General features: G+C 45.4%; 3 protein-coding genes and 1 long non-coding RNA gene across 4 annotated transcripts; 3 read left to right on the top strand and 1 right to left on the bottom strand.

Annotated features, from left to right (window-relative positions):
* Positions 1-2,637: 2,637 nt before the first annotated feature.
* Positions 2,638-22,507, top strand: LOC143786610 (helicase POLQ-like). The gene is made up of 11 exons (XM_077275782.1): positions 2,638-2,783; positions 5,099-5,610; positions 7,304-7,949; positions 9,482-9,660; positions 10,540-10,740; positions 12,240-12,312; positions 14,727-14,824; positions 16,823-16,921; positions 19,038-19,183; positions 19,357-19,671; positions 20,206-22,507. Exons 2-10 carry the CDS (start codon positions 5,416-5,418, stop codon positions 19,436-19,438), a joined length of 1,719 nt encoding a protein of 572 aa, XP_077131897.1. The 5' UTR covers positions 2,638-2,783; positions 5,099-5,415; the 3' UTR covers positions 19,439-19,671; positions 20,206-22,507.
* Positions 22,508-45,511: 23,004 nt separating this feature from the next.
* LOC143786762 (small ribosomal subunit protein bS18m-like) lies at positions 45,512-78,121 on the top strand. The gene is made up of 6 exons (XM_077275794.1): positions 45,512-45,614; positions 54,946-54,983; positions 56,182-56,265; positions 74,588-74,645; positions 77,890-77,949; positions 78,023-78,121. Exons 1-6 carry the CDS (start codon positions 45,527-45,529, stop codon positions 78,085-78,087), a joined length of 393 nt encoding a protein of 130 aa, XP_077131909.1. The 5' UTR covers positions 45,512-45,526; the 3' UTR covers positions 78,088-78,121.
* Positions 78,122-82,119: 3,998 nt separating this feature from the next.
* LOC143786794 (uncharacterized) lies at positions 82,120-95,561 on the top strand. The gene is made up of 4 exons (XR_013218309.1): positions 82,120-82,274; positions 84,443-84,588; positions 84,762-85,001; positions 95,019-95,561. It is a non-coding gene; the product is annotated as an uncharacterized LOC143786794 (long non-coding RNA).
* Positions 95,562-95,950: 389 nt separating this feature from the next.
* Positions 95,951-131,787, bottom strand: LOC143786746 (small ribosomal subunit protein bS18m-like). Its single transcript, XM_077275793.1, has 6 exons — positions 131,685-131,787; positions 122,305-122,342; positions 121,024-121,107; positions 104,926-104,983; positions 96,123-96,182; positions 95,951-96,049 (listed from the first exon to the last, which is right to left on the bottom strand). The coding sequence occupies exons 1-6, from the start codon at positions 131,770-131,772 to the stop codon at positions 95,985-95,987; spliced, it is 393 nt and encodes a 130-aa protein (XP_077131908.1). The 5' UTR covers positions 131,773-131,787; the 3' UTR covers positions 95,951-95,984.
* Between the last annotated feature and the right edge of the window lie 12,392 nt (positions 131,788-144,179).

Genomic DNA, 144,179 nt, shown 5'->3' with positions numbered 1-144,179 from the left:
GAGGAGGGAGAGCGGGGGGGAGACGGAGGAGGGAGAGCGGGGGGGAGACGGAGGAGGGAGAGCGGGGGGGAGACGGAGGAGGGAGAGCGGGGGGGGAGACGGAGGAGGGAGAGCGGGGGGGAGACGGAGGAGGGAGAGCGGGGGGGAGACGGAGGAGGAGCAAATCGAGAAAAAGGGATTTTTTTTTTTTTTTTAAGTAATTATACTCATCTATCTGACATTATCAGATGCATACAGTGTCATCCCTTTGGGTCCTCACATGGATTGCGGGGGCACCGCCATTCCACTTGGTGAAAAGAAGTCCAGTGATGTAATGACATCTGCAGGGAGGTCACCGCTCGGGGGGGGTGGGGGGGGGGGGGTGGGGGGGTGTCACAGGATGGGGAAAAGTCTGAATACCTAGAATAAACCAGAAAAAAAAATCTTGCAGAAAACTGGATACAATTAGTGGCTGACACCAGTGGCCACCGGGCTAATACTGAGCAGCACAGCGTGCAAGGGGAGAATAAAGCCAGGGATCTGGAGACATTGTTGTAAAGCTGTTTCGCTCCCAGAGGTCATAGGTCAGTCATCAATCTGACAGCATGTGTCCCCAATAATATTAATAATATTAACAGGACCGACCCCTCACCATCAGGCAGAGATTCTCATGCCAAGTAATATAAATCCCTCAGATCTCCATCATCATTCATCCCCTCCCCTGTTCGCCCCCACACACGTAGCACTATACTTCCCTGCACCCCCCACCGCAAGTGACATCACACACACTGACCTGCACAGCACGTGACATCAGCCCCCCACACCACAGAGACCCATGCGAGTAACATCAGCCCCATTCTGCAGGTAGACCCCCCTGCACGCAGATCCCCCACGCAGGCAACATGACCACCTTCCCAACAGACTCCAGCACACAGCCTCTCTTCCCCAGAGACCTGCAGCCCCCCCTTCACAACAGACACCCAGCCCCGCTAGCAAGAAACATGACCCCCTTCCCACTGAGACCCCCAGCATGCAGTCACCCTTCCCCAGGCAGGCCCCTCCAGCACGCAGTCCCATGCAAACATCTCCCCAGGCAGCCCCATGCAAGCATCACCACCCCATTCTCCCCAGGCAGCCCCATGCAAGCAACACCACCCCATTCTCCCCAGGCAGCCCCATGCAAGCATCACCACCCCATTCTCCCCAGCAGCCCCATGTAAGCACCACCACCACCCCATTCAAGCAGCACCACCCCATTCTCCCCAGGCAGCCCCATGCAAGCAACATCCCCCCATTCTCCCCAGGCAGCCCCATGCAAGCATCACCACCCCATTCTCCCCAGGCAGCCCCATGCAAGCATCACCACCCCATTCTCCCCAGGCAGCCCCATGCAAGCAACACCACCCCATTCTCCCCAGGCAGCCCCATGCAAGCAACACCACCCCATTCTCCCCAGGCAGCCCCATGCAAGCAACACCACCCCATTCTCCCCAGGCAGCCCCATGCAAGCAACATCCCCCCATTCTCCCCAGGCAGCCCCATGCAAGCAACATCCCCCCATTCTCCCCAGGCAGCCCCATGCAAGCAACACCACCCCATTCTCCCCAGCAGCCCTATGCAAGCAACACCACCCCATACTCCCCCAGGCAGCCCCATGCAAGCATCACCCCATTCTCCCCCAGGCAGCCCCATACAAGCATCACCCCATTCTCCCCCAGGCAGCCCCATGCAAGCAACATCCCCCCCATTCTCCCCAGGCAGCCCCATGCAAGCAACACCACCCCATTCTCCCCAGGCAGCCCCATGCAAGCAACATCCCCCCATTCTCCCCAGGCAGCCCCATGCAAGCAACATCCCCCCATTCTCCCCAGGCAGCCCCATGCAAGCAACATCCCCCCATTCTCCCCAGGCAGCCCCATGCAAGCAACACCACCCCATTCTCCCCAGGCAGCCCTATGCAAGCAACACCACCCCATACTCCCCCAGGCAGCCCCATGCAAGCATCACCCCATTCTCTCCAGGCAGCCCCATGCAAGCATCACCACCTCATTCTCCCCAGCAGCCCCATGCAAGCAACACCACCCCATTCTCCCCAGGCAGACCCATGCAAGCAACATCACCCCATTCTCTACAGGCAGCCCCATGCAAGCATCACCACCCCCCCATGCAAGCATCACCACCCCATTCACTCCAGGCAGACCCATGCAAGCAACATCCCCCCATTCTCCCCAGCAGCCCCATGCAAGCATCACCACCACCCCATTCTCCCCAGCAGCCCTATGCAAGCAACACCACCCCATACTCCCCCAGGCAGACCCATGCAAGCATCACCCCATTCTCCCCAGCAACCCCATGCAAGCAACACCACCCCATTCTCTACAGGCAGCCCCATGCAAGCATCACCACCCCATTCTCTCCAGGCAGACTCCCACTTACCTGATCTATGACTTTGGAGAATGACCCCCATAATACCCCAAATCTTGCACAAAAATCCTCGAAATCCAGCCATGACATCCACAGCCTCCTCCTGTCTGCTCTGCTCTATGGAGGAAGAGGCAAATCCTGCACAAAACACTCCAAAACCAAATCCTGCGCGAAATCCCGCCATGATATCCACAGCTTCCTCGTGTGTGCCCTGTCTGTTCTATGGAGGAAGAGGCACCGCCCCTTCCGGTCACATGGGCAGAGGTCCTTTAGCCGACTTGGATTTAGCCTCTACCATTCAAATAATGTCTGGTGAGACTTGGGCGGACACACTTCGGAGAGACACGTTAGTGACCGAGACTTAACCGCAGGGATCTAAGGTGAGAGGTGATGGCTGCCGCAGACAATTACAGTCCAGAAAAATGGACGCTTTTGTTCCCTGTTATCAGCCAGTGAACAGCGTCCCTGTAGCGTCCTTTCTATAGGTGGGCTGTCATAGCTGGAGCTGTTGGCCGAGCTGTCCAACACTTGTGACCTGCCGGCTCCTACGGCGTCTTCTGTAGGACACTTTCTCATGGAAAGCCTCTGAGAGTCAGAACGAAGCCCAAAGTGACTTCCGGCAGGTCCCAGCGGAGGATACCTGATGTAGGGAAGTTCCCAGGTGACATGGAAAGAGCGAAACCCTCTGTATACGCACACTATTCATTGGTAATGGGGCGACAAAAACGCCAGAGGGGACGGCTGGAGATGCAGCATTCTACAGCCAGCCAATCACAGCGCTTGGTCATGAATATATGCAAATGAGCTCATGGGAAAAACAACCGACTTCTCAACGAATTTCTCCTAAATATTCAGCAGGGGCGGTCATTTTCTCAGCAGGGGCGATCATTTTCTCAGCAGGGGCGGTCATTTTCTCAGCAGGTCACTGTTGATTTTTTTTTTTTTTTTAAAGTCTCCATAAGGTAAAAGTCTGTGCCATAACTGGCATATAAATAGAGAGGAGGCATGTGTATATATTGCCGGGCGCATGGGCCTGCGCCTGTAATCCTAGCCACCAAGGGAGGCTGAGTGTTGGATCGCTTGAGTCTAGGGGTTCTGGACTGCCTTGTGCTCATCCGTTCGGGGCCGCTGCACTAGTTCGGTATTTGTGACCCTGGGGGAATCAGAACTAACCAGAGTCCTAAAGTGGGAGGAGGCCGGCCCGGGACGGCCCAAGAGACCCCATGCCGATCGACGTGTGCAGCCGCGCCTGTGATAGCACCTACGGTGTAGAGCTCTACAACGCAGGGCAGCACTGGACAACACAGCGTGACATCCACTTTTCTTTATAGGCTGAACTGGATGGACAAATGTCTTTTTTCGGCCTTACTAACTATGTAACTGTGTGCGGTGGGACCAGGGATCATGGAGTGTCATGGCATCTATGAAGCTGCACCTTGTTAGGTGGAGATGGAGGTGTCATGTCATATATGAACTACACGATGAGAATCTGGAATTGCTTGCCTGAGGAGGTGGTGATGGCGAACTCAGTTGAGGGGTTCAAGAGAGGCCTGGATGTCTTCCTGGAGCAGAACAATATTGTATCATACAGTTATTAGGTTCTGTAGAAGGACGTAGATCTGGGGATTTATTATGATGGAATATAGGCTGAACTGGATGGACAAATGTCTTTTTTCGGCCTTACTAACTATGTAACTGTGTTTTCTGTAGTGTTGGCTATGAATGACTCCTTAATAAGGTTGCCGGCTTATGGCTGTCATGATTATGTGACCTTATAATGAAGGATGTGGCAATTACCGCTGGATCCAGCATGGTATAGATAGGATTCAACTTCTTTTTTTTTTTTTCCTTTTTTAATAAGGTTACAATAATGATATAGTGCTGTACCTCCTTTATACATTTTCGTTGCCAGTTCATACCTGGCAGAACAAGGTGCTTCAGCCAGATCCGTCTCTTGGAGTGAAGCTGGTTGCAGTTGAAACTGGTGATATTAGGGTATGTGTCCACGTTCAGGATTTGGTCAGGATTTTATGCAGGTAAAATCCTGACCAAATCTGCACCTGAGGTCATTGGCAGGTCACCTGCGGTGTTCTTGCGTGTTTTGCTCATTGTAAGGACATGCTGCGTTCTTAAAAGACGCGCCGCATGTCCATTTTCGCGGGTCTGCCGCATGCATCTTTTAATGCATAGTGGAGACGGGATTTCATGAAATCCCCTCCACTATGCTGTAACATCTGGACGCTGCGTGTTTGACCCTGCGGCTCAACACAGCGTCAAACACGCAGCGTTTCCTGAACGTGGAAACATACCCTTAGGGCTGTTGTGCAGGGACAAACTGTTAAGGGGTACAGCAGAGCTACAGTTCCTTAATTCTCTACCTCATTAGGGGTCTCAGAGGTCAGATCCTCAATGATCATAAAGTGATGGCGTGTCCTTGTGCTATGACATCACTTTATAAGCTAGAGATATCCTTTATTGTGCCCGTATGTTGATAATGTAAACTATAAGTAAGAATTAGGTAGTGAATAGCCGTTATTGTAGACTTTGGAATCCAAGTAGACCCTGCTGGAAGGCAACGGAAAATGTAATAGATGCCTCAAAAGAAAGCTGAGTAACAACCCTGGTTCCCTGAGTTTGTCTAACACTCCAATAGGTTTTTGTTCAGCTAATCACTGTCTTATTTTTCATTCTTTAGACATCTGCATTACCAAATCTGGGATAAACGAGCAAGTCTGCAGAATATTTCAAAACACAATAAAGTGTTCTATTCCCCTAGATTTATCTTCAGCCAAAAACCAAGAAACAGTGACTATAAACGTTTGATTTCTGTCAAATAACAATTCGTGTTTCTTTGGATTCCATCATTGGAGAATTTAAGAAAATAGAATAAACACATGACATTTAAATAACTGCAGGAAATTTCAAGATTGGATCTCATGTCTTTACTTGGGGACTTCAGTGAGTATTTGGGCAGACCTAATATCCAGCTCCTAGCATGGGCTACTTCACATTATGAGGATGGAAACTGGTGTCCTCAATGTCCAGAGACGACCACCGGTAAGGAAAAGAAATCTTTCTACGGGACACAGTGTTTACACACCGGTTAAGAAGAAGGCAAGCGGAAGTGAGGGAAAGAACATAACATCCGAATCCCATAACATGACAGATTGTTCTGCAGAGGTGAATACAATGTGTTCAGGCCAACAGGTAAGATATGGATGCGGGACAGAACAATAATTCCATTTATTCATTGTCAATAAGAACCTATCCACTGAGAAATAGTAAATTCTTGACTAGCTGCAAGTAGGTAGTAAAGAAACACATGTTTTCTTCAAGATTCTTTGAACATTCCTGTAAGCAGAAGTTATGGAACATGACACACCTTAGCATTTCTGCTCACACTATTAAAGCATTAATGTACTTTACTTGTTGTATGCTAGGCTTTACCAATCCCAACTCCCATTTATTTAAATGGAACTTTGTGCAGATTGTTGTCAGATTTCCAGCAGCAGTGTGGAAGGATTCATAGTGGTGTAGAGTCCTGGAAATGAGTGGCGTTCAGATCACTTACTTTCTAAAATGATCTTCCCATAGGTTATGGATGCTTAACAGAAGAACATCAGGACTTTACTATCTGCTGGAAATATAAAGGCATGTGCACAGAAGGTCTTTGAACGTCTTGAAGAAGCTCTAAAGAAATGTTAGAAAGCATTAATGTATGCCCAGCAAGCTGAGGAAGACTTTCTGTGCATATGGTCAAGCTTTTGAGCTACTTCTAACTGCTTCATGTTTCCAAAGATGAGAAATAGTTCAAAGAAGTGACCTGACCATTCTTCAGGCAGCTTTTGCTTAGAAGCCACTCGCTAATTCATCCATAGAAGTAAAATATAAAACTCAGGCGGCTATAAAATTACTGCAAAGACACAAAAAAATACGCTTGAGACATAACACGGCCAATGTTTTTCTGAAGCGTTTTCTGCTTCTAAAAGATGCAACCAACTACGGACTTACATTCAAGGTAGCTGATAGAAGAGAACCATATGTGGGTTAAACAATGCATAAAGCTTTATTGAGTGAGTTCATTTTAAAATGCAGAAAAAGGCCCAAAAGCAATTTACAACAAAGTGTCCAGCAGGGAGGGGGGGTCTGATCCTAACACACTATACTCCTAAAAGTAATTTGTATGTATATTAATAGATTTACATAAAAGGACAATATATATAGCAAAGGTAACTAGGGAAGAATATGTATCACCAACAATTATTTTATATCCTGTTGATACGAAGTGATACAACTACAATCAAATTATAAATAAGATACTCCTGTAACCTTAATGCAAGATCAAATCAAATAAAAAAAGTGGTCATACTAAGGCGTGCCAGTATTGATGGAGGATATTATAAATATATGTATTAATCACAGCCTTAGTATAAATTCAGTTGGTTCCTAATGATGTATCATAGGACCAATGTGGGTTTAATGTATCCCATATTGCTAAATATACATATCCTGCAGCATTAATAGGTAAGCTGTAAATACATATAAAGAAAGTATGGCACTATACCTTAGTAAGAACGTCCACACACAACAGAGTATACTGCTAGGATAAGTCAAGTCTTCTACCCCCAATGTCCCCAGAAGAAGCTCCGGGCAAAACGCGCGTCGGGGTGAAGGGGGAAAGACTTGACTTATCCTAGCACCATACTCTGTTGTGTCACTAGAAGATACAATTAACTTGGGCTTTTTGTGACTACTATGATCACATGATAGTCAGGGAACAGTCGTAACTATTCTGCACACTCTATACAACTTTGTGTTTTCAGAGACTCTACATCTGTCACCTTTAAGCTCTTTAACATGCTTTATATATGTGATTCTTAGCAGTCTTTCTTTTCTTTAGGACTGTGGCAGCGATGACGACCTGTTTGGAGAATATGACAGCTTTGCCGAGGACCCATCTTTGCTAGCACAAATGGATTGCTTAGAAGAAAAGTGTAACCAGGAGGCTGCAAGCACTTTACCTCTTACTCAGAGACCTGACCCCTCTAACCAGTTTATGACACCCCTCAACCCCTCTAAATCCACTGTTCAAGATAAAGAGTTACTAAATCATCTGAAGAGAAATGTATTGCTTACGGAGGGAAATCCAGACTCCTGGGACTTATCTGATGATCTTCCTTGTTCGCAGCTCCTCTGTTATGAAGATGCAAATCCAAAATCTGTCACTGAACAAAATCTTAATGAGCGCAGCTCTGACAAAGCAAATCCTGTGTACACATCCATTGCTTCTTATATAAATGCAAAAGATGGAAAAACGAAAAGTCTGCGGGACAGTCTGAAGAACACATTGGCTGGAAATGCTAAAGCACATACCCCTCATATCTCCAGGACCAGGCAAATAAAAGAAACCATCATTATGGAGGAACTTGATGTTGCCCAAAAGACACTGGAGATGTCGTCTGAAATCGACTTGGGACCGTTCTACGGTTTACCCAGCAAAGTCGCTGAACTTATTGAACACTATAGAGGCATTAAAAAACTTTATGGTAATTAAATACCTCGGTTTCGATGTCGCCACTAAACCAGAGCTGGAGCTAGATTTTCCTTCAACTAGGGCAAAAGTTAAATTGCCCTGTATCTAAATACCCAGATTAAGGCAAATTGGCTTGTTTGCACCCCCACCAGGTACCTGTGGCACATGCCCTGGTTGCCCACCCCTACCAACGCCCCTGTAAAAACGACTGAATTCTATGACAAGTAAAATGTATGTTAGGGACTCCTAGCTTTGCTACTTTGATAAAAATCCTGAGAAATGTTTCCTCTGCTGTAAGCCTATCACTCCACATCCTGCATCGGTTAAAGGGATGAGTTAATCATTCTACTATTGTTGCCTAGCCTAAGCATTTTATTGTGGCTGATATGGCGACCGTTTTGCAATGGTTGCACCGCTTTTATCTTATCAAGCATGTATGGGCCCCACCGTGCCCCCTGCTTATTGTGCTATCTCACAGAGTTACTGGATTTTTTGTACATAACAAATTTTATTAGATAATTAAAATACATGATTGCACAATACATTATTTAAAAAAATATATGAATGAAATTAAGCATATATCTGTGTGAGGGGAACGGAGTGTGCAGAATGAAAGATCATGAGTAGAGGATGTATTACAAATATGTACTTGAAAAATTCAAAAATGTTATGTACACCTTTTGGCTGGATCACGAATTTAATAACATGTAATTCAATAAAAAAAGGAAATACAGTTCATTATAAATAAAGTGTAATATATAGTTGATGGTAACAAATAGAACTATGAGAGAACATAAAACACAACTAGTGATGAGCGAGTATACTCGGTGATCTCCGAGTATTTGCTATTGCTCGGAGATACAGTTTTCGTCGCCTCAGCTGCATGATTTACGGCTGCTGGACAGGCTGAATACATGTGGGAATTCCCTAACAAACAGGCATTCCTCACATGTATTCAGCGTATCTGGAAGCCGTGAATCATGCAACTGAGGAGATGAAAACTATATCTCCGAGCAATAACAAATACTCGGAGACCACCCGAGCAACGAGTATACTCGCTCATCACTAAACACAACCAAAACCTAATATAGGGCCAAAAACCCTGGAAAAAGCACACCACAGTTCCCCTCACACCACTCTAACGTGTGGTTCGCTGTCGCTTCTTCAGGGAGTCTTTCTATTAGATTGTGGTTGTATTTTATGTACATACTTGTAATGCATCCTCTATTAATTATCTTCCATTCTGCACACTCCATTTCCCTCACACAGATATATGCTTAATTTTATTCATATATTTTTATATTCCGTTTTCTAATCGTGTTGTGCAATCATGTATTATGTTTTTCTGTTATAAATTATCTAATACAGTTTGCTATATACATTTTCCTTGAATACAACTTCTTTTTGGGCATTATATATATATATGTTTAGTATTCAGGTTTTTTAATATATTATCCCTTATTTTTGGTATTGCTTTTCTGTATAGGTTTTTTTTTTACTGGGTTTTCTACCTGCAGTAAAACATTTCTTTTTTTTTTTCTTCAGACTGGCAGCATACATGCCTAACTTTGGAATCCCTACGACAGCGGAAAAACTTGATTTACTCCTTACCAACAAGTGGCGGTAAAACTCTTGTTGCAGAAATTGTAATACTTCAAGAACTTCTGTGCAGGAAAAGGGACGTGCTGATGATCTTGCCTTACGTTGCTATTGTACAGGAGAAGGTCTGTTTTGTATAATTTTTAGCTGCTCTGTAAATCCCACAAGTCACATTTATATTAATCAGTGTAAGATTTCTGTATTACTGTATCAGTAAAGGAGTGCTAGACTGCCCCTTTTAGTTCTCCATTGAACTTGGTGTATTCTTCATCTGCTGCTGCAGCGTATTAATATAATGGCATTTAATTAGCTCTAGCAGCTTGTCATGTATCTTTGTAAGTGATCCTCGTAAGGCCACATTCACACGTTCAGTATTTGTAAGCCAAAACCAGGAGTGGAACAATCAGAGGAAAAGAATAATAGAGACACGTCACCACTTCTGTATTTATCACCCACTCCTGGTTTTGGCTTACAAATACTGATGTAAAATACTGACCAAATACTGAATGTGTGACGGCAGCCTATATCTTAAAACTGTTGCTTTAGCCTGGACTATACATCTACCCAAAGTGTGATACAACTTGTTGCTGTTCCCAGGATATGGGACGATGTATAATAACACAATTCTACGAAAAATCTGGTTTTCAATGTTTGGATAGCGTTTAAAGGGGTATTCCCAACTTGTGTATTTATGGAATATCCTCAGGATATGCTGCAGATGTAGATCCCACTAATGGGCCCTTCTTTCATCTTTAGAACAAGGCATCGTCAATGATGCGGTCAGTGGAGAGTCAATAGGAATTCCCATACAAAGCAACATAGGAGTTCCCACAGCTTCATGGCGCATCAATGCTCCGTTAATAGGGTCAATATCAACATGTAGCATCCAATTATGGCATATCCTGTAGATACTGCATACAAATGAGATGGAAATACCCATTTAATCGTAAGTAGGCTGGTGCTTTACCGACAGATACTGCATAGTATTGCATTTGCTTCCCAAGGTTCGTGGCTTGTCCAGTTTTGGAGTAGACCTGGAGTTTTTGATAGAGGAGTATGCTGGCAGCAAAGGAAGATTTCCGCCAATAAAAAGGAGAACCAAAAAGTCCTTGTACATTGCAACAATTGAAAAAGGTCACAGTCTTGTCAACTCGTTGATTGAAACTGAGCGAATCAGTGACTTGGGTCTGGTCGTCGTTGATGAGGTAAGTCCCCTTTTTGTACCGATGTAGTGGGCTACCCTAAGCATTGTGCCGAGGACGCACTCTGCAGCTGACATTCTGCATACACAGTATACTGACTCTTCCACTGCTTAATAGGGTCATCCTTTCAGTTTAAGGATTATTAGGAAAATAACAAATCTCAATACCTAAACCAAAAACATCCAGTTTTTTGCCCAAAGAAGGATATGCATCCCAGTGTGTTCACCTATGGATGTGAGAGAGTGCTCCTCATTTGTTCGTTAGTTCGTTCATTTATTCATAATTTGCATAGAATGGACTTCGGCATGGATTAAAGTGAATCTGTCAGTATGTCCTTAGGCGTCTATATGGGCAGGTAGGTCTTAATAAGCTGAATAAAATGACACCTTGACATCTGCGACCTGATGGATATTCCAGAGAAATCCTTGTTTTTCTTATAATGTGTAAATGAGCTATTCAGAACTTTGAGCCGGACATACTGTAGATATCACCGAGAATCTGTCTCCAAAGTTCATGTTACATAAAAGATGTCGTTACCAGTGTGAAATATGTAATAACTGACACTCTGACCTCCTGACTTGCATGTCTTTTTCGCTAACTACATAGAGCTCAATAAGCTCTGTGCAGTGAACAGAATCAGCGACCCTGCCGATTCTTATGTAGGACCTGGTGACAACATATCGGCATAGTAGAGTGGACCTAGATCAGCTCTACCAGTTAGCACAGCAGAACTCCTAATAATTCCCCAGTTACAGGAGGGAAAAAAAAAATAAAAAAATCCACAGATCTTTTGATTGAGGGGCAAATTATGTAAAAAAAAATACTTCATAAGTATTTTTTATCTGCAAAAAAAATGAAATAAAAAAATCTGACAAAAAAAAATAAAATCTTTTATTATGATATAAAAGCACACTCCTGTTTAAAAAAAAAAAAAAAAAATTGTAAGAAAACCTACCAGGGAGATTTATTTCTAAACTTTTTTCAGCTTTTTAGGCCTCTTTCAAATATGTTTTTCACAAATCTATTGAAGGTTGATGTGTCCATGCCCCTGTTTGTTGTCATGGACACGGTCCCCCCCCCAAAAAAAAAACAAGTCACGTAGATCTTTTCAACGTCTGAATGACGTCTTCATATCACCCATAATCTGTAGTACGGTTAAATTGAAAAATAAAATTAAGTCTTGGGTGGGAAAATAAACAATCAAAATAATGTGGCTGAATAAATATGTACAGTTTTAAACTAATATTTTGTTGTAGTACTGCCTGAATTCTGACAGTGTTCAGTCTTTTTGGGCCGGATTCTCTCAGTATGGCACATCCAGAATTGGCAATCTGTGCCCACTCCTCCTTGTAGTAGGCTCGGCTCCATACATCCGCATTGGACCTGTGCCATACATACAGGGTGGATGTCGTGAGGGAGTCCAGACTCTTCTAAGTCTAACTAACTCTGTTGTGAGTATTTCTATATTATGTATGAAATGTCTTTTGTTTTTTTCCTCTTAGCTGCATATGCTCAGCGAAGGAAGTCGCGGTGCAATATTAGAAATGGCTCTTGCTAAGATTCTGTACACAAGTGGTAAGTTGTCCGAACCTCTCCACAGTGAGAAGTCCTTTGGGGTGGTGGCCTGTAGTGGTTAGTAACTACTAGTGTTGAGCGATACCGTCCGATACTTGAAAGTATCGGTATCGGAAAGTATCGGCCGATACCGGCAAAATATCGGATCCAATCCGATACCGATACCCGATACCAATACAAGTCAATGGGACTCATGTATCGGACGGTATCCCTGATGGTTCCCAGGGTCTGAAGGAGAGGAAACTCTCCTTCAGGCCCTGGGAACCATATAAATGTGTAAAAGAAAGAATTAAAATAAAAAATATCGCTATACTCACCTCTCCGACGCAGCCGGGACTTCAGCGAGGGAACCGGCAGCGTTGTTTGTTTAAAATTCGCGCTATTACTTGGTTACGTGAATTCCCGGCTTGTGATTGGTCAGGTCGGCCATGTTGCCGGGACGCGGACCAATCACAGCAAGCCGTGACGAAATTGCGTCACGGCTTGCTGTGATTGGTCCGCGACCCGGCAATATGGCCGCCCTGACCAATCACAAGCCGTGACGTCACGGGAGGCTGGACACGCGCTCATTTTAAAATGGGCGCGTGTCCAGCCTCCCGTGACGTCACGGCTTGTGATTGGTTGCGCCGCAGTCAACCAATCACAAGCCGGGAGGCTGGACGCGCTCATTTTGAAATGGGCGCGTGTCCAGCCTCCCGGCTTGTGATTGGTTGACCGCGACGCAACCAATCACAAGCCGTGACGTCACGGGAGGCTGGACACGCGCCCTTTTTAAAATGAGCGCGTGTCCAGCCTCCCGTGACGTCACGGCTTGTGATTGGTTAATGGCGGCCATGTTGCCGGGACGCGGACCAATCACAGCAAGCCGTGACGTATTTTCGTCACGGCTTGCTGTGATTGGTCCGCGTCCCGGCAACATGGCCGCCCTGACCAATCACAAGCCGGGACTTCACGTAACCAAGTAAAAGCGCGAATTTTAAACAAACAACGCTGCCGGTTCCTTCGCTGAGGTCCAGGCTGCGTCGGAGAGGTGAGTATAGCGATATTTTTTATTTTAATTCTCTCTTTTACACATTTTAACATTAATGTTGTTGCGATACCCGATACCACAAGAGTATCGGAATCCCGGTATCGGAATTCCGATACAGCAAGTATCGGCCGATACCCGATACTTGCAGCATCGGAATGCTCAACACTAGTAACTACCAAAAGTGGTCCAAGGAAGAGCAGCTGGTGAATGAGGAGCAGGGTTCTGGACAACAAATCCTCATTATTGTGCACATGGGGAGTGAACGCTAATTTGTGTGGTCGGATTCTACAGAAGAGTTACTGTATCTTATGCATTCAATATTAACAAAAGGAATCCGCACTCACTCAGCTTCTTAGAAAAGGTTAATGTCTATTTATTCCATGTGGCAGGACAATCCTTTGACATGCAGAGGGAGCGGGGAAGTGAAGGGGGACAAGAACCATTTTGCGCCCATCCCAGCCCTTCTGCTGGTCCAAACCAAATCTATTTTTTTTTCACTTTTTGCAGTGACTGTATCATAAATTGCTCATAAATGAAAGTTTGTTGATAAAAAGGTGTCTGATTAGTCCCATACACAGAACGTTGATTAACGAACTTGAGCAGCGCTGGCTATTTTGACAACTGGTAACGTTTCTCCTTGTGGAAAGTGACATGCCAAGATGAGGAGACTTTTAAGCCACAATGCTCCTCTGGGAAATATGCAAATTGTCACTTCAGAGAGGAAGAAGACTAGAACTCTAGTGCCACCTATAGGAAGTAGCAATCCTAATAGTCAATATCGACTCTCTAACGAGCCTTGTCACATGACTTGGAGCAGGGGTGGAATCGCCATTGATGCAACCTGTACAGCCACACAGGGGCCCAGATGGTAATAGGGGCATCTTCTAACTGCAAAGCAGCTCTTGTAACATACACGTCCCACTATGATGTAATCCTGGTCGCTGTATATCAATAGGTAGGCTTACCCTTTACACAATGCTTCTATGGTAGGAAACAGCGCCTGAAGACATAAATCCTAAACAATGAAGAATAATACTTCCTAATGGATGCGTGGCAATGCACTATAAATGTCATAATTCAGCTCTAGCTTTCCTGAAGAACATAGCAACCATAGGTTAGCCATATGAAACTTTCCGTTAACTCCAGTGGATATGCTCTCATATGTTGTAATGTGAGAAGCTTACATGGATGTATCTTGTGAAAAGAACTTTGTAATGAGGTTTGACAACCTTTGGGAGAGCTATCGGAAAGATTTTTATGCTCTGATTTTTTTTTTTTTTTCTGATTTTCCCTTTTGTCACTTTTATAATAGAAGAGAGCTTTTCCTAAATGAGACTACGAGCTAAAATGCTGATAATCTACTTGTTTGGCTTCTCTTTTACAGAAAGCACACAGATCATTGGAATGAGTGCAACATTAAACAATGTGGGTGAGCTGCAACAGTTCCTGAAGGCCGAATTTTATACTGACAACTTCAGACCTGTAAGCGGTTTCATTGATATGTAGTGTGTATATAAATATATAATCTCATGTACTTCTTCTTTTTTGGAATATTGCTTTTGATTGTTTATTTAGTATATAATTTTCTTTTAAAAGGGTTTTACTTTTTTTTTTTATTTTTTTTTTTTTTTAAAGGGGGCCCAAAATGATTCCTGTGATGTAAAATATCAAGGAAAGACAGTATTTAAAGCCCCTCCCTGACGTATCGCCACCTGTCTTTATTTTACATGACAGCAATTATATGGGGATAATTTTCTAAAAGTGGGAAACTCCATAACATTTTTTCCCCATTTTGTAAGGGTAGGGGCTCTATATAAAGTAAAGAAATAAGTGTTCTGAAGGTCCACCACTCCTGCAATTGCCACTATATAATACTGCATTATCCACGCAGCAGCTGTCAAGCCTTATTTTCTTTCCTTGGTGTGTGGCCAATTCTTTTGGATGCAAATGAGAGAAAAGGCTACATCCACTCCTGGCTTTGTTTAAAAAAAAAAAAAAAAAAAGAAAATCCGATAACTGGGCAAAAAGTATTAAATCTTCTTACTAACAACTAAACCATCCAATCAAAGAAGCTGGAGACCTCCATTAAAGTAATAGACAAATCTTTATTAAATACAATAACAATTAATTAAAACATAAAAGTTAGAAGGTAATACATGATTGGACAACACATGGTACACTTAGGTAAGAAACGGTATCAATAATAACACAAGAATTTTTATTGCATAATTATTCTCCAAAAACGCCATCTTCATTGTGTAAATACGAGCTTTATATGATGTATACCAATGTGGATTTATTAATAACATTCCAGAATAGAAAAGGCAGGAAAGGGCACGTTTATACATCTCTCTAATTGTACTCCGTAATGGACCTTTCCAGCCTAAGAATATATCACATCTGTCTGCTTTAGGCTATGTGCACACGTCAGGATTTTCTGCAGAATTTTTCTGAACAAAACCAGACTTTTTCTGCAGGAAATCCGCATGCGGTTTTTTCCGGAGCTTCCCATTGCATTAAATAGCGGCAAAAACGCGAAAAATCCGCAAAATTAATGAACATGCTGCGTTTTTTACCGCGATAAATTTTTTTCCGCGGGAAAAAACCCCATCATGTGCACAAAAATAGCAGAATGCATTAAAAATGATGGGATGCTTATGTATGCATTTTTTTAAGCGTTTTTACCGCGGAAAACTGCCCAAAAAAACCCGCGAAAAATCCTGTGCACATAGCCTTACTTGTGCTGGTTATCAAAAGTAGGGGGAGACCCCACATCAGTTTTTTCAATTATTTATTTGCATAATACAAGTACAGTAAAATACGCAGGCAAGGCACTAATTAGATCTATCTGTCTATCTTTGCACATCTAACACCTAAAAATCTTGCTATTTCTATTCTGGTGTCAAACGGACGGTGCACACGGGTCACACTTTGTAATCCGTGTGCTGGACGTATTGACAGACATGCTGCTGAAAAAAAAGGAACATGTCCACGGGTAGGCCTCGCTGACATCCCCGTAGATTTTAAAGGATCCATTGTCACCACACGTAGCGGACACAATGAATGAATGAAAGAGGCCTTTAGCACAGCAATCTATTAGGCCTTGTATTACACCACTTCATATGAGATCACATTTCATCTATCAGTCACCTCAACTCACAGATAGTCAGTGTCTTCAACAGCCAGGTGATTGACTGGATAGGACGCCATCTTATTTGGTCCTGGTGGGAACCCTAGAGCAGTGCTGCGGGAGAAATAGTGGTTTAAAATGGTGACATTTATTGCTTTATTTTATCATTTCCTGTGACAAAGCCCTAAAAAACCCTTCAGTCAGATTATGGTATGAAAATGGTGGTAAGAAATCCGCTCAAAAACCAACAGATGTTGTCCATGGGCACAATCGACCCCATTACTGCAAGACAGTAGTCATAGCCGCCATGGATATAAAATGTTAGTAATTCACCCTTTACTTTTTACCAGGTTGAATTAAAAGAGTTTGTAAAATTAAGAGACAGTATATATGAAGTTGACAATAAATCAGAGAACAACTTTACATTATCACGGCTGCTGAACTACAAGGTAAATCACTTTTTTTTTTATATCATTTATTTATCACCCACATTCATTAGAACTAATGATGTGCGAACGTGATCGGATTTGGTGCCACCCGAGTGTCTTTGTCGTGCTCAAAAAATATGTTTGATTCCCGCGGCTGCATGTCTCTCGGCTGTTTGACATCCGCAGCACATATGCAGGGATTGCCTGTTTGTTAGGGAATCCCCGCATGTGTTATGGCTGTCAAACGGCCGCAGACATTCAGCCACGGGGACTCGAACATATTATCCGAGCACATCGAAGTCACTCGGTTAGCACCCAAGCATTCTTGGATAACATCTTATCCGAGCACGTTCGTTCATAATTAGAACAAATTGCCCATGGTGCCAAATGCAACCCATTAGTGTTCGGAAGAGAAGCTACAATGCTATCATGGATTCATCTAATGATGGGTTACGGAAGCACTTGACACTAAATTTTTCAGAGCTGCAAGACTTTGTTTCTCCGACTCTTCATTGGGAGACACAGGAAATCTTTATCCATGGTTTATATCTTAGATTAAAAAAAGTTGGCTCCTCCCCTACCAACACCCAGATGTTCAATCCACAATTCTGAAAGCTTCAAGACTTCCTGATTTTGTTGGTCAGACTAGGATCAAGGCCCAAAGGTCTTGGATGTCACATTTTGATATTTTCATTTGTAAGGTCTCTTTTTAATTTTAGCATTACGGTCTTAAGCCAGGGTAGGCCCCTAGGGGCCATGTCCCTGACTTAACTGTAATTTTGCAGAAGAACCTGACTTCTAAGCCTCAGGTCAGGAATTACGCCAGGGCAGGGCAAACTTGGGACCAACGTTTTGGCCACCTTGGATCAATGGAACCCCAATCTGTTCTTGACTGCCCTTTTAGTCCTTTCCTTTTGTACCGATTTAAAGACATCTCTACGCTCCAGCTTGCTAGCAAGGTGTTGTTTTTCTTTTGGCGATCTCATCCATCAGGCCACTCTGCCCTCGCCTTTCACTCTTTCTCGGGACAGGGTTGTTTTGTGTCTGGCACCATCCATTCTCCCTAATGTGTTGTCTACCTCCAATCTTAATGAAGAGATTGCTTTCCTTCTTTATGCCCTTTTGCCTTTTATCTCTTTGAGACATTATTACACATTCTGATGTGGATGTCTTTCCCAGCTCCATTCAGACTTTCAAATGCTTTGCTTGTCATCCAGGTAGGCCTTTGCAGAGGTCCGACAGCCTCCAGGGCTGCTATTGCCTTCTGGTTTCAATATACTATTGCAGAAGATATGGCTAAGCTAAGGCTCCACCGGTGTCGTAGAAGACTCCTGGGCCGTACGCCTCCTGGCATCTGTTCTCTTCCGTAGGACCACTACTTAGTCTTCAGGCCACATCTTTCCAGAGCTCTTACTTATTCTTTGACGGATGCAAGTCTTTGCAAAGGGTACTTGAAGAGTCATTCACTCTGTTGCTAACCTGAGGGATTGCTATTCCTCTTTCTACAAATTATTAGTTTTACCACTCAAGGGACTGCTTTGTGATGTGCCATGGTTTCCTGCGTCCTCCCAATGAAGCATCTGCAAAAAGAGGATTTTAGTTACTCACATATAATCTCTTGTCGTACCCTTCATTGAGGCACAAAACACCCTCCCTTGGTGATCTTTGTTTTGCTTCAGCTCCTTTTGCACTAGGTGAATAGCTGAGTGTAGTTGGGGAAGAGACTTTTTTTTTTATATATATATATATTAAAGTGTAGATTTAATGTCAGCCTCCAAATAGCAGTAGATTTCCCATTACGCTAATTACAACAGATATTTTACAGTGAGTACCAAAAATCCTCTTTATTCAGTATAGCATTTTCTGGGATTGGTTTACTTCATACTTGAGATTTATTTAGAGACTGATGTCAGATTGCAGTTTTAACTGTTTTATTACAATTACGGTACCTTTAAAACTGCATGAAGATGCCGCGGCTTTAAAAATTCAGTAACAGTTTGGGATGAGTGGGCGGCTGGGGGTTATTTTTTAGTTTTTTTGTAATTTGCACAATTGCAAAGGGGTAATTTTTTTGGGTAAGCAAATAAAAGATATAGTTCTTATTACTTTAATATTCTATATTATTTCTTTTCATTAGTATTCAAGTAACATGCTTAGAATAGATCCTGATCACATCATTGCCCTGGTGACTGAGGTCATTCCTAATCAGTCCTGTCTGGTCTTCTGTCCTACCAAAAGGAACTGTGAAAATGTTGCAGAAATGATTTGCAAATACCTCAACAAGTAAGATTTTCCTTCCTAAACATCTTTGATAACGTAAATCTGCCACTATAGAAGATTTAAATAGTTTATTCTTGTATGACCTCAATAACTACCGTACTTCTTGAAAGATTTGTTCATTGTAAACCTTTTTTTTTTCTGCATGATTATGAATTGAATTTGCCCATGTAATGAAGAGCATACTTGAGTCACAGAGAAGCCGAAAAGAAAGCGCTGATTGACGACTTGAGGAATACCGGCAATGGCATCATGTGCTGAGTGTTGAAGCGTACCATTCCCTTCGGTATTGCTTACCATCACAGTGGGCTGACCAGTGATGAGAGGAAATTGGTGGAAGAAGCCTATTCTTCAGGAGTTCTGTGCCTCCTTACCTGCACTTCTACCTTAGCAGCTGGGGTGAATTTACCTGCCAGAAGGTCGGTGCTAGCCAATTTCACGATTTACTTCATTGAAAAATGTAAAGGAAACTTGTCAGCATGTGTTTACTTACCGTATTTTCTGGCGTATAAGACGACTGGGCGTATAAGACGACCCCCCCCAACTTTTCCAGTTAAAATATAAAATCTTCTTAAAAGTCGGGGGTCTTCTTATACGCCGTATGTCGTCTTATAGGGCCGGTGACTAATGTGCCTTTTGGGGGGGGGGAGTGGTCCTGATGACGAAGAGGGGGCATCTCACAGGAAAGTGTGAGTGGAGTATCCCCCATTACCTCATTGTAGCTGCAGTGTGGGGTGCTGGGGAGCGGCGGCGGCCACCGCCCCACAGCACAGCACCCATGCGGCACAAAGAGGAGCAGCAGCTGCCGCCTCTCCCCAGCACAGAGACCCCATGCTGCAGCTACAATGAGGTAATGGGGGATACTCCACTCACACTTTCCTGTGAGACGACCCCTCTTCGTCATCGGGACCACTCCCTGCCACCCACCATATACACATTGGTGTCTGCACTCGGCGTATAAGACGACCCCCGACTTTTAAGAAGATTTTCAGGGGTTAAAAAGTAGTCTTATACACCAGAAAATACAGTATTTGTCCCCAATAAAAATGAGACATTTTTGTAGAGATTCACTGTGTCAGTCATGAAAAATTTAGCGAAGAAGCTGTATGTAAATTGGACTGGAAGTGCACTGAGGGCGAGGCCATGCACTTAGAAGACACGCCCTCAGCACAGTCCAGTGTGATTTGCATATGGCTTCTGTGATAGATTTGTCATGATTGGCACATCAGATCTCTATCATTTTTAGTGGGGATATGTGCCTGTACAGTCTTACTACACTTCCATATGTAAGGAATTTCCTGACCGCTTCCCTTTAAAAGAGTAAAGTAGTGTGAGTGTATTAATATACTCCCCTACTGCTGCTCTCTCAAGATCAAGCATCGTTCTCCTTCACTTCTCGGAAATGTCATCCCTCTGCAGACTCTTCAGGTCCCACTGCACTTTGCATGACCCGGAAGTGGCTTTTGCTATATAAGTCTAGAGGGCGTCAGAGCGAGGCTTTTTAGGCCTGCATTGTAAAAGATGCATAGAGTGACCCGGCTTGTTGCATTTGTGGTGACATCACTGAGAAGAGGAGCAGAAGGGCGCTGGAGTCCGGAGAGAGCAGCGGTAGGTGTGCATATTAATACACTCACAATACACTACGTACACACATCCACCTATATTTTTTTATATTAAATGTGCTTCTTTAAAAGGGATGTACAGTGCCTTGAAAATGTATTCCTACCTCGTGTCCTTTTCCACACTACTCCTGTAAGCTTAAATGTATTTTCTTCCGATTTTATGTGATGTACCAACACAAAGTAGCAAGTATTTGTGAAGTGTAAAGGAAATGAAACATGCATTTCTAAATATTTGAAAAATTGAAATCTTAAAATTATGTGATTTGTATTCAGTTACACTTAGTCTATACTTTGTAGGACCACCAATCACTGCAATTACTGCTGCAAGTCTTTTGGGTATGTATCTACCAGCTTTGCACATCTAGAAACTAATTGCTGGAAAGTGAACCTATGCCCCAGACTCAAGATTTTTGCAGCATCTAACAGGTTTTCTTTTCGGATTTCCCTGTATTTAGCTCCATCCAACTTCCCATCAACTCTGACAAGCTTTCCTGTCCCTGCTGAAGAAAAGCATCCACAGAACATGATGCTGCCAGCCTGCCACCACCATGTTTGACGGTGGGGATGGTGTTTTTAGGGTGATGATCAGTGTTAGTTTTCCACCACACATAGCATTTAGTCCAATATCTTCTACTGTGGTCTTGTCTGACCAAAGCACCGTCTCCCACATGCTAGCTGGGTCCTCTACATGGCTTTTCTCAAACGGCAAACGTGACTTCCTATGGCTTGCTTTAAAAAATAACTTTATTATTGCTACTCTTCCATAATGGCCTGATTTGTGGAGTATATGACTAATAGTTGTCCTCTGGACATATTGTCCTACCTGAGCCATGGATCTCTGTAGCTCCTTTAAAGTGACTTTGAGCCTGTTGGCTGTTAAATCTTATTAGTGCTTTCTATGCTTGGATACTTCTATGTTCCTTCCATTTTTGTATATTGAATTGAACAATGATCTGTGCGATGTTCAGAGTTTGGTCTATTTTTTTTATAACCTAATCCTCTTCCCCACAACTTTATCCCTGACCTGTCTGGTGTGTTCCTGGTACTGTTTTCATGGTGCTGTTTGATTCAATATATTCTCAAATAAACCTCTGAAGGCTTCACAGAACAGCTGTTATTATACTGAGAATAAATTGCACACATGTGAATTCAATTTACTAATTATGTGACTTATCGAGGCAGTTTCATGTAGGAGTATCAGGGGGCTGTATACAAATGCAGGTCACAATTTTCAGATTTATATTTTTTGAATAATTACAAAACTGAGTATCATTTCCTTTACACCTCACAGAAATGTATTACTTTGTGTTGGTATCTCATACACAATCAAAATAAAATACATTTCAGTTTTGGGGTGTAATGTGAACAAAAAAAAAGTGGAAAAGTTCACGGGGTATGAATACTTTTTCAATGTACTGTAATGTAATACAATATAATTTTATTAGAGCAGATACTAAAAGAGCCTGTTTGTTTATAGAGCCAAAGATATACAAACACCATGTTCTAACTAGACATGAGCAAATATGTTCGGCTCCCTCCTTATTCAGCAAGCTGCAGCGCTTACCGAAGAAGTTGTAGCGGGAACCCAGATGCCTGGAGCGCTCCGATAATCAGGTGTCCGCTCCGTAGCTGCATGTGTCTCGGCTGTGTGACATATAATTTTAGATCAGGCGCACAACTCTAATAAATACAATTGAAGGGAGGTGCAAAAAGCTAGTAGTAAATAACGATGTATAAGAAAAAAAGGAAAGCACTACCGTAATGCCTGCACACTACATCACACAAATATAGTATAAGAAGAATAACAAGCTTTATTTGGCACACAATAACAAAAAAAACATAAAACATAACTAAAACCAAACGGGAACGCCACTCATGGACCCCCCACCATAGAACATATATACCGTATATAGGATGCCAGAAAATCAATCAAATAAATACAAAACGCATAAATGTATAATATTACAAAACACACACACACGTGTATATATATATATATATATATATGTGTGTGTATAATCTCCATTGCACCCGAGACAATATAGAAATGTAGTAATACGGTGGACACCCCAAATTGACCCTGGAAAAACTCCGAGCAGGTTATAACAAGCGCCGGTAGGAAATTCCTACATGAGTGTGACCCGATAAACAAAAAATATATCCAAACCTGGCCAAAAATGCTGCAAATGCATATAGATGAAACAATAGCCAAAAGGCAATAACATATATGCTGATAAGGCTATAGAAACTAGCCAGAAATGAATAAATATAAGCCACAATAGTTATGTGGTCAGAGAGTTATAAATGAAGGCAAACACTCACCGTATTGAGAATAAAGCTTGCCAGAGACGAGTGGAGCGTCCAACCGAATGGGGGACAAGACAAGATGGAACAAGGAGTGGGGCGCCCCTAAAGAGACCCAACGCGTATCGCCGTAACCTGTACGGCTTCGTCAGGGGAAGTGGTTGTTAGAGCCACCAAAGTATCTATAAATACCTTAAAAGTGATTAGTACATCACACACCGATGTAGAACGCTGCAGCATGCTGAGGACGGCGCACGGAGGCCGGAAGTGAGCTCACGAACAGAGCGCATAGACCAAGGTAGTGATCGCACATGCGCGAAGTGCAACGCAAATGGCCCGCCTACCAGACACAGGAGACATGAATGTCGGTATACTAAATGTGGCACCTGCGCAGCTCCCGGGAGTCTGGGGAAAGGGACAAAAAGCCCGTTTGGAAAGACTAACAGAGCACAGATCGCACAGGCAAACATCCACATGGGCACAATCAGGAGAACAACGTCAGGACAGGGCAACACACGCAAAGCACATGAATAAAAGAACACGGATGCACACAAAGACAAAAAAGGGGAAATTAGATGATGTAAGTATATATATAATATTAAGAAGAAACACACATATGTTTTACTTATGTTTTATGTTTTTTTGTTTTTGTGTGCCAAATAAAGCTTGTTCTTCTTCTTATTCTATATTTGTGTGGTGTAGTGTGAAGGCATTACGGTAGTGCTTTCCTTATCAGCTGTGTGACAGTCACAACTCACAGGCTCTTCATGCATGTGTTGTGACACATGAATAAGACAACAGTCCGTTCCCTGCAATTTACCAGCATTTGCTAAATTCCTCCAGCTTCTGGATGCCACACACTAAATTGTTGCTGTAAAGTGGTTTCCCCAACAATAAAAGTATACTCTAATCAACACATCTTGGAATAATAATAATTACTCTGTCGCCTCATTGGGGGACACAGGACCATGGGTGTTATGCTGCTGTCCACTAGGAGGCGACACTATGCATAATCTGAAAAAGATTAACTGTGGCTCCTCCTGTGCAGTATACACCCCTGGACGGCATCAGCCTTCTCCAGTTTTTGCTTAGTGTTGCAAAGGAGGCACACCTAAAGATTTTTACTCCGTTTCCCGCTTTCCAACGGGATTACAGATGAAGAAAAGAGGGTCTTCTGTGAGACCCCCGGCATGGCTCCTTCCTCGGCCCCCTATTATGGGGTGCCCAGTTGAAGTTGAGATGGCTATTCCCCATGCTGCTCCTTCCCCAACCCCTCGGGTGTTGGTTCGAAGTCGAGACCCCCCTCCTTCCCCAATTCCTTTTAGTTTCTGGGTTGAGGTCGAGGCGAGGATAAAGGCCCCTGACGGTGTAACAACAGCACCCTCCCTATCCCCCTCTGGGGGTATTAGGTTGAGACACCTCAGGTAGGGCCTGTACAGGCAGCATCCTACAGCTCCCAGCAATGGGCCAGCATACTGCGCCTGCATCCAGGGACCCCAGCCCAGCTGCGGGCTCCTGTTGGGGCCGGGGGGAGTGCAGGCAGGCATGGCACATACAGACACAGGGCTCCCAGCGTCCCTGTCTCTGCGGCAGCACCAGCTCTCTACTGCCTCAGGGGGACCCCTCACCGGGCTCCCCCTTCCGCTTATAGCCCCACCGCCATCCTGCCTTCAAATCCGGAGGGGTCCGGTTCAGATCCGACCCCCTCCCGGACTTTCGCGCCGGCCTGGAGCCCTTCTGGGCCTCAGGCATCTAATTTAGGCCCCGGCTTCGGCCTAGCTGAAGCAGCAGCCTCCTCTCCGCCCCCCGGCCCGCCCCCCAGATGACAAATATGACACTCTATAGTGTCATAAAGGGGGTGGATCGAGACAGAAAGGGCGGGTTTTTGATAGCCTTGCCGCCTTTTTCCAGCTCTCCGCCCCCTTCTCCTCCTCTCTCCTCTGTCTCTGCAGCCATTTTCGGCTGCAGATTAACCCTGCATATCCCGGTCTGCAGGACCAGGACCAGGCAGCCAGTCTCCGGGGGGCACAGGACTGTGGATCTTCGGCGCTGGACCTCGGGGCACACTGCTGGGGTAAGATCACAGCTGGGTTATTTTTACTCAGCTGTGAATCCATATTACCTATAAGACTCCCCTGTAGGTTCTCTACCCCTGTAAGGTCCATCTGCTGGCAGCACCTCTGCACTTTGTGCACTATGCAGGGCTCAAGGTCCAAGAGAACCAGGCAGATCTGCTATTATGCATTCTGCACAGCCTGCGGGACCGCTCTCTCCAGTAGTAGCACGTACCCGCATTGCCAGAACTGTATATAACCTAATGTGTCACTCGGTGTCTAATGCCACGCCGGAATGGGCTACTCAGTTCTCGCAATCTATGACGCAGTCTATAGATAACCTAACTTCCACATTGCTTCAGGCTCTGCAGGGTCATGCCCCGGCTATGACCGTTACCCAACAACGGGAGAGCTTGACTCAGGAACCAGATGACCCTGGCACATCCACGTCTAGGTCAGGACGCAAGCGGATCCATAGATCAAGTCTATCTGCGTCATCCCATAGCACACGGTCATCCCCCTCTAGGGAGAGACACCGTAGCTCCAGGTCATCTAGACCGTCCCGTTCCAGGGACAGACGATGCAGATCTCCGCAATCACCAACCGGAGAAGGCCTTCTCCCCAGCCCACCCAGCAGGGGACGCCTCAGTGAGATCCCAATCCCTCCTAGCAATACAGTGCTAGTTGAGGACATAATATCTCAGTGATACACAGGATTCGGAAGGCATCTGCGACTCTGACTCGGACAGAGAAACGGAGGGGTCCCTGATCCCAATCCCTCCTAGCAATACAGCGCTAGTTGAGGACATAATATCGTCCATCCATCGGGTGCTGGACACTTCTGATCCGCCACCAGAGGTCCCAGAACATAAGATTTTCTTTGAAGGACCTCTGAAGCCGCCTAAGGTTTTCTCGAACCACCCAGAGTTTAAGGCGATCCTTAAAAAAAACAAAAAAAAAAACAAAACAGCTCTACAGCCTGAGAAAAAATTTGCTAATCGCAAATATCTGGGGGCGAGGTACCCCTTCCCACAGAAGGAGGAATGGACAGATCCACCTGAGGTGGATTAAGTGTCTCCAGGCTAGCAGCATAGACCCTCCTTTCACTGCCAGATAGCTCAACCCTCAGGGATGCAGCAGACCGGCAGGTAGAACGCATAGCTCGTTCAATTTTCGAGGCAGCAGGGGCATCCATGGCTCCCGCGTTCGCCTCAGCTTGGGCTGCCAAGGCCATCCTGACCTGGGCAAAGAATTTACAAGCCTTCCAAGCATCCGCTCCTGAACTGTCGGACCAAGCGGTTCAAAATGCAGTTGTAGCAGATTATATGCTCCATGCAGCTCTGGTTTCAGCAAGGGGAGTCGCGGGGATAGCATCAAACGCCATCACGATTAGGCGTATCCTCTGGCTGCGGGAATGGCAAGCGGACGCAGCCTCAAAGGAGTCCCTCACGCACCTCCCCTACCTCAGTGGGAGTCTTTTCGGTGAACAGTTGTACACTATGATATCCAACGCCACAGGGGGTAAGAGTACTTCTCTTACCCAACTGAAACCTAAACGCACTTACAAGAAGCGTAATCAAACTCGATTCCGATCCTTTCGGAATTCCTCCGGCTGGTCCGTCTCACGTCCGGTACAAAATCGTATCCGTTCCCCACGCAGGGATAACTCACGATCGACGCAAAGGTCGGACAAGACCTGGCAGTCAAAAGCAGGCCAGTCTAAGCCGAGAGGAGGAAAATCCCAGACTTCTCCTCCTCATGACTCACGAACTCCGGATGACAAATATGACACTCTACAGTGTCATACAAGGGGCGGATCAAGACAGACCTTTCACTGCCAGATAGCTCAAGCCTACCACCAAGCGGTCTCCTCGCTTTGTTAATCAGGAGTCATAGTACCGGTACCCACGTCCGACCGCTTCCGAGGGTTCTACTCCAATCTGTTCGTAGTTCCCAAGAAAGGAGGCAGCGTACGGCCCATACTAGACCTAAAACAGCTCAACAAATATGTACGGGTCCGTCACTTCCGCATGGAGTCCCTTCGGTTCATCTTGCGTCCATGGAGAAGGGAGAATATCTCCCCTTCATAGACATACGTGCATATACCCATTGCACCTGCCCATCAGAGGTTTCTCAGGTTCGCAATAGGCCAGGACCACTACCAATTCGTGGCTCTCCCCTTTGGACTCGCCACGGCTCCCAGAGTCTTCATCAAGATCATGGCAGCAACCATGGACGTCCTGCATTCCAGAGGCATAGTAGTCGTTCCATACCTGGACGACATACTCATCAAGGCTCCCACCTTTCAAGGAATGCGAGCTCAGCGTCTCAATCACAACCGATACTCTCAGTTGCATGGGCTGGTTAATCAACCTACAAAGTCATCACCAACCCCGAGTCAGTCCCTGACTTTCCTGGGAATGTTATTCAACACTTCCAGGGGTCTAGTGCTCCTTCCCAAGGACAAGGCACTGGCCCTCCGACTAGCAGATGAAGAAAAGAGGGTCTCTTGTGAGACTCCCGGCATGGCTCCTTCCTCGGCCCCCTATTATGGGGTGCCCAGTTGAAGTTGAGATGGCTATTCCCCATGCTGCTCCTTCCCCAGTCCCTCGGGTGCTGGTTCGAAGTCGAGATCCCCCCCCCCCCCCCCCCCCCCCTTTCCCAATTCCCTTTGGTTTCTGGGTTGAGGTCGAGGCGAGGATAAAGGCCCCTGAAGGTGACAACAGCACCCTCCCTATCCCCCTCTGGGGGTATTAGGTTGAGACACCTCAGGTAGGGCCTGTACAGGCAGCATCCTACAGCTCCCAGCAATGGGCCAGCACACTGCGCCTGCATCCAGGGACCCCAGCCCAGCTGCGGGCTCCTGTTGGGCAAGTGGTCTTCAGTGGAAGCGTCCATGCCCATCAACATCCTGGAAATTCGTGCCATCCTTCTGGCATTGAGGGCTTTCCATCACTTACTGGCCGCCTCTCACATCAGGATACAGTCGGACAATACCACGGCTGTGGCATATATGACTCGTCAAGGGGGGACCCGCAGTACCCACTATTTAACAGAAGATGCAAGTAGGTGAATTTCCCTCTCCACTTCCTTGTTAAGAGGATGGTGGATCGAGGCTCCTAATTTTTAACTCTGCAATGACCTGCTGGAAGCAGCGGCGCATTCTGCCACTCGGCAGATTAACCGGGTACAATCTCCTGTGGTTTACCTACCAGTATCCCTGCCCGATATGTCCTCAATTAAAAATGCCACAATCTGTCAAATAGCACATCTGGTTTGTTCCGTTTGGCAGCTACGGGTCCAGCCCTTTAACCTCCCTATCCGCCGCATGGATGCTAGAGCAACGGTCTCCTGCTTGAAGCCCTTAACTACTTTGATTCACACCAGTATCCCTTTCCTGAAGACAGTTCAGCTGGTCAATCATATTTTTGAGCGGGGGACTAACGAACAATCGTACGTTTCCGCAGCCCCGACCAACAGTGAAAGGGTTGTCCAGGACAGTCTAGATCTAAGGGATCTTGGTTACTAAAAGGTGGAACGATAAGTAGGACCGATTCCGGACCTCAAACTTCTAACAATCTTTTCACAAGGTTCTTCTTCTTCCTCGAATGGAGTCTCATCCGCTCAGCCATTACTTCAACAAAAAAGGTGCAGTTTCGGGCATCCATCGACATTCGGGATGCCTAACCTCTTCAAAAATTCCTTTGCTTTTCCATTCGTGAACAGCATTTAAGTCACGACCTTGTTCTTCGGCCTTGCTACCGCATCCAGGGTGTTCGCAAGGGTCATGGTGACTGTCATCTTGCACCTAGAGGCGTGGTCGTCCTATCCTGTTTGACCGACTGTTTACCCACCCTTGCAGGACTACGCTAAGTCGTCTATATCACTTGCGATACCCTCTCACCTGGGCTGGTGGCTAGACTTAGACAACTCCTCATTTCCAGCCCAGCAGATATCCTTTTTGAGGATGATCCAGTATTCTTCCAGAAGGGTGGTAAATCTCCCTCCAGACAAGGTCATGTTTTTTTCAACAGGGAGCTCGCGCTCTTGCTCACTCATCCCCTCATTTCATTCGATTTGCTGGGAAGGTTCCAAAAAAAAAAAACGGAGACGACAATGGAAACAGTTTCCTTTGCTCCGTTAGTTTTCAGCAAGTCAAGCAGCCTTTCAGACGATAGTCTCTGAGCTCCTTCTTCATCCGGAGTTTTTTCTCCCGGTTCCATGGTTACTAGTAACTTCCAATGCCAGTCCTCTTCTCCCGATCATTGCTCTGGAGATCTCAAGGGTAGTCCTATAGTAGGTCCACTCCTTATGGCGGGTCAACCCATCCGAATTCAATTGGACAACGCCACGGCTGTGTCATACGTCAATCATCTAGCGAGTACCCACGTTCAAGCACCATGGCCAAAGTACCTCACATGGGCCGAGATCTATCACTCGGTGATCTTGGCAGTTCATATCCCAGAAGTAGAACTCTGGGCTGCGAACATATTTAGCCGTCAGGGTTTCACCTCAAGTGAGTGGGAACTTCACCGGAAGTATTCCATCAGACCCGCCTTCACTGGAGCTCTACAGTTGTAGCTCGGATGGCGTCCTGACTGATCGCCGGGGTACTGGAGTTGGTTGTTCGGCCTCGAGATCCAGGAGCCTTCGCACTGCATGCTCCGGTTATTCCGTGGTACCAGTTTCCACTTCCGAAAGCTTTTCAGAAGCAGAAAGGGCCCCAGTGATCCTCGGAAATCCGTACTGACCACGTCAGTTCGCTTGCGGAGCTGGTAGCTTTCTGTATTTCTGCAACAAAACTGCAAGTAGGGACCACCTCGCAGGATGTTTTTCACATGTAATTCTTCCCTATTGCATACCGTTAGATCATTGGGATCTATTCTATTAGGGAAGGTTGCCCCCTTTCCTCTCGGCTATATCCTCATCCTGACGAGTCTTCGGTGCTAACGGGTCTTTTCAGACTTTTTTCTCTTATTTCCTTCAAGGCAAGGTTGTCCCCAAGCCTTCCCTGTCCCTAGTTACCAAGGTGGTATTGTATTACTACTGTCATGAGGGCATAGTTCCTCCCTCATCTCTTTTGGCACCACTCCACAAAATGGAATGAGGTCCCCTTATTCCAGACAGAGCAAGTGCTCTGAGTAGGTATGTCTTGAGGACGGCGTCCTTCCGAAGGTTGGACACTGTATCTTGGGTTTCCTACCGGTAAGAGGAAGGCTTCCTGACTTTTACAGGAAGGGTTTGGCCGTCTCCATCGGCCATTTAGCCTGGTGTATTCTTTCACCATCCAGTAGTCCTTCCGTGTTAGATGACAGCCTATCTCCCCATCTATCGTGGGTTCCAGGCACCAGGCGTCAACAAGACACGCCTGCACGTTTGCGGATTCGTCCAGTCCGCATGCATTCTTGAAGCATTATAATTCCCAGACTTCCACAGATGTGACTCTGGGCAGGCGGACTCTGCAGGCCACGGTGGCGCACTTGTAAGTAGCAGTTACACAGAGCCTGATCTGATGTTGTCCCCACCCAGGGACTGCTTTGGTACGTCCCACGGTCTGTGTCCCCCAATGAGGCGTAGGAGAAAAGGAGATTTTTGTTTACTTACCGTAAAATCTTTTTCTCCGAGCCAATCATTGGGGGACACAGCTCCCACCCTAGTATTGGCTTATGCTTATTTTTACAATCCGATATGCTATACTCTCATATATAATATGACATGCTGTAAGCTAATATTTTGTTACTGATCTCCTACTGCTTTTTGCACCGAACTGGTTAGCTGAGGGCCAGCAGGAGGGTGTATACTGCAGGGGAGGAGCTAACTTTCTTTGTATCACTTAGTGTCCTCCTAGTGGCAAGCAGCATAACACCCACGGTCTGTGTCCCCCAATGATTGGCTCGGAGAAAAAGATTTTACGGTAAGTAAACAAAAATCTCCTTTTTTGATGATATTCTAATTTTGTGAGAAGCACTTGTATATCCAACGAGGAACGGTTAAAGGATCTGTGAATGTTTAGCTTGCAAAAAAAGAAAGCTAAGAGGAGACTAATTAGCCGCCTACAAATATTATCTGAAGGGCTGTCACAGTGTAGAGGGATCATCCTTATTCTCATTTGCACATGGAAACACGAGAAGCAATGGAATAAACTGAAAGGGAGAAGATACAAATTGGATATTAGCAAAAGCTTTTTGTCAGTGAGGGTGATCAATGAGTGGAACAGGCTGCCGCCAGAGGTGATGAGTTCTCCTTCAATGGAGGTCTTCACACAAAGACTGGACAGACATTTGTCTGAGATGGCTTAGTGAATCCTGCATCCAACTCTAACATTCTATGATTATTTGATCTATTCGCCTCCTCAAGTGGCGGCCACGATTAACCATAATTTTATCATTTAACTTTTAATGGCTATTTGAAGGGAAGGAGAGGTTTTGGAACTGTGTATCAAAGACAGGAACGCCAATCTATGAAAAGATATGATGGACCATGAAATTAATGAATGCAAAAAAAAAAAAACTATCCTGATCTAGATGCAGTCGGTCAGTTGGACTTAAGAACATTGCTAATACCAGACATTTATTGATTGATGTATTTCTTTTCCTAGTAACCCCAGACAGTAACCGAGCAGCACTTGAAGATATGGTAAAGATAAAACTTTTGTACTGTGGAATTGTAGTTTAATTAATGTGTTTTTTGTTTTTTTTCTAATGGCGGAGCCTAAGACCGAATTGTTGCTGTCATCCCCCGTCTGCATGATTGTTGGTTACTTTCTTAGCCCTGTGAGACAGAAATGATGTGCTCATCAGGCAGGAAATTCACATATTTTGTAGCAATTTTTACAACCCCGTGGCATTTTGCTTGTAGTACTTATGATGCTGTTATTTCAGGCGACTGTGTACTGAGCCTACAGTATACATCAGGGCCGTTCCCATGGCTCGCCATTCGCTAGATCGAGACCAAAAGTGTGTTCTTTAGACCTCCCATCTGGCAGGCTTGTGTCCGTGTACCATTTGTTTTATTGTATAGGAAATTGCACAAGACTGGTTCCTGTAAAGAGAGCTGCCACAAAAAGAAAACAAAGATGACTTTGCAGTGTTTTCTTCCCTTACTCTCTATGGGGACACCATCCAGACAGTGGTGAGAGGCTCAAGCCTGGACTTGTGGCTGACACAGACAATATGGCAACACACACACCGCCTAGTGGCATTATATTTTTTTTAGTTCTTTTCTAATCCCAAAGACAACTCTAGTATAAAGGAATCCTACCTATTTCTGTATCCCTATCCCTCTGTATTGGTAGTAATGTGGCTAGTTTGTGGCAAAGATGGCCTCCTATGACAATGCCACACTTGCTGTATTACTACTAGTAGTAGGATTTGTGCTCTCTATTTTGATTTTTCTTTTTTACTTATCTCACATCTATTGAAAATCAGCAAGAACACTGGGCAGGGTTTTTTTGGTGGAGGGGCAAAGCCAAACAGTCTGACAGGTATCCTATCATTTATGCCAGAAATTTGTCAAAAAGGGAAAAGTGGGGCAAATTTATTAAGGCGTACTCCAATGGACATCTGCATGAGGTCTTTGCCATAGGTGTGACTGAAATATCTGCTGGATGATGGAGGCACCTAGCTGCTGTATGGGGGCAGTGCAAGGGGGAAACTTGGGGAGAACTTTAACTTACGGTAGTTTGATCGATTCCTGCGTGACTTCATGTTTTTGCTTGTATAGAGGAATCTGAATGCAATATTTGGCTTTAATTTACTACACAATTTTCAGTAGTTATTTCTTGCATATTGGATTTAAAAAATAACTGGTGTTTGTCACTTTTTATTCATTACAGCCACAGAAAATGGAAAATCCTTTTAAAGAGCCTCCAAAGAGGTGTATCTTGTGTGGCATCTCAGTAGATTACAAGAATACCCAGGTATGTGTCTACAAGCTTAAAGGTTGGCCTCTACTTTACTTGTTCCTTTCATGTGAACTAACTGCCATAGATAAGTAAGCATTTCAATAAATATCTTGCTTTGTTAAATAAGTCTGTGACCTGAGCTGCTCTTCTGGTGCCTGATCTCTGGCTGACTTCCTGTAATGTCATCTCAAAATCTTTCTGAGTTCCTGGCTCTGGAATCTGATGGGTGGGTGGAGCTTATTATGCTCGTGGGTGGGGCCTCATTCCGCAGAGCTCACGCCGCTCTTATGCATGTAGCTGCAGACCAGGATCTTTCTTATATATGTATTCAACAAGGGGTGTATGTGTGCGTGTGTACACACACTGCATACACATTGTGTAATGTGTATATATAACCCCGCTGTATTCCCCTTATACTAGGAATCTATTCATATTTTTCTCCTCATCCATCTATAAGTCAATGAGAGGGAGTAAGGGAATAATCTTTAGTACCAGGGCTGCGGATCTGGTGCTTAGCACATGATTTCTATTTCAGTGTTCATTACAGGAGCTCGTGCTGAGGCTGTGTGTGGCGCTGGGGGATGAGCTTAGGTGGTTTATAGACTGTGTGCTCACTGCTGGCTTGCAGCCCAGTACAAGGGGTATTGGGGAAATGTAGTCAGAAGGGAGCAGAGGATTCTGAAGAGGAAGTGATGGCTGTGACAGCAGAGCTGGAATCTTGTAATAAGTAATGAAGCAGAAAGGCATAATACATGAAAACTGGCAGAAAAGTTATATGGGTATCTTTAGGGGTACTATCCTTAACCCCTTAATGACCAGAGCTTTTTTCGATTTTGCATTTTCATTTTTCGCTCCCCTCCTTCCCAGAGCCATATATTTTTTTATTATTTTTCCGTCAATATGGCCATGTGAGGGCTTATTTTTTGCAGGACAAGTTGTACTTTCGAACAACATCATTCGTTTTACCATGTCGTGTAGTTGAAAACGGGAAAAAATTCCAAGTGCGGTGAAATTGCAAAAAAGTGCAATCCCACACTTGTTTGTTTTTTTTTTCTTTTTTGCTAGGTTCACTTAATGCTATAACTGACCAGCCATTATGATTCTCTAGGTCATTACGAGTTCATAGACACCAAACATGTCTAGGTTAATTTTTATCTAAGTGGTGATAAAAAATTACAAAGTTTGCTAAAATGGGGCAATTTTCCGATACCCGTAGTGTCACCACTTTTCGTGATCTGGGGTCAGGTGAGGGCTTATTTTTTGCGTGCTGAGCTGACGTTTTTAATTATGTAATTTTGGTGCAGAATACTTTTGATCACCCGTTATTGCATTTTAATGCAATGTCACGGTGACCAAAAAAACATCATTCTGGCGTTTGGAATTTTTTTCTCACTACACTGCGCCCTGCTCACAAGCTTACAATCTATGAGGAAAAGGACAGACACAAAAGGTGGATGGTAACAATTGCTTTCATTGTTCGGACCAGCCAAAGTGTAAGAATCGGGTGTTCATGTAATGCTGCATGAACCGGTTATTAGCCTAAGTATGTAACAGTACAGACACAGAGTGCTATTAAATGCATAAAGCATGTGAGAACATGATGCAAGGAACCTGGTTATGGTAAAAATTTTGAATGGGCAACACCAGTATAATTAGGTTAATGCGTTGAGGTGGTAGGCCAGTCTGAACAAGTGCGTTTTTAGGGCACACTTAAAACTGTGAGGATTGGGATTAATTGTATGCACCTGGGTAGTGCCTTACCAAAAATTGGCGCAGCACGTGAAAAAGTCTTGTAGACGGGAGTGGGAGGTTCTAAATATTGAGGATGCTAACCTCAGGTCATTAGCAGAACAGAGTGCACGGGTAGGGTGAGTAATATGAGATAAGACCAGTGCATTTCACTCCTGGTATACAGCATTCTAATATGCTGTGTATAAGTTGCCTATCCAGCCTGTAAGACAAGAAAAAGACCTTTTATAATACTCGCCTACGGTGCGGTCCGGTCAATGGGCGTCACTGTTTTGGTGCGGTCATCCATAGTTTTCCCGTCATCATGCTGAAACACTGGCCTACTTCTCTGCCGTGGTCATGGCAAAGCAAAGTACTGCAGTGCGCATGCCCCGGAAAAGGTCAAAGAGCCCTATAACGTGGGCACTGCTTTACTTTACTCTGCCCTTGCCAGGGCATAGAAGTATACCTGCGTGATACTGGGGTGTGTAGAAGTATATATTTGTGGCATCGCTGGAATCGTACTGACTTGAAGAATTGAGTTGCCTTATCAAGTTTACCACACAGTAAATGGCATAAAAAAATCCTGAATTGCTGGTGTTTGTTGATTGTGCCTCCCCAAAAATCGGATTGGAAAGCGATTAAAAAAATGTATGTGCCTGAAAATAGTACCAATATAAACCTCAACGCATCACGCAAAAGACAAGCCCTCACATGACTCTGTTGGCAGAAATATGGCAATGCAAAAACTAGTTTTTGCCAAAAAAGGGGTCTTTTGGTGTGTGACAGTAGCCAAGCGCAAAAAAAAAAATATATAAATCTGGTATTGCTGTAATCGCACTGACCCAAAAAATAAAGTTGTCTAATAACTTATTTTGCACGATGAACAAGCGTAGAAATATAATTTAAAGCCAATTCTCCACCTGCTGTTGATTCTCTCACTCTGCCTCCCAAAGATCGCAGTAAGGCTCGGCGCACATTTATTCTGCGCTCTACGCTGAGTGCTTACATCGGGGTTTCTGTGTAAATCTCTGAAATACATGACTCAAATGAAGCTCCCGGCGGAAGAGTCCCTATAATAAGGTAGATGGTGGCACTGTGGACGTTGTCTGGCCTATACTCCGGTGGTGTCAGTCTCTTTAGGCGTGCATAAAAGCGCGGTCGACCACAGTTTTGTGCAGTTCTGAAAAGGACACCGTTGAACAGAAGTCAGACAGAGCCCAGAGTAACTCTGCTGCCTTATAGTGAATGGATCCTTTGGGGGTTTCATCTGAATCATGTCCCTTGGAGATTTAGATGTAAACCCCGATACAAGTGCTCAGCGTTTAGCGCAGGATAAATGTGATCCCAAACATTATGTAAAATGTTCCCAATAAAAGCTTCAACTCAGTCCAGAAAAAAGCAAGTCCCCACTCTGGTCCATCATCTGTTAATGGAAATATAGGGGCTTCCACATTACTAGTAGCACAAAGGCTCTGTCAAAGCGAAAAGGCCCTCGACCCCCAAAACAAATTCGCAGCAGATACTGTGCTCCCAAATACAAATGCCCCCTTTAAAAGACCCAGTGTGGCTATACCATATTTAGCATCCACGTGTTTGGCAGGGGTATAATTTCCAAAATGGGGTCACGTGAGGGGGGATTCTGCTCTTCTAGCACTTAGGGGCTCTGTATATGGAGTCCGCAAACTATTCTAGGAAAATCTGCGCCTCAGGAGGCAAATAGCGTTCTTTCCGTTAAGGGCTGTGGAGTCTCAGTCTTTATAATAGAGTATAAAATGGTCGGACTCCTAAAATATATAACACATTGGGTACAGTAGTGCAATGCAAGATGTGCTGTAAATGTTTCCATAATAATTTGGAAAGTTATGAAATGTCCTATAAATGTCTGTTCTGTTCCTGATCTAAGGATCTCGGCTTCTAGTTGAGATTAATCTGTGCTGCACTTTATGTGCATGCTCAGTAGTGAGGCAGGGCTGTGGAGTCGGAGGTTTGGCTTACCGACTCCACAGCCCTCCTTCCGTTCCGAGTCTCACCATGTGGCTAACTGGTACTATACAGCCACACCTGGGGTGTTGCCATTTTTCCAGTTTGAAAATGTAAAATCTGGCCAATGGTCCAATTTGGCAATTGTGCCATGTTTTTAACACTAAGGTTCAGATACTATAGAAAATAATGTCCCGGCACTCAAAAAAGTGTTGTTCAGGCAAAATTACTTTTATTAACAGAACACGTTCCAGAAATTTGTTGTAACGTTTCGGTCTGACGAAGGTCAATGTAAAGACCGAAACGTTACAACAAATTTCTGGAACGTGTTCTGTTAATAAAAGTAATTTTGCCTGAACAACACTTTTTTGAGTGCCGGGACATTATTTTCTATACTATTTGTTAAGGGAGTGGTGACCCTTGTCTCAGGCACCGAAATTCCTATATTTATGAAGAGGAGTGACGTGTCAGTCTCTTAAGGTTCAGATACGGCTTTAAAAAAGTCTAATCTTAGCAATACAAAGCAATTTCATTGCAAACTATAAAATTCAAGGAATATTAAGATTGAATAGTGTGAGTGCGTACATTTTTGTATATGTTACCAATAACATACAAAAAGTAATGATTACATATAAGGATTACATAGATATACTGATTACGTGTATATATGAAGATTAACTTCATACAGTCTACTTAGATCATCACCAAGAGGCTTTTAAATATCATCCGTCTGGAATATCCGAGAAGCAACACCAAGACAGAGAACCCCTTTGAGATTACCTACACTGCATGGGCGTCCCCAATTATGCAGGTATCAGCACACTGTACAGGTACCCCAGTTTTGGTATCTGTCTTAGTCATGTTTTTCTGGTCTTATATAGTGATTTACTCTATGTAGTAACTCTAGTTTCACACAGACCTTCAAGTGGCCAGCTTTCACGGGTGTATTAAACTGAGATATCATGGAGTCATCAGACGAGTGGCCATAAACCACTAGAAAATAAAAACCACAAGGATTTAGATCAAACCACCACAGGCAGAGTTTCAGTAAACCTTAATGACAAACAGCAAACATATAGAGGCTTCAAACTGTTTCTGAAGTGAGAAAACAAACATTTATTTATCAACATGGTGTCACTATGAGCATTGTCTGTCACATCTGTAAATGTTTTACAAGACATGCAGCTATGTGATTGTCTGAATGCATTCGGTGTACAGTATTTCAATCTTGTTTACAAATCGCCATTTGTACATTTGAGGCAGCCAAAGTTATCACTCTCAAGGAGAGAAACTAATATAGTGGACAAAGAAATATTTGTAATAAACTACTGAGCCAAACTAATATCATTGCATTATCAAATTTATATGAAGTGTATTGTGTCCAATTTGCGCAACCAGGCAACACAAAAAGGAGCTTTTCCAGTGAGCTCTTTAAGGTACACAAATGTGAAGTGTTTGCTATCAAGGATGTGGTTTCACCAATGGGGGGGTACCGGGGGTACCTTTTTTAAAAATATACTATTGCCATCACAGCCACCCATGCCCAAACTTCACGGGCCTATAACAATACAAAGCATGTTCACCCAGGTCATGTTGTCGGAGATAAGGAAGAGACATTGCAGGAGACAGTTAAGAATTAGGGCCAATGTAGTGGTGTGGGTCTCTGAGACTTGTAATGCAGTGCATGATCTGCCAAACAATTCCCCAATGGGGGTACCTTTTTTAAAAGTACACTAGTGCCATCGCATGCCCCTAGCCCAAATATTAACGGCCTATAACAGTACTGAGCACGTTTACCCTGGTGATCTAGTGGCAGGAACATTTTAGATTGCAGGAGACCAAGTTAAGAAGTCAGCCCAATGGAATGTCATGCCCAATTCCACAATGTGGGATCTTTTTAAAAAAAATAAGAGTGCCATCACAGCCCCTTTGCCCAAAATTCACTGGCCTATAACAGTACAGAGCACGTTCACCCTGGTGATCTACTGGCAGGTACAGGACAGTTTGCAGGAGACCGAGTTAAGAAGTAGGCCCAATGTAATGTCATGCCCAGTTCCCCAATGTGTTGTCCTTTTTAAAAAAAATAAAAGAGTGCCATCAGAGCATCCTTGGCCAAAATGCACCGTACAGACCACGTTCACGCTGGTGATCTATTGGTTCTGGATGAGGAGGATGAGGATAAGGAGGAGGATAAGAACAAACAGACCAAATCTGTAAGCGTATACCCATGTTGGGTTGTGAAGAGGTGCATAAGAATACGCCTCCCCAAAAGAGAGAATGTATTTGAGGTTATGTTTCGCTGTTTTCACTTGGTGGTGTACAGAAGTCTTTCCCAATCCAGGCCTTGTTCATTTTTATAAGAGTCAGCCTGTCAGCATTTTCAGTTGACAGGCGGATGCGCTTTTCTGTTATAATTCCACCAGCGGCACTAAAAACCCTCTCTGATAGAACGCTAGCAGCAGGGCAGGCCAGGATCTCCAAGGTGTAGACAGCCAGTTCATGTCACGTGTCCAACTTGGATACCCAATAATTCAAAGGCACATAGGAATCCCGGAGGATGTTTGCACGATCTGCAAGGTACTCCCTCACCATCTTCCCAAACATTGCACTTCTTGTGACAGCACCCCTTGCCTCTGGGCCGCCACGATGGGAGTGTCTGAGAAAACTGTCCCAGAACTTGGCCATTGTTCCCCTGCCTGAGCTGGATTGTACTTCTGTCTCTCTCTTGCTTGGAGTCCTTGGTTGTACAACAAACTCTTGACGTCTGCTGCCAGCGTTCTCACATGGGAATTTTTTAAGTAATTCCGCTACAAGGGCCCTGTGGTACTGCAAAATTTTAGTACACCTCTCTGCCTCAGGCAGAAGAGATTGAAAGTTCTCCTTGTAGCGTGGGTCTAGAAGTGTCACCAACCAGTAATGAGTGTCACCCAAAATTTTGATAATCCGAGGGTCACGTGAAATGCAGTGCAACATAAAGTCAGCCATGCGTGCCAGACTGCTAACAGGCAAGACTTCCGTGTCCTCATCAACAAGACGACTGACGATGCTGTCCTCCTCCTCCCTGTCCTCAGGTCATCCCCACTGAACAGAAGCTAATACAGATGTGTTTGTAGTACCATCTATAGCACATGAAAGTAGCTCCTGTTCTTCCTCCTCCTCCTGATTGCCTACCAATCCACGTTGAGAAGACATGAGGCTGGGCTGAGTGTAATCCCCCTGTATGTTTCCTTGCTCCATGTCCTCGTGCTCCGCCTGCAATGCATCCTCTTTGATTGTGAGCAGAGAGTTTTTCAGAATGCTGAGAAGCGGGATAGTGATGCTAATTATGGCATCATCGCCACTCACCATCTTAGTGCAGTCCTCAAAGTTTTGGAGGATGTTATATATGTCTGACATCCATGTCCACTCCTGAGGTCTTATGTGTGGAGTCTGACCTGAAATTCGACGGCCTTGTTAATGTTGGTAGTCAACAACGGCCCTCTTCTGCTCACAAATCCTTTCCAAGATATGCAGCATAGAGTTCCAGCGCGTGGGGATGGGGGACATCACACAATAGTCAGTGAGCTGGAATCTGAAAACGCTGCTGAAGCTGTAGCTGACTTTCTAAAATGGTCAGACAGATGGCGTACTTTCACTAGCAGATCCGGCAGCTCCGGGTAGCTTTTCAGAAAACGTTGAACCAAGAGATTAAGCACATGGGCCAAGCAAGGTACGTGTGTGAGCTCACCTTGCCTCAGAGCCGCCACCAGGTTACGGCCATTGTCACACATGACCATGCCTGGCTGTAGGTTCAGCGGTGTCATCCAAACATCTGACTGCTCTTTCAGCGCTGTCCACAACTCTTCTGCATTGTGCGGTTTGTCACCTATGCAGATTATCTTCAGCACAGCCTGTTGCCGCTTGGCTGAGGCAGTGCTGCAGTGCTTCCAGCTTCTGACTGATGTGTTGATTTCAGAGATGGAGGATGAATAGGAGGAGGAGGAGGTGCAGGAGCTGTAGACTGTGGGGGCAACCCTGATTGACATAGGGCCAGCAATCCTCAACGTGGGGAGGATGTGTTCCATCTCAAGGTCCAACTGGGTCCCGGCTTCCAATATGTTAACCCAGTGTGCCGTCATTGAGATTTACCGTCCCTGCCCACAAGCACTTGTCCACGTGTCCGTGGTTAGGTGGACTTTCCCGGTAACAGCATTGTTGAGGGCACGGGTAATGTTGTGGGACACATGCTGGTGTAATGCCGGTACGGCACACCGGGAGAAATAGTGGCGACTGGGGACCGAGTACCTTGGGATGACCGCCCCCATCAGGTTGCGGAATGCTTCCGTCTCAACAAGCCTAAAAGGCAGCATTTCTAGCACAAGCAGAAGAGAAATATTAGAATTGAGGACTGTGGCCTGTGGGGTGTTGGCTGGGTATTTCTGCTTGTGTTCCAAAGACTGGGTTATAGACAACTGAATGCTGTGCTGGGTCAAGGACGTGGACGGGCTTGCTGATGGTGCTGCTTGACTGTGGGCCACAACAGGTGCAGGGCTAGAGGCATCTTCACATGCACGGTGTACTAGGGATTGGCTTCTATGCAAAACAGTGGAAGAAGCAGTGGTGTGACCAGCATGCAGTGGTCCTCGAGCCTGGGGTTCGGCCCACAAAGTCAGGTGCTTTGCTTGCATGTGCCTGATCATGCTGGTGGTCAGGCTGGTTGTTTTGCTACCCCTGCTGAAGCAGGAATGGCAGGTGCTGCAAATGGCCTGTTTAGGGTTATCGGCAGAGTCTTTAAAAAATAGCCAGACTCGGGAAGATCTCACAGGTGGAATGGCAACTTCACTCATGTTGGTGTTACAGGGAACGGATGCACGCCTTCTGTCTGTGGCCACCACACTGCTTCTTCCTGCCTGTTGGGGGATATGCCTCCTTCCCCATTTGTGCTGCTGTCCTCGCTACGCATGTCCTCCTGCCAGCTTGGGTCATTTACTATGACATCCACCACCTCGTCTTCCACATGTGCACCTTGCTCCTCCTCCTGACTTTCTAGAAATTAGGTCTCATCATGGTCCACCTCTTGTGACACTTTCCCACCATTGCCTTCGTGTGACTGGGGCTGGTCAAAGCTTTGGGCAGCTCTACATGCGATCTCATCTTTCCCCACTTCAAGTTGACTGGGAGAGATTTCTGAATCTTGAAATGGAAAACTGAACAGCTCTTCAGAGTGTCCAAGTGTGGGATCAGTTGTCTCAGGGCACTCGGCATGGTGGGAGGAAGGGGGATCAGGGTGAGGAATATCCTGGCCTCACTCATGGCTACTCAGACTTGACCGTGTGGAAGACAAGGTGGTGGTGGTGGTGGCTAAGTGACTGGAAGCATTATCCCTATCCAACCAACAACCGTTACACACTGCTCTGGCTTCAATAGTTGTGTGCTGCGGTACCCTAGAAACTGGGACAGGAATGTCGAGAGAGAAGATGTGGGTCTTTGTTGTTGTCCACTTTCACCTTGCCCACGGCCTCATCCTCTGGATGCACCATCACGTCCACTTCCCCGTCCTTTGCCCCTTGCCTTAACCATTTTAAATGGACTACTGCACTATTTCAAATGCTCAACACAAATGTCTTTATTAGTAGCGAAATAATATGTGATCAGTATGCCTGCAAATCTATGATTTTTCAAACCCAAACACCAGGCAGGCCTCAGCCTGACCTAACAGGCTGCATTCATTTTTTTTTTTTTTTTAAGTTAATTTATGCAAAATAGTGCTGTATTGAATTTGAGTATCACACAGCCAAAAAATAAGTACACCAGCCTCCAATGCCCAAACTTGGAGCACAGAGATATATGACGGCTGTAACGGAAATACCACACTGGCAAATCTGTGGCCTTTGAATTTTTTTGATACGAAATAGTGCTGTATAGAATTTGACTATCACACAGTCAAAAAATAAGTACACCGGCCTCCAATGACCAAACATGGAGCACGCAGATATATGAGGCCTTTTTCAGTGAATTTAAAACACCAAAAAAAAGGGAGCACAAGGGTCGCACAGACAACTATGCTACGTATGCCTGACAAACTATAACTTTTCAACAGGCCTCTGTACAGAACAGACTGTATTTTTTTTGGGGGGGGGGAATTTTTGAAAAAAAAAGGAAAAATAAATATATAGACAGTAAATAAGCTGCAGCTGCAGGCAGTTATGGAACTTTGGGAGGGATGCAGTGGGAGCAATGGACGCACATACAGTGCCTGCAGGCCTTGCACTGATGTTGATATGCTGTGCCCTGCCTACCTAGTGCTGCAATCTCGGGACCCACAAATTAGCCCTAAAAAGGACTTTTGGTTTCTGAGGAGTTGTGGATGTAAGAGTTGCAGACCTACACTCTAAAACCACGATTCTGACCCTATCTCGGCAGCAGCTCTCCCTATTCTCGCTGAAACAGGAACAGAATGCGGAGAGCAGGGCGGCACCAGGTCTCATACTCGGGATGATGCTGTACGGCCCAGCCAAACACTGCACGACACAACAAAGATGGCTGCCGCGTTTCAAGGCCTGGCAGACAATCTCTGCACCATGATTGGGTCTCCAAAGTCCGCTAAAACTGCTGGGTGGAGACTGCAGTTACCGCCGAATAGTACCGGAAATGCTCGCTGCTCGCCGAGTACCCCGATACTCGGGCGAGTAACGAGTAGTGGCGAGCACGTTCACTCATCACTATTTCTGAACTCTTCCTGAGTTAAAAAATTAGTACTGTTGTTTCTAAATGATTATGAACTTGTTTTCTTTGCATTATTTGAGGTCTGAAAGCACTGGGTTTTTTTAATTTTGACAATTTTTCTTTGTTAGAAAAAAATACAAAATTTCTTGAAAATTCTGAGACGTCAGAAGTTTATAGAATAAAAGAACAATTTACATTTTACTCAAAAATATACCTATAAAGAGAAAAATCAGACAAACTGGACATTTTGCAGTGGTCTCTTAATTTTTGCCAGGGCTGTAAGTATAATTACAACTGTGATTTGTCAAAAATCACAGCTGACATCAAGCCCAGGGTTAGTAATAGAGAGGTGTCTATGAAACACCCCGTTTACTAACACTGTAAGTAAAAATAAAGAAACACAGATTAAAAACATGTAATTAAAATATAAAAACAGACACCCTCTTTCACCCATTTATCATCATCATCATCAAGGTCCCAAGACGATCCCCTGCTCCAATACATACAGAAGCCACAGTGACATCATAAAACGTGACCCCTCCCTGTATCCGCCGTACACACACTAAGGGCGGCATGGAAGCCGCCACCTGTGAGGTCACTGGAGATTACAGTTTGCGGTTATCACAGCACCCTCTGAGCTGTCAACTGTCACTTGAGGTGAACTGAAGGAGCACAGTGACCGGCAATATGCATAACCTGGCGGAAACATTGTAGTAGGTTGGATTGCCGGACTGCCCCCAGCGTGACACAGGGGCACTACAGTACGGAAGTCCGACAGTGAACCAGTGGGATCATTACAGTGCATCAGATTGGTGAATCACTGGTGGACTGCAATGCCCACTAGACTTTGTTATATACAGCAAGCTAAAGCTAAGTGGGCAGAAGGACCTGGTGTTTTAGCTTACTAAGTCTGGTATTAAACCACTCCAAGGGGCCTGGTCCTTTATCCCACTTGGATTTAGCTTTCCCACAGTGAGCAGGCTAAATCCAAGTTGGCAGAAGGACCTGGTCCTTTAGCCTGCTAGGTCTAGTATTAAAACACTCACAGGGACCTGGTCCTTTAGCCAACGGGGATTTAGCTTTCTCACAGTGAGCAGGCTAAATCCAAGTTGGCAGAAGGACCTGGTCCATTTGGCCAATAATTATAGTATTAACCCCTTCACAACGCATGATGCAGTTACATCCTATATCATAAAAATATCAGAAAAAAAAAATATCGCTTTTGCTCCATTTAAGAAAAATAAATAAATTGGGACTTGACATGTTCAGAAAGGTCTGACCAATCAAAATGTAAAATAATCTGATCGGTAAACGGCATAACGAGAAAAAACTAGAAACGCCATAATTACGTTTTTTTTGGTCGCCGCAACATTGCAATAAAATGAAATAAGAGGTGATCAAAACATGGTATCCGCGCCAAAATGGTATCAATAAGAACGTCCCGCCAAAATAAAAAAAATTCACAACGGCGATGTGGATGGAAAAATAAGTAAGTTATGGGAAGGAAAAAAAAAACGGAAAATTGCCCGAGGGATAAAACACTCCTAGGTGCATGCATGGAAAAAATCTGTGGTTGTGTGATCTACAAAAATGATCACCAGTAAATAAAACGGGACGAGGATGAGATTGGCGCAGAATATTGTACACACTGGGATTAAGGGGAAAATTCTTGCGTATAATTTTTACATATAAATAAATGTGTAATCAGATGTCATATCCAGGCTGCGGCTCAATATTACTGCAAAAAATCACATGACAGGATTCATATATATCTATATACAATAAGGGTCCTTCTATCTACTGGGATTTAGCATTCTTATATAGAGCAGGCTAAATCCAAGTCGGCTAAAGGACCTGGTCCCTCTGCCGACTTGGAAATAGCCGACTCTGTGTGAGAAAGCTAAATCCCAGTGCACAGAAGGACCTGGTCCTTTAGCCGACTGGGATTTAGCTTTCTCACACAGAGCAGGCTATTTCCCAGTCGGCAGAGGGACCAGGTCCTTTAGCCGACTTGGATTTAGCCACAACCCAGGATACAGTGTGGGGTAGGATGCTGGTGGTCAGGGCATGGCGGGGCGCTGCGCTGAGGCAACATTGGCTGCCAGCACTGTGCACCTCCTCCTCCGGGCACAGCACAGGTAAGGAGCCGCAGACCGGGGGGGCACTGGCAGGACAGCTCCCAGCATGCACTGGGGACATGGCAGTGACAGTCTACATAGGGCTATGATGGGGGGGATTTTCAGTCATGGACTCCCGTGGAATAGTGACTGGCAGGGTCTGGTCCATCAGCCACGGCCATATTCTGTGGCTGCGGTAGAGGAGACCTGAGGGCCACGTCCCTGCGCTCACAGCGCCTTGATGGGTAGCCAGCCCGTCACATCATTGTTGAGGCGTAACGTACAACTCGCCAGTTCTGCTCATAAAAAGGGCCATGGCTCCCGGGAGGTAGGAGGCGGTATAAAATGGACTGACTCCTCGAATATCTAATGCAGGACGTGCTGTGTTTTCATAAGAATTTGGAACGTTATGAATGAAATGTCCTAGAAATGTCTGTCCTGTTCCTGATCTAAGGTTCAGGGCTTTTAGCTGAGATGAATCTGTGCTGCACTTTATGCACATGCTCAGTAGTGACCAGTGCTGGGGAGTCGGAGTCAGGGTAATTGAGCAGGTGGAGGTTTGGCTTACCGACTCCACAGCCCTGGTTCTCGGGGCTACCATTGATGTGGCCACTGGACCGGGTCCTCCCAATTGATTGGCACCAGTATTCCCTGCCGTAATAGTCTGGGGTAGCCCATTACTTGGCCTCCAAGAAGATCTCTATCGCACATGTGTGATTTTCTGATCTGTGACTGTTAGGCCTCACTCAGACTCCTGTTTTCCCATCAGTATTCTATTTACATGTTTCAGACAACATGTGTCCATTATAATCTAGAGGTCTGTTCACGTTTCCATGTTTTTTTGTGTGTTTTCCAAAACATAACTGAGAGTTGTCTGGTTTACATCATGCGTCAAAATGACCCCTACGGGTCCATAAAGATGGTGGACAGCACACGGATTGTATGAGTGTATAATCCATCATTAGCACTGCAGGTTATGGGAGAAGCTTTGCAATGTATTTATTTTTTTCATACAAAATAGAAATCGCTGATGAAACTCAAAAAAGTGACCAATACTGATGAACAACGGTCCAAGTGTTTTTACTTACTATTAAAAATACAGCGATGTCTGAATGAGGCCTTAGGGTATGTCCACATATCCATGTTCACAAATTTTACGTCTGGGGAGGAAAGGGGGGAACCACAGCAGTATATTACTATAGCAGCGAAATGGATGAGGCGTCAACAAATCTCATCCACAGACCACAGTTATTTTCTTCTGAGAAATTGATTTGTGGTGCAGGGTTTATAAAATCTGCATTATGTCAGTTCTGATGGGAAATTGTTGCATATTTTCCCCAAATATTTTCAGTTCAAACATGGCCATAACATTTGTTATTTGAACAATGATCTAAGTAAAGGAACTGAAGGTAAATTAATCAAATGTAAAGACGATGCGAAGGTAGGATGGATAGCTAACACTAGAGAAGACTAGGATCTAGATAAGCTTGAACAATGGGCAGCAACTAATAGAATGGTATTTGTCAGGGAGAAATGCAAGATTCTACATCTGGGCTAGAAAAACAAAAATTAAATCTAAACAATAGGAGGAATAGAACTAAGCAACAGCACGTGTGAAAAAGACTTGTGCTGTGATGCAGCAGCAAAAAAGGCAAACACAGTTCTAGGATGTATTACAATAGGGATGCCCAACTATAGGCCTTTAGAACCACCAACAGTGCATGTTTTCAGGATTTCCTTAGCATTGCACAAACAAAGTGCAAATTATCACCTGTGCAACACTTAAGGAAATCCTGAAAACATACACTGTTGGTGGTCCTTGAGGACTGGCGTTGTGCATCCTTGTATTAAGATAAGCCTACAGTATAGATCACATGATGTAATTATCCCTCTCTACTCCTCCTTGTTCAGGCCATATCTGGAATACTGTATCCCTTTCTGGGCACCACATTTTAAAAAAGACATTAAAAAACTGGAGCAAGTTCAGAGAAGAGCGACCAGAATGGTGAGCAGACGGCAGAGTACAGGTGCTTCTCACAAAATTTGAATATCATCAAAAACTTAATTTATTTCTGTTCTTCAATACAAAAAGTGAAACTCATATATTATATAGAGTCATTACAAACTGATCTATTTCAAGTGTTTATTTCTGTTAATGTTGATGATTATGGCTGACAGCCAATGAAAATCCAAAAATCATTATCTCAGTAAATAAGAAAAACTAACAAAAAACATCTGCAAAGGCTTCCTAACCATTAAAAAAGGTTCCTTAGTCTGTTTCAGTAGTCTCCACAATCATGGGGAAGGCTGCTGACTTGACAGGTGTCCAGAAGGCAGTCACTGACACACTCCACAAGGAGGGTAAGCCACAAAAGGTCATTGCTAAAGAAGCTGGTTGTTCACACAGTGCTGTATCCAAGCATATTAATGGAAAGTTGAGTGGAAGGAAAAAGTGTGGTAGAAAAAGGTGCGCAAGCAACCGGGATAACCGCAGCCTTGAAAGGATTATTAAAAAAAGGCCATTCAAAAATTTGTTTTTCAGTTGAGTTTCACAAAGTGTGGACTGCTGCTAGTCATTGCTTAAAGAGCCACCACACACAGATGTATCCATGACATGGGCTACAAGTGTCGCATTCCTTGTGTCAAGCCACTCATGACCAATAGACAACGCCAGAAGTGTCTTACCTGGGCTAATGAGAAAAAGAAGTGGACTGTTACTCAGTGGTCCGTGGTGGGTTTTTTTGCATTTCATTTGGAAATCAAGGTCCCAGAGTCTGGAGGAAGAGTGGAGAGGCCACAATCCAAGCTGCTGGAGGTCTAGTGTGAAGTTTCCACAATCAGTGATGGTTTGGGGAGTCATGTTATCTGCTGGTGTAGGTCCACTGTGTTTTCTCAAGACCAAAGTCAGCGCAGCCGTCTACCAGGAAATTTTAGCGCACTTCATGCTTCCGTCTGCCGACAAGCTTTTAGGAGATAGAAATTTCATTCTCCAGCAGGACTTGGCACCTGTCCACACTGCCAAAAGTACCAATACCTGGTTTAAATACGACTGTATCACTGTGCTTGATTGGCCAGCAAACTCGCCTGACCTTTACCCCATAGAGAATCTATGGTGTATTGTCAAGAGGAAGATGAGACACCAGACCCAACAATGCAGATGAGCTGAAGGCTGCAATCAAAACAACCTGGGCTTCCATAACACCTCAGCAGTGTCATAGGCTGATTGCCTCCATGCCACACGCCACATTGATACAGTAATTGATGCAAAAGGAGCCCCGACCAAGTATTGAGGGCATTTACTGAACGTACATTTCAGTAGGCCAACATTTCGGCTTTAAAAATCATTTTCCAAGCTAGTGTTATAAAGTATTGTAATTTACTGAGATAATGACTTTTGGGTTTTCATTGGCTGTAATCCGTAATCATCAAAATTAACAGAAATAAACACTTGAAATAGATCACTGTGTAATGACTCTATGTAATATATGAGTTTCACTTTTTGTATTGAAGAACTGAGATAAATTAACTTTCTCCTACGCCTCATTGGGGGACACAGACCGTGGGTGTTATGCTGCTTGCCACTAGGAGGACACTAAGTGATACAAAGAAAGTTAGCTCCTCCCCTGCAGTATACACCCTCCTGCTGGCCCTCAGCTAACCAGTTCTTGCTTAGTGTCTGTAGGAGGCACTTGGGTCTGTTTTCAGACCCCAACTTTCTTATTTTAATTTTTATTTTTCTGTAAATTTTTATTTTTTATTCAACGGAGTGAAGGGGGCGACGGATCCTTTTTTATGGGACCCGCTCTCCCCCGAACCAGCAACAGGCGAGCACGGCGAGTATACCTCCCCGTCCCTCTCCTGCGACGCGGGAGCACGCCAAATTTTACTCGGGCAACGGGTTTCCATCTTTGGTCCCGATTTCCCTTCCCCCTGCAAGACGGCGAGCACATAGAGCCTGCTCTAATGTTCCTCTCCGGTGGCCCGACATACAAGGCCCACATCACATGGCGTTGCATACTTGCGGCAGAGCCCAAAGGGATTGCAGAAGAGGATGAGGATGGAGCGCGCAGGGACAGGGGGACCTGCATTACCGGACTGTGAGTACATCAGGAGTTCCCCTCCTGCGCTCCGGATCGCTTTGCGGCCGCGCCACCTCACAGCTTCGGCCGATGTGTAGTCCGCACCTCCAGAAGCGCACTGTGTCGCCTCAAGGCGGCTTAGGCTAGTTTCACACTAGCGTCGGGCTCGGCCCGTCGCCGTGCGTCGGGCCGAGGTCCCCGACGCTAGCGTTGTCCCCGCCGCACAACGGGGGCAGCGGGTGCATATTTCCCACGCATCCGCTGCCCCATTGTGAGGTGCGGGGAAGTGCGGGGAGGTGGGGGCGGAGTTCCGACTGCGCATGCGCGGTCGGAAAAAGCGGACCGTCGGGAGCAAAAAACGTTACATGTAACGTTTTTTTCTCCCGACGGTCCGCTACCATACGCCCAAGCGTCGCAAAACGGTTTCACCGTTTGGAAATGCGTCGCAAATGCGTCGCTAATGTAAGTCTATGGCGAAAAAACGTATCCAGCAAAAACTTTTGCTGGATGCGGCGTTTCGCAAAAACGACGCATTTGCGACGTATTGCAGTTAACGCTAGTGTGAAAGTAGCCTTAGCCTTTTTTCCTGGCGCTTAGCGCCTGACGCGGAAGCGCTCAATTTTCTCGAGCAACGGGTGACCACCCCTAACTCTTACGCTGACGCCGGCTGCAGAAATTTACGCCCCGGCTGGGGCCTATTCATGGAAGTCTCGAGGCTCCGCCCACGTCGTGCCTGTAGCTCCGCCCCCTAAATTGGCGCTTCTCGCTCGCTGCGAGATTTTACCTAAACCCGCATGACCAGTATTCCCGGTCTTAAAGTCACACGACCAGCATTCTCTGGTCTTAAAGGCACGTGACCAGTATTCCCTGGTCTTAAAGGCACGTGACCAGTATTCCCTGGTCTTAAAGGCACGTGACCAGTATTCCCTGGTCTTAAGGACATGTGACCAGTATTCCCTGGTCTTAAAGGCACGTGACCAGTATTCCCTGGTCTTAAAGGCGCGTGACCAGTATTCCCTGGTCTTAAGGGCGCGTGACCAGAATTCCCGGGTCTTAAAGGCACACGTCCAGTTTTCCCTGGTCTTAATGGCGCACGACCAGTATTCCCTGGTCTTAATGGCGCACGACCAGTATTCCCTGGTCTTAAAGGCACACGACCAGCATTCTCTGGTCTTAAAGCCACACGACCAGTAATCCCTGGTCTTAAAGGCACACGACCAGTATTCCCTGGTCTTAAAGGCACTCGACCAGTATTCCCTGGTCTTAAAGGCACACGACCAGTATTCCCTGGTCTTAAAGGCACACGACCAGTTTTCCCTGGTCTTAACGGCACACGACCAGTATTCCCTGGTCTTGAGGGCACCATGACCAATCCGAAACTGGTCATAAATGAGGAGCCCTCTGCCGCCGATCCCAGTTTATCCCAGTGTAACTAGTTCCCTCAGCCTAAACTCCCTCGTAGAGCTTTTGCCATCCAGTCCGGATATGCGATTCACTGGACAGAAGCCTCTACGCGGGACGCTATGCCTGGTCTGATTTTTAAGGGCGACAGGCACTTTAAAGGGCGCCGGTCTCCCCACACCATCAACAGACGGGCACTCGAAGGTCCAGGCCTAACGCCAGGCAGCCTGTCCTGTCCACCCGGAGACCTGCACTCTGTGGATGTACAGAGGCATCCTTTTTTTTTTCGGGTGTCTGAGCACCCCCCTCTGCATCACCACTATTTAACAGAAGATGCAAGTAGGTGAATTTCCCTCTCCACTTCCTTGTTAAGAGGATGGTGGATCGAGGCTCCTAATTTTTAACTCTGCAATGACCTGCTGGAAGCAGCGGCGCATTCTGCCACTCGGCAGATTAACCGGGTACAATCTCCTGTGGTTTACCTACCAGTATCCCTGCCCGATATGTCCTCAATTAAAAATGCCACGATCTGTCAAATAGCACATCTGGTTTGTTCCGTTTGGCAGCTACGGGTCCAGCCCTTTAACCTCCCTATCCGCCGCATGGATGCTAGAGCAACGGTCTCCTGCTTGAAGCCCTTAACTACTTTGATTCACACCAGTATCCCTTTCCTGAAGACAGTTCAGCTGGTCAATCATATTTTTGAGCGGGGGACTAACGAACAATCGTACGTTTCCGCAGCCCCGACCAACAGTGAAAGGGTTGTCCAGGACAGTCTAGATCTAAGGGATCTTGGTTACTAAAAGGTGGAACGATAAGTAGGACCGATTCCGGACCTCAAACTTCTAACAATCTTTTCACAAGGTTCTTCTTCTTCCTCGAATGGAGTCTCATCCGCTCAGCCATTACTTCAACAAAAAAGGTGCAGTTTCGGGCATCCATCGACATTCGGGATGCCTAACCTCTTCAAAAATTCCTTTGCTTTTCCATTCGTGAACAGCATTTAAGTCACGACCTTGTTCTTCGGCCTTGCTACCGCATCCAGGGTGTTCGCAAGGGTCATGGTGACTGTCATCTTGCACCTAGAGGCGTGGTCGTCCTATCCTGTTTGACCGACTGTTTACCCACCCTTGCAGGACTACGCTAAGTCGTCTATATCACTTGCGATACCCTCTCACCTGGGCTGGTGGCTAGACTTAGACAACTCCTCATTTCCAGCCCAGCAGATATCCTTTTTGAGGATGATCCAGTATTCTTCCAGAAGGGTGGTAAATCTCCCTCCAGACAAGGTCATGTTTTTTTCAACAGGGAGCTCGCGCTCTTGCTCACTCATCCCCTCATTTCATTCGATTTGCTGGGAAGGTTCCAAAAAAAAAAAACGGAGACGACAATGGAAACAGTTTCCTTTGCTCCGTTAGTTTTCAGCAAGTCAAGCAGCCTTTCAGACGATAGTCTCTGAGCTCCTTCTTCATCCGGAGTTTTTTCTCCCGGTTCCATGGTTACTAGTAACTTCCAATGCCAGTCCTCTTCTCCCGATCATTGCTCTGGAGATCTCAAGGGTAGTCCTATAGTAGGTCCACTCCTTATGGCGGGTCAACCCATCCGAATTCAATTGGACAACGCCACGGCTGTGTCATACGTCAATCATCTAGCGAGTACCCACGTTCAAGCACCATGGCCAAAGTACCTCACATGGGCCGAGATCTATCACTCGGTGATCTTGGCAGTTCATATCCCAGAAGTAGAACTCTGGGCTGCGAACATATTTAGCCGTCAGGGTTTCACCTCAAGTGAGTGGGAACTTCACCGGAAGTATTCCATCAGACCCGCCTTCACTGGAGCTCTACAGTTGTAGCTCGGATGGCGTCCTGACTGATCGCCGGGGTACTGGAGTTGGTTGTTCGGCCTCGAGATCCAGGAGCCTTCGCACTGCATGCTCCGGTTATTCCGTGGTACCAGTTTCCACTTCCGAAAGCTTTTCAGAAGCAGAAAGGGCCCCAGTGATCCTCGGAAATCCGTACTGACCACGTCAGTTCGCTTGCGGAGCTGGTAGCTTTCTGTATTTCTGCAACAAAACTGCAAGTAGGGACCACCTCGCAGGATGTTTTTCACATGTAATTCTTCCCTATTGCATACCGTTAGATCATTGGGATCTATTCTATTAGGGAAGGTTGCCCCCTTTCCTCTCGGCTATATCCTCATCCTGACGAGTCTTCGGTGCTAACGGGTCTTTTCAGACTTTTTTCTCTTATTTCCTTCAAGGCAAGGTTGTCCCCAAGCCTTCCCTGTCCCTAGTTACCAAGGTGGTATTGTATTACTACTGTCATGAGGGCATAGTTCCTCCCTCATCTCTTTTGGCACCACTCCACAAAATGGAATGAGGTCCCCTTATTCCAGACAGAGCAAGTGCTCTGAGTAGGTATGTCTTGAGGACGGCGTCCTTCCGAAGGTTGGACACTGTATCTTGGGTTTCCTACCGGTAAGAGGAAGGCTTCCTGACTTTTACAGGAAGGGTTTGGCCGTCTCCATCGGCCATTTAGCCTGGTGTATTCTTTCACCATCCAGTAGTCCTTCCGTGTTAGATGACAGCCTATCTCCCCATCTATCGTGGGTTCCAGGCACCAGGCGTCAACAAGACACGCCTGCACGTTTGCGGATTCGTCCAGTCCGCATGCATTCTTGAAGCATTATAATTCCCAGACTTCCACAGATGTGACTCTGGGCAGGCGGACTCTGCAGGCCACGGTGGCGCACTTGTAAGTAGCAGTTACACAGAGCCTGATCTGATGTTGTCCCCACCCAGGGACTGCTTTGGTACGTCCCACGGTCTGTGTCCCCCAATGAGGCGTAGGAGAAAAGGAGATTTTTGTTTACTTACCGTAAAATCTTTTTCTCCGAGCCAATCATTGGGGGACACAGCTCCCACCCTAGTATTGGCTTATGCTTATTTTTACAATCCGATATGCTATACTCTCATATATAATATGACATGCTGTAAGCTAATATGTTGTTACTGATCTCCTACTGCTTTTTGCACCGAACTGGTTAGCTGAGGGCCAGCAGGAGGGTGTATACTGCAGGGGAGGAGCTAACTTTCTTTGTATCACTTAGTGTCCTCCTAGTGGCAAGCAGCATAACACCCACGGTCTGTGTCCCCCAATGATTGGCTCGGAGAAAAAGATTTTACGGTAAGTAAACAAAAATCTCCTTTTTTGATGATATTCTAATTTTGTGAGAAGCACTTGTATATCCAACGAGGAACGGTTAAAGGATCTGTGAATGTTTAGCTTGCAAAAAAAGAAAGCTAAGAGGAGACGAATTAGCCGCCTACAAATATTATCTGAAGGGCTGTCACAGTGTAGAGGGATCATCCTTATTCTCATTTGCACATGGAAACACGAGAAGCAATGGAATAAACTGAAAGGGAGAAGATACAAATTGGATATTAGCAAAAGCTTTTTGTCAGTGAGGGTGATCAATGAGTGGAACAGGCTGCCGCCAGAGGTGATGAGTTCTCCTTCAATGGAGGTCTTCACACAAAGACTGGACAGACATTTGTCTGAGATGGCTTAGTGAATCCTGCATCCAACTCTAACATTCTATGATTATTTGATCTATTCGCCTCCTCAAGTGGCGGCCACGATTAACCATAATTTTATCATTTAACTTTTAATGGCTATTTGAAGGGAAGGAGAGGTTTTGGAACTGTGTATCAAAGACAGGAACGCCAATCTATGAAAAGATATGATGGACCATGAAATTAATGAATGCAAAAAACAAAAAACTATCCTGATATAGATGCAGTCGGTCAGTTGGACTTAAGAACATTGCTAATACCAGACATTTATTGATTGATGTATTTCTTTTCCTAGTAACCCCAGACAGTAACCGAGCAGCACTTGAAGATATGGTAAAGATAAAACTTTTGTACTGTGGAATTGTAGTTTAATTAATGTGTTTTTTGTTTTTTTTCTAATGGCGGAGCCTAAGACCGAATTGTTGCTGTCATCCCCCGTCTGCATGATTGTTGGTTACTTTCTTAGCCCTGTGAGACAGAAATGATGTGCTCATCAGGCAGGAAATTCACATATTTTGTAGCAATTTTTACAACCCCGTGGCATTTTGCTTGTAGTACTTATGATGCTGTTATTTCAGGCGACTGTGTACTGAGCCTACAGTATACATCAGGGCCGTTCCCATGGCTCGCCATTCGCTAGATCGAGACCAAAAGTGTGTTCTTTAGACCTCCCATCTGGCAGGCTTGTGTCCGTGTACCATTTGTTTTATTGTATAGGAAATTGCACAAGACTGGTTCCTGTAAAGAGAGCTGCCACAAAAAGAAAACAAAGATGACTTTGCAGTGTTTTCTTCCCTTACTCTCTATGGGGACACCATCCAGACAGTGGTGAGAGGCTCAAGCCTGGACTTGTGGCTGACACAGACAATATGGCAACACACACACCGCCTAGTGGCATTATATTTTTTTTAGTTCTTTTCTAATCCCAAAGACAACTCTAGTATAAAGGAATCCTACCTATTTCTGTATCCCTATCCCTCTGTATTGGTAGTAATGTGGCTAGTTTGTGGCAAAGATGGCCTCCTATGACAATGCCACACTTGCTGTATTACTACTAGTAGTAGGATTTGTGCTCTCTATTTTGATTTTTCTTTTTTACTTATCTCACATCTATTGAAAATCAGCAAGAACACTGGGCAGGGTTTTTTTGGTGGAGGGGCAAAGCCAAACAGTCTGACAGGTATCCTATCATTTATGCCAGAAATTTGTCAAAAAGGGAAAAGTGGGGCAAATTTATTAAGGCGTACTCCAATGGACATCTGCATGAGGTCTTTGCCATAGGTGTGACTGAAATATCTGCTGGATGATGGAGGCACCTAGCTGCTGTATGGGGGCAGTGCAAGGGGGAAACTTGGGGAGAACTTTAACTTACGGTAGTTTGATCGATTCCTGCGTGACTTCATGTTTTTGCTTGTATAGAGGAATCTGAATGCAATATTTGGCTTTAATTTACTACACAATTTTCAGTAGTTATTTCTTGCATATTGGATTTAAAAAATAACTGGTGTTTGTCACTTTTTATTCATTACAGCCACAGAAAATGGAAAATCCTTTTAAAGAGCCTCCAAAGAGGTGTATCTTGTGTGGCATCTCAGTAGATTACAAGAATACCCAGGTATGTGTCTACAAGCTTAAAGGTTGGCCTCTACTTTACTTGTTCCTTTCATGTGAACTAACTGCCATAGATAAGTAAGCATTTCAATAAATATCTTGCTTTGTTAAATAAGTCTGTGACCTGAGCTGCTCTTCTGGTGCCTGATCTCTGGCTGACTTCCTGTAATGTCATCTCAAAATCTTTCTGAGTTCCTGGCTCTGGAATCTGATGGGTGGGTGGAGCTTATTATGCTCGTGGGTGGGGCCTCATTCCGCAGAGCTCACGCCGCTCTTATGCATGTAGCTGCAGACCAGGATCTTTCTTATATATGTATGTATTCAACAAGGGGTGTATGTGTGCGTGTGTACACACACTGCATACACATTGTGTAATGTGTATATATAACCCCGCTGTATTCCCCTTATACTAGGAATCTATTCATATTTTTCTCCTCATCCATCTATAAGTCAATGAGAGGGAGTAAGGGAATAATCTTTAGTACCAGGGCTGCGGATCTGGTGCTTAGCACATGATTTCTATTTCAGTGTTCATTACAGGAGCTCGTGCTGAGGCTGTGTGTGGCGCTGGGGGATGAGCTTAGGTGGTTTATAGACTGTGTGCTCACTGCTGGCTTGCAGCCCAGTACAAGGGGTATTGGGGAAATGTAGTCAGAAGGGAGCAGAGGATTCTGAAGAGGAAGTGATGGCTGTGACAGCAGAGCTGGAATCTTGTAATAAGTAATGAAGCAGAAAGGCATAATACATGAAAACTGGCAGAAAAGTTATATGGGTATCTTTAGGGGTACTATCCTTAACCCCTTAATGACCAGAGCTTTTTTCGATTTTGCATTTTCATTTTTCGCTCCCCTCCTTCCCAGAGCCATATATTTTTTTATTATTTTTCCGTCAATATGGCCATGTGAGGGCTTATTTTTTGCAGGACAAGTTGTACTTTCGAACAACATCATTCGTTTTACCATGTCGTGTAGTTGAAAACGGGAAAAAATTCCAAGTGCGGTGAAATTGCAAAAAAGTGCAATCCCACACTTGTTTGTTTTTTTTTTCTTTTTTGCTAGGTTCACTTAATGCTATAACTGACCAGCCATTATGATTCTCTAGGTCATTACGAGTTCATAGACACCAAACATGTCTAGGTTAATTTTTATCTAAGTGGTGATAAAAAATTACAAAGTTTGCTAAAATGGGGCAATTTTCCGATACCCGTAGTGTCACCACTTTTCGTGATCTGGGGTCAGGTGAGGGCTTATTTTTTGCGTGCTGAGCTGACGTTTTTAATTATGTAATTTTGGTGCAGAATACTTTTGATCACCCGTTATTGCATTTTAATGCAATGTCACGGTGACCAAAAAAACATCATTCTGGCGTTTGGAATTTTTTTCTCACTACACTGCGCCCTGCTCACAAGCTTACAATCTATGAGGAAAAGGACAGACACAAAAGGTGGATGGTAACAATTGCTTTCATTGTTCGGACCAGCCAAAGTGTAAGAATCGGGTGTTCATGTAATGCTGCATGAACCGGTTATTAGCCTAAGTATGTAACAGTACAGACACAGAGTGCTATTAAATGCATAAAGCATGTGAGAACATGATGCAAGGAACCTGGTTATGGTAAAAATTTTGAATGGGCAACACCAGTATAATTAGGTTAATGCGTTGAGGTGGTAGGCCAGTCTGAACAAGTGCGTTTTTAGGGCACACTTAAAACTGTGAGGATTGGGATTAATTGTATGCACCTGGGTAGTGCCTTACCAAAAATTGGCGCAGCACGTGAAAAAGTCTTGTAGACGGGAGTGGGAGGTTCTAAATATTGAGGATGCTAACCTCAGGTCATTAGCAGAACAGAGTGCACGGGTAGGGTGAGTAATATGAGATAAGACCAGTGCATTTCACTCCTGGTATACAGCATTCTAATATGCTGTGTATAAGTCGCCTATCCAGCCTGTAAGACAAGAAAAAGACCTTTTATAATACTCGCCTACGGTGCGGTCCGGTCAATGGGCGTCACTGTTTTGGTGCGGTCATCCATAGTTTTCCCGTCATCATGCTGAAACACTGGCCTACTTCTCTGCCGTGGTCATGGCAAAGCAAAGTACTGCAGTGCGCATGCCCCGGAAAAGGTCAAAGAGCCCTATAACGTGGGCACTGCTTTACTTTACTCTGCCCTTGCCAGGGCATAGAAGTATACCTGCGTGATACTGGGGTGTGTAGAAGTATATATTTGTGGCATCGCTGGAATCGTACTGACTTGAAGAATTGAGTTGCCTTATCAAGTTTACCACACAGTAAATGGCATAAAAAAATCCTGAATTGCTGGTGTTTGTTGATTGTGCCTCCCCAAAAATCGGATTGGAAAGCGATTAAAAAAATGTATGTGCCTGAAAATAGTACCAATATAAACCTCAACGCATCACGCAAAAGACAAGCCCTCACATGACTCTGTTGGCAGAAATATGGCAATGCAAAAACTAGTTTTTGCCAAAAAAGGGGTCTTTTGGTGTGTGACAGTAGCCAAGCGCAAAAAAAAAAATATATAAATCTGGTATTGCTGTAATCGCACTGACCCAAAAAATAAAGTTGTCTAATAACTTATTTTGCACGATGAACAAGCGTAGAAATATAATTTAAAGCCAATTCTCCACCTGCTGTTGATTCTCTCACTCTGCCTCCCAAAGATCGCAGTAAGGCTCGGCGCACATTTATTCTGCGCTCTACGCTGAGTGCTTACATCGGGGTTTCTGTGTAAATCTCTGAAATACATGACTCAAATGAAGCTCCCGGCGGAAGAGTCCCTATAATAAGGTAGATGGTGGCACTGTGGACGTTGTCTGGCCTATACTCCGGTGGTGTCAGTCTCTTTAGGCGTGCATAAAAGCGCGGTCGACCACAGTTTTGTGCAGTTCTGAAAAGGACACCGTTGAACAGAAGTCAGACAGAGCCCAGAGTAACTCTGCTGCCTTATAGTGAATGGATCCTTTGGGGGTTTCATCTGAATCATGTCCCTTGGAGATTTAGATGTAAACCCCGATACAAGTGCTCAGCGTTTAGCGCAGGATAAATGTGATCCCAAACATTATGTAAAATGTTCCCAATAAAAGCTTCAACTCAGTCCAGAAAAAAGCAAGTCCCCACTCTGGTACATCATCTGTTAATGGAAATATAGGGGCTTCCACATTACTAGTGTCAAGGTGAAAATGTATTTTCTTATATATCTTTGTACTTTTATATAACTTATACTGTGAAACAATAAGTTTTTCCTATCTGCTAGCTAATGCAAATGTAATTGTATCTAAAGATGGCCGTCAGTGTTCATTGTTCATTTCAGTTTAGAATGTGAAGAGTTAAGTTTAATTTCTCTTGAAAAAGATAACTCTGGAATGTGAAGGAAGAAGTAACCATCGAAGATGTCCTGACGAATCAGAGAGAGAGACTGAGCGCTGGATGTATGCTAGCTTGGACCCCACCTAGTGCACGCCTTCCCCTAACACTCAATATAGTATTGTGTATTTTAGAATAAAGCCAGTTGCTGTGACGGGTACACACGTGTGTGGATCCACGAGCATGCACTAAGATTGAACCAGCTACCTGTCTGATTTATTCTTATCCGGTACCAGATGCCCTGCACACATATTAATTTGGAATGACTGGTGAAGGAAGGGTAAATTGTCGTTTTACGACCCCGACAATTTGGCAGCCCAACGGGGGGCGTGGCCAGCGATCCGAGACTCTCTGGACCCATGCCTGGATGTCTGTGGATGATACCTGTAGTGGCTGACCTCGAGGACTGATCACCCTCTTCACACGGTAAGTGGTGATCATATACACTGTATGTGTCACACTTGCTAGTGTCTCAGCCGTTATTGGTTTGTCTGTGGTCTCTTTTTGGGTCTGGGGAGTGACCGATCGAGTGGTGAGATCGAATGCGATCCTGTGCCACGCTCTGAACCAGCAACTGAGAGACGTCACATCCTGTGTGACCTCTGTACACCATGCCTCCTCCACCGGTCATTGTACTCCGTTCAACCACCTTACCCGTGACTATTGTCCAGTAGTGAAGTGGAGTGAAAGATTGAGCTAGTTGTAGGTTGTGGGGCAGCTTAGAGGAAGGGATAGGAGACGCAGCCTCTGTGATATTGTACCAGCTAGGTAATTTAAGACGTCCCGGAGGGGGACCACCTGTATTTCTGTGGAGGGCTCTCACTAGGAGACCGCCTCCCGACGGTTTGGAATATCGTGGCAGGATAGCCTGTTAATCACTGTTGTTCAGGTTAGGGACAGGAAAAATTGAGCGCGAGGCTCTTTTCCTAGTACGTTGAACGCGAAGTTCCGTGGTATAGAACGCAGTGTTGGTATCGCTGCCAGTGGCCTACTGCAGGAGGACATAGTATTCTGTGAGTCATGTTGCGTATCTTAAAGCAGAAGAAGTCCGTGCCCCACAGGTTAGATGAGGATGCCATGGAAGTCAAGACAATGGTCACGGGAGGGCGCGAGGCAGTTAAGAAGCTTATCTGTGAGTTGCGTGAAGCTTAAAGAACAAAGGATGAAAATAGGTTGAGAGGGAGAATCAGACAATATAGAACCCGTATTTGGTTATAAAATGCCTTTGAACTGTGATCTTACAGATTGTAAAATGGCCGCCGTGCCACTGATGATGAAAATGCAGTCTCAGCCAGCGCCCTGTAATGGTGGCGGAAAGAGATCTCCAGAAGCGTAGGTGTGTCCTGTTTGTGTTGTGCAGAATCCAACCTGGGTGGAGACCTGCCTTGTGTGTGCGTACGGACCGTCCTTGGGGCTCCGCCCAGACCACGGAGGATTATAGGAACGTTTTGTAGAAATTAAGTCTGAAAACTGCCGTAATTTGTTACTTTGTAGAGGATACGGAGCTTTGTATCAGTGCTATGTAGTGTAGGGAAGGGGGGGGGCAAATATCTGGGCTCTTGCTCTCCCTTCAGCGCTGAAGAATGCAGTGGAAGTTCTTATCTCTGTGTTACTAGATGGGAGGGGCTGTGTGAGCCCCTGCGCGACTTGTTTGCAATTTTTCCCCTCGGCGCTGCGGGCTAGGGGGGGGGGGGGGGTGCGGGCCATGTATTACATTCCAAAGTTTTCTTTGTCCTTGGTTTAATCAAAAGAATTTAGCCCAGCAGAAAAGATAAGGGTTAAATCACCAGCTGTAGTAGTTCTTGCTCGCTCACTAGCCCCCACCTTTGCAGCTGCGAGATCAGTGTTTCTTATCTCTATGTAACAGACTCCAACTCCAGTTCTCCCACCTTATATGAATTCAGTCCCCTACTCAAATATTTCTTTTAAACCTATGTCTGCAGACTGCCTTGCAGACAGAGCTCATCTATGCAGGATATGTTATAGGTGTGCTGACTCAGCTTCATAGAGACAAACAGAGATCTGTTGCTTATTACAGCGGCCACCTGGATAAAGTGGCGAGAGAAAGCCCCTCCTGTGTTCGAGCTGTGTTGTCTGTCCAGCTGTTGCTACACAAATCTTCAGAGATTGTTTTGGATCACCCACTGATGGTCCACACCCCACCTGGCCAACCCCCTGTGTACCGGCTGGTACAAGATCTACAGGCATTTAATGCAGTTACTGTTCCAGAAACTCCGGTGGTGCCTAAGCCACATACTCTTTTGTCCCAGATATTTTAGGATGCTGCTTGGTTCATGGTTATCGATCTTGCCAATGTCTTCTTCAGCATTCCATTACACCCAGATTGCCAGTTCTGTTTGCATTCATTTATCAGGGATGACAATTGATGTGGACAGTTATGCCAAGGGGGGGCCAGTCATAGCCCAAGAGTGTCAGGCCTGCCTTGCCGTTTATGGCCCCTTGCAACCAGGAGAGGCTATGGCCACCCCACACGATGTATATAGTATCCTTAACCAAGTACAACCTAGCCACATGTCCATGGCTGGACAGCTGCGATTTCAGTGTGCTATTCTCATGCCTACTAATGTGATTTTGAAAAGGTGCACTGTCCTGAACCCCGGTACTTTTCTCCTAGTTCCCCTGGATCCAAAGGGGGGAGGAGTAGGTGACATGAGCAAGGACACTTTTTCTTTCTAGAATGGATCCAGAGGAACAAGATTAGGTTTCCAAACCACATGATTGTCCAGAATTGATGTCTCAGGAAACGGCTGGTCTCTAGTGTGCCTATTCTAATGCTGATTTTGAGCTTTTTGTAGATGGATCCCGTCACCAAGATGACCAAGGACGCTACTGTACCAGATATGCTGTGGTCTCAGAACATGAGATAATCAAGGCAGAGTCAATGCAAGCTCATATGTGTGCACAAGAAGCAGAGCAAACTAGCAGAAGGTAAGACTGTAAATATCTACACTGATTCCAGGTATGCTTTTGGCATTGCACACGGTTATGGGCCTATCTGGAGAGCCAGGGCTTTCCTGACAGCAAATGACCACCCCTTTAAACATGCTGAGGCAGTCCAGCAACTTATGAATGCACTACAGTTTCCCACCCAAGCAGGCATCATAAAGGTAAAGGCACATAGCAAAGGCACTGGTGGACGGACAAAGGGTAACTCACTGGCAGACCAGGCTGCAAAGAAAGCAGCAAGCACTCCTGTGGCCTCTAGAGTACATCACCTAGACACCCCACCATCTCCACTTGTGTTGAAAGACATCTTAGCCCGGTTACAAGAACAGGCAAGTAAGGAGGAGAAAAATAGGTGGCAAAAGATAGGGGCTTGCTCTGATACCGTCACTGGGCTATGGGGGAGGGGTGAAAAGGTCTGCCTACCACAGGTACTGTACCCAATGATGGCACAGGTTTTGCACGGGAATGTGCACCACTCGAAGACGGCCATGTGTGACACCCTACAGAAACAATGGATTGCCCCCGGGTTTTCCACCTGCGCAGAAAGGCAGGTACAGAGCTGCATGATATGTGCCACACATAATCAGAGTAGGACAGTGAAAACCCCATCCAAACACACTCCCCGGCCCCTTTACCCATTCCAGAGACTGCAGATTGATTATATTCAGTTACTCAGGGTAGGGACGTATGAGTATGTGTTGGTCTGCATTGATTTATTTTCAGGTTGGCCAGAAGCCTACCCAGTTGCCAAAGCTACGGCTAAGACAACGGCGAAGAAACTGATGGCTGAGATCATATGCAGGTATGGAGTTCCTGAAGTCATTGAAAGCGATCGGGGTTCCCATTTTACTGGAGAGATCATGTCAGAGGTAATGGCAGCACTGGGGGTAAGTCAAGCATTGCATACTCCATATCATCCGCAGAGTAGTGGAAAAGTGGAGAGACTAAATGGAACTCTTAAGCTTAAAATCCAGAAGGCAATGGCAGAGACTGGTAAACCATGGACAGAATGCTTCCCTCTAGCTTTGTTTTCAGTAAGATATACCCCAAACAGGAAGCCAGGACTGTCACCGTATGAGATTCTGTTTGGCAGGAGCCCCAATCTTGAATGTTTCTTTCCACAACAGTTGCAGCTCAAGTACCAGGACTTGACTAGCTATGTGCAGGCCTTACATGGACACCTTGCCAAAGTGCATTTAACCGTTTTCAGTTCTTTTCCAGACCCAGACAAGGTTCCTGGACACCATCCCTTTGTGCCAGGAGACCTGGTGTATGTGAAAAAGTTTGTGCGCAGAGATTGTCTCCAGACGAGATTTGAAGGACCCCACACGGTGATCCTGGTCACCCCCACTGCAGTAAAACTCGAAGGAAAGAGCACCTGGATCCATGCCTCACACTGTAAAAGAGACTGTTGTTTTTGATCCTGGAACTGAGGGCTATCCTCGCCCCTACCTCTTTGGTCCCTATTGTAAAAATAAGAATTCTGGTCCCACTATTCTCTGGGTAAACCTGACAGCCCCGGTGAATATCTGGCGATTTGATTTCTGTGATGTAGTCAAATGCCCTGAGACTGAACGGGTGGTAGAGGGGATCATCCAGTTTTATATGTGTGTTACCAGAAATGACAACAATAACCGTTATTATTGGTCAGATGCTGCCTGGAATACGGGAGATGATTGGGGATATAAACCTAGTGAAGCCATGTTCCCAAGGATGGGACGGGTAGGAGTTTCCGTGAGAGAATGCATCTAACAGCCCTTCTGCAACCACCTAGAGGCTGTAAATGGGGTAGAAGTTGTCACCCCCTCCTCCTGAATCTTGAAAACCCCCAACCTGCTGATCTGCAGACGTTCGTATTGGGAAGGAATTATAATTATGTATTTAGTGCTGGACCCCATGCGTATTTAGGTCATATACGGCTCCAGGATATTAGTTTCAGACCAACCAAGGCCCCTGTTACCAGTACACCTAAAACAGGCCCAGGTGAGCGTTTGCAAAATGTAGTTAATGAAGTGATACCCATTCCAGGTCTCAGTTGGCAAGAGGTTTTCTCCATAGAAACACAAACAGCCCCAAGGAAAAACCTGTGGTTAGAATGGGTGAGATACAATGTAAGAGTCCAGAATATCTCTGTAGGATGTATTGCTTGTGCTGCTGCGAATATACACCTATACACACATGCACTGCTTTTTCCTGATGATAACACTACTGTCTGTGTCATGAACTTGTTGAAAGGTTTGAAGCCCACTGATTGTCCAGATTATGTCCCACTAATTCATGAGGAATCTAGACTAAAGGTCCCAGGAGAAGTAACCGTATTAGCTGACAATTACACCTGCTATAATTCCCACGACACCACAGGTACACCAGTAGAAATCCCCAAGACAGGTTTCTACAAAGGGAGCAGTTCTCTAGATACTGATTTGCTAATTAAACATACACAATATATGTACACCAAAGACACCTGATGAACCTACCAGAAAAAGGAGAAGTCTTGAACAGCTCCACATGAGTTATGAAGAAGATCCAATAATATATATTGATGCTATTGGGGTGCCAAGGGGGGTGCCCGACCAGTTTAAAGCCCAGAACCAGATTTATGCTGACTTTGCTTCTATAATCCCACAGGTGCAGATTAATAAAAATGTTGAATGGATCAATAATATATATTACAGAGAACAAAGATTTGTCAATTATAGCCGTGATGCCTTTTAGGGTATAGTTGAGGATTTGGGCCCTAACACTTGTATGACCAGTGTTGCAACCCGACCTAAGAGAATTACACTGAATCCTGTCCAGACAAGATCACATGCAGTGATATAAGAAGCTGACACAGGATTGTGGTTGGTGGATAGTGGGGACATTAACTTTTAGGAGTAGGCTGACAGTAATCCTTTTGGGAAGGAGCTGTAGACCAGCATGTCATGTCGCCCCCACCACCAGAGAACCAACCACATCAGGTAGGGTAAGACAGATACAGGAGTATTATCCCTGGAGGCCCTCTGACTAGCTACGCAAAAACATTTGGCTGACCCTGAGAACCAACCTTTCTCATTCTACAGACAAATAATGATTATATGATGGATGTATAAGTGCACCTAGGCAGGCCTAGGTAGTTAGTGAGCACAAAAACAGGTGACGTGCTAGGACGCAAATTAAGATTTTCTACAGATGTGACAAAAGGAAAGTGTAGAGCTATACTTTGGACGGTTACAGCGGAAATGGGAAGACATGGAGTACAGTCCCATAAACCCACTTGATGTTAGAGTATTGGTAAATACATTCATTGACGGTATGACCAAAGACATACGAGACGAATTATAGACAGCCAGACCTGAATGGCGAAATGTAGATCCAAAAGATCTCCTGAAGGTTTCTAAAGAAGTTGAACAAATTAGGACAATAAGACGACGTGTCATGTATGCTGGAGCAGACACATCTTTCTTCTCCAGTTGGTTAGGTGGGATCAAGGGATTCCTTCAATAAGTTTGTTTAGTACTAATTGCCCTCCTTATAATTGGATCGATAAATCCTCTGTTGTGTTATTCCCTTGTACAAAAAGGTTATTGCCAAAGCAACTCCGACTGGCACCTTCCTCAGTCAAGAAGTAGACTCACCAGAGTACAATGGTACTGATCCAGGGGAGATCCCTAAGTACGTCCCCCTCAAGAGAATAGACAACACCCCCCATTCTCAGATGATGCCAAGAGATTTAGTTTAGGGACAGTGGGAGAACTCCATGTGAGGTTAGTGAAGGGTTCAGCTGCCTGGAGGCCTCTCGCTAGGGGAGAGTTTCTGAGGCGTCTGGATGAAGAAATCCACCTCCCCTTTTCCCATCACATGGACAGTCTCGAAGGCTCTTTCTTTAAGGGAAAAACTTAGTGTTTAGGGGGGATTGTCAAGGTGAAAATGTATTTTCTTATATATCTTTGTACTTTTATATAACTTATACTGTGAAACAATAAGTTTTTCCTATCTGCTAGCTAATGCAAATGTAATTGTATCTAAAGATGGCCGCCAGTGTTCATTGTTCATTTCAGTTTAGAATGTGAAGAGTTAAGTTTAATTTCTCTTGAAAAAGATAACTCTGGAATGTGAAGGAAGAAGTAACCATCGAAGATGTCCTGACGAATCAGAGAGAGAGACTGAGCGCTGGATGTATGCTAGCTTGGACCCCGCCTAGTGCACGCCTTCCCCTAACACTCAATATAGTATTGTGTATTTTAGAATAAAGCCAGTTGCTGTGACGGGTACACACGTGTGTGGATCCACGAGCATGCACTAAGATTGAACCAGCTACCTGTCTGATTTATTCTTATCCGGTACCAGATGCCCTGCACACATATTAATTTGGAATGACTGGTGAAGGAAGGGTAAATTGTCGTTTTACGACCCCGACACTAGTAGCACAAAGGCTCTGGAAAAGCGAAAAAGCCCTCGATCCCCAAAACAAATTCGCAGCAGATACTGTGCTCCCAAATACAAATGCCCCCTTTAAAAGACCCAGTGTGGCTATAACATATTTTGCGTCCACGTGTTTGGCAGGGGTATAATTTCCAAAATGGGGTCACGTGAGAGGGGATTCTGCTCTTCTAGCACTTAGGGGCTCTGTATATGGAGTCCGCAAACTATTCTAGGAAAATCTGCGCCTCAGGAGGCAAATAGCGTTCTTTCCGTTAAGGGCTGTGGAGTCTCAGTTTTTATAATAGAGTATAAAATGGTCGGACTCCTAAAATATATAACACATTGGGTACAGTAGTGCAATGCAAGATGTGCTGTAAATGTTTCCATAATAATTTGGAAAGTTATGAAATGTCCTATAAATGTCTGTTCTGTTCCTGATCTAAGGATCTCGGCTTCTAGTTGAGATTAATCTGTGCTGCACTTTATGTGCATGCTCAGTAGTGAGGCAGGGCTGTGGAGTCGGAGGTTTGGCTTACCGACTCCACAGCCCTCCTTCCGTTCCGAGTCTCACCATGTGGCTAACTGGTACTATACAGCCACACCTGGGTGTTGCCATTTTTCCAGTTTGAAAATGTAAAATCTGGCCAATGGTCCAGACTGCAGAGTTCCCTGAAACAGCACCACAGGGAACTCGGCAGTCTGGACCTGCAGTCTCTATAGGGACCGTAATCCCTTCCCGTGCCTTTCCCGATTCTTGTCTTCAAAACCAATTGCTCTCTCCAGTAGCCCACATCTGAGTATTCCGCACTGCGTTTTTTTCTCTTTCTCAAACTATTTTCCTTTAAGTGTGGTTTGAAAAAGACCCGCTATTGGGTCGAAGACGTTATCTCAACACCCTTATGTTTTACTGTGGTGACTTCAATAAACGCTTGCTTTTGATACACATTTGAAAATTCAAATTTAGAGTACGGCTGTTTTCTTCTAATATATGACTCCTTTAGGATTAGGCATGATAGGAAGCAAACCCACTAATGCCAGAAGGTTAGGGGACAGAAATATATGAGCTGAGGAGAGTGTCAGTTTGCAGAGCAGAGATACTCACAGTAAGATGCAGGTCCTGAAAAACTACCACCAGGCTGTAGTCCAGGAGACAAGCAGGGCTGCAGTACGATTGCAGGAGGAAAAGATGCAGGTCATGCAAAGATGAGCCACCTTACGGGTCCAGATGTCAGAAAATTGTGACGCAGAGAGGAAGAGTAGGGCCGGCAGTGTCAAAAAACTGTGTGCAGATGCCGCACTGCAGAGAGAGAGGAGGGGGCGTAGACTGAAAATCCCGCTTACTGAGGCCGGAAAGAGGGGCAGAGCTAACCGCCGGAACAAAGAGGCATCAGAAAACCCTTTCAATGGAGTTGGGAGGAGGGGGTGGAGCTAACTGCTAAAGCCAGGAAGAAGCGGTGCCCAAAGATACTGTGAAGGGGCGGAGCCAAACGCTAGGAGAAGTTGGGGCCTAGATTAAGAACAGTGGCCAAGGCACGGGAGGCAGCGCGGAGGACCAAAAATATACTGGTAAGGTAGCCTGCACCATCAATTCAGTGGGGAATTAAGTGACCAGCTATGGACCTGTAGCCCTACAAAGTGAAATAGGGTGCTCCACTGTTGGGGGAATCAGGGGACACTTGATGTGCTGCGCCAACTGAGCCTATCCATTCAAATCTTCATCTTTGCCTTCATTCATTATCCTCTTCTTTACCTGAGTTTTCTCCTCGTCGCCTCTGGACAGACCTGATGGAGAGAAGAAAAATATGTACCTCTCCATCCATGAGACCTTTCATAGATGTCCGAGCATCTTGGGATGTGAAACCGACATGCTCTGGTGGGCGAGTGGGCACGAGACGGGGCCATGACCGATGTTCGGATCACCTAAACACTCTTAATGTGTTTGGTGTTGGGGTCCTGAGGGATAGACGTCTGAGGATACGAGGTGGCAGTTCATGCTGTACTCATAATCTCTACGTGGGAGTACCTCACTGTCTCTACTTGGGAGTACAGTGTGACTGTTCATACTGTATCCCTCCAGAAGTAAGAAGATTCATCTGAAAAAGAGACGTTACTGGAAAATGACAAAAACTGAGGTAGATATGGTTCTAGTAAAAGACCCATGTCCACCCCCTACTGTCACTAAGCTAAAACTGATTAACCTAGTGCCAGTCGGTGGGGTGTACACTGCGGAGGAGGTAACTTTTTTTGTACATCGTGTCAGCCTCCTAGTGGAAGCAGCATACACCCCATGGTTTCCTGTGTCCCCCAATGAAGCGATGGAGAAATGTAATTTATGCCTATATTTTTCTCACTTTGCCAACTTAGGTTACTTTCACACTAGCGTCGCTTGCCGTCCGTTGCAATGCGTCGTTTTGGAGAAAAAACGCATCCTGCAAAGTTGCCTGCAGGATGCGTTTTTTCTCCATAGGCTTGCATTAGCGACACATTGCAACGTCAGACTAGCAACCGTCATTACTAACAGAGTACGGAGAGGACACTGGGAGGACTGGACGAGGAGACAAGGAAGCCTGGGAGAGACAGAGAAGCTGAACTGGCTGGACAGAGTGGAGACTCAAAACAGGCAGTACAAAGACAAAGGTGGACCTGAGTCACAGAAGCACAAATGACAGACAGGCAAGGAGCAGAGGAAGGAAACGCCTTATATACATGGAGTGCTGGAGGACTTCCGGTTGACAGTCCTCCAGGATCACAGAGAGGAGATACAGAGCGCCTGCAAATCAGAAAGAGGAAGTGCTGGAGTGGGCGGTGCGCACGCGCACCCGACGAGAGCCAGGGAGCGGAGAAGAATGAAGGAGAGGACGTGCGCCTGCAGGAGGAGCGCGCCGCAGCGGATAATAATGAGCGGAAGGAGTGGCCGTGACAGAAAGTAGCCTTAGACTATTTAATGCTGATGAATCACACACAAATAAGATTACAATAATATTTAAACACAGGTTGTAATGTAACAAATTAGGTAAAAAAAACAAAAACAAACTAGGTGAATACTTTTGCAAGCCATTGTGTTTTGTCAGTTACAAGGGGCATGTCTTTTTTTTTTTCTATTCAAGTAGGTCTTTAATAGATTAGGAATCATTATTTTAACTACTTATCTAGAATGTTAACCCTAGAACGCATACCCATAGAAATCTACACATTCACGCACCTGGGGCCTTTTAGGCCTGTTTACAATTATCATGGAATAACTCAAATAAAAATACTTTTCAAAATTTATTTTACAATTGCAAGGTAAGGATGCATTCCAACTAGCGCTGGGGTCCGCCAGGAGGGGATCCGCAATGGATCTGACCTCCTGGTGACCCCAGCTAAGGCTGGCGGAATCCTGGAGTTACCAGGAGGTCAGATCCATTATGGATCCCCTTCTGGCGAACCCCAGCGCTACTGGGAACACAGCCTAAGATGTGTATATTTCAAAACATAATTATGTGCATAAAACAACAAAAAACTAAGTAAACGGGCACGCCAAATATAGGCATTCTATATGCAATTTTTTTATGAAAACATTTTTTGGTTGTAGCAAACTTGGTGCAGGAATATTTATTTGTAGCTTTACATATTCCCCCGACAATTCTCGCATATTATTTTTTCCGCTGAATGTTCCTTGCATACATTTTGTCCGCAAGTAGAACAGAAACGCTCCGATTTTCTTTCCTTCTTTGCTGGACAAATATTGCAGCGCTTTCTTTTTTTTCTCTTTGCTCTGGATGTTCCAGAAAGCGTATTCCACATCGGATCATTGCCTCCGTAATTTGCCTTGATAAGCAAATCTGTGTATCACACGTAAACCTAGTACAGGCCTAAAAGGCCCCAGGTGCGTGAATATGGGCTAGTCCCAAAAAAAGGTTGTTATACCGAAATGTCTGTAACATAAAAATCTATAATATAACGCTGGGAGCGTCACTCTGTCCGAAGCCTCTATAGACTGCGCAAGCGCAAGCGCCGGCGCAGTCTGGACCGCACAGAGCGACGCTCCCAGGAGATCGCGGTATGCGTAAGCGCTGAACGCACACCGCGATCTCCACCGGACAAGCAGGGACGAGCCAGGAGGCGGAGGGTGAGTATACTTACCTGTCCCGTTCCACCGACGCGCTTCCGGGCCGTGACTGTCCCCCTGCTCCCGGAATCGGCGCCTGCGCAGTCCGCGCTTTCCGGCGCCATTTTCTTGAAGACACATTGCAGTGTCTTCAAGAAAATGGCGCCGGAAAGCGCGGACTGCGCAGGCGCCGACTCCGGGAGCAGGACCAAGAAAATGGCTGCACCCAGCACAGCCGCCGCGCCCAGCACAGCCACGCACAGCCGCCCACAGCCACGCACAGCCGCCGCACCCAGCACAGCCGACCATAGCCGCCCACAGCCACGCACAGCCGCCCGCCGCACCCAGCACAGCTGCCCACAGCCACCCATAGCCACGCACAGCCGCCGCACCCAGCACAGCCGCCGCACCCAGCACATCCGCCGCACCCAGCACAGCCATGCACAGCCGCCACAGCCACGCACAGCCGCCCACAGCCACGCACAGCCGCCTACAGCCACGCACAGCCGCCGCACCCAGCACAGCCTCCCACAGCCGCCCACAGCCACGCACAGCCGCCCACAGCCACAGACAGCCGCCGCACCCAGCACAGCCACCGCATCCAGCACAGCCGCCCACAGCCGCCGCACCCAGCACAGCCACCCACAGCCGCCGCACCCAGCACATCCGCCGCACCCAGCACAGCCACGCACAGCCGCCACAGCCACGCACAGCCGCCGCACCCAGGACAGCCACGCACAGCCGCCCACAGCCACGCACAGCCGCCTACAGCCACAGACAGCCGCCGCACCCAGCACAGCCACCGCACCCAGCACAGCCGCCGCACCCAGCACAGCCGCCCACAGCCACGCAGCCGCCCACAGCCACGCACAGCCGCCGCACCCAGCACAGCCACCCACAGCCGCCGCACCCAGCACAGCCGCCGCACCCAGCACATCCGCCGCACCCAGCACAGCCATGCACAGCCGCCACAGCCACGCACAGCCGCCTACAGCCACGCACAGCCGCCGCACCCAGCACAGCCTCCCACAGCCGCCCACAGCCACGGACAGCCGCCGCACCCAGCACAGCCACCGCACCCAGCACAGCCGCCCACAGCCACGCACAGCCGCCCACAGCCGCCGCACCCAGCACAGCCGCCGCACCCAGCACAGCCGCCGCACCCAGCACAGCCGCCCACAGCAACGCACAACCGCTGCACCCAGCACAGCCACCCACAGCCGCCAAACCCAGCACATCCGCCGCACCCAGCACATCCGCCGCACCCAGCACAGCCGCCGCACCCAGCACAGCCACGCACAGCCGCCACAGCCACGCACAGCCGCCGCACCCAGCACAGCCACGCACAGCCGCCCACAGCCACGCACAGCCGCCTACAGCCACGGACAGCCACCGCACCCAGCACAGCCGCCGCACCCAGCACAGCCGCCGCACCCAGCACAGCCGCCCACAGCCACGCACAGCCGCCCACAGCCACGCACAACCGCTGCACCCAGCACAGCCGCCGCACCCAGCACAGCCACGCACAGCCATCGCACCCAGCACAGCCATCGCACCCAGCACAGCCGTCCACAGCCGCCGCACCCAGCACAGCCGCCGCACAGCCACGCACAGCCGCCCACAGCCACGCACAGCCGCCTACAGCCACGGACAGCCGCCGCACCCAGCACAGCCACCGCACCCAGCACAGCCGCCCGCACTGATGGGGGCGCAGGATGGAGCAGCACGTGATAGGATGGGGGCGCAGGATGGGAGCACATGACAGGATGGGGATGAGGATGGAGCAGCACATGACACGGTGGAGTGGCACATGACAGGATGGGGGCGCAGGATGGAGCAGCACATGACACGGTGGAGCAGCACATGACAGGATGGGGATGTAGGATGGAGCAGCACATGACACGGTGGAGCAGCACATGACATGATGGGGGCGCAGGATGGAGCAGCACATGACACGGTGGAGCAGCACATGACAGGATGGGGGCGCAGGATGGAGCAGCATATGACAGGATGGGAGCAGCACATACCAGGATGGAGACCATATTCCAATATAAATGCTCGCCACCCGGGCGTAGAACGGGTTCAATAGCTAGTATATGAATAACTGGAAATTACTAACAACTATATACCTGACGATTACCTAGATTTTGAAAATTCTAACTAAAGTACTTTTACAGAAAATAGAAAACAAGTAACCTGGCAGGCCTGCAAGGCCCCAGGTATGCGTTCTAGGGTTAACTATATGTTACTAATTTAACTACTTATGTAGAATGTTACCTACTGTATATACTCGAGTATAAGCTGAGATTTTTCAGCCCATTTTTTACTGCTTATACTCAAGTCATTGTCCTAGGGGGGTCAGCGGGGGAGCTGCGGCTGTGACATACTCACCTGCTCCTGGCGAGGTCCCTGCATGTCCGGTCTCCAGGCGCTGACAGCTTCTTCCAGCGTTGAGCGGTCACATGGTACCGCTCATTACAGTAATGAATATGGACCCGGCTCCACTCCCATACTCGACGCTGGAAGAAGCTGTCAGCGACTGGATATGCAGGGACCGTGCCAGGAGCAGGTTAGTATAATGGGGAGGGGAGCACTGCGCGATATTCACCTTTCCTCGTTCCGGGCGCCGCTCCGTCTTCCACGTCCTCTGCAGTGACGCTCAGGTCAGAGGGCGATGACGTGGTTAGAGCACGCCCTCTGTCTGAGCGTCAGTGCAGAGGACGCGGAAGACACAGCAGCGCTGGAAAGAGGATCGGTGAGTATTACAAGTGCCGGGGGCCTGAGCGACGAGAGGTTGGTATGTCATCATTTTTTATTATTTATTTATTTATTTATTTTTAATCGCAGCAACAGCATATGGGGCAAATATCTCTGGAACATCTTATAGGCCATATAAAACGTTTGTGCAGCAATATATGGGGCAAATATCTTTATGGAGCATCTTATGGGGCCATAATCAATGTTTGTGCAGCATTATATGGGGCAAATGTCTCTATGGAGCATCTTATGGGGTCCTTATTAACCTTTCTGCAGTACTGTATGGGGAAAATGTGTCTATGGAGCATCTTATGGGGCCATTATTAACCTTTGTGCAGCATTATATGGGGTATATTTTAATATGGAGCATCTTATGGGGCCCATCGTAAACTGTATGGAGCATTATATGGGGCTCTTGATTCAATATGGATATTCAAAAACACAACCTACTGATGATGTCTCAATTAATTTTACTCTTATTGGTACCTATTTTTATTTTTGAAATTTACCGGTAGCTGCTGCATTTTCCACCCTAGGCTTATACTCGAGTCATTAAGTTTTCCCAGTTTTTTGTGGCAAAATTAGGGGGGTTGGGTTATACTCGAGTATATACGGTATATTTTACTAATTTAGCTTTTTTTTTTTTTTGGTGCTATAAAATGTGCACCAAAATAAAAATTGGGCAAAAATAACCTTGTGGATTACTCTTCTTCTTGTATCATCCATAGCTCCTGTCTCAGTTTGTTTCACCTCACACTGGTCGCATTTATGGAAGGCATATAACAGGTAACTTTCAGGAGGACATTTTTATATCAACTGTCTCTGAAATGTTATGAACTGTGATTTTATTAAACATTTTGGGCAATGTATTAAATATTATACCCAGTTTCCATAATTGTGAATTCATTGGGGATAGATTTCTAATAAGGCTGAGTGGCATCAAAATGATTTTTACCCCTTAGTGACCGAGCCAAATTTTTGAAATCTGACCAATGTCAATTTATGTGGTAATAACTCTGGAACGCTTCCACAAATCCCAGTGTTTTTGAGAGTTTTTTTTCGTGGCACATTATATTTTATAATGGTAAATTTAGGTCGATCTGTTTTGTGTTTATTCGTACAAATATCAAGTCTGACAAATGTAAAATAAATTTTCAATTTTCAAACTTTGAAAATCCAGATAGTAATGCCACAGAAAAATATTAATAACATTTCCCTTATGTCTGATTTACATGAGCACTATTTGTAAAATGTTCTTTTATTTTGTTAGCATTTTAGGAGGTTTAAAAATGTAGCAGTAATTTTTCAAGGAAATTTACAAAATTATTTTTTAGGGACTTATCCAGGTTTGAAGTGACTTTAGCAGTCCTATATATTGTCAACCCCCCCAAAAATGATACCATTTAAAAAAAACGCACCCCTCGAGATTTTGAAAACTGGTAGTTCATTAACCCTTCAGGTGATTTTCAGGAATTAATGCAAAGTGACATGACAGGAATGGAGTGTGTTTTTTACCACCTAAATGTTGCTAACATCTGAACAGGAGGTCGCTTTATCCGACAGACTCTAAGGCTGTTATTTGGCTGTGAACTGCCATGACAACCATCAGGACCACACAATCATAATCTCAAGTGCCGATGAGGTTAAAGAGGAAGCCCCCGCACTCTGTTAAACATTTATATGATGTTGTCACTATTGACAGCAGCATCTAAGGGGTTAAATATATATGGACAGTGCCAACACTGATCACGGCTAATGCAGCAAGTCGTCAGCTATAGTGTACAGCCAACAGTTGCTGGATTGTCATCTGTATGGGGAGGCTATTCTCTTATCTCAGGTCAGTAAAAAAACGTATTGGCAGTCATTAAGGGGTCAATATCTGGATGTCATTTTAGGCTACTTTCACACTAGCGTCGGGCCGAGGTTCCCGACGCTAGCATTGTCTCCGCCGCACAACGGGGGCAGCGGATGCATTTTTCCAGCGTATCCGCTGCCCCATTGTGAGGTGCGGGGGGGTGGGGGCGGAGTTCCGGCCGTGCATGCGCGGTCGGAAAAAGCAGACCGTCGTGAGCAAAAACGTTACATGTAACGTTTTTTGCTCCCGATGGTCCGCCACAACACGGCGCAACCGTCGCACGACGGTTGCGACGTGTGTAAATGCGTCGCAAATGCATCGCTAATGTTAGTCAATGCAGAAAAAACGCATCCTGCAAGCACTTTTGCAGGATGCGTTTTTTCGGCAAAACGACGCATTGTGACGTTTTGCAGTTAACGCCAGTGTGAAAGTAGCCTTAAATGTTTCCTATACTGCTGCCCTTACTGTAGGTGTTGAACATCTAATCAATGGAAATTAAAGTGTCAGAGCTGTGGTGTTCTGCTCTGGCACATTTTTACAGCCAGAGCTGGTAATAGCTGATTGGTGAGGGGTGCCAAACCCATATTGAGGGCAGGGATTGATCATTACTATCATAACAAAGGAAAAACCTCTGTGAAAGGTTTGTCCAGGTTTGGAATGCAGAATTCTAAATACTCACAGAGCGCCATTGCACGCGGTCTGTATTCTCTAGTGCTGGCGGGAAGAGCAATCAGTCATGTAGCATGCAATCTGCATATATCCAGCCACATTTCGACTAGATGTGCATGGCCTTATTTTAATACAAGTGAATTGAGTAAGAACAAGCGCATCTACTTGGCTCATGCTTGCCTGCACAGAAGAATCCTGAAAGCGTGCAATAAGGATTCAGAAATCTGTAATCACATAGTGACTGCAGACTTTCATCTCAAACAGTGACAACCCCTTTAAGGAAAATTAATGTCATCAAGGGAAGTTTTCACACTTGAGGCGACTCTGTGAGGAGACGCTCTGGTGTACTTCAGATTTAAAGGGTCATCTGTAAAGAGAAACCTCTTTGAAAAATTGCATATTATGTTGTGGATGCAGTATAACTGCAAATATGTTCTACTGGGAAAAAAGTTGCAAATATTTCCTCTTTTGGAGTAATTTAGTGGGCATTATATCTATAAGATTCAGTCACTGTAAAGCCCCAAGCCTTAGAAATACCACAATCTCAATATATAGTAAGGCTGCGTCAAAACATTCCTGGCAGTTTTTTTTTTTTTTTTTGTTGAGAGTGGCTTTGGGGTGTACCATCTGTACGAGAAATTATATATACAGTGGCATGTAAAAGTTTGGGCACCTTTTGAAGATTTGTGTGCTCAGATAACCAAGGTTTCAGACCTTAATTAGCCCGTTAGGGTTATGGCTTGTTCACTATCATCGTTAGGAAAGGCCAGGTGATGCAAACTTCCCAGCTTTATAAAAACAAGGCCTCCTCTAACCGTGTGCCAAAAACTGCAGTCATGGGTTCTTCTAAGCAGCTGCTTAGGACTCTAAAAATGGTGGAGGCCCACAACGCATGAGAAGGCTATAAGAAGATAGCAAAGCGGTGTCAAGCTGCCTTTTACTCAGTTTGAAATGTAATTAAGAAATGCCAGTTGACAAGAACAGTGGAGGTCAAGATAAGGTCTGGAAGATCAAGCAAAACTTCACTGAGAGCTGCTTGTAGGATTCCTAGAAAGGCAAATCAGAACCCCTGCTTGACTGCAAAAGACTTTCAGAAAGATAGCAGACTCTGGATTTGTGGTACCTTGTTCCACTGTTCAGAAACACCTGCACAAATATGGCTTTCATGGAAGAGAAATCAGAAGAAAACCTCTCTTGCGTCCTCATCATACTATTAGCATCAGTAATATGCAAAAGAACATCTAAACAAGCCTGATGCATTTTGGAAACAAGTCCTGATGAGTTTAAAATAGAACTTTTTAGCCAGATTGATCAAAGATATATGTGGAGAAAAAAGGGCACAGAATTTCAGTAAAAGAACATCTCACCAACCATTAAGCATGGAGGTAGATCAATCATTATTTGGGGTTGTGTTGCAGCCAATGGCACAGGAACATTTCACGGGCCGAGGTAATGGATGCAGGGGTGCGTGCCACTTAAACATTTGCATTGTTGCTTCTTTTACAGGGTTGTGTGGTCTGAAACAAAGGGCAGTAGCAAAAGCCATTAAAAGGGCGATTATTATGGGTAAGTTGTGGTTTGCTCCTTTTTCTTCTCTTCATGATTTTGTACATAATAATGCATGAAATTTGTCTTCTAGGGTTTATGCCTGGCACATACAAAGACCCTGCCTACCTCAAAGACCCAAAGATTTGTGATGTTTAATAAGTGTTTTGCTAATAAAAGATTGTGATGGAAATATTTGACTTTATTGACCATGGTAACCTAAACCCAACTTACTACTAATATTAGCAAAGGAGTTCATCAGTAAAGACACCAAAGTTAGAAAATAAATTTATTGGTTTTAAGTAGTTATCAGCGCAAGTGCTCATTACTAGAGTTTTCCTAGGGTGCTTGGGTATGCACAGAGTATCACGGGTGCTCGAGTGATATGTTAAAGTCCCTGTGGCCATGTTTTTCGGCTGCTAGACAGCCCCAAAACATACGGGACTCGAACATAAACTTGAGCACCCGCCATACTCGGTGCATACCCAATCACCCTAGGCAAGCTCTAGCAACGAGCACTTGCGCTGATTACTAGTTTTAAGTTATCCATCAAACTCATGATGGAGACAAGTACAAAATGGAAAATATTAACCACTCCAGTATATTTGAGATATAAAAACACATTCTTTCACTCCTGCAATTAAAAAATCATATTCTTCTAAAGCAAAGTTTTCGGTAAGAAGAGATGAGCACACATCTCGGGACCTGCCATTCCTATTTCAAACTACTAAAATGTGGGGGATGGTGTACCCGTCCAGTCTATTGTCAGCTGCTCAGAGTCATCTGTTTCTGTGCCACTATTGAACAGTAATCTGTCTTCGGTGCTGTTCTTCTGTTGTGTAGTTCTTCTGGTCATTGCTCTTAGTAAACAAGCTTTCCTTTTTTGAGGTGGTCTTTTTCGTTTGCCAGTTTTCTGCATAGAAACTTTAGAGAGGTGTCCAGGTTGAATTAACAAGGTAAGATTTTTCAGGTCGGAGCAGTTATGGTTGGTGGCACAGATGTGTGGTATGGTCTCCCCATTCACAGTGAGGGAGGAGGACTGTAGAACAGCAAATTTAGGGAAAAAGTTGCGCAAAGCTTGACAAAGGAACACATTTTCTTCGGGGCTTGCCAGTTCTTTATTGCCTACAATATAAAAGGTGGAATATTAAACCTATTGGAAGAACAAATGCTAAACAAAACAGGTTTTTTTTCCCTTCCTTCTGAACAAGATTATAAGGCTATGTGCACACGTAGGAAGGGTTCTCCCGCAGCAGATTTGATAAATCTGCAGGGCAAAACCGCTGCGGTTATCCCTGCAGATTTATCGCGGTTTGTCTTGTGGTTTCCGCTGCGGTTTTACTCCTGCACTTGTTTTACTACTGATGCTGCATATGCTGTGGGGAGAGGTGAATATCGCAAGTGTCGATGCCCCCGCCTGTTCAGGATAAGAGGTGAGTATGTCTTTATTTATTTATTTTTATCGCAGCAGCATATGGGTCAAATATTTATTTGGAGCATCTCATGGGGCCATAATCAACCTTTGTGCAGCATTGTATGAGGCAAATGTTTCTATGGAGCATCTTATGGGGCCATAATCAACCTTTATGCAGCATTATATGGGGCATATCTTTGTATGAAGCATCTTATGGGGACCATCATAAACTTTATGGAGCATTATATGGGGCTCCTGATTCAATATGGATATTCAGAAACACTTAACATACTGATCTCAATTAATTTTACTTTTATTGGTATCTATTTTTATTTTTGAAATTTACCGGTAGCTGCTGCATTTCCCACCATAGGCTTATACTCGAGTCATTAAGTTTTCCCAGTTTTTTGTGGCAAAATTAGGGGTTTTGGCTTATACTCGAGTATACACGGTACATAGACATTGTTTTCATGGCATCCGTTCTTAACAAATCCGTTGCAAAGATTACATAGGAAATGGTATTAGGCTTTTTATATAATTGTGGATGTAATAAACAACACTTAGCGAGAACCTGTCGCCAGGTTTGACCGATAAGAGATACGGCCATCACCTTTCAGGGCTTATATGCAGTATTCTGTAATGCTGTATATCTGTCCCCAACCCGACCTGTAAGAGATGAAAAATAACTTACTATACTCACCTGTGCGGCGGTCCGGTCAGATGGGTGTCACTGGTCTTGGTCCGGCGCCTCCCATCTTCTTGCAATACCGCCCTCCTGCTTGCTTCGTGTGGATGACGTGTCTCCTCGGCACCGTGCTCCTGTGCAGGCGCACTTCTGTGCCCTGCTGAGGGCAGAGCAAAGTACTGCAGTGCGCTAGTGCCAGGAAAGGTCAAAGAGCTCCGACACATGGACACTGCAGTACTTTGCTCTGCCCTCAACAGGGCAGAGAAGTACACCTGCGCAGGAGTGCTGTGTCGGGCAGGTTGTGTGGATGACGAAGGGACGAGTCATCCACACAAAGCAAGCAGGAGGACGGGGATCGTAAGAAGATGGGAGGCACCGGACCAAGACCAGCGATGCCCATCTGACCGGACCGCCCCGCAGATGAGTATGTTATTTTTCTTGTCTTACAGTTCGGGTTGCGGGTAGATATACAGCATTACAGAATGCTGTATATCAGCCCTGAAAGGTGATGGCCAAATCTCATAACGGCCAAACCTGGTGATAGGCCACTTTAAACACCTTAAGGCCATGTGCACACGTAGGTTCGGGTCCCTGCGGGTTCTCCCGCAGCGGATTTGATAAATCTGCAGGGCAAAACCGCTGCGGTTATCCCTGCAGATTTATCACGTTTTGTCTTGCGGTTTCCGCTGCGGGTTTTGGTTTTACTATTGATGCTGCATATGCAGCATCAATAGTAATGTTAAAAAAAAAAAAAAAAAATGGTTTATACTCACCCTCTGACGTCCCGATCTCCTCGGCGCTGCAGGCGGCGGTCCGTTTCCAAAGATGCTGTGCGAGAAGGACCTTCGTGACGTCACGGTCATGTGACCGCGACGTCACCGCAGGTCCTGCTCGCACAGCAAACCTGAGACCAGACGGCCGCGTGTAGCGCTGAGAGGTGAGTATAGCATTATTTTTTATTTTAATTCTTTTTTTTTTTTTACCACAAATATGGTTACTAGAGGCGTTTATACATCTCTCTAATTGTACTCCGTAATGGACCTTTCCAGCCTAAGAATATATCACATCTGTCTGCTTTAGGCTATGTGCACACGTCAGGATTTTCTGCAGAATTTTTCTGAACAAAACCAGACTTTTTCTGCAGGAAATCCGCATGCGGTTTTTTCCGGAGCTTCCCATTGCATTAAATAGCGGCAAAAACGCGAAAAATCCGCAAAATTAATGAACATGCTGCGTTTTTTACCGCGATAAATTTTTTTCCGCGGGAAAAAACCCCATCATGTGCACAAAAATAGCAGAATGCATTAAAAATGATGGGATGCTTATGTATGCATTTTTTAAGCGTTTTTACTGCGGAAAACTGCCCAAAAAAACCCGCGAAAAATCCTGTGCACATAGCCTTACTTGTGCTGGTTATCAAAAGTAGGGGGAGACCCCACATCAGTTTTTTTTCAATTATTTATTCGCATAATACAAGTACAGTAAAATACGCAGGCAAGGCACTAATTAGATCTATCTGTCTATCTTTGCACATCTAACACCTAAAAATCTTGCTATTTCTATTCTGGTGTCAAACGGACGGTGCACACGGGTCACACTTTGTAATCCGTGTGCTGGACGTATTGACAGACATGCTGCTGAAAAAAAAGGAACATGTCCACGGGTAGGCCTCGCTGACATCCCCGTAGATTTTAAAGGATCCATTGTCACCACACGTAGCGGACACAATGAATGAATGAAAGAGGCCTTTAGCACAGCAATCTATTAGGCCTTGTATTACACCACTTCATATGAGATCACATTTCATCTATCAGTCACCTCAACTCACAGATAGTCAGTGTCTTCAACAGCCAGGTGATTGACTGGATAGGACGCCATCTTATTTGGTCCTGGTGGGAACCCTAGAGCAGTGCTGCGGGAGAAATAGTGGTTTAAAATGGTGACATTTATTGCTTTATTTTATCTTTTCCTGTGACAAAGCCCTAAAAAACCCTTCAGTCAGATTATGGTATGAAAATGGTGGTAAGAAATCCGCTCAAAAACCAACAGATGTTGTCCATGGGCACAATCGACCCCATTACTGCAAGACAGTAGTCATAGCCGCCATGGATATAAAATGTTAGTAATTCACCCTTTACTTTTTACCAGGTTGAATTAAAAGAGTTTGTAAAATTAAGAGACAGTATATATGAAGTTGACAATAAATCAGAGAACAACTTTACATTATCACGGCTGCTGAACTACAAGGTAAATCACTTTTTTTTTTATATCATTTATTTATCACCCACATTCATTAGAACTAATGATGTGCGAACGTGATCGGATTTGGTGCCACCCGAGTGTCTTTGTCGTGCTCAAAAAATATGTTTGTTTCCCGCGGCTGCATGTCTCTCGGCTGTTTGACATCCGCAGCACATATGCAGGGATTGCCTGTTTGTTAGGGAATCCCCGCATGTGTTATGGCTGTCAAACGGCCGCAGACATTCAGCCACGGGGACTCGAACATATTATCCGAGCACATCGAAGTCACTCGGTTAGCACCCAAGCATTCTTGGATAACATCTTATCCGAGCACGTTCGTTCATAATTAGAACAAATTGCCCATGGTGCCAAATGCAACCCATTAGTGTTCGGAAGAGAAGCTACAATGCTATCATGGATTCATCTAATGATGGGTTACGGAAGCACTTGACACTAAATTTTTCAGAGCTGCAAGACTTTGTTTCTCCGACTCTTCATTGGGAGACACAGGAAATCTTTATCCATGGTTTATATCTTAGATTAAAAAAAGTTGGCTCCTCCCCTACCAACACCCAGATGTTCAATCCACAATTCTGAAAGCTTCAAGACTTCCTGATTTTGTTGGTCAGACTAGGATCAAGGCCCAAAGGTCTTGGATGTCACATTTTGATATTTTCATTTGTAAGGTCTCTTTTTAATTTTAGCATTACGGTCTTAAGCCAGGGTAGGCCCCTAGGGGCCATGTCCCTGACTTAACTGTAATTTTGCAGAAGAACCTGACTTCTAAGCCTCAGGTCAGGAATTACGCCAGGGCAGGGCAAACTTGGGACCAACGTTTTGGCCACCTTGGATCAATGGAACCCCAATCTGTTCTTGACTGCCCTTTTAGTCCTTTCCTTTTGTACCGATTTAAAGACATCTCTACGCTCCAGCTTGCTAGCAAGGTGTTGTTTTTCTTTTGGCGATCTCATCCATCAGGCCACTCTGCCCTCGCCTTTCACTCTTTCTCGGGACAGGGTTGTTTTGTGTCTGGCACCATCCATTCTCCCTAATGTGTTGTCTACCTCCAATCTTAATGAAGAGATTGCTTTCCTTCTTTATGCCCTTTTGCCTTTTATCTCTTTGAGACATTATTACACATTCTGATGTGGATGTCTTTCCCAGCTCCATTCAGACTTTCAAATGCTTTGCTTGTCATCCAGGTAGGCCTTTGCAGAGGTCCGACAGCCTCCAGGGCTGCTATTGCCTTCTGGTTTCAATATACTATTGCAGAAGATATGGCTAAGCTAAGGCTCCACCGGTGTCGTAGAAGACTCCTGGGCCGTACGCCTCCTGGCATCTGTTCTCTTCCGTAGGACCACTACTTAGTCTTCAGGCCACATCTTTCCAGAGCTCTTACTTATTCTTTGACGGATGCAAGTCTTTGCAAAGGGTACTTGAAGAGTCATTCACTCTGTTGCTAACCTGAGGGATTGCTATTCCTCTTTCTACAAATTATTAGTTTTACCACTCAAGGGACTGCTTTGTGATGTGCCATGGTTTCCTGCGTCCTCCCAATGAAGCATCTGCAAAAAGAGGATTTTAGTTACTCACATATAATCTCTTGTCGTACCCTTCATTGAGGCACAAAACACCCTCCCTTGGTGATCTTTGTTTTGCTTCAGCTCCTTTTGCACTAGGTGAATAGCTGAGTGTAGTTGGGGAAGAGACTTTTTTTATATATATATATATATATATATATATATATATATATATATATATATATATATATATATATATATATTTAAAGTGTAGATTTAATGTCAGCCTCCAAATAGCAGTAGATTTCCCATTACGCTAATTACAACAGATATTTTACAGTGAGTACCAAAAATCCTCTTTATTCAGTATAGCATTTTCTGGGATTGGTTTACTTCATACTTGAGATTTATTTAGAGACTGATGTCAGATTGCAGTTTTAACTGTTTTATTACAATTACGGTACCTTTAAAACTGCATGAAGATGCCGCGGCTTTAAAAATTCAGTAACAGTTTGGGATGAGTGGGCGGCTGGGGGTTATTTTTTAGTTTTTTTGTAATTTGCACAATTGCAAAGGGGTAATTTTTTTTTGGGCAAGCAAATAAAAGATATAGTTCTTATTACTTTAATATTCTATATTATTTCTTTTCATTAGTATTCAAGTAACATGCTTAGAATAGATCCTGATCACATCATTGCCCTGGTGACTGAGGTCATTCCTAATCAGTCCTGTCTGGTCTTCTGTCCTACCAAAAGGAACTGTGAAAATGTTGCAGAAATGATTTGCAAATACCTCAACAAGTAAGATTTTCCTTCCTAAACATCTTTGATAACGTAAATCTGCCACTATAGAAGATTTAAATAGTTTATTCTTGTATGACCTCAATAACTACCGTACTTCTTGAAAGATTTGTTCATTGTAAACCTTTTTTTTTTCTGCATGATTATGAATTGAATTTGCCCATGTAATGAAGAGCATACTTGAGTCACAGAGAAGCCGAAAAGAAAGCGCTGATTGACGACTTGAGGAATACCGGCAATGGCATCATGTGCTGAGTGTTGAAGCGTACCATTCCCTTCGGTATTGCTTACCATCACAGTGGGCTGACCAGTGATGAGAGGAAATTGGTGGAAGAAGCCTATTCTTCAGGAGTTCTGTGCCTCCTTACCTGCACTTCTACCTTAGCAGCTGGGGTGAATTTACCTGCCAGAAGGTCGGTGCTAGCCAATTTCACGATTTACTTCATTGAAAAATGTAAAGGAAACTTGTCAGCATGTGTTTACTTACCGTATTTTCTGGCGTATAAGACGACTGGGCGTATAAGACGACCCCCCCAACTTTTCCAGTTAAAATATAAAATCTTCTTAAAAGTCGGGGGTCTTCTTATACGCCGTATGTCGTCTTATAGGGCCGGTGACTAATGTGCCTTTTGGGGGGGGGAGTGGTCCTGATGACGAAGAGGGGGCATCTCACAGGAAAGTGTGAGTGGAGTATCCCCCATTACCTCATTGTAGCTGCAGTGTGGGGTGCTGGGGAGCGGCGGCGGCCACCGCCCCACAGCACAGCACCCATGCGGCACAAAGAGGAGCAGCAGCTGCCGCCTCTCCCCAGCACAGAGACCCCATGCTGCAGCTACAATGAGGTAATGGGGGATACTCCACTCACACTTTCCTGTGAGACGACCCCTCTTCGTCATCGGGACCACTCCCTGCCACCCACCATATACACATTGGTGTCTGCACTCGGCGTACAAGACGGCACCCGGCGTATAAGACGACCCCCGACTTTTAAGAAGATTTTCAGGGGTTAAAAAGTAGTCTTATACACCAGAAAATACAGTATTTGTCCCCAATAAAAATGAGACATTTTTGTAGAGATTCACTGTGTCAGTCATGAAAAATTTAGCGAAGAAGCTGTATGTAAATTGGACTGGAAGTGCACTGAGGGCGAGGCCATGCACTTAGAAGACACGCCCTCAGCGCAGTCCAGTGTGATTTGCATATGGCTTCTGTGATAGATTTGTCATGATTGGCACATCAGATCTCTATCATTTTTAGTGGGGATATGTGCCTGTACAGTCTTACTATACACTTCCATATGTAAGGAATTTCCTGACCGCTTCCCTTTAAAAGAGTAAAGTAGTGTGAGTGTATTAATATACTCCCCTACTGCTGCTCTCTCAAGATCAAGCATCGTTCTCTTTCACTTCTCGGAAATGTCATCCCTCTGCAGACTCTTCAGGTCCCACTGCACTTTGCATGACCCGGAAGTGGCTTTTGCTATATAAGTCTAGAGGGCGTCAGAGCGAGGCTTTTTAGGCCTGCATTGTAAAAGATGCATAGAGTGACCCGACTTGTTGCATTTGTGGTGACATCACTGAGAAGAGGAGCAGAAGGGCGCTGGAGTCCGGAGAGAGCAGCGGTAGGTGTGCATATTAATACACTCACAATACACTACGTACACACATCCACCTATATTTTTTTTATATTAAATGTGCTTCTTTAAAAGGGATGTACAGTTTAGATTTTAGATCAGGCGCACAACTCTAATAAATACAATTGAAGGGAGGTGCAAAAAGCTAGTAGTAAATAACGATGTATAAGAAAAAAAGGAAAGCACTACCGTGATGCCTGCACACTACATCACACAAATATAGTATAAGAAGAATAACAAGCTTTATTTGGCACACAATAACAAAAAAAACATAAAACATAACTAAAACCAAACGGGAACGCCACTCATGGACCCCCCACCATAGAACATATATACCGTATATAGGATGCCAGAAAATCAATCAAATAAATACAAAACGCATAAATGTATAATATTACAAAACACACACACACGTGTATATATATATATATATATATATATATATATATGTGTGTGTATAATCTCCATTGCACCCGAGACAATATAGAAATGTAGTAATACGGTGGACACCCCAAATTGACCCTGGAAAAACTCCGAGCAGGTTATAACAAGCGCCGGTAGGAAATTCCTACATGAGTGTGACCCGATAAACAAAAAATATATCCAAACCTGGCCAAAAATTCTGCAAATGCATATAGATGAAACAATAGCCAAAAGGCAATAACATATATGCTGATAAGGCTATAGAAACCAGCCAGAAATGAATAAATATAAGCCACAATAGTTATGTGGTCAGAGAGTTATAAATGAAGGCAAACACTCACCGTATTGAGAATAAAGCTTGCCAGAGACGAGTGGAGCGTCCAACCGAATGGGGGACAAGACAAGATGGAACAAGGAGTGGGGCGCCCCTAAAGAGACCCAACGCGTATCGCCGTAACCTGTACGGCTTCGTCAGGGGAAGTGGTTGTTAGAGCCACCAAAGTATCTATAAATACCTTAAAAGTGATTAGTACATCACACACCGATGTAGAACGCTGCAGCATGCTGAGGACGGCGCACGGAGGCCGGAAGTGAGCTCACGAACAGAGCGCATAGACCAAGGTAGTGATCGCACATGCGCGAAGTGCAACGCAAATGGCCCGCCTACCAGACACAGGAGACATGAATGTCGGTATACTAAATGTGGCACCTGCGCAGCTCCCGGGAGTCTGGGGAAAGGGACAAAAAGCCCGTTTGGAAAGACAAACAGAGCACAGATCGCACAGGCAAACATCCACATGGGCACAATCAGGAGAACAACGTCAGGACAGGGCAACACACGCAAAGCACATGAATAAAAGAACACGGATGCACACAAAGACAAAAAAGGGGAAATTAGATGATGTAAGTATATATATAATATTAAGAAGAAACACACATATGTTTTATGTTTTTTTGTTTTTGTGTGACAAATAAAGCTTGTTCTTCTTCTTATTCTATATTTGTGTGGTGTAGTGTGAAGGCATTACGGTAGTGCTTTCCTTATCAGCTGTGTGACAGTCACAACTCACAGGCTCTTCATGCATGTGTTGTGACACATGAATAAGACAACAGTCCGTTCCCTGCAATTTACCAGCATTTGCTAAATTCCTCCAGCTTCTGGATGCCACACACTAAATTGTTGCTGTAAAGTGGTTTCCCCAACAATAAAAGTATACTCTAATCAACACATCTTGGAATAATAATAATTACTCTGTCGCCTCATTGGGGGACACAGGACCATGGGTGTTATGCTGCTGTCCACTAGGAGGCGACACTATGCATAATCTGAAAAAGATTAACTGTGGCTCCTCCTGTGCAGTATACACCCCTGGACGGCATCAGCCTTCTCCAGTTTTTGCTTAGTGTTGCAAAGGAGGCACACCTAAAGATTTTTACTCCGTTTCCCGCTTTCCGACGGGATTACAGATGAAGAAAAGAGGGTCTTCTGTGAGACCCCCGGCATGGCTCCTTCCTCGGCCCCCTATTATGGGGTGCCCAGTTGAAGTTGAGATGGCTATTCCCCATGCTGCTCCTTCCCCAACCCCTCGGGTGTTGGTTCGAAGTCGAGACCCCCCTCCTTCCCCAATTCCTTTTGGTTTCTGGGTTGAGGTCGAGGCGAGGATAAAGGCCCCTCACGGTATAACAACAGCACCCTCCCTATCCCCCTCTGGGGGTATTAGGTTGAGACACCTCAGGTAGGGCCTGTACAGGCAGCATCCTACAGCTCCCAGCAATGGGCCAGCATACTGCGCCTGCATCCAGGGACCCCAGCCCAGCTGCGGGCTCCTGTTGGGGCCGGGGGGAGTGCAGGCAGGCATGGCACATACAGACAGGCATGGCACATACAGACACAGGGCTCCCAGCGTCCCTGTCTCTGCGGCAGCACCAGCTCTCTACTGCCTCAGGGGGACCCCTCACCGGGCTCCCCCTTCCGCTTATAGCCCCACCGCCATCCTGCCTTCAAATCCGGAGGGGTCCGGTTCAGATCCGACCCCCTCCCGGACTTTCGCGCCGGCCTGGAGCCCTTCTGGGCCTCAGGCATCTAATTTAGGCCCCGGCTTCGGCCTAGCTGAAGCAGCAGCCTCCTGCCCGCCCCCCGGATGACAAATATGACACTCTATAGTGTCATAAAGGGGGTGGATCGAGACAGAAAGGGCGGGTTTTTGATAGCCTTGCCCCCTTCTCCTCCTCTCTCCTCTGTCTCTGCAGCCATTTTCGGCTGCAGATTAACCCTGCATATCCCGGTCTGCAGGACCAGGCAGCCAGTCTCCGGGGGGCACAGGACTGTGGATCTTCGGCGCTGGACCTCGGGGCACACTGCTGGGGTAAGATCACAGCTGGGTTATTTTTACTCAGCTGTGAATCCATATTACCTATAAGACTCCCCTGTAGGTTCTCTACCCCTGTAAGGTCCATCTGCTGGCAGCACCTCTGCACTTTGTGCACTATGCAGGGCTCAAGGTCCAAGAGAACCAGGCAGATCTGCTATTATGCATTCTGCACAGCCTGCGGGACCGCTCTCTCCAGTAGTAGCACGTACCCGCATTGCCAGAACTGTATATAACCTAATGTGTCACTCGGTGTCTAATGCCACGCCGGAATGGGCTACTCAGTTCTCGCAATCTATGACGCAGTCTATAGATAACCTAACTTCCACATTGCTTCAGGCTCTGCAGGGTCATGCCCCGGCTATGACCGTTACCCAACAACGGGAGAGCTTGACTCAGGAACCAGATGACCCTGGCACATCCACGTCTAGGTCAGGACGCAAGCGGATCCATAGATCAAGTCTATCTGCGTCATCCCATAGCACACGGTCATCCCCCTCTAGGGAGAGACACCGTAGCTCCAGGTCATCTAGACCGTCCCGTTCCAGGGACAGACGATGCAGATCTCCGCAATCACCAACCGGAGAAGGCCTTCTCCCCAGCCCACCCAGCAGGGGACGCCTCAGTGAGATCCCAATCCCTCCTAGCAATACAGCGCTAGTTGAGGACATAATATCTCAGTGATACACAGGATTCGGAAGGCATCTGCGACTCTGACTCGGACAGAGAAACGGAGGGGTCCCTGATCCCAATCCCTCCTAGCAATACAGCGCTAGTTGAGGACATAATATCGTCCATCCATCGGGTGCTGGACACTTCTGATCCGCCACCAGAGGTCCCAGAACATAAGATTTTCTTTGAAGGACCTCTGAAGCCGCCTAAGGTTTTCTCGAACCACCCAGAGTTTAAGGCGATCCTTAAAAAAAACAAAAAAAAAAACAAAACAGCTCTACAGCCTGAGAAAAAATTTGCTAATCGCAAATATCTGGGGGCGAGGTACCCCTTCCCACAGAAGGAGGAATGGACAGATCCACCTGAGGTGGATTAAGTGTCTCCAGGCTAGCAGCATAGACCCTCCTTTCACTGCCAGATAGCTCAACCCTCAGGGATGCAGCAGACCGGCAGGTAGAACGCATAGCTCGTTCAATTTTCGAGGCAGCAGGGGCATCCATGGCTCCCGCGTTCGCCTCAGCTTGGGCTGCCAAGGCCATCCTGACCTGGGCAAAGAATTTACAAGCCTTCCAAGCATCCGCTCCTGAACTGTCGGACCAAGCGGTTCAAAATGCAGTTGTAGCAGATTATATGCTCCATGCAGCTCTGGTTTCAGCAAGGGGAGTCGCGGGGATAGCATCAAACGCCATCACGATTAGGCGTATCCTCTGGCTGCGGGAATGGCAAGCGGACGCAGCCTCAAAGGAGTCCCTCACGCACCTCCCCTACCTCAGTGGGAGTCTTTTCGGTGAACAGTTGGACACTATGATATCCAATGCCACAGGGGGTAAGAGTACTTCTCTTACCCAACTGAAACCTAAACGCACTTACAAGAAGCGTAATCAAACTCGATTCCGATCCTTTCGGAATTCCTCCGGCTGGTCCGTCTCACGTCCGGTACAAAATCGTATCCGTTCCCCACGCAGGGATAACTCACGATCGACGCAAAGGTCGGACAAGACCTGGCAGTCAAAAGCAGGCCAGTCTAAGCCGAGAGGAGGAAAATCCCAGACTTCTCCTCCTCATGACTCACGAACTCCGGATGACAAATATGACACTCTACAGTGTCATACAAGGGGCGGATCAAGACAGACCTTTCACTGCCAGATAGCTCAAGCCTACCACCAAGCGGTCTCCTCGCTTTGTTAATCAGGAGTCATAGTACCGGTACCCACGTCCGACCGCTTCCGAGGGTTCTACTCCAATCTGTTCGTAGTTCCCAAGAAAGGAGGCAGCGTACGGCCCATACTAGACCTAAAACAGCTCAACAAATATGTACGGGTCCGTCACTTCCGCATGGAGTCCCTTCGGTTCATCTTGCGTCCATGGAGAAGGGAGAATATCTCCCCTTCATAGACATACGTGCATATACCCATTGCACCTGCCCATCAGAGGTTTCTCAGGTTCGCAATTGGCCAGGACCACTACCAATTCGTGGCTCTCCCCTTTGGACTCGCCACGGCTCCCAGAGTCTTCATCAAGATCATGGCAGCAACCATGGACGTCCTGCATTCCAGAGGCATAGTAGTCGTTCCATACCTGGACGACCTACTCATCAAGGCTCCCACCTTTCAAGGAATGCGAGCTCAGCGTCTCAATCACAACCGATACTCTCAGTTGCATGGGCTGGTTAATCAACCTACAAAGTCATCACCAACCCCGAGTCAGTCCCTGACTTTCCTGGGAATGTTATTCAACACTTCCAGGGGTCTAGTGCTCCTTCCCAAGGACAAGGCACTGGCCCTCCGACTAGCAGATGAAGAAAAGAGGGTCTCTTGTGAGACTCCCGGCATGGCTCCTTCCTCGGCCCCCTATTATGCGGTGCCCAGTTGAAGTTGAGATGGCTATTCCCCATGCTGCTCCTTCCCCAGTCCCTCGGGTGCTGGTTCGAAGTCGAGATCCTCCACCCCCCCCCCCCTTTCCCAATTCCCTTTGGTTTCTGGGTTGAGGTCGAGGCGAGGATAAAGGCCCCTGAAGGTGACAACAGCACCCTCCCTATCCCCCTCTGGGGGTATTAGGTTGAGACACCTCAGGTAGGGCCTGTACAGGCAGCATCCTACAGCTCCCAGCAATGGGCCAGCACACTGCGCCTGCATCCAGGGACCCCAGCCCAGCTGCGGGCTCCTGTTGGGCAAGTGGTCTTCAGTGGAAGCGTCCATGCCCATCAACATCCTGGAAATTCGTGCCATCCTTCTGGCATTGAGGGCTTTCCATCACTTACTGGCCGCCTCTCACATCAGGATACAGTCGGACAATACCACGGCTGTGGCATATATGACTCGTCAAGGGGGGACCCGCAGTACCCAAGCGATGCGGGAAGTGCCACATATCCTCCGCTGGGCGGAGGACACAGGGTCGGTCCTTTCGGCGGTCCACGTTCCGGGTGTGGACAACTGGGAAGCAGACTTCCTCAGCCGACAAGGAATAGACTCGGGAGAGTGGTCTCTCCATCCCGAAATTTTTCAACAGATCTGTCTCCGCTGGGGGACCCTGGATGTGGACCTAATGGCATCCCATTTCAATGCCAAGGTCTCCAACTTCATTGCCAGAACACACAATCTGCGGTCACTCGGAGCAGACGCTCTGGTTCAGGACTGGACCCAGTTCCAGCTTCTGTATATTTTTCCACCTCTCCCCCTGATATCCAGAGTGGTGAGGAAGATCAAACAAGAGGGAGTTCCAACCATCCTCATTGCACCGGACTGGCCCAGACGAACATGGTACACAGACATCGTACAGCTCACAGCAGACGCTCCCTGGCGTCTCCCCGACTGCCACGATCTTCTATCACAAGGGCCGTTCTACCACCAGAACTCAGGGGCTCTCAATTTGACGGCGTGGCCCTTGAGACCTGGGTTCTAACCCAGGCAGGGCTCTCGGCAGATGTCATTGGAACCTTGATCAGAGCACGGAAACCAGCCTCTGCCAAGATTTATTACCGTACCTGGAAAGTTTTCTTTACCTGGTGCGAATCTCGTGGCCAGATCCCACGCCCTTATTCCCTACCCAAAGTTCTTGGTTTTCTCCAAGCGGGTCTGGAGGCCAGGCTGTCATTGGGCTCGCTTAAGAGCCAGGTGTCAGCCCTCTCAGTGCTTTTCCAAAAGCGCATTGCTATCAAGCTGCCGCGGAGAAACGCAGCGGTTTACAACCCGCAGCATGTCACTTCTTTGTGCAGAATCGCAGCGATTCTGCACACATAGAAATGCATTGATCCGCTTACTTCCCGCATGGGGCTGTGCCCACGATGCGGGAAGTAAGTGGATAATGTGCGGTTGCTACCCGGGGTGGAGGAGAGGAAACTCTCCTCCAGGCCCTAGTAACCATATTTGTGGTAAAAAAAAAAAAAAGAATTAAAATAAAAAATAATGCTACACTCACCTCTCAGCGCTACACGCGGCCGTCTGGTCTCAGGTTTGCTGTGCGAGCAGGACCTGCGGTGACGTCGCGGTCACATGACCGTGACGTCACGAAGGTCCTTCTCGCACAGCATCTTTGGAAACGGACCGCCGCCTGCAGCGCCGAGGAGATCGGGACGTCAGAGGGTGAGTATAAACCATTTTTTTTTTTTTTTTTTTTTTTAACATTACTATTGATGCTGCATATGCAGCATCAATAGTAAAACCAAAACCCGCAGCGGAAACCGCAAGACAAAACGTGATAAATCTGCAGGGATAACCGCAGCGGTTTTGCCCTGCAGATTTATCAAATCCGCTGCGGGAGAACCCGCAGGGACCCGAACCTACGTGTGCACATGGCCTTAAGGTGTTTAAAGTGGCCTATCACCAGGTTTGGCCGTTATGAGATTTGGCCATCACCTTTCAGGGCTGATATACAGCATTCTGTAATGCTGTATATCTACCCGCAACCCGAACTGTAAGACAAGAAAAATAACATACTCATCTGCGGGGCGGTCCGGTCAGATGGGCATCGCTGGTCTTGGTCCGGTGCCTCCCATCTTCTTACGATCCCCGTCCTCCTGCTTGCTTTGTGTGGATGACTCGTCCCTTCGTCATCCACACAATCTGCCCGACACAGCACTCCTGCGCAGGTGTACTTCTCTGCCCTGTTGAGGGCAGAGCAAAGTACTGCAGTGTCCATGTGTCGGAGCTCTTTGACCTTTCCTGGCACTAGCGCACTGCAGTACTTTGCTCTGCCCTCAGCAGGGCACAGAAGTGCGCCTGCACAGGAGCACGGTGCCGAGGAGACACGTCATCCACACGAAGCAAGCAGGAGGGCGGTATTGCAAGAAGATGGGAGGCGCCGGACCAAGACCAGTGACACCCATCTGACCGGACCGCCGCACAGGTGAGTATAGTAAGTTATTTTTCATCTCTTACAGGTCGGGTTGGGGACAGATATACAGCATTACAGAATACTGCATATAAGCCCTGAAAGGTGATGGCCGTATCTCTTATCGGTCAAACCTGGCGACAGGTTCTCGCTAAGTGTTGTTTATTACATCCACAATTATATAAAAAGCCTAATACCATTTCCTATGTAATCTTTGCAACGGATTTGTTAAGAACGGATGCCATGAAAACAATGTCTATGTACCGTGTATACTCGAGTATAAGCCGAAACCCCTAATTTTGCCACAAAAAACTGGGAAAACTTAATGACTCGAGTATAAGCCTATGGTGGGAAATGCAGCAGCTACCGGTAAATTTCAAAAATAAAAATAGATACCAATAAAAGTAAAATTAATTGAGATCAGTATGTTAAGTGTTTCTGAATATCCATATTGAATCAGGAGCCCCATATAATGCTCCATAAAGTTTATGATGGTCCCCATAAGATGCTTCATACAAAGATATGCCCCATATAATGCTGCATAAAGGTTGATTATGGCCCCATAAGATGCTCCATAGAAACATTTGCCTCATACAATGCTGCACAAAGGTTGATTATGGCCCCATGAGATGCTCCAAATAAATATTTGACCCATATGCTGCTGCGATAAAAATAAATAAATAAAGACATACTCACCTCTTATCCTGAACAGGCGGGGGCATCGACACTTGCGATATTCACCTCTCCCCACAGCATATGCAGCATCAGTAGTAAAACAAGTGCAGGAGTAAAACCGCAGCGGAAACCACAAGACAAACCGCGATAAATCTGCAGGGATAACCGCAGCGGTTTTGCCCTGCAGATTTATCAAATCTGCTGCAGGAGAACCCTTCCTACGTGTGCACATAGCCTTATAATCTTGTTCAGAAGGAAGGGAAAAAAAACCTGTTTTGTTTAGCATTTGTTCTTCCAATAGGTTTAATATTCCACCTTTTATATTGTAGGCAATAAAGAACTGGCAAGCCCCGAAGAAAATGTGTTCCTTTGTCAAGCTTTGCGCAACTTTTTCCCTAAATTTGCTGTTCTACAGTCCTCCTCCCTCACTGTGAATGGGGAGACCATACCACACATCTGTGCCACCAACCATAACTGCTCCGACCTGAAAAATCTTACCTTGTTAATTCAACCTGGACACCTCTCTAAAGTTTCTATGCAGAAAACTAGCAAACGAAAAAGACCACCTCAAAAAAGGAAAGCTTGTTTACTAAGAGCAATGACCAGAAGAACTACACAACAGAAGAACAGCACCGAAGACAGATTACTGTTCAATAGTGGCACAGAAACAGATGACTCTGAGCAGCTGACAATAGACTGGACGGGTACACCATCCCCCACATTTTAGTAGTTTGAAATAGGAATGGCAGGTCCCGAGATGTGTGCTCATCTCTTCTTACCGAAAACTTTGCTTTAGAAGAATATGATTTTTTAATTGCAGGAGTGAAAGAATGTGTTTTTATATCTCAAATATACTGGAGTGGTTAATATTTTCCATTTTGTACTTGTCTCCATCATGAGTTTGATGGATAACTTAAAACTAGTAATCAGCGCAAGTGCTCGTTGCTAGAGCTTGCCTAGGGTGATTGGGTATGCACCGAGTATGGCGGGTGCTCAAGTTTATGTTCGAGTCCCGTATGTTTTGGGGCTGTCTAGCAGCCGAAAAACATGGCCACAGGGACTTTAACATATCACTCGAGCACCCGTGATACTCTGTGCATACCCAAGCACCCTAGGAAAACTCTAGTAATGAGCACTTGCGCTGATAACTACTTAAAACCAATAAATTTCTTTTCTAACTTTGGTGTCTTTACTGATGAACTCCTTTGCTAATATTAGTAGTAAGTTGGGTTTAGGTTACCATGGTCAATAAAGTCAAATATTTCCATCACAATCTTTTATTAGCAAAACACTTATTAAACATCACAAATCTTTGGGTCTTTGAGGTAGGCAGGGTCTTTGTATGTGCCAGGCATAAACCCTAGAAGACAAATTTCATGCATTATTATGTACAAAATCATGAAGAGAAGAAAAAGGAGCAAACCACAACTTACCCATAATAATCGCCCTTTTAATGGCTTTTGCTACTGCCCTTTGTTTCAGACCACACAACCCTGTAAAAGAAGCAACAATGCAAATGTTTAAGTGGCACGCACCCCTGCATCCATTACCTCGGCCCGTGAAATGTTCCTGTGCCATTGGCTGCAACACAACCCCAAATAATGATTGATCTACCTCCATGCTTAATGGTTGGTGAGATGTTCTTTTACTGAAATTCTGTGCCCTTTTTTCTCCACATATATCTTTGATCAATCTGGCTAAAAAGTTCTATTTTAAACTCATCAGGACTTGTTTCCAAAATGCATCAGGCTTGTTTAGATGTTCTTTTGCATATTACTGATGCTAATAGTATGATGAGGACGCAAGAGAGGTTTTCTTCTGATTTCTCTTCCATGAAAGCCATATTTGTGCAGGTGTTTCTGAACAGTGGAACAAGGTACCACAAATCCAGAGTCTGCTATCTTTCTGAAAGTCTTTTGCAGTCAAGCAGGGGTTCTGATTTGCCTTTCTAGGAATCCTACAAGCAGCTCTCAGTGAAGTTTTGCTTGATCTTCCAGACCTTATCTTGACCTCCACTGTTCTTGTCAACTGGCATTTCTTAATTACATTTCGAACTGAGTAAAAGGCAGCTCGACACCGCTTTGCTATCTTCTTATAGCCTTCTCATGCGTTGTGGGCCTCCACCATTTTTAGAGTCCTAAGCAGCTGCTTAGAAGAACCCATGACTGCAGTTTTTGGCACACGGTTAGAGGAGGCCTTGTTTTTATAAAGCTGGGAAGTTTGCATCACCTGGCCTTTCCTAACGATGATAGTGAACAAGCCATAACCCTAACGGGCTAATTAAGGTCTGAAACCTTGGTTATCTGAGCACACAAATCTTCAAAAGGTGCCCAAACTTTTACATGCCACTGTATATATAATTTCTCGTACAGATGGTACACCCCAAAGCCACTCTCAACAAAAAAAAAAAAAAAAAAACTGCCAGGAATGTTTTGACGCAGCCTTACTATATATTGAGATTGTGGTATTTCTAAGGCTTGGGGCTTTACAGTGACTGAATCTTATAGATATAATGCCCACTAAATTACTCCAAAAGAGGAAATATTTGCAACTTTTTTCCCAGTAGAACATATTTGCAGTTACACTGCATCCACAACATAATATGCAATTTTTCAAAGAGGTTTCTCTTTACAGATGACCCTTTAAATCTGAAGTACACCAGAGCGTCTCCTCACAGAGTCGCCTCAAGTGTGAAAACTTCCCTTGATGACATTAATTTTCCTTAAAGGGGTTGTCACTGTTTGAGATGAAAGTCTGCAGTCACTATGTGATTACAGATTTCTGAATCCTTATTGCACGCTTTCAGGATTCTTCTGTGCAGGCAAGCATGAGCCAAGTAGATGCGCTTGTTCTTACTCAATTCACTTGTATTAAAATAAGGCCATGCACATCTAGTCGAAATGTGGCTGGATATATGCAGATTGCATGCTACATGACTGATTGCTCTTCCCGCCAGCACTAGAGAATACAGACCGCGTGCAATGGCGCTCTGTGAGTATTTAGAATTCTGCATTCCAAACCTGGACAAACCTTTCACAGAGGTTTTTCCTTTGTTATGATAGTAATGATCAATCCCTGCCCTCAATATGGGTTTGGCACCCCTCACCAATCAGCTATTACCAGCTCTGGCTGTAAAAATGTGCCAGAGCAGAACACCACAGCTCTGACACTTTAATTTCCATTGATTAGATGTTCAACACCTACAGTAAGGGCAGCAGTATAGGAAACATTTAAGGCTACTTTCACACTGGCGTTAACTGCAAAACGTCGCAATGCGTCGTTTTGCCGAAAAAACGCATCCTGCAAAAGTGCTTGCAGGATGCGTTTTTTCTGCATTGACTAACATTAGCGATGCATTTGCGACGCATTGACACACGTCGCAACCGTCGTGCGACGGTTGCGCCGTGTTGTGGCGGACCGTCGGGAGCAAAAAACCTTACATGTAACGTTTTTTGCTCACGACGGTCTGCTTTTTCCGACCGCGCATGCACGGCCGGAACTCCGCCCCCAACCCCCCGCACCTCACAATGGGGCAGCGGATACGCTGGAAAAATGCATCCGCTGCCCCCGTTGTGCGGCGGAGACAATGCTAGCGTTGGGAACCTCGGCCCGACGCTAGTGTGAAAGTAGCCTAAGATGACATCCAGATATTGACCCCTTAATGACTGCCAATACGTTTTTTTACTGACCTGAGATATAAGAGAATAGCCTCCCCATACAGGTGACAATCCAGCAACTGTTGGCTGTACACTATAGCTGACGACTTGCTGCATTAGCCGTGATCAGTGTTGGCACTGTCCATATATATTTAACCCCTTAGATGCTGCTGTCAATAGTGACAACATCATATAAATGTTTAACAGAGTGCGGGGGCTTCCTCTTTAACCTCATCGGCACTTGAGATTATGATTGTGTGGTCCTGATGGTTGTCATGGCAGTTCACAGCCAAATAACAGCCTTAGAGTCTGTCGGATAAAGCGACCTCCTGTTCAGATGTTAGCAACATTTAGGTGGTAAAAAACACACTCCATTCCTGTCATGTCACTTTGCATTAATTCCTGAAAATCACCTGAAGGGTTAATGAACTACCAGTTTTCAAAATCTCGAGGGGTGCGTTTTTTTTAAATGGTATCATTTTTGGGGGGGTTGACAATATATAGGACTGCTAAAGTCACTTCAAACCTGGATAAGTCCCTAAAAAATAATTTTGTAAATTTCCTTGAAAAATTACTGCTACATTTTTAAACCTCCTAAAATGCTAACAAAATAAAAGAACATTTTACAAATAGTGCTCATGTAAATCAGACATAAGGGAAATGTTATTAATATTTTTCTGTGGCATTACTATCTGGATTTTCAAAGTTTGAAAATTGAAAATTTATTTTACATTTGTCAGACTTGATATTTGTACGAATAAACACAAAACAGATCGACCTAAATTTACCATTATAAAATATAATGTGCCACGAAAAAAAACTCTCAAAAACACTGGGATTTGTGGAAGCGTTCCAGAGTTATTACCACATAAATTGACATTGGTCAGATTTCAAAAATTTGGCTCGGTCACTAAGGGGTAAAAATCATTTTGATGCCACTCAGCCTTATTAGAAATCTATCCCCAATGAATTCACAATTATGGAAACTGGGTATAATATTTAACCCCTTCCTGACATCTGACGTACTATCCCGTCGAGGTGGGGTGGGCCCGTATGACCGCCGACGGGATAGTACGTCATACGCGATCGGCCGCGCTCACGGGGGGAGCACGGCCGATCGCGGCCGGGTGTCGGCTGCATATCGCAGCTGACATCCGGCACTATGTGCCAGGAGCGGTCACGGACCGCCCCCGGCACATTAACCCCCGGCACACCGCGATCAAACATGATCGCGGTGTACCGGCGGTATAGGGAAGCATCGCGCAGGGAGGGGGCTCCCTGCGGGCTTCCCTGAGACCCCCGGAGCAACGCGATATGATCGCGTTGCTGCGAGGGTCTCCTACCTCCTTCCTGGCTGCAGGTCCCGGATCCAAGATGGCCGCGGCATCCGGGTCCTGCAGGGAAGGAGGTGGCTTACCGAGTGCCTGCTCAGAGCAGACACTTGGTAAGCCTGCAGCCCTGCACAGCAGATCGTCGATCTGGCAGAGTGCTGTGCACACTGCCAGATCAATGATCTGTATTGTCCCCCCCTGGGACAAAGTAAAAAAGTAAAAAAAAAATTTTTCCACATGTGTAAAAAAAAAAAAAAAAAAAATTCCTAAATAAATAATAAAAAAAAAATATATATTATTCCCATAAATACATTTCTTTATCTAAATAAAAAAAACAAAACAATAAAAGTACACATATTTAGTATCGCCGCGTCCGTAACGACCCAACCTATAAAACTGCCCCACTAGTTAACCCCTTCAGTAAACACCGTAAGAAAAAAAAAAAAAAAACGAGGCAAAAAACAACGCTTTATTACCATACCGCCAAACAAAAAGTGGAATAACACGCGATCAAAAAGACTGATATAAATATCCATGGTACTGCTGAAAACGTCATCTTGTCCCGCAAAAAACAAGCCGCCATACAGCATCATCAGCAAAAAAATAAAAAAGTTATAGTCCTGAGAATAAAGCGATACCAAAATAATTATTTTTTCTATAAAATAGTTTTTATCGTATAAAACCGCCAAAACATAAAAAAATGATATAAATGAGATATCGCTGTAATCGTACTGACCCGAAGAATAAAACTGCTTTATCAATTTTACCAAACGCGGAACGGTATAAACGCCTCTCCCAAAAGAAATTCATGAATAGCAGGTTTTTGGTCATTCTGCCTCACAAAAATCGGAATAAAAAGCGATCAAAAATGGTCACGTGTCCGAAAATGTTACCAATAAAAACGTAAACTCGTCCCGCAAAAAACAAGACCTCACATGACTCTGTGGAGCAAAATGTGGAAAAATTATAGGTCTCAAAATGTGGAGACGCAAAAACTTTTTTGCTATAAAAAGCGTCGCTGGTTTCACACTTGCGTTTTTGTCTGCAGCGTTTTTTGCAGAAAAAAACGCATGCGTTTTTTCCCTATATTTAACATTGAAAACGCATGCGGTTTTTTTGTACGCGTTTGGTCGCGTTTTCAAACGCATGCGGTTTTTTTCTGCATGCGTTCATTTTCAGAAATACAACCTGCAGTATTTTCTTGCGTTTTTAAGCACATGCGTTTGTTTGCGTTAAAAACGCATGCATTTTTATCGGAAAAAAACAGAAAACACACTGAAAAGCCACCCACCACCATCAAGGTGATAAAGGGATCCAAACTCTAACCCTAACTCTACACCTAACCTCACCCCTAACCGTTTAATGAACATTTTCTGACAGTCATAGTGCCACGTATTTCAGTGCCACGTATTTCAGTGCCACGTATCACGTATTTCAGTGCCACGTGTTTCAGTGCCACGTATTTCAGTGCCACGTATCACGTATTTCAGTGCCACGTATTTCAGTGCCACGTATTTCAGTGCCACGTATTTCAGTGCCACGTATGACGTATTTCAGTGCCACGTATTTCAGTGCCACGTATTTCAGTGCCACGTATCACGTATTTCAGTGCCACGTGTTTCAGTGCCACGTATTTCAGTGCCACGTATCACGTATTTCAGTGCCACGTATTTCAGTGCCACGTATTTCAGTGCCACGTATTTCAGTGCCACGTATTTCAGTGCCACGTATCACGTATTTCAGTGCCACGTGTTTCAGTGCCACGTATTTAAGTGCCACGTATCACATATTTCAGTGCCACGTATTTAAGTGCCACGTATTTAAGTGCCACGTATTTAAGTGCCACGTATTTCAGTGCCACGTATTTAAGTGCCACGTATTTCAGTGCCACGTATTTCAGTGCCACGTATCACGTATTTCAGTGCCACGTGTTTCAGTGCCACGTGTTTCAGTGCCACGTATTTCAGTCACGGTTAGGGTTAGGGTTAGGGCTAGGGTTGGAGGTAAAGTTAATAATAATAATAATAATAATAATTTTATTTATATAGCGCCAACATATTCCGCAGCGCTTTACAACTTATAGAGGGGACTTATACAGACAATAGACATTACAGCATAACAGAAATCACAGTTCAAAACAGATACCAGTAGGAATGAGGGCTAAGAGTTAGGGTTGGGGCTAAAGTTAGGGTTGGGGCTAAAGTTAGGGTTAGGGTTTGGATTACATTTACGTTTGGATTAGGGTTGGGATTAGAATTATGGGTGTGTCAGGGCTAGGGGTGTGGTTAGGGTTACCGTTGGGATTAGGGTTAGGGGTGTGTTTGGGTTAGGGTTTCAGGTAGAATTGGGGGCTTTCCACTGTCCAGGCACATCAGGGGCTCTCCAAGCGCGACATGGCGTCCAATCTCAATTCCAGCCAATTCTGAATTGAAAAAGTAAAACAGTGCTCCTTCCCTTCCGAGCTCTCCCGTGCGCCCAAAAAGGGGTTTACCCCAACATATGTGTTATCAGCGTACTCGGGACAAATTGAACAACAACTTTTGGGGTCCAAGTTCTCTTGTTATCCTTAGGAAAATAAAAATTTGGGGGGCTAAAAATCATTTTTGTGGGAAAAAAAAGATGTTTTATTTTCACGGCTCTGCGTTATAAACTGTAGTGAAACACTTGGGGGTTCAAAGTTCTCACAACACATCTAGATAAGTTCCTTGGGAGGTCTAGTTTCCAATATGGGGTCACTTGTGGGGGGTTTGTACTGTTTGGGTACATCAGGGGCTCTGCAAATGCAACGTGACGCCTGCAGACCAATCCATTTAAGGCTGCATTCCAAATGGCGCTCCTTCCCTTCCGAGCTCTGTCATGCACCCAAACAGTGGTTCCCCCCCACATATGGGGTATCAGCGTACTCAGGACAAATTGGACAACAACTTTTGGGGTCTAATTTATCCTGTTACCCTTGTGAAAATACAAAACTGGGGGCTAAAAAATCATTTTTGTGAAAAAAAAGCATTTTTATTTTCACGGCTTTGCGCTATAAACTTTAGTGAAACACTTGGGGGTTCAAAGTTCTCAAAACACATCTAGATAAGTTCCTTGGGAGGTCTAGTTTCCAATATGGGGTCACTTGTGGGGGGTTTGTACTGTTTGGGTACATCAGGGGCTCTGCAAATGCAACGTGACGGCTGCTGACCAATCCATTTAAGTCTGCATTCCAAACGGCGCTCCTTCCCTTCCGAGCTCTGTCATGCGCCCAAACAGTGGTTCCCCCCCACATATGGGGTATCAGCGTACTCAGGACAAATTGGAAAACAAATTTTGGGGTCCAATTTATTCTGTTACCCTTGTAAAAATACAAAGCTGGGGGCTAAAAAATCATTTTTGAGAAAAAAAAAAAATTATTTTCACGGCTCTGCGTTATAATCTGTAGTGAAACACTTGGGGGTTCAAAGCTCTCAAAACACATCTAGATAAGTTCCTTAGGGGGTCTACTTTCCAAAATGGTGTCACTTGTAGGGAGTTTCAATGTTTAGGCACATCAGGGGCTCTCCAAACGCAACATGGCGTCCCATCTCAATTCCAGTCAATTTTGCATTGAAAAGTCAAATGGCGCTCCTTCCCTTCCAAGCTCTGCCATGCGCCCAAACAATGGTTTACACCCACATATGGGGTATCAGCGTACTCAGGACAAATTGGACAACATTTTTTGGGGTCCAATTTCTTCTCTTACCCTTGGGAAAATAAAAAATTGGGGGCAAAAAGAATTTTTGTGAAAAAATATGATTTTTTATTTTTACGGCTCTGCATTATAAACTTCTGTGAAGCACTTGGTGGGTCAAAGTGCTCACCACACATCTAGATAAGTTCCTTAGGGGGTCTACTTTCCAAAATGGTGTCACTTGTAGGGAGTTTCAATGTTTAGGCACATCAGGGGCTCTCCAAACGCAACATGGCGTCCCATCTCAATTCCAGTCAATTTTGCATTGAAAAGTCAAATGGCGCTCCTTCCCTTCCAAGCTCTGCCATGCGCCCAAACAATGGTTTACACCCACATATGGGGTATCAGCGTACTCAGGACAAATTGCACAACATTTTTTGGTGTCCAATTTCTTCTCTTACCCTTGGGAAAATAAAAAATTGGGGGCGAAAAGATCATTTTTGTGAAAAAATATGATTTTTTATTTTTACGGCTCTGCATTATAAACTTCTGTGAAGCACTTGGTGGGTCAAAGTGCTCACCACACATCAAGATAAGTTCCTTAGGGGGTCTACTTTCCAAAATGGTGTCACTTGTAGGGGGTTTCAGTGTTTAGGCACATCAGGGGCTCTCCAAACGCAACATGGCGTCCCATCTCAATTCCAGTCAATTTTGCATTGAAAAGTCAAATGGCGCTCCTTTCCTTCCGAGCTCTGCCATACGCCCAAACAGTGGTTTACCCCCACATATGGGGTATCAGCGTACTCAGGACAAATTGTACAACAACTTTGGGGGTCCATTTTCTCCTGTTACCCTTGGTAAAATAAAACAAATTGGAGCTGAAATAAATTTTGTGTGAAAAAAAGTTAAATGTTCATTTTTATTTAAACATTCCAAAAATTCCTGTGAAACACCTGAAGGGTTAATAAACTTCTTGAATGTGGTTTTGAGCACCTTGAGGGGTGCAGTTTTTAGAATGGTGTCACACTTGAGTATTTTCTATCATATAGACCCCTCAAAATGACTTCAAATGAGATGTGGTCCCTAAAAAAAAATGGTGTTGTAAAAATGAGAAATTGCTGGTCAACTTTTAACCCTTATAACTCCGTCACAAAAAAAAAATTTGGTTCCAAAATTGTACTGATGTAAAGTAGACATGTGGGAAATGTTACTTATTAAGTATTTTGCGTGACATATGTCTGTGATTTAAGGGCATAAAAATTCAAAGTTGGAAAATTGCAAAATTTTCAAAATTTTCGCCAAATTTCCATTTTTTTCACAAATAAACGCAAGTTATATCGAATAAATTTTACCACTAACATGAAGTACAATATGTCACGAGAAAACAATGTCAGAATCGCCAAGATCCGTCAAAGCGTTCCAGAGTTATAGCCTCATAAAGGGACAGTGGTCAGAATTGTAAAAATTGGCCCGGTCATTAACGTGCAAACCACCCTTGGGGGTGAAGGGGTTAATACATTGCCCAAAATGTTTAATAAAATCACAGTTCATAACATTTCAGAGACAGTTGATATAAAAATGTCCTCCTGAAAGTTACCTGTTATATGCCTTCCATAAATGCGACCAGTGTGAGGTGAAACAAACTGAGACAGGAGCTATGGATGATACAAGAAGAAGAGTAATCCACAAGGTTATTTTTGCCCAATTTTTATTTTGGTGCACATTTTATAGCACCAAAAAAAAAAAAAAAGCTAAATTAGTAAAATATACCGTATATACTCGAGTATAAGCCGACCCCCCTAATTTTGCCACAAAAAACTGGGAAAACTTAATGACTCGAGTATAAGCCTAGGGTGGAAAATGCAGCAGCTACCGGTAAATTTCAAAAATAAAAATAGGTACCAATAAGAGTAAAATTAATTGAGACATCATCAGTAGGTTGTGTTTTTGAATATCCATATTGAATCAAGAGCCCCATATAATGCTCCATACAGTTTATGATGGGCCCCATAAGATGCTCCATATTAAAATATACCCCATATAATGCTGCACAAAGGTGCACATTTTCCCCATACAGTACTGCAGAAAGGTTAATAAGGGCCCCATAAGATGCTCCATAGAGACATTTGCCCCATATAATGCTGCACAAACATTGATTATGGCCCCATAAGATGCTCCATAAAGATATTTGCCCCATATATTGCTGCACAAACGTTTTATATGGCCTATAAGATGTTCCAGAGATATTTGCCCCATATGCTGTTGCTGCGAATAAAAAAAAAATAAAAATAAATAATAAAAAATGATGACATACCAACCTCTCGTCGCTCAGGCCCCCGGCACTTGCAATACTCACCGATCCTCTTTCCAGCGCTGCTGTGTCTTCCGCGTCCTCTGCACTGACGCTCAGACAGAGGGCGTGCTCTAACCACGTCATCGCCCTCTGACCTGAGCGTCACTGCAGAGGACGTGGAAGACGGAGCGGCGCCCGGAACGAGGAAAGGTGAATATCGCGCAGTGCTCCCCTCCCCATTATACTAACCTGCTCCTGGCACGGTCCCTGCATATCCAGTCGCTGACAGCTTCTTCCAGCGTTGAGTATGGGAGTGGAGCCGGGTCCATATTCATTACTGTAATGAGCGGTACCATGTGACCGCTCAACGCTGGAAGAAGCTGTCAGCGCCCGGAGACCGGACATGCAGGGACCTCGCCAGGAACAGGTGAGTATGTCACAGCCGCAGCTCCCCCGCTGAACCCCCTAGGACAATGACTTGAGTATAAGCAGTAAAAAATGGGCTGAAAAATCTCAGCTTATACTCGAGTATATACAGTAGGTAACATTCTACATAAGTAGTTAAATTAGTAACATATAGTTAACCCCAGAACGCATACCTGGGGCCTTGCAGGCCTGCCAGGTTACTTGTTTTCTATTTTCTGTAAAAGTACTTTAGTTAGAATTTTCAAAATCTAGGTAATCGTCAGGTATATAGTTGTTAGTAATTTCCAGTTATTCATATATTTTTATGTTACAGACATTTCGGTATAACAACCTTTTTTTGGGACTACCCCATATTCACGCACCTGGGGCCTTTTAGGCCTGTACTAGGTTTACGTGTGATACACAGATTTGCTTATCAAGGCAAATTACGGAGGCAATGATCCGATGTGGAATACGCTTTCTGGAACATCCAGAGCAAAGAGAAAAAAAAGAAAGCGCTGCAATATTTGTCCAGCAAAGAAGGAAAGAAAATCGGAGCGTTTCTGTTCTACTTGCGGACAAAATGTATGCAAGGAACATTCAGCGGAAAAAATAATATGCGAGAATTGTCGGGGGAATATGTAAAGCTACAAATAAATATTCCTGCACCAAGTTTGCTACAACCAAAAAATGTTTTCATAAAAAAATTGCATATAGAATGCCTATATTTGGCGTGCCCGTTTACTTAGTTTTTTGTTGTTTTATGCACATAATTATGTTTTGAAATATACACATCTTAGGCTGTGTTCCCAGTAGCGCTGGGGTTCGCCAGAAGGGGATCCATAATGGATCTGACCTCCTGGTAACTCCAGGATTCCGCCAGCCTTAGCTGGGGTCACCAGGAGGTCAGATCCATTGCGGATCCCCTCCTGGCGGACCCCAGCGCTAGTTGGAATGCATCCTTACCTTGCAATTGTAAAATAAATTTTGAAAAGTATTTTTATTTGAGTTATTCCATGATAATTGTAAACAGGCCTAAAAGGCCCCAGGTGCGTGAATGTGTAGATTTCTATGGGTATGCGTTCTAGGGTTAACATTCTAGATAAGTAGTTAAAATAATGATTCCTAATCTATTAAAGACCTACTTGAATAGAAAAAAAAAAAGACATGCCCCTTGTAACTGACAAAACACAATGGCTTGCAAAAGTATTCACCTAGTTTGTTTTTGTTTTTTTTACCTAATTTGTTACATTACAACCTGTGTTTAAATATTATTGTAATCTTATTTGTGTGTGATTCATCAGCATTAAATAGTCTAAGGCTACTTTCTGTCACGGCCACTCCTTCCGCTCATTATTATCCGCTGCGGCGCGCTCCTCCTGCAGGCGCACGTCCTCTCCTTCATTCTTCTCCGCTCCCTGGCTCTCGTCGGGTGCGCGTGCGCACCGCCCACTCCAGCACTTCCTCTTTCTGATTTGCAGGCGCTCTGTATCTCCTCTCTGTGATCCTGGAGGACTGTCAACCGGAAGTCCTCCAGCACTCCATGTATATAAGGCGTTTCCTTCCTCTGCTCCTTGCCTGTCTGTCATTTGTGCTTCTGTGACTCAGGTCCACCTTTGTCTTTGTACTGCCTGTTTTGAGTCTCCACTCTGTCCAGCCAGTTCAGCTTCTCTGTCTCTCCCAGGCTTCCTTGTCTCCTCGTCCAGTCCTCCCAGTGTCCTCTCCGTACTCTGTTAGTAATGACGGTTGCTAGTCTGACGTTGCAATGTGTCGCTAATGCAAGCCTATGGAGAAAAAACGCATCCTGCGGGCAACTTTGCAGGATGCGTTTTTTCTCCAAAACGACGCATTGCGACGGACGGCAAGCGACGCTAGTGTGAAAGTAACCTAAGTTGGCAAAGTGAGAAAAATATAGGCATAAATTACATTTCTCCATCGCTTCATTGGGGGACACAGGAAACCATGGGGTGTATGCTGCTTCCACTAGGAGGCTGACACGATGTACAAAAAAAGTTACCTCCTCCGCAGTGTACACCCCACCGACTGGCACTAGGTTAATCAGTTTTAGCTTAGTGACAGTAGGGGGTGGACATGGGTCTTTTACTAGAACCATATCTACCTCAGTTTTTGTCATTTTCCAGTAACGTCTCTTTTTCAGATGAATCTTCTTACTTCTGGAGGGATACAGTATGAACAGTCACACTGTACTCCCAAGTAGAGACAGTGAGGTACTCCCACGTAGAGATTATGAGTACAGCATGAACTGCCACCTCGTATCCTCAGACGTCTATCCCTCAGGACCCCAACACCGAACACATTAAGAGTGTTTAGGTGATCCGAACATCGGTCATGGCCCCGTCTCGTGCCCACTCGCCCACCAGAGCATGTCGGTTTCACATCCCAAGATGCTCGGACATCTATGAAAGGTCTCATGGATGGAGAGGTACATATTTTTCTTCTCTCCATCAGGTCTGTCCAGAGGCGACGAGGAGAAAACTCAGGTAAAGAAGAGGATAATGAATGAAGGCAAAGATGAAGATTTGAATGGATAGGCTCAGTTGGCGCAGCACATCAAGTGTCCCCTGATTCCCCCAACAGTGGAGCACCCTATTTCACTTTGTAGGGCTACAGGTCCATAGCTGGTCACTTAATTCCCCACTGAATTGATGGTGCAGGCTACCTTACCAGTATATTTTTGGTCCTCCGCGCTGCCTCCCGTGCCTTGGCCACTGTTCTTAATCTAGGCCCCAACTTCTCCTAGCGTTTGGCTCCGCCCCTTCACAGTATCTTTGGGCACCACTTCTTCCTGGCTTTAGCAGTTAGCTCCACCCCCTCCTCCCAACTCCATTGAAAGGGTTTTCTGATGCCTCTTTGTTCCGGCGGTTAGCTCTGCCCCTCTTTCCGGCCTCAGTAAGCGGGATTTTCAGTCTACGCCCCCTCCTCTCTCTCTGCAGTGCGGCATCTGCACACAGTTTTTTGACACTGCCGGCCCTACTCTTCCTCTCTGCGTCACAATTTTCTGACATCTGGACCCGTAAGGTGGCTCATCTTTGCATGACCTGCATCTTTTCCTCCTGCAATCGTACTGCAGCCCTGCTTGTCTCCTGGACTACAGCCTGGTGGTAGTTTTTCAGGACCTGCATCTTACTGTGAGTATCTCTGCTCTGCAAACTGACACTCTCCTCAGCTCATATATTTCTGTCCCCTAACCTTCTGGCATTAGTGGGTTTGCTTCCTATCATGCCTAATCCTAAAGGAGTCATATATTAGAAGAAAACAGCCGTACTCTAAATTTGAATTTTCAAATGTGTATCAAAAGCAAGCGTTTATTGAAGTCACCACAGTAAAACATAAGGGTGTTGAGATAACGTCTTCGACCCAATAGCGGGTCTTTTTCAAACCACACTTAAAGGAAAATAGTTTGAGAAAGAGAAAAAAACGCAGTGCGGAATACTCAGATGTGGGCTACTGGAGAGAGCAATTGGTTTTGAAGACAAGAATCGGGAAAGGCACGGGAAGGGATTACGGTCCCTATAGAGACTGCAGGTCCAGACTGCCGAGTTCCCTGTGGTGCTGTTTCAGGGAACTCTGCAGTCTGGACCATTGGCCAGATTTTACATTTTCAAACTGGAAAAATGGCAACACCCAGGTGTGGCTGTATAGTACCAGTTAGCCACATGGTGAGACTCGGAACGGAAGGAGGGCTGTGGAGTCGGTAAGCCAAACCTCCGACTCCACAGCCCTGCCTCACTACTGAGCATGCACATAAAGTGCAGCACAGATTAATCTCAACTAGAAGCCGAGATCCTTAGATCAGGAACAGAACAGACATTTATAGGACATTTCATAACTTTCCAAATTATTATGGAAACATTTACAGCACATCTTGCATTGCACTACTGTACCCAATGTGTTATATATTTTAGGAGTCCGACCATTTTATACTCTATTATAAAAACTGAGACTCCACAGCCCTTAACGGAAAGAACGCTATTTGCCTCCTGAGGCGCAGATTTTCCTAGAATAGTTTGCGGACTCCATATACAGAGCCCCTAAGTGCTAGAAGAGCAGAATCCCCTCTCACGTGACCCCATTTTGGAAATTATACCCCTGCCAAACACGTGGACGCAAAATATGTTATAGCCACACTGGGTCTTTTAAAGGGGGCATTTGTATTTGGGAGCACAGTATCTGCTGCGAATTTGTTTTGGGGATCGAGGGCTTTTTCGCTTTTCCAGAGCCTTTGTGCTACTAGTGTCGGGGTCGTAAAACGACAATTTACCCTTCCTTCACCAGTCATTCCAAATTAATATGTGTGCAGGGCATCTGGTACCGGATAAGAATAAATCAGACAGGTAGCTGGTTCAATCTTAGTGCATGCTCGTGGATCCACACACGTGTGTACCCGTCACAGCAACTGGCTTTATTCTAAAATACACAATACTATATTGAGTGTTAGGGGAAGGCGTGCACTAGGCGGGGTCCAAGCTAGCATACATCCAGCGCTCAGTCTCTCTCTCTGATTCGTCAGGACATCTTCGATGGTTACTTCTTCCTTCACATTCCAGAGTTATCTTTTTCAAGAGAAATTAAACTTAACTCTTCACATTCTAAACTGAAATGAACAATGAACACTGGCGGCCATCTTTAGATACAATTACATTTGCATTAGCTAGCAGATAGGAAAAACTTATTGTTTCACAGTATAAGTTATATAAAAGTACAAAGATATATAAGAAAATACATTTTCACCTTGACAATCCCCCCTAAACACTAAGTTTTTCCCTTAAAGAAAGAGCCTTCGAGACTGTCCATGTGATGGGAAAAGGGGAGGTGGATTTCTTCATCCAGACGCCTCAGAAACTCTCCCCTAGCGAGAGGCCTCCAGGCAGCTGAACCCTTCACTAACCTCACATGGAGTTCTCCCACTGTCCCTAAACTAAATCTCTTGGCATCATCTGAGAATGGGGGGTGTTGTCTATTCTCTTGAGGGGGACGTACTTAGGGATCTCCCCTGGATCAGTACCATTGTACTCTGGTGAGTCTACTTCTTGACTGAGGAAGGTGCCAGTCGGAGTTGCTTTGGCAATAACCTTTTTGTACAAGGGAATAACACAACAGAGGATTTATCGATCCAATTATAAGGAGGGCAATTAGTACTAAACAAACTTATTGAAGGAATCCCTTGATCCCACCTAACCAACTGGAGAAGAAAGATGTGTCTGCTCCAGCATACATGACACGTCGTCTTATTGTCCTAATTTGTTCAACTTCTTTAGAAACCTTCAGGAGATCTTTTGGATCTACATTTCGCCATTCAGGTCTGGCTGTCTATAATTCGTCTCGTATGTCTTTGGTCATACCGTCAATGAATGTATTTACCAATACTCTAACATCAAGTGGGTTTATGGGACTGTACTCCATGTCTTCCCATTTCCGCTGTAACCGTCCAAAGTATAGCTCTACACTTTCCTTTTGTCACATCTGTAGAAAATCTTAATTTGCGTCCTAGCACGTCACCTGTTTTTGTGCTCACTAACTACCTAGGCCTGCCTAGGTGCACTTATACATCCATCATATAATCATTATTTGTCTGTAGAATGAGAAAGGTTGGTTCTCAGGGTCAGCCAAATGTTTTTGCGTAGCTAGTCAGAGGGCCTCCAGGGATAATACTCCTGTATCTGTCTTACCCTACCTGATGTGGTTGGTTCTCTGGTGGTGGGGGCGACATGACATGCTGGTCTACAGCTCCTTCCCAAAAGGATTACTGTCAGCCTACTCCTAAAAGTTAATGTCCCCACTATCCACCAACCACAATCCTGTGTCAGCTTCTTATATCACTGCATGTGATCTTGTCTGGACAGGATTCAGTGTAATTCTCTTAGGTCGGGTTGCAACACTGGTCATACAAGTGTTAGGGCCCAAATCCTCAACTATACCCTAAAAGGCATCACGGCTATAATTGACAAATCTTTGTTCTCTGTAATATATATTATTGATCCATTCAACATTTTTATTAATCTGCACCTGTGGGATTATAGAAGCAAAGTCAGCATAAATCTGGTTCTGGGCTTTAAACTGGTCGGGCACCCCCCTTGGCACCCCAATAGCATCAATATATATTATTGGATCTTCTTCATAACTCATGTGGAGCTGTTCAAGACTTCTCCTTTTTCTGGTAGGTTCATCAGGTGTCTTTGGTGTACATATATTGTGTATGTTTAATTAGCAAATCAGTATCTAGAGAACTGCTCCCTTTGTAGAAACCTGTCTTGGGGATTTCTACTGGTGTACCTGTGGTGTCGTGGGAATTATAGCAGGTGTAATTGTCAGCTAATACGGTTACTTCTCCTGGGACCTTTAGTCTAGATTCCTCATGAATTAGTGGGACATAATCTGGACAATCAGTGGGCTTCAAACCTTTCAACAAGTTCATGACACAGACAGTAGTGTTATCATCAGGAAAAAGCAGTGCATGTGTGTATAGGTGTATATTCGCAGCAGCACAAGCAATACATCCTACAGAGATATTCTGGACTCTTACATTGTATCTCACCCATTCTAACCACAGGTTTTTCCTTGGGGCTGTTTGTGTTTCTATGGAGAAAACCTCTTGCCAACTGAGACCTGGAATGGGTATCACTTCATTAACTACATTTTGCAAACGCTCACCTGGGCCTGTTTTAGGTGTACTGGTAACAGGGGCCTTGGTTGGTCTGAAACTAATATCCTGGAGCCGTATATGACCTAAATACGCATGGGGTCCAGCACTAAATACATAATTATAATTCCTTCCCAATACGAACGTCTGCAGATCAGCAGGTTGGGGGTTTTCAAGATTCAGGAGGAGGGGGTGACAACTTCTACCCCATTTACAGCCTCTAGGTGGTTGCAGAAAGGCTGTTAGATGCATTCTCTCACGGAAACTCCTACCCGTCCCATCCTTGGGAACATGGCTTCACTAGGTTTATATCCCCAATCATCTCCCGTATTCCAGGCAGCATCTGACCAATAATAACGGTTATTGTTGTCATTTCTGGTAACACACATATAAAACTGGATGATCCCCTCTACCACCCGTTCAGTCTCAGGGCATTTGACTACATCACAGAAATCAAATCGCCAGATATTCACCGGGGCTGTCAGGTTTACCCAGAGAATAGTGGGACCAGAATTCTTATTTTTACAATAGGGACCAAAGAGGTAGGGGCGAGGATAGCCCTCAGTTCCAGGATCAAAAACAACAGTCTCTTTTACAGTGTGAGGCATGGATCCAGGTGCTCTTTCCTTCGAGTTTTACTGCAGTGGGGGTGACCAGGATCACCGTGTGGGGTCCTTCAAATCTCGTCTGGAGACAATCTCTGCGCACAAACTTTTTCACATACACCAGGTCTCCTGGCACAAAGGGATGGTGTCCAGGAACCTTGTCTGGGTCTGGAAAAGAACTGAAAACGGTTAAATGCACTTTGGCAAGGTGTCCATGTAAGGCCTGCACATAGCTAGTCAAGTCCTGGTACTTGAGCTGCAACTGTTGTGGAAAGAAACATTCAAGATTGGGGCTCCTGCCAAACAGAATCTCATACGGTGACAGTCCTGGCTTCCTGTTTGGGGTATATCTTACTGAAAACAAAGCTAGAGGGAAGCATTCTGTCCATGGTTTACCAGTCTCTGCCATTGCCTTCTGGATTTTAAGCTTAAGAGTTCCATTTAGTCTCTCCACTTTTCCACTACTCTGCGGATGATATGGAGTATGCAATGCTTGACTTACCCCCAGTGCTGCCATTACCTCTGACATGATCTCTCCAGTAAAATGGGAACCCCGATCGCTTTCAATGACTTCAGGAACTCCATACCTGCATATGATCTCAGCCATCAGTTTCTTCGCCGTTGTCTTAGCCGTAGCTTTGGCAACTGGGTAGGCTTCTGGCCAACCTGAAAATAAATCAATGCAGACCAACACATACTCATACGTCCCTACCCTGAGTAACTGAATATAATCAATCTGCAGTCTCTGGAATGGGTAAAGGGGCCGGGGAGTGTGTTTGGATGGGGTTTTCACTGTCCTACTCTGATTATGTGTGGCACATATCATGCAGCTCTGTACCTGCCTTTCTGCGCAGGTGGAAAACCCGGGGGCAATCCATTGTTTCTGTAGGGTGTCACACATGGCCGTCTTCGAGTGGTGCACATTCCCGTGCAAAACCTGTGCCATCATTGGGTACAGTACCTGTGGTAGGCAGACCTTTTCACCCCTCCCCCATAGCCCAGTGACGGTATCAGAGCAAGCCCCTATCTTTTGCCACCTATTTTTCTCCTCCTTACTTGCCTGTTCTTGTAACCGGGCTAAGATGTCTTTCAACACAAGTGGAGATGGTGGGGTGTCTAGGTGATGTACTCTAGAGGCCACAGGAGTGCTTGCTGCTTTCTTTGCAGCCTGGTCTGCCAGTGCGTTACCCTTTGTCCGTCCACCAGTGCCTTTGCTATGTGCCTTTACCTTTATGATGCCTGCTTGGGTGGGAAACTGTAGTGCATTCATAAGTTGCTGGACTGCCTCAGCATGTTTAAAGGGGTGGTCATTTGCTGTCAGGAAAGCCCTGGCTCTCCAGATAGGCCCATAACCGTGTGCAATGCCAAAAGCATACCTGGAATCAGTGTAGATATTTACAGTCTTACCTTCTGCTAGTTTGCTCTGCTTCTTGTGCACACATATGAGCTTGCATTGACTCTGCCTTGATTATCTCATGTTCTGAGACCACAGCATATCTGGTACAGTAGCGTCCTTGGTCATCTTGGTGACGGGATCCATCTACAAAAAGCTCAAAATCAGCATTAGAATAGGCACACTAGAGACCAGCCGTTTCCTGAGACATCAATTCTGGACAATCATGTGGTTTGGAAACCTAATCTTGTTCCTCTGGATCCATTCTAGAAAGAAAAAGTGTCCTTGCTCATGTCACCTACTCCTCCCCCCTTTGGATCCAGGGGAACTAGGAGAAAAGTACCGGGGTTCAGGACAGTGCACCTTTTCAAAATCACATTAGTAGGCATGAGAATAGCACACTGAAATCGCAGCTGTCCAGCCATGGACATGTGGCTAGGTTGTACTTGGTTAAGGATACTATATACATCGTGTGGGGTGGCCATAGCCTCTCCTGGTTGCAAGGGGCCATAAACGGCAAGGCAGGCCTGACACTCTTGGGCTATGACTGGCCCCCCCTTGGCATAACTGTCCACATCAATTGTCATCCCTGATAAATGAATGCAAACAGAACTGGCAATCTGGGTGTAATGGAATGCTGAAGAAGACATTGGCAAGATCGATAACCATGAACCAAGCAGCATCCTAAAATATCTGGGACAAAAGAGTATGTGGCTTAGGCACCACCGGAGTTTCTGGAACAGTAACTGCATTAAATGCCTGTAGATCTTGTACCAGCCGGTACACAGGGGGTTGGCCAGGTGGGGTGTGGACCATCAGTGGGTGATCCAAAACAATCTCTGAAGATTTGTGTAGCAACAGCTGGACAGACAACACAGCTCGAACACAGGAGGGGCTTTCTCTCGCCACTTTATCCAGGTGGCCGCTGTAATAAGCAACAGATCTCTGTTTGTCTCTATGAAGCTGAGTCAGCACACCTATAACATATCCTGCATAGATGAGCTCTGTCTGCAAGGCAGTCTGCAGACATAGGTTTAAAAGAAATATTTGAGTAGGGGACTGAATTCATATAAGGTGGGAGAACTGGAGTTGGAGTCTGTTACATAGAGATAAGAAACACTGATCTCGCAGCTGCAAAGGTGGGGGCTAGTGAGCGAGCAAGAACTACTACAGCTGGTGATTTAACCCTTATCTTTTCTGCTGGGCTAAATTCTTTTGATTAAACCAAGGACAAAGAAAACTTTGGAATGTAATACATGGCCCGCACCCCCCCCCCCCCCTAGCCCACAGCGCAGAGGGGAAAAATTGCAAACAAGTCGCGCAGGGGCTCACACAGCCCCTCCCATCTAGTAACACAGAGATAAGAACTTCCACTGCATTCTTCAGCGCTGAAGGGAGAGCAAGAGCCCAGATATTTGCCCCCCCCCTTCCCTACACTACATAGCACTGATACAAAGCTCCGTATCCTCTACAAAGTAACAAATTACGGCAGTTTTCAGACTTAATTTCTACAAAACGTTCCTATAATCCTCCGTGGTCTGGGCGGAGCCCCAAGGACGGTCCGTACGCACACACAAGGCAGGTCTCCACCCAGGTTGGATTCTGCACAACACAAACAGGACACACCTATGCTTCTGGAGATCTCTTTCCGCCACCATTACAGGGCGCTGGCTGAGACTGCATTTTCATCATCAGTGGCACGGCGGCCATTTTACAATCTGTAAGATCACAGTTCAAAGGCATTTTATAACCAAATACGGGTTCTATATTGTCTGATTCTCCCTCTCAACCTATTTTCATCCTTTGTTCTTTAAGCTTCACGCAACTCACAGATAAGCTTCTTAACTGCCTCGCGCCCTCCCGTGACCATTGTCTTGACTTCCATGGCATCCTCATCTAACCTGTGGGGCACGGACTTCTTCTGCTTTAAGATACGCAACATGACTCACAGAATACTATGTCCTCCTGCAGTAGGCCACTGGCAGCGATACCAACACTGCGTTCTATACCACGGAACTTCGCGTTCAACGTACTAGGAAAAGAGCCTCGCGCTCAATTTTTCCTGTCCCTAACCTGAACAACAGTGATTAACAGGCTATCCTGCCACGATATTCCAAACCGTCGGGAGGCGGTCTCCTAGTGAGAGCCCTCCACAGAAATACAGGTGGTCCCCCTCCGGGACGTCTTAAATTACCTAGCTGGTACAATATCACAGAGGCTGCGTCTCCTATCCCTTCCTCTAAGCTGCCCCACAACCTACAACTAGCTCAATCTTTCACTCCACTTCACTACTGGACAATAGTCACGGGTAAGGTGGTTGAACGGAGTACAATGACCGGTGGAGGAGGCATGGTGTACAGAGGTCACACAGGATGTGACGTCTCTCAGTTGCTGGTTCAGAGCGTGGCACAGGATCGCATTCGATCTCACCACTCGATCGGTCACTCCCCAGACCCAAAAAGAGACCACAGACAAACCAATAACGGCTGAGACACTAGCAAGTGTGACACATACAGTGTATATGATCACCACTTACCGTGTGAAGAGGGTGATCAGTCCTCGAGGTCAGCCACTACAGGTATCATCCACAGACATCCAGGCATGGGTCCAGAGAGTCTCGGATCGCTGGCCACGCCCCCCGTTGGGCTGCCAAATTGTCGGGGTCGTAAAACGACAATTTACCCTTCCTTCACCAGTCATTCCAAATTAATATGTGTGCAGGGCATCTGGTACCGGATAAGAATAAATCAGACAGGTAGCTGGTTCAATCTTAGTGCATGCTCGTGGATCCACACACGTGTGTACCCGTCACAGCAACTGGCTTTATTCTAAAATACACAATACTATATTGAGTGTTAGGGGAAGGCGTGCACTAGGCGGGGTCCAAGCTAGCATACATCCAGCGCTCAGTCTCTCTCTCTGATTCGTCAGGACATCTTCGATGGTTACTTCTTCCTTCACATTCCAGAGTTATCTTTTTCAAGAGAAATTAAACTTAACTCTTCACATTCTAAACTGAAATGAACAATGAACACTGACGGCCATCTTTAGATACAATTACATTTGCATTAGCTAGCAGATAGGAAAAACTTATTGTTTCACAGTATAAGTTATATAAAAGTACAAAGATATATAAGAAAATACATTTTCACCTTGACACTAGTAATGTGGAAGCCCCTATATTTCCATTAACAGATGATGTACCAGAGTGGGGACTTGCTTTTTTCTGGACTGAGTTGAAGCTTTTATTGGGAACATTTTACATAATGTTTGGGATCACATTTATCCTGCGCTAAACGCTGAGCACTTGTATCGGGGTTTACATCTAAATCTCCAAGGGACATGATTCAGATGAAACCCCCAAAGGATCCATTCACTATAAGGCAGCAGAGTTACTCTGGGCTCTGTCTGACTTCTGTTCAACGGTGTCCTTTTCAGAACTGCACAAAACTGTGGTCGACCGCGCTTTTATGCACGCCTAAAGAGACTGACACCACCGGAGTATAGGCCAGACAACGTCCACAGTGCCACCATCTACCTTATTATAGGGACTCTTCCGCCGGGAGCTTCATTTGAGTCATGTATTTCAGAGATTTACACAGAAACCCCGATGTAAGCACTCAGCGTAGAGCGCAGAATAAATGTGCGCCGAGCCTTACTGCGATCTTTGGGAGGCAGAGTGAGAGAATCAACAGCAGGTGGAGAATTGGCTTTAAATTATATTTCTACGCTTGTTCATCGTGCAAAATAAGTTATTAGACAACTTTATTTTTTGGGTCAGTGCGATTACAGCAATACCAGATTTATATATTTTTTTTTTTGCGCTTGGCTACTGTCACACACCAAAAGACCCCTTTTTTGGCAAAAACTAGTTTTTGCATTGCCATATTTCTGCCAACAGAGTCATGTGAGGGCTTGTCTTTTGCGTGATGCGTTGAGGTTTATATTGGTACTATTTTCAGGCACATACATTTTTTTAATCGCTTTCCAATCCGATTTTTGGGGAGGCACAATCAACAAACACCAGCAATTCAGGATTTTTTTATGCCATTTACTGTGTGGTAAACTTGATAAGGCAACTCAATTCTTCAAGTCAGTACGATTCCAGCGATGCCACAAATATATACTTCTACACACCCCAGTATCACGCAGGTATACTTCTATGCCCTGGCAAGGGCAGAGTAAAGTAAAGCAGTGCCCACGTTATAGGGCTCTTTGACCTTTTCCGGGGCATGCGCACTGCAGTACTTTGCTTTGCCATGACCACGGCAGAGAAGTAGGCCAGTGTTTCAGCATGATGACGGGAAAACTATGGATGACCGCACCAAAACAGTGACGCCCATTGACCGGACCGCACCGTAGGCGAGTATTATAAAAGGTCTTTTTCTTGTCTTACAGGCTGGATAGGCGACTTATACACAGCATATTAGAATGCTGTATACCAGGAGTGAAATGCACTGGTCTTATCTCATATTACTCACCCTACCCGTGCACTCTGTTCTGCTAATGACCTGAGGTTAGCATCCTCAATATTTAGAACCTCCCACTCCCGTCTACAAGACTTTTTCACGTGCTGCGCCAATTTTTGGTAAGGCACTACCCAGGTGCATACAATTAATCCCAATCCTCACAGTTTTAAGTGTGCCCTAAAAACGCACTTGTTCAGACTGGCCTACCACCTCAACGCATTAACCTAATTATACTGGTGTTGCCCATTCAAAATTTTTACCATAACCAGGTTCCTTGCATCATGTTCTCACATGCTTTATGCATTTAATAGCACTCTGTGTCTGTACTGTTACATACTTAGGCTAATAACCGGTTCATGCAGCATTACATGAACACCCGATTCTTACACTTTGGCTGGTCCGAACAATGAAAGCAATTGTTACCATCCACCTTTTGTGTCTGTCCTTTTCCTCATAGATTGTAAGCTTGTGAGCAGGGCGCAGTGTAGTGAGAAAAAAATTCCAAACGCCAGAATGATGTTTTTTTGGTCACCGTGACATTGCATTAAAATGCAATAACGGGTGATCAAAAGTATTCTGCACCAAAATTACATAATTAAAAACGTCAGCTCAGCACGCAAAAAATAAGCCCTCACCTGACCCCAGATCACGAAAAGTGGTGACACTACGGGTATCGGAAAATTGCCCCATTTTAGCAAACTTTGTAATTTTTTATCACCACTTAGATAAAAATTAACCTAGACATGTTTGGTGTCTATGAACTCGTAATGACCTAGAGAATCATAATGGCTGGTCAGTTATAGCATTAAGTGAACCTAGCAAAAAAGAAAAAAAAAACAAACAAGTGTGGGATTGCACTTTTTTGCAATTTCACCGCACTTGGAATTTTTTCCCGTTTTCAACTACACGACATGGTAAAACGAATGATGTTGTTCGAAAGTACAACTTGTCCTGCAAAAAATAAGCCCTCACATGGCCATATTGACGGAAAAATAATAAAAAAATATATGGCTCTGGGAAGGAGGGGAGCGAAAAATGAAAATGCAAAATCGAAAAAAGCTCTGGTCATTAAGGGGTTAAGGATAGTACCCCTAAAGATACCCATATAACTTTTCTGCCAGTTTTCATGTATTATGCCTTTCTGCTTCATTACTTATTACAAGATTCCAGCTCTGCTGTCACAGCCATCACTTCCTCTTCAGAATCCTCTGCTCCCTTCTGACTACATTTCCCCAATACCCCTTGTACTGGGCTGCAAGCCAGCAGTGAGCACACAGTCTATAAACCACCTAAGCTCATCCCCCAGCGCCACACACAGCCTCAGCACGAGCTCCTGTAATGAACACTGAAATAGAAATCATGTGCTAAGCACCAGATCCGCAGCCCTGGTACTAAAGATTATTCCCTTACTCCCTCTCATTGACTTATAGATGGATGAGGAGAAAAATATGAATAGATTCCTAGTATAAGGGGAATACAGCGGGGTTATATATACACATTACACAATGTGTATGCAGTGTGTGTACACACGCACACATACACCCCTTGTTGAATACATACATATATAAGAAAGATCCTGGTCTGCAGCTACATGCATAAGAGCGGCGTGAGCTCTGCGGAATGAGGCCCCACCCACGAGCATAATAAGCTCCACCCACCCATCAGATTCCAGAGCCAGGAACTCAGAAAGATTTTGAGATGACATTACAGGAAGTCAGCCAGAGATCAGGCACCAGAAGAGCAGCTCAGGTCACAGACTTATTTAACAAAGCAAGATATTTATTGAAATGCTTACTTATCTATGGCAGTTAGTTCACATGAAAGGAACAAGTAAAGTAGAGGCCAACCTTTAAGCTTGTAGACACATACCTGGGTATTCTTGTAATCTACTGAGATGCCACACAAGATACACCTCTTTGGAGGCTCTTTAAAAGGATTTTCCATTTTCTGTGGCTGTAATGAATAAAAAGTGACAAACACCAGTTATTTTTTAAATCCAATATGCAAGAAATAACTACTGAAAATTGTGTAGTAAATTAAAGCCAAATATTGCATTCAGATTCCTCTATACAAGCAAAAACATGAAGTCACGCAGGAATCGATCAAACTACCGTAAGTTAAAGTTCTCCCCAAGTTTCCCCCTTGCACTGCCCCCATACAGCAGCTAGGTGCCTCCATCATCCAGCAGATATTTCAGTCACACCTATGGCAAAGACCTCATGCAGATGTCCATTGGAGTACGCCTTAATAAATTTGCCCCACTTTTCCCTTTTTGACAAATTTCTGGCATAAATGATAGGATACCTGTCAGACTGTTTGGCTTTGCCCCTCCACCAAAAAAACCCTGCCCAGTGTTCTTGCTGATTTTCAATAGATGTGAGATAAGTAAAAAAGAAAAATCAAAATAGAGAGCACAAATCCTACTACTAGTAGTAATACAGCAAGTGTGGCATTGTCATAGGAGGCCATCTTTGCCACAAACTAGCCACATTACTACCAATACAGAGGGATAGGGATACAGAAATAGGTAGGATTCCTTTATACTAGAGTTGTCTTTGGGATTAGAAAAGAACTAAAAAAAATATAATGCCACTAGGCGGTGTGTGTGTTGCCATATTGTCTGTGTCAGCCACAAGTCCAGGCTTGAGCCTCTCACCACTGTCTGGATGGTGTCCCCATAGAGAGTAAGGGAAGAAAACACTGCAAAGTCATCTTTGTTTTCTTTTTGTGGCAGCTCTCTTTACAGGAACCAGTCTTGTGCAATTTCCTATACAATAAAACAAATGGTACACGGACACAAGCCTGCCAGATGGGAGGTCTAAAGAACACACTTTTGGTCTCGATCTAGCGAATGGCGAGCCATGGGAACGGCCCTGATGTATACTGTAGGCTCAGTACACAGTCGCCTGAAATAACAGCATCATAAGTACTACAAGCAAAATGCCACGGGGTTGTAAAATTGCTACAAAATATGTGAATTTCCTGCCTGATGAGCACATCATTTCTGTCTCACAGGGCTAAGAAAGTAACCAACAATCATGCAGACGGGGGATGACAGCAACAATTCGGTCTTAGGCTCCGCCATTAGAAAAAAAACAAAAAACACATTAATTAAACTACAATTCCACAGTACAAAAGTTTTATCTTTACCATATCTTCAAGTGCTGCTCGGTTACTGTCTGGGGTTACTAGGAAAAGAAATACATCAATCAATAAATGTCTGGTATTAGCAATGTTCTTAAGTCCATCTGACCGACTGCATCTAGATCAGGATAGTTTTTTTTTTTTTGCATTCATTAATTTCATGGTCCATCATATCTTTTCATAGATTGGCGTTCCTGTCTTTGATACACAGTTCCAAAACCTCTCCTTCCCTTCAAATAGCCATTAAAAGTTAAATGATAAAATTATGGTTAATCGTGGCCGCCACTTGAGGAGGCGAATAGATCAAATAATCATAGAATGTTAGAGTTGGATGCAGGATTCACTAAGCCATCTCAGACAAATGTCTGTCCAGTCTTTGTGTGAAGACCTCCATTGAAGGAGAACTCATCACCTCTGGCGGCAGCCTGTTCCACTCATTGATCACCCTCACTGACAAAAAGCTTTTGCTAATATCCAATTTGTATCTTCTCCCTTTCAGTTTATTCCATTGCTTCTCGTGTTTCCATGTGCAAATGAGAATAAGGATGATCCCTCTACACTGTGACAGCCCTTCAGATAATATTTGTAGGCGGCTAATTAGTCTCCTCTTAGCTTTCTTTTTTTGCAAGCTAAACATTCACAGATCCTTTAACCGTTCCTCGTTGGATATACAAGTGCTTCTCACAAAATTAGAATATCATCAAAAAAGGAGATTTTTGTTTACTTACCGTAAAATCTTTTTCTCCGAGCCAATCATTGGGGGACACAGACCGTGGGTGTTATGCTGCTTGCCACTAGGAGGACACTAAGTGATACAAAGAAAGTTAGCTCCTCCCCTGCAGTATACACCCTCCTGCTGGCCCTCAGCTAACCAGTTCGGTGCAAAAAGCAGTAGGAGATCAGTAACAAAATATTAGCTTACAGCATGTCATATTATATATGAGAGTATAGCATATCGGATTGTAAAAATAAGCATAAGCCAATACTAGGGTGGGAGCTGTGTCCCCCAATGATTGGCTCGGAGAAAAAGATTTTACGGTAAGTAAACAAAAATCTCCTTTTCTCCTACGCCTCATTGGGGGACACAGACCGTGGGACGTACCAAAGCAGTCCCTGGGTGGGGACAACATCAGATCAGGCTCTGTGTAACTGCTACTTACAAGTGCGCCACCGTGGCCTGCAGAGTCCGCCTGCCCAGAGTCACATCTGTGGAAGTCTGGGAATTATAATGCTTCAAGAATGCATGCGGACTGGACGAATCCGCAAACGTGCAGGCGTGTCTTGTTGACGCCTGGTGCCTGGAACCCACGATAGATGGGGAGATAGGCTGTCATCTAACACGGAAGGACTACTGGATGGTGAAAGAATACACCAGGCTAAATGGCCGATGGAGACGGCCAAACCCTTCCTGTAAAAGTCAGGAAGCCTTCCTCTTACCGGTAGGAAACCCAAGATACAGTGTCCAACCTTCGGAAGGACGCCGTCCTCAAGACATACCTACTCAGAGCACTTGCTCTGTCTGGAATAAGGGGACCTCATTCCATTTTGTGGAGTGGTGCCAAAAGAGATGAGGGAGGAACTATGCCCTCATGACAGTAGTAATACAATACCACCTTGGTAACTAGGGACAGGGAAGGCTTGGGGACAACCTTGCCTTGAAGGAAATAAGAGAAAAAAGTCTGAAAAGACCCGTTAGCACCGAAGACTCGTCAGGATGAGGATATAGCCGAGAGGAAAGGGGGCAACCTTCCCTAATAGAATAGATCCCAATGATCTAACGGTATGCAATAGGGAAGAATTACATGTGAAAAACATCCTGCGAGGTGGTCCCTACTTGCAGTTTTGTTGCAGAAATACAGAAAGCTACCAGCTCCGCAAGCGAACTGACGTGGTCAGTACGGATTTCCGAGGATCACTGGGGCCCTTTCTGCTTCTGAAAAGCTTTCGGAAGTGGAAACTGGTACCACGGAATAACCGGAGCATGCAGTGCGAAGGCTCCTGGATCTCGAGGCTGAACAACCAACTCCAGTACCCCGGCGATCAGTCAGGACGCCATCCGAGCTACAACTGTAGAGCTCCAGTGAAGGCGGGTCTGATGGAATACTTCCGGTGAAGTTCCCACTCACTTGAGGTGAAACCCTGACGGCTAAATATGTTCGCAGCCCAGAGTTCTACTTCTGGGATATGAACTGCCAAGATCACCGAGTGATAGATCTCGGCCCATGTGAGGTACTTTGGCCATGGTGCTTGAACGTGGGTACTCGCTAGATGATTGACGTATGACACAGCCGTGGCGTTGTCCAATTGAATTCGGATGGGTTGACCCGCCATAAGGAGTGGACCTACTATAGGACTACCCTTGAGATCTCCAGAGCAATGATCGGGAGAAGAGGACTGGCATTGGAAGTTACTAGTAACCATGGAACCGGGAGAAAAAACTCCGGATGAAGAAGGAGCTCAGAGACTATCGTCTGAAAGGCTGCTTGACTTGCTGAAAACTAACGGAGCAAAGGAAACTGTTTCCATTGTCGTCTCCGTTTTTTTTTTTTGGAACCTTCCCAGCAAATCGAATGAAATGAGGGGATGAGTGAGCAAGAGCGCGAGCTCCCTGTTGAAAAAAACATGACCTTGTCTGGAGGGAGATTTACCACCCTTCTGGAAGAATACTGGATCATCCTCAAAAAGGATATCTGCTGGGCTGGAAATGAGGAGTTGTCTAAGTCTAGCCACCAGCCCAGGTGAGAGGGTATCGCAAGTGATATAGACGACTTAGCGTAGTCCTGCAAGGGTGGGTAAACAGTCGGTCAAACAGGATAGGACGACCACGCCTCTAAGTGCAAGATGACAGTCACCATGACCCTTGCGAACACCCTGGATGCGGTAGCAAGGCCGAAGAACAAGGTCGTGACTTAAATGCTGTTCACGAATGGAAAAGCAAAGGAATTTTTGAAGAGGTTAGGCATCCCGAATGTCGATGGATGCCCGAAACTGCACCTTTTTTGTTGAAGTAATGGCTGAGCGGATGAGACTCCATTCGAGAAAGAAGAAGAACCTTGTGAAAAGATTGTTAGAAGTTTGAGGTCCGGAATCGGTCCTACTTATCGTTCCACCTTTTAGTAACCAAGATCCCTTAGATCTAGACTGTCCTGGACAACCCTTTCACTGTTGGTCGGGGCTGCGGAAACGTACGATTGTTCGTTAGTCCCCCGCTCAAAAATATGATTGACCAGCTGAACTGTCTTCAGGAAAGGGATACTGGTGTGAATCAAAGTAGTTAAGGGCTTCAAGCAGGAGACCGTTGCTCTAGCATCCATGCGGCGGATAGGGAGGTTAAAGGGCTGGACCCGTAGCTGCCAAACGGAACAAACCAGATGTGCTATTTGACAGATCGTGGCATTTTTAATTGAGGACATATCGGGCAGGGATACTGGTAGGTAAACCACAGGAGATTGTACCCGGTTAATCTGCCGAGTGGCAGAATGCGCCGCTGCTTCCAGCAGGTCATTGCAGAGTTAAAAATTAGGAGCCTCGATCCACCATCCTCTTAACAAGGAAGTGGAGAGGGAAATTCACCTACTTGCATCTTCTGTTAAATAGTGGTGATGCAGAGGGGGGTGCTCAGACACCCGAAAAAAAAAGGATGCCTCTGTACATCCACAGAGTGCAGGTCTCCGGGTGGACAGGACAGGCTGCCTGGCGTTAGGCCTGGACCTTCGAGTGCCCGTCTGTTGATGGTGTGGGGAGACCGGCGCCCTTTAAAGTGCCTGTCGCCCTTAAAAATCAGACCAGGCATAGCGTCCCGCGTAGAGGCTTCTGTCCAGTGAATCGCATATCCGGACTGGATGGCAAAAGCTCTACGAGGGAGTTTAGGCTGAGGGAACTAGTTACACTGGGATAAACTGGGATCGGCGGCAGAGGGCTCCTCATTTATGACCAGTTTCGGATTGGTCATGGTGCCCTCAAGACCAGGGAATACTGGTCGTGTGCCGTTAAGACCAGGGAAAACTGGTCGTGTGCCTTTAAGACCAGGGAATACTGGTCGTGTGCCTTTAAGACCAGGGAATACTGGTCGAGTGCCTTTAAGACCAGGGAATACTGGTCGTGTGCCTTTAAGACCAGGGATTACTGGTCGTGTGGCTTTAAGACCAGAGAATGCTGGTCGTGTGCCTTTAAGACCAGGGAATACTGGTCGTGCGCCATTAAGACCAGGGAATACTGGTCGTGCGCCATTAAGACCAGGGAAAACTGGACGTGTGCCTTTAAGACCCGGGAATTCTGGTCACGCGCCCTTAAGACCAGGGAATACTGGTCACGCGCCTTTAAGACCAGGGAATACTGGTCACGTGCCTTTAAGACCAGGGAATACTGGTCACGTGTCCTTAAGACCAGGGAATACTGGTCACGTGCCTTTAAGACCAGGGAATACTGGTCACGTGCCTTTAAGACCAGGGAATACTGGTCACGTGCCTTTAAGACCAGAGAATGCTGGTCGTGTGACTTTAAGACCGGGAATACTGGTCATGCGGGTTTAGGTAAAATCTCGCAGCGAGCGAGAAGCGCCAATTTAGGGGGCGGAGCTACAGGCACGACGTGGGCGGAGCCTCGAGACTTCCATGAATAGGCCCCAGCCGGGGCGTAAATTTCTGCAGCCGGCGTCAGCGTAAGAGTTAGGGGTGGTCACCCGTTGCTCGAGAAAATTGAGCGCTTCCGCGTCAGGCGCTAAGCGCCAGGAAAAAAGGCTAAGGCTACTTTCACACTAGCGTTAACTGCAATACGTCGCAAATGCGTCGTTTTTGCGAAACGCCGCATCCAGCAAAAGTTTTTGCTGGATACGTTTTTTCGCCATAGACTTACATTAGCGACGCATTTGCGACGCATTTGCGACGCATTTCCAAACGGTGAAACCGTTTTGCGACGCTTGGGCGTATGGTAGCGGACCGTCGGGAGAAAAAAACGTTACATGTAACGTTTTTTGCTCCCGACGGTCCGCTTTTTCCGACCGCGCATGCGCAGTCGGAACTCCGCCCCCACCTCCCCGCACTTCCCCGCACCTCACAATGGGGCAGCGGATGCGTGGGAAATATGCACCCGCTGCCCCCGTTGTGCGGCGGGGACAACGCTAGCGTCGGGGACCTCGGCCCGACGCACGGCGACGGGCCGAGCCCGACGCTAGTGTGAAACTAGCCTAAGCCGCCTTGAGGCGACACAGTGCGCTTCTGGAGGTGCGGACTACACATCGGCCGAAGCTGTGAGGTGGCGCGGCCGCAAAGCGATCCGGAGCGCAGGAGGGGAACTCCTGATGTACTCACAGTCCGGTAATGCAGGTCCCCCTGTCCCTGCGCGCTCCATCCTCATCCTCTTCTGCAATCCCTTTGGGCTCTGCCGCAAGTATGCAACGCCATGTGATGTGGGCCTTGTATGTCGGGCCACCGGAGAGGAACATTAGAGCAGGCTCTATGTGCTCGCCGTCTTGCAGGGGGAAGGGAAATCGGGACCAAAGATGGAAACCCGTTGCCCGAGTAAAATTTGGCGTGCTCCCGCGTCGCAGGAGAGGGACGGGGAGGTATACTCGCCGTGCTCGCCTGTTGCTGGTTCGGGGGAGAGCGGGTCCCATAAAAAAGGATCCGTCGCCCCCTTCACTCCGTTGAATAAAAAATAAAAATTTACAGAAAAATAAAAATTAAAATAAGAAAGTTGGGGTCTGAAAACAGACCCAAGTGCCTCCTACAGACACTAAGCAAGAACTGGTTAGCTGAGGGCCAGCAGGAGGGTGTATACTGCAGGGGAGGAGCTAACTTTCTTTGTATCACTTAGTGTCCTCCTAGTGGCAAGCAGCATAACACCCACGGTCTGTGTCCCCCAATGAGGCGTAGGAGAAAGTTAATTTATCTCAGTTCTTCAATACAAAAAGTGAAACTCATATATTACATAGAGTCATTACACAGTGATCTATTTCAAGTGTTTATTTCTGTTAATTTTGATGATTACGGATTACAGCCAATGAAAACCCAAAAGTCATTATCTCAGTAAATTACAATACTTTATAACACTAGCTTGGAAAATGATTTTTAAAGCCGAAATGTTGGCCTACTGAAATGTACGTTCAGTAAATGCCCTCAATACTTGGTCGGGGCTCCTTTTGCATCAATTACTGTATCAATGTGGCGTGTGGCATGGAGGCAATCAGCCTATGACACTGCTGAGGTGTTATGGAAGCCCAGGTTGTTTTGATTGCAGCCTTCAGCTCATCTGCATTGTTGGGTCTGGTGTCTCATCTTCCTCTTGACAATACACCATAGATTCTCTATGGGGTAAAGGTCAGGCGAGTTTGCTGGCCAATCAAGCACAGTGATACAGTCGTATTTAAACCAGGTATTGGTACTTTTGGCAGTGTGGACAGGTGCCAAGTCCTGCTGGAGAATGAAATTTCTATCTCCTAAAAGCTTGTCGGCAGACGGAAGCATGAAGTGCGCTAAAATTTCCTGGTAGACGGCTGCGCTGACTTTGGTCTTGAGAAAACACAGTGGACCTACACCAGCAGATAACATGACTCCCCAAACCATCACTGATTGTGGAAACTTCACACTAGACCTCCAGCAGCTTGGATTGTGGCCTCTCCACTCTTCCTCCAAACTCTGGGACCTTGATTTCCAAATGAAATGCAAAAAAACCCACCACGGACCACTGAGTAACAGTCCACTTCTTTTTCTCATTAGCCCAGGTAAGACACTTCTGGCGTTGTCTATTGGTCATGAGTGGCTTGACACAAGGAATGCGACACTTGTAGCCCATGTCATGGATACATCTGTGTGTGGTGGCTCTTTAAGCAATGACTAGCAGCAGTCCACACTTTGTGAAACTCAACTGAAAAAACAAATTTTTGAATGGCCTTTTTTTAATAATCCTTTCAAGGCTGCGGTTATCCCGGTTGCTTGCGCACCTTTTTCTACCACACTTTTTCCTTCCACTCAACTTTCCATTAATATGCTTGGATACAGCACTGTGTGAACAACCAGCTTCTTTAGCAATGACCTTTTGTGGCTTACCCTCCTTGTGGAGTGTGTCAGTGACTGCCTTCTGGACACCTGTCAAGTCAGCAGCCTTCCCCATGATTGTGGAGACTACTGAAACAGACTAAGGAACCTTTTTTAATGGTTAGGAAGCCTTTGCAGATGTTTTTTGTTAGTTTTTCTTATTTACTGAGATAATGATTTTTGGATTTTCATTGGCTGTCAGCCATAATCATCAACATTAACAGAAATAAACACTTGAAATAGATCAGTTTGTAATGACTCTATATAATATATGAGTTTCACTTTTTGTATTGAAGAACAGAAATAAATTAAGTTTTTGATGATATTCAAATTTTGTGAGAAGCACCTGTACTCTGCCGTCTGCTCACCATTCTGGTCGCTCTTCTCTGAACTTGCTCCAGTTTTTTAATGTCTTTTTTAAAATGTGGTGCCCAGAAAGGGATACAGTATTCCAGATATGGCCTGAACAAGGAGGAGTAGAGAGGGATAATTACATCATGTGATCTATACTGTAGGCTTATCTTAATACAAGGATGCACAACGCCAGTCCTCAAGGACCACCAACAGTGTATGTTTTCAGGATTTCCTTAAGTGTTGCACAGGTGATAATTTGCACTTTGTTTGTGCAATGCTAAGGAAATCCTGAAAACATGCACTGTTGGTGGTTCTAAAGGCCTATAGTTGGGCATCCCTATTGTAATACATCCTAGAACTGTGTTTGCCTTTTTTGCTGCTGCATCACAGCACAAGTCTTTTTCACACGTGCTGTTGCTTAGTTCTATTCCTCCTATTGTTTAGATTTAATTTTTGTTTTTCTAGCCCAGATGTAGAATCTTGCATTTCTCCCTGACAAATACCATTCTATTAGTTGCTGCCCATTGTTCAAGCTTATCTAGATCCTAGTCTTCTCTAGTGTTAGCTATCCATCCTACCTTCGCATCGTCTTTACATTTGATTAATTTACCTTCAGTTCCTTTACTTAGATCATTGTTCAAATAACAAATGTTATGGCCATGTTTGAACTGAAAATATTTGGGGAAAATATGCAACAATTTCCCATCAGAACTGACATAATGCAGATTTTATAAACCCTGCACCACAAATCAATTTCTCAGAAGAAAATAACTGTGGTCTGTGGATGAGATTTGTTGACGCCTCATCCATTTCGCTGCTATAGTAATATACTGCTGTGGTTCCCCCCTTTCCTCCCCAGACGTAAAATTTGTGAACATGGATATGTGGACATACCCTAAGGCCTCATTCAGACATCGCTGTATTTTTAATAGTAAGTAAAAACACTTGGACCGTTGTTCATCAGTATTGGTCACTTTTTTGAGTTTCATCAGCGATTTCTATTTTGTATGAAAAAAATAAATACATTGCAAAGCTTCTCCCATAACCTGCAGTGCTAATGATGGATTATACACTCATACAATCCGTGTGCTGTCCACCATCTTTATGGACCCGTAGGGGTCATTTTGACGCATGATGTAAACCAGACAACTCTCAGTTATGTTTTGGAAAACACACAAAAAAACATGGAAACGTGAACAGACCTCTAGATTATAATGGACACATGTTGTCTGAAACATGTAAATAGAATACTGATGGGAAAACAGGAGTCTGAGTGAGGCCTAACAGTCACAGATCAGAAAATCACACATGTGCGATAGAGATCTTCTTGGAGGCCAAGTAATGGGCTACCCCAGACTATTACGGCAGGGAATACTGGTGCCAATCAATTGGGAGGACCCGGTCCAGTGGCCACATCAATGGTAGCCCCGAGAACCAGGGCTGTGGAGTCGGTAAGCCAAACCTCCACCTGCTCAATTACCCTGACTCCGACTCCCCAGCACTGGTCACTAATGAGCATGTGCATAAAGTGCAGCACAGATTCATCTCAGCTAAAAGCCCTGAACCTTAGATCAGGAACAGGACAGACATTTCTAGGACATTTCATTCATAACGTTCCAAATTCTTATGAAAACACAGCACGTCCTGCATTAGATATTCGAGGAGTCAGTCCATTTTATACCGCCTCCTACCTCCCGGGAGCCATGGCCCTTTTTATGAGCAGAACTGGCGAGTTGTACGTTACGCCTCAACAATGATGTGACGGGCTGGCTACCCATCAAGGCGCTGTGAGCGCAGGGACGTGGCCCTCAGGTCTCCTCTACCGCAGCCACAGAATATGGCCGTGGCTGATGGACCAGACCCTGCCAGTCACTATTCCACGGGAGTCCATGACTGAAAATCCCCCCCATCATAGCCCTATGTAGACTGTCACTGCCATGTCCCCAGTGCATGCTGGGAGGTGTCCTGCCAGTGCCCCCCCGGTCTGCGGCTCCTTACCTGTGCTGTGCCCGGAGGAGGAGGTGCACAGTGCTGGCAGCCAATGTTGCCTCAGCGCAGCGCCCCGCCATGCCCTGACCACCAGCATCCTACCCCACACTGTATCCTGGGTTGTGGCTAAATCCAAGTCGGCTAAAGGACCTGGTCCCTCTGCCGACTGGGAAATAGCCTGCTCTGTGTGAGAAAGCTAAATCCCAGTCGGCTAAAGGACCAGGTCCTTCTGTGCACTGGGATTTAGCTTTCTCACACAGAGTCGGCTATTTCCAAGTCGGCAGAGGGACCAGGTCCTTTAGCCGACTTGGATTTAGCCTGCTCTATATAAGAATGCTAAATCCCAGTAGATAGAAGGACCCTTATTGTATATAGATATATATGAATCCTGTCATGTGATTTTTTGCAGTAATATTGAGCCGCAGCCTGGATATGACATCTGATTACACATTTATTTATATGTAAAAATTATACGCAAGAATTTTCCCCTTAATCCCAGTGTGTACAATATTCTGCGCCAATCTCATCCTCGTCCCGTTTTATTTACTGGTGATCATTTTTGTAGATCACACAACCACAGATTTTTTCCATGCATGCACCTAGGAGTGTTTTATCCCTCGGGCAATTTTCCGTTTTTTTTTTCCTTCCCATAACTTACTTATTTTTCCATCCACATCGCCGTTGTGAATTTTTTTTATTTTGGCGGGACGTTCTTATTGATACCATTTTGGCGCGGATACCATGTTTTGATCACCTCTTATTTCATTTTATTGCAATGTTGCGGCGACCAAAAAAAACGTAATTATGGCGTTTCTAGTTTTTTCTCGTTATGCCGTTTACCGATCAGATTATTTTACATTTTGATTGGTCAGACCTTTCTGAACATGTCAAGTCCCAATTTATTTATTTTTCTTAAATGGAGCAAAAGCGATATTTTTTTTTTCTGATATTTTTATGATATAGGATGTAACTGCATCATGCGTTGTGAAGGGGTTAATACTATAATTATTGGCCAAATGGACCAGGTCCTTCTGCCAACTTGGATTTAGCCTGCTCACTGTGAGAAAGCTAAATCCCCGTTGGCTAAAGGACCAGGTCCCTGTGAGTGTTTTAATACTAGACCTAGCAGGCTAAAGGACCAGGTCCTTCTGCCAACTTGGATTTAGCCTGCTCACTGTGGGAAAGCTAAATCCAAGTGGGATAAAGGACCAGGCCCCTTGGAGTGGTTTAATACCAGACTTAGTAAGCTAAAACACCAGGTCCTTCTGCCCACTTAGCTTTAGCTTGCTGTATATAACAAAGTCTAGTGGGCATTGCAGTCCACCAGTGATTCACCAATCTGATGCACTGTAATGATTCCACTGGTTCACTGTCGGACTTCCGTACTGTAGTGCCCCTGTGTCACGCTGGGGGCAGTCCGGCAATCCAACCTACTACAATGTTTCCGCCAGGTTATGCATATTGCCGGTCACTGTGCTCCTTCAGTTCACCTCAAGTGACAGTTGACAGCTCGGAGGGTACTGTGATAACCGCAAACTGTAATCTCCAGTGACCTCACAGGTGGCGGCTTCCATGCCGCCCTTAGTGTGTGTACGGCGGATACAGGGAGGGGTCACGTTTTATGATGTCACTGTGGCTTCTGTATGTATTGGAGCAGGGGATCGTCTTGGGACCTTGATGATGATGATGATAAATGGGTGAAAGAGGGTGTCTGTTTTTATATTTTAATTACATGTTTTTAATCTGTGTTTCTTTATTTTTACTTACAGTGTTAGTAAACGGGGTGTTTCATAGACACCTCTCTATTACTAACCCTGGGCTTGATGTCAGCTGTGATTTTTGACAAATCACAGTTGTAATTATACTTACAGCCCTGGCAAAAATTAAGAGACCACTGCAAAATGTCCAGTTTGTCTGATTTTTCTCTTTATAGGTATATTTTTGAGTAAAATGTAAATTGTTCTTTTATTCTATAAACTTCTGACGTCTCAGAATTTTCAAGAAATTTTGTATTTTTTTCTAACAAAGAAAAATTGTCAAAATTAAAAAAACCCAGTGCTTTCAGACCTCAAATAATGCAAAGAAAACAAGTTCATAATCATTTAGAAACAACAGTACTAATTTTTTAACTCAGGAAGAGTTCAGAAATAGTGATGAGTGAACGTGCTCGCCACTACTCGTTACTCGCCCGAGTATCGGGGTACTCGGCGAGCAGCGAGCATTTCCGGTACTATTCGGCGGTAACTGCAGTCTCCACCCAGCAGTTTTAGCGGACTTTGGAGACCCAATCATGGTGCAGAGATTGTCTGCCAGGCCTTGAAACGCGGCAGCCATCTTTGTTGTGTCGTGCAGTGTTTGGCTGGGCCGCACAGCATCATCCCGAGTATGAGACCTGGTGCCGCCCTGCTCTCCGCATTCTGTTCCTGTTTCAGCGAGAATAGGGAGAGCTGCTGCCGAGATAGGGTCAGAATCGTGGTTTTAGAGTGTAGGTCTGCAACTCTTACATCCACAACTCCTCAGAAACCAAAAGTCCTTTTTAGGGCTAATTTGTGGGTCCCGAGATTGCAGCACTAGGTAGGCAGGGCACAGCATATCAACATCAGTGCAAGGCCTGCAGGCACTGTATGTGCGTCCATTGCTCCCACTGCATCCCTCCCAAAGTTCCATAACTGCCTGCAGCTGCAGCTTATTTACTGTCTATATATTTATTTTTCCTTTTTTTTTCAAAAATTCCCCCCCCCCAAAAAAAATACAGTCTGTTCTGTACAGAGGCCTGTTGAAAAGTTATAGTTTGTCAGGCATACGTAGCATAGTTGTCTGTGCGACCCTTGTGCTCCCTTTTTTTTGGTGTTTTAAATTCACTGAAAAAGGCCTCATATATCTGCGTGCTCCATGTTTGGTCATTGGAGGCCGGTGTACTTATTTTTTGACTGTGTGATAGTCAAATTCTATACAGCACTATTTCGTATCAAAAAAATTCAAAGGCCACAGATTTGCCAGTGTGGTATTTCCGTTACAGCCGTCATATATCTCTGTGCTCCAAGTTTGGGCATTGGAGGCTGGTGTACTTATTTTTTGGCTGTGTGATACTCAAATTCAATACAGCACTATTTTGCATAAATTAACTTAAAAAAAAAAAAAAAATGAATGCAGCCTGTTAGGTCAGGCTGAGGCCTGCCTGGTGTTTGGGTTTGAAAAATCATAGATTTGCAGGCATACTGATCACATATTATTTCGCTACTAATAAAGACATTTGTGTTGAGCATTTGAAATAGTGCAGTAGTCCATTTAAAATGGTTAAGGCAAGGGGCAAAGGACGGGGAAGTGGACGTGATGGTGCATCCAGAGGATGAGGCCGTGGGCAAGGTGAAAGTGGACAACAACAAAGACCCACATCTTCTCTCTCGACATTCCTGTCCCAGTTTCTAGGGTACCGCAGCACACAACTATTGAAGCCAGAGCAGTGTGTAACGGTTGTTGGTTGGATAGGGATAATGCTTCCAGTCACTTAGCCACCACCACCACCACCTTGTCTTCCACACGGTCAAGTCTGAGTAGCCATGAGTGAGGCCAGGATATTCCTCACCCTGATCCCCCTTCCTCCCACCATGCCGAGTGCCCTGAGACAACTGATCCCACACTTGGACACTCTGAAGAGCTGTTCAGTTTTCCATTTCAAGATTCAGAAATCTCTCCCAGTCAACTTGAAGTGGGGAAAGATGAGATCGCATGTAGAGCTGCCCAAAGCTTTGACCAGCCCCAGTCACACGAAGGCAATGGTGGGAAAGTGTCACAAGAGGTGGACCATGATGAGACCTAATTTCTAGAAAGTCAGGAGGAGGAGCAAGGTGCACATGTGGAAGACGAGGTGGTGGATGTCATAGTAAATGACCCAAGCTGGCAGGAGGACATGCGTAGCGAGGACAGCAGCACAAATGGGGAAGGAGGCATATCCCCCAACAGGCAGGAAGAAGCAGTGTGGTGGCCACAGACAGAAGGCGTGCATCCGTTCCCTGTAACACCAACATGAGTGAAGTTGCCATTCCACCTGTGAGATCTTCCCGAGTCTGGCTATTTTTTAAAGACTCTGCCGATAACCCTAAACAGGCCATTTGCAGCACCTGCCATTCCTGCTTCAGCAGGGGTAGCAAAACAACCAGCCTGACCACCAGCATGATCAGGCACATGCAAGCAAAGCACCTGACTTTGTGGGCCGAACCCCAGGCTCGAGGACCACTGCATGCTGGTCACACCACTGCTTCTTCCACTGTTTTGCATAGAAGCCAATCCCTAGTACACCGTGCATGTGAAGATGCCTCTAGCCCTGCACCTGTTGTGGCCCACAGTCAAGCAGCACCATCAGCAAGCCCGTCCACGTCCTTGACCCAGCACAGCATTCAGTTGTCTATAACCCAGTCTTTGGAACACAAGCAGAAATACCCAGCCAACACCCCACAGGCCACAGTCCTCAATTCTAATATTTCTCTTCTGCTTGTGCTAGAAATGCTGCCTTTTAGGCTTGTTGAGACGGAAGCATTCCGCAACCTGATGGGGGCGGTCATCCCAAGGTACTCGGTCCCCAGTCGCCACTATTTCTCCCGGTGTGCCGTACCGGCATTACACCAGCATGTGTCCCACAACATTACCCGTGCCCTCAACAATGCTGTTACCGGGAAAGTCCACCTAACCACGGACACGTGGACAAGTGCTTGTGGGCAGGGACGGTAAATCTCAATGACGGCACACTGGGTTAACATATTGGAAGCCGGGACCCAGTTGGACCTTGAGATGGAACACATCCTCCCCACGCTGAGGATTGCTGGCCCTATGTCAATCAGGGTTGCCCCCACAGTCTACAGCTCCTGCACCTCCTCCTCCTCCTATTCATCCTCCATCTCTGAAATCAACACATCAGTCAGAAGCTGGAAGCACTGCAGCACTGCCTCAGCCAAGCGGCAACAGGCTGTGCTGAAGATAATCTGCATAGGTGACAAACCGCACAATGCAGAAGAGTTGTGGACAGCGCTGAAAGAGCAGTCAGATGTTTGGATGACACCGCTGAACCTACAGCCAGGCATGGTCATGTGTGACAATGGCCGTAACCTGGTGGCGGCTCTGAGGCAAGGTGAGCTCACACACGTACCTTGCTTGGCCCATGTGCTTAATCTCTTGGTTCAACGTTTTCTGAAAAGCTACCCGGAGCTGCCGGATCTGCTAGTGAAAGTACGCCATCTGTCTGACCATTTTAGAAAGTCAGCTACAGCTTCAGCAGCGTTTTCAGATTCCAGCTCACTGACTATTGTGTGATGTCCCCCATCCCCACGCGCTGGAACTCTATGCTGCATATCTTGGAAAGGATTTGTGAGCAGAAGAGGGCCGTTGTTGACTACCAACATTAACAAGGCCGTCGAATTTCAGGTCAGACTCCACACATAAGACCTCAGGAGTGGACATGGATGTCAGACATATATAACATCCTCCAAAACTTTGAGGACTGCACTAAGATGGTGAGTGGCGATGATGCCATAATTAGCATCACTATCCCGCTTCTCAGCATTCTGAAAAACTCTCTGCTCACAATCAAAGAGGATGCATTGCAGGCGGAGCACGAGGACATGGAGCAAGGAAACATACAGGGGGATTACACTCAGCCCAGCCTCATGTCTTCTCAACGTGGATTGGTAGGCAATCAGGAGGAGGAGGAAGAACAGGAGCTACTTTCATGTGCTATAGATGGTACTACAAACACATCTGTATTAGCTTCTGTTCAGTGGGGATGACCTGAGGACAGGGAGGAGGAGGAGGAGGACAGCATCGTCAGTCGTCTTGTTGATGAGGACACGGAAGTCTTGCCTGTTAGCAGTCTGGCACGCATGGCTGACTTTATGTTGCACTGCATTTCACGTGACCCTCGGATTATCAAAATTTTGGGTGACACTCATTACTGGTTGGTGACACTTCTAGACCCACGCTACAAGGAGAACTTTCAATCTCTTCTGCCTGAGGCAGAGAGGTGTACTAAAATTTTGCAGTACCACAGGGCCCTTGTAGCGGAATTACTTAAAAAATTCCCATGTGAGAACGCTGGCAGCAGACGTCAAGAGTTTGTTGTACAACCAAGGACTCCAAGCAAGAGAGAGACAGAAGTACAATCCAGCTCAGGCAGGGGAACAATGGCCAAGTTCTGGGACAGTTTTCTCAGACACTCCCATCGTGGCGGCCCAGAGGCAAGGGGTGCTGTCACAAGAAGTGCAATGTTTGGGAAGATGGTGAGGGAGTACCTTGCAGATCGTGCAAACATCCTCCGGGATTCCTATGTGCCTTTGAATTATTGGGTATCCAAGTTGGACACGTGACATGAACTGGCTGTCTACACCTTGGAGATCCTGGCCTGCCCTGCTGCTAGCGTTCTATCAGAGAGGGTTTTTAGTGCCGCTGGTGGAATTATAACAGAAAAGCGCATCCGCCTGTCAACTGAAAATGCTGACAGGCTGACTCTTATAAAAATGAACAAGGCCTGGATTGGGAAAGACTTCTGTACACCACCAAGTGAAAACAGCGAAACATAACCTCAAATACATTCTCTCTTTTGGGGAGGCGTATTCTTATGCACCTCTTCACAACCCAACATGGGTATACGCTTACAGATTTGGTCTGTTTGTTCTTATCCTCCTCCTTATCCTCATCCTCCTCATCCAGAACCAATATATCACCAGCGTGAACGTGGTCTGTACGGTGCATTTTGGCCAAGGATGCTCTGATGGCACTCTTTTATTTTTTTTAAAAAGGACAACACATTGGGGAACTGGGCATGACATTACATTGGGCCTACTTCTTAACTCGGTCTCCTGCAAACTGTCCTGTACCTGCCAGTAGATCACCAGGGTGAACGTGCTCTGTACTGTTATAGGCCAGTGAATTTTGGGCAAAGGGGCTGTGATGGCACTCTTATTTTTTTTAAAAAGATCCCACATTGTGGAATTGGGCATGACATTCCATTGGGCTGACTTCTTAACTTGGTCTCCTGCAATCTAAAATGTTCCTGCCACTAGATCACCAGGGTAAACGTGCTCAGTACTGTTATAGGCCGTTAATATTTGGGCTAGGGGCATGCGATGGCACTAGTGTACTTTTAAAAAAGGTACCCCCATTGGGGAATTGTTTGGCAGATCATGCACTGCATTACAAGTCTCAGAGACCCACACCACTACATTGGCCCTAATTCTTAACTGTCTCCTGCAATGTCTCTTCCTTATCTCCGACAACATGACCTGGGTGAACATGCTTTGTATTGTTATAGGCCCGTGAAGTTTGGGCATGGGTGGCTGTGATGGCAATAGTATATTTTTAAAAAAGGTACCCCCCATTGGTGAAACCACATCCTTGATAGCAAACACTTCACATTTGTGTACCTTAAAGAGCTCACTGGAAAAGCTCCTTTTTGTGTTGCCTGGTTGCGCAAATTGGACACAATACACTTCATATAAATTTGATAATGCAATGATATTAGTTTGGCTCAGTAGTTTATTACAAATATTTCTTTGTCCACTATATTAGTTTCTCTCCTTGAGAGTGATAACTTTGGCTGCCTCAAATGTACAAATGGCGATTTGTAAACAAGATTGAAATACTGTACACCGAATGCATTCAGACAATCACATAGCTGCATGTCTTGTAAAACATTTACAGATGTGACAGACAATGCTCATAGTGACACCATGTTGATAAATAAATGTTTGTTTTCTCACTTCAGAAACAGTTTGAAGCCTCTATATGTTTGCTGTTTGTCATTAAGGTTTACTGAAACTCTGCCTGTGGTGGTTTGATCTAAATCCTTGTGGTTTTTATTTTCTAGTGGTTTATGGCCACTCGTCTGATGACTCCATGATATCTCAGTTTAATACACCCGTGAAAGCTGGCCACTTGAAGGTCTGTGTGAAACTAGAGTTACTACATAGAGTAAATCACTATATAAGACCAGAAAAACATGACTAAGACAGATACCAAAACTGGGGTACCTGTACAGTGTGCTGATACCTGCATAATTGGGGACGCCCATGCAGTGTAGGTAATCTCAAAGGGGTTCTCTGTCTTGGTGTTGCTTCTCGGATATTCCAGACGGATGATATTTAAAAGCCTCTTGGTGATGATCTAAGTAGACTGTATGAAGTTAATCTTCATATATACACGTAATCAGTATATCTATGTAATCCTTATATGTAATCATTACTTTTTGTATGTTATTGGTAACATATACAAAAATGTACGCACTCACACTATTCAATCTTAATATTCCTTGAATTTTATAGTTTGCAATGAAATTGCTTTGTATTGCTAAGATTAGACTTTTTTAAAGCCGTATCTGAACCTTAAGAGACTGACACGTCACTCCTCTTCATAAATATAGGAATTTCGGTGCCTGAGACAAGGGTCACCACTCCCTTAACAAATAGTATAGAAAATAATGTCCCGGCACTCAAAAAAGTGTTGTTCAGGCAAAATTACTTTTATTAACAGAACACGTTCCAGAAATTTGTTGTAACGTTTCGGTCTTTACATTGACCTTCGTCAGACCGAAACGTTACAACAAATTTCTGGAACGTGTTCTGTTAATAAAAGTAATTTTGCCTGAACAACACTTTTTTGAGTGCCGGGACATTATTTTCTATAGTATCTGAACCTTAGTGTTAAAAACATGGCACAATTGCCAAATTCTCCTGTAAATAATTCTGCAAAGAGGGAACCATCATACCATAAAAAATACGAGTGGATTTTCATGGGCACATCCAGTATGTGTGTTCCAAGGCCTAATGGGGTGCATATGACTATGCAGCAGGGCTGGCCTTGCCGCCAATGTGTAAAACAAAGGAGTACGGAGTACAAAATGCATATTGTGAAGTGGATTTTCATGGGCCCATCCACTATGTGGGTTCAAAGGCTTATTGGGGTGCATATGACTATGCAGGAGGGCTGGCCTTGCCGCCAATATGTAAAACAAAGGAGTACAGGAGTACAAAATGCATATTGTGAAGTGGATTTTCATGGGCCCATCCACTATGTGGGTTCAAAGGCTTATTGGGGTGCATATGAATTGGTAGCAGGGCAGGCCTTGAATTCAATGCTACACTTTTTCAGGAGTCCCCCCTGGACATCTTATGACAGGGGTACTGTGGTGCGTCGTAATTCTTGGCAGCCCATCCACTCACAGCATAGGCTACAACAGCTTAGGAGACCCACTGTTTCATATTGGCCCTTTAAGAATATTAATGCCGCCTGATGCACCAGTAAAAATAGGCTCTGTGACTTTAAGAGTCCCTCCTTTGTAAATGAAACAAGATGGGTCTGCTTATGTGTCACACACCACATGGCCAGTTAAATGTTACAATGACATTTCCCAGTGAATGCATTTGTAGTGGTTGAAAGCAATGTTAAAGTTGAAAAACGCTTCAAAAACGCTGCGTCTGAACTAAGCCTAAGAGGGAGAGGAAATTTTCGGCCTGGGGTTAAATATTTGGCCTTACAGGCCAGCAAAACCCGTTTTGGTTTCGTTTTAATGTGTTTTTTGTGGCACCAGGAAAAATGGCATGAATCTCGCAAAAAAATTATTAAGGCTGTGAACTAGGAGTCAGGAATTCTTTCAGGGGCGATCCCCATGATGTTCTTGTGTCTTTTGAGCAGTGTTTCCATCATTTTTAGGCTACTTTCAGACATAGCGCATTTTTGAGCGCTATTTTGCGGGCGCTTTTCAAAAATGCGCAATGTCATTTTCGTCTGCCGGCAAAGTGAATGAGAAATTCACTTTGCCGTTCAGACACACCGCAAAAAAACGCGGCGCTTTTGTCTGCAAACACGCCGGCGTAAAAAGAATTGACATGTCAATTCTTTACGCAGCGGCGTGTCTGCGTATCCCCATAGGGCCCCATATTAACGTGCACATACAGCGCCTTTGTCCTGGGTGTCGGCGTCTTTGTACGGAGGGGTTGACACCCAGGACCGGACGTGACGTCGGACAGGAAGAGGGAAGCCCCGCCCCCCAGTGAAGCAGCATGGTGTGAGTGTGTGTGTGTGTGTGTGTGTAGCGTGTGTAGCGACGCTGCAGCGATAGAGACAACGATGCCGATCGCTGCAGCGTCGCTGTTTGATCGCTGGAGAGCTGTCACACAGACCGCTCTCCAGCGACCAACGATGCCGAGGCCCCCGGGTAACCAGGGTAAACATCGGGTTGCTAAGCGCAGGGCCGCGCTTAGTAACCCGATGTTTACCCTGGTTACCAGCGTAAAAGTAAAAAAACAAACAGTACATACTCACCTGCGCGTCCCCCAGCCTCTGCTTCCTGACACTGACTGAGCGCCGGCCTTAACAGCACAGCGGTGACGTCACCGCTCTGCTTTCACTTTCAGTTTAGGGCCGGCGCTCAGTCACTTTGATACGTGGCACTTTGATACGTGGCACTGAAATATGTGGCACTGAAATATGTGGCACGTGGCACTTTGATACGTGGCACTTTGATACGTGGCACGTGGCACTTTGATACGTGGCACTGAAATATGTGGCACGTGGCACTTTGATACGTGGCACGTGGCACTTTGATACGTGGCACTGAAATACGTGGCACTGAAATACGTGGCACGTGGCACTGAAATACGTGGCACTGAAATACGTGGCACTTAAATACGTGGCACGTGACACTTAAATACGTGGCACGTGGCACTGAAATACGTGGCACGTGGCACTGAAATACGTGGTACGTGGCACTGAAATACGTGGCACTGAAATACGTGGCACTTAAATACGTGGCACGTGACACTTAAATACGTGGCACTGAAATACGTGGCACGTGGCACTGAAATACGTGGCACTGAAATACGTGGCACTGAAATACGTGGCACTTAAATACGTGGCACTTAAATACGTGGCACTTAAATACGTGGCACTTAAATACGTGGCACTTAAATACGTGGCACTTAAATACGTGGCACTTAAATACGTGGCACTTAAATACGTGGCACTTAAATACGTGGCACTTAGGCTATGTTCACATTTGCGTTGTGCGCCGCATGCGTCCTTTTTTTGATTGATTTTGGACGCAGCAAAAATGCAACTTGCTGCGTCCTCTGCGGCCGGATGCGTGCGCTGCAGTGACGCATGCGGCGCAAAACGCAAGTGCGACGCATGTCCATGCGCCCCCATGTTAAATATAGGGGCGCATGACGCATGCGGCGCCCGACGCTGCGGCGCAGACCGCAAATGTGAACGTAGACTTAAATAGCTGGATAGAGCTGGATCCGCGGGCTGTGATCTGGCCTACGCTCAGCACTCTGCGGAGCGCTGTCATTCAAAACACGTCCACTCATTTTGGTGTTTAGTCCCAAAATGAAGGATGGAAGAAGAAAAGGGTTGGACAAGGAAATGACATCATTTCTTTTTTTTTTCCCCCACTGCAGTTAAAGCTTTATTTGTGTCAAACACAGACAATCTGCAGAGAAAACTGCATAAAAAACCGCACTAAAAACCGCATCAAAAACGCACCAAAAACGCACCTGCGTTTTCTGCCAAGAGCTGCGGTTTTTGTCCTGAAAAAAAAGGATTGAAATCAGGATCGTGTGAACATACCCTCACCGTACAGGGTTACGAGGGGGGGCGTCTGACTGACGCCTGCCCTAGTAACCTGGGGTTAGTGACAGTGGGGTTAGTAAACCCCAGCTGATGTCTGTTCCGCTTGCTGAGGCGTCTTTGGCTCAAGGCCATTGCAGCTGGCAGAATCGACATGATGTTAACTCCAGTGTGTATTGTATTCTGAGTCATAAAGACAGGAAATGACCTCAATGACTCTTTTTTTTTTTCCCCTTTTTTTTTTTTTCAAACAAACTTTATTTTCAGTACACAATGCTGAAAAAAACGCAGCTGCAAAAAACGCAGCAAAAAACGCTGTGTGTGAAAGCAGCTGCGTTTTTTGCCTGCGTAAAAAAACGCAGGTAAAGCAGCAGCAAAATACGCGCGCGTAAAAATACGCAGCAAATATGCTGTGTGTGAAAGTAGCCTTAGACCTTAAAAGGACCCCCGGGGGAGATCGTAGTAAAAATACTTGGGTCTCCCATAGACTTATATTGGGTTCGCTGTTCTGGCCGAGTACCCGAGTATTCCAATTTGCTCGACCCCATCACTATTCAGAAATTAATATTTTGTGTACTAACCATAATTTTTAATCACAGCTTTCATGCATCTTGGCATGCTTTCCAGCAGTGTTTCACACTGCTTCTGGCGCAAAAATGTAAGCAGTTCTTTGTTTGATGGCTTGTGACTATCCATCATCCTCTTGATTACATTCCAGAGGTTTCCAGTGGGGTTCAGGTCTGGAGAATGGGCTGCCCATGACAGGGTTTTGATGTGGTGGTTTCTTAATTTTGGCCAGAGCTGTATATATTACCCCAATTGCCACTGCACACATGCAATCAGGAAGAGCTGAGTCGATGCTCAAGAATTAGCGCTTCTAATAGATGCTCC

Source organism: Ranitomeya variabilis, chromosome 1 (genome assembly GCF_051348905.1).
Source record: "Ranitomeya variabilis isolate aRanVar5 chromosome 1, aRanVar5.hap1, whole genome shotgun sequence".
NCBI classification, from domain to species: Eukaryota; Metazoa; Chordata; class Amphibia; order Anura; family Dendrobatidae; genus Ranitomeya; species Ranitomeya variabilis.
Note: the sequence above shows the minus strand (reverse complement) of the source record. Positions and strands in the feature narration are given on the sequence as shown.

Coding starts and splice junctions, on each gene's coding strand:
- LOC143786610 (XM_077275782.1), top strand. CDS start 5,416: ATGAGGATGGAAACTGGTGTCCTCAATGTCCAGAGACGACCACCGGTA. Junction 5,611..7,303: donor CAATGTGTTCAGGCCAACAG/GTAAGATATGGA, acceptor TCTTTTCTTTAG/GACTGTGGCAGCGATGACGA. Junction 14,825..16,822: donor ATACTGACAACTTCAGACCT/GTAAGCGGTTTC, acceptor ACTTTTTACCAG/GTTGAATTAAAAGAGTTTGT.
- LOC143786762 (XM_077275794.1), top strand. CDS start 45,527: ATGCTGGTGGTCAGGGCATGGCGGGGCGCTGCGCTGAGGCAACATTGG. Junction 45,615..54,945: donor CTCCTCCGGGCACAGCACAG/GTAAGGAGCCGC, acceptor TTCTTTTCCTAG/TAACCCCAGACAGTAACCGA. Junction 77,950..78,022: donor TAAAAGGGCGATTATTATGG/GTAAGTTGTGGT, acceptor TTTGTCTTCTAG/GGTTTATGCCTGGCACATAC.
- LOC143786746 (XM_077275793.1), bottom strand. CDS start 131,772: ATGCTGGTGGTCAGGGCATGGCGGGGCGCTGCGCTGAGGCAACATTGG. Junction 121,108..122,304: donor GAGCAGCACTTGAAGATATG/GTAAAGATAAAA, acceptor TATTCATTACAG/CCACAGAAAATGGAAAATCC. Junction 96,050..96,122: donor TAAAAGGGCGATTATTATGG/GTAAGTTGTGGT, acceptor TTTGTCTTCTAG/GGTTTATGCCTGGCACATAC.